The 143,425-nt window shown below is 41.1% G+C and overlaps 7 protein-coding genes and 1 pseudogene across 14 annotated transcripts in view; 3 read left to right on the forward strand and 5 right to left on the reverse strand.

Moving 5' to 3' along the window:
• The window catches only part of GRB7 (growth factor receptor bound protein 7), an 8,550-nt gene extending 2,624 nt beyond the window's left edge, over positions 1-5,926 (forward strand). For both annotated transcript variants that reach the window (XM_011383026.2, XM_023524864.1), the window contains exons 2-15: positions 1,517-1,720; positions 1,830-1,983; positions 2,157-2,313; positions 2,437-2,558; positions 2,653-2,730; positions 3,077-3,214; positions 3,519-3,629; positions 3,811-3,909; positions 4,205-4,285; positions 4,393-4,509; positions 4,704-4,764; positions 4,888-4,975; positions 5,081-5,174; positions 5,418-5,926. In XM_011383026.2, the coding sequence (XP_011381328.1) occupies positions 1,569-1,720; positions 1,830-1,983; positions 2,157-2,313; positions 2,437-2,558; positions 2,653-2,730; positions 3,077-3,214; positions 3,519-3,629; positions 3,811-3,909; positions 4,205-4,285; positions 4,393-4,509; positions 4,704-4,764; positions 4,888-4,975; positions 5,081-5,174; positions 5,418-5,564 (1,599 nt within the window). In that variant the 5' untranslated portion in view covers positions 1,517-1,568 and the 3' untranslated portion in view covers positions 5,565-5,926. The remainder of the gene's footprint in view (positions 1-1,516; positions 1,721-1,829; positions 1,984-2,156; positions 2,314-2,436; positions 2,559-2,652; positions 2,731-3,076; positions 3,215-3,518; positions 3,630-3,810; positions 3,910-4,204; positions 4,286-4,392; positions 4,510-4,703; positions 4,765-4,887; positions 4,976-5,080; positions 5,175-5,417) is intronic.
• A 9,632-nt stretch (positions 5,927-15,558) lies between these two features.
• LOC105307502 (60S ribosomal protein L30-like) lies at positions 15,559-17,009 on the reverse strand. The gene is made up of 2 exons (XM_011383027.2): positions 16,954-17,009; positions 15,559-15,961 (listed from the first exon to the last, which is right to left on the reverse strand). Exons 1-2 carry the CDS (start codon positions 17,007-17,009, stop codon positions 15,616-15,618), a joined length of 402 nt encoding a protein of 133 aa, XP_011381329.2. The 3' UTR covers positions 15,559-15,615.
• On the reverse strand, positions 16,469-91,989 carry IKZF3 (IKAROS family zinc finger 3). Of its 4 annotated transcripts, none has more exons than XM_011383030.2 (8): positions 91,788-91,989; positions 70,717-70,770; positions 68,601-68,699; positions 42,267-42,527; positions 41,199-41,366; positions 39,023-39,139; positions 30,614-30,730; positions 16,469-21,194 (listed from the first exon to the last, which is right to left on the reverse strand). In XM_011383030.2, the coding sequence occupies exons 1-8, from the start codon at positions 91,792-91,794 to the stop codon at positions 20,491-20,493; spliced, it is 1,527 nt and encodes a 508-aa protein (XP_011381332.1). In that variant the 5' UTR covers positions 91,795-91,989; the 3' UTR covers positions 16,469-20,490. The 4 variants fall into 4 exon arrangements, with proteins under 4 accessions (XP_011381332.1, XP_011381331.1, XP_011381333.1 ...); XM_011383029.2 differs by having other exon boundaries at positions 68,601-68,702; XM_011383031.1 differs by lacking the exons at positions 39,023-39,139; positions 41,199-41,366; positions 42,267-42,527; ... (1 more) ...; positions 70,717-70,770; positions 91,788-91,989 and adding an exon at positions 30,843-31,185.
• On the reverse strand, positions 73,008-73,126 carry LOC111732903 (annotated as a pseudogene).
• A 3,550-nt stretch (positions 91,990-95,539) lies between the features above and the next one.
• Positions 95,540-101,617, forward strand: ZPBP2 (zona pellucida binding protein 2). 2 transcript variants are annotated; one of them, XM_011383033.2, is made up of 8 exons: positions 95,540-95,765; positions 95,904-95,969; positions 97,099-97,224; positions 97,872-98,033; positions 98,650-98,868; positions 99,432-99,514; positions 100,467-100,647; positions 101,243-101,617. In XM_011383033.2, the coding sequence occupies exons 1-8, from the start codon at positions 95,717-95,719 to the stop codon at positions 101,335-101,337; spliced, it is 981 nt and encodes a 326-aa protein (XP_011381335.1). In that variant the 5' UTR covers positions 95,540-95,716; the 3' UTR covers positions 101,338-101,617. The 2 variants fall into 2 exon arrangements, with proteins under 2 accessions (XP_011381335.1, XP_011381336.1); XM_011383034.2 differs by lacking the exon at positions 97,872-98,033.
• Positions 101,618-111,987: 10,370 nt separating this feature from the next.
• Positions 111,988-122,293, reverse strand: GSDMB (gasdermin B). The gene is given in 11 exon segments (XM_023524871.1): positions 111,988-113,787; positions 114,247-114,315; positions 114,693-114,791; positions 114,794-114,826; positions 114,950-115,113; positions 115,783-115,806; positions 117,283-117,367; positions 117,962-118,134; positions 119,755-119,925; positions 122,057-122,160; positions 122,162-122,293. Coding segments are annotated over 11 exon segments (1,194 nt in total). The 5' UTR covers positions 122,290-122,293; the 3' UTR covers positions 111,988-113,643.
• A 3,101-nt stretch (positions 122,294-125,394) lies between these two features.
• On the reverse strand, positions 125,395-131,850 carry ORMDL3 (ORMDL sphingolipid biosynthesis regulator 3). Of its 3 annotated transcripts, none has more exons than XM_011383036.2 (4): positions 131,704-131,850; positions 128,306-128,505; positions 127,442-127,593; positions 125,395-127,019 (listed from the first exon to the last, which is right to left on the reverse strand). In XM_011383036.2, the coding sequence occupies exons 2-4, from the start codon at positions 128,477-128,479 to the stop codon at positions 126,884-126,886; spliced, it is 462 nt and encodes a 153-aa protein (XP_011381338.1). In that variant the 5' UTR covers positions 128,480-128,505; positions 131,704-131,850; the 3' UTR covers positions 125,395-126,883. The 3 variants fall into 3 exon arrangements, with proteins under 3 accessions (XP_011381338.1, XP_011381339.1, XP_011381340.1); XM_011383037.2 differs by having other exon boundaries at positions 128,306-128,500; positions 131,704-131,831; XM_011383038.2 differs by lacking the exon at positions 131,704-131,850 and adding an exon at positions 131,199-131,363.
• A 6,248-nt stretch (positions 131,851-138,098) lies between these two features.
• Positions 138,099-140,588, forward strand: LRRC3C (leucine rich repeat containing 3C). Its single transcript, XM_011383039.1, has 2 exons — positions 138,099-138,144; positions 139,787-140,588. The coding sequence occupies exons 1-2, from the start codon at positions 138,125-138,127 to the stop codon at positions 140,586-140,588; spliced, it is 822 nt and encodes a 273-aa protein (XP_011381341.1). The 5' UTR covers positions 138,099-138,124.
• Positions 140,589-143,425: the final 2,837 nt, after the last annotated feature.

Here is a 143,425-nt window from a genome sequence, read left to right on the forward strand (position 1 = left end):
AGGCCCCAGGCAGAAGAGAGCATCGCAAGATTTCTTTGGATGAGTGAGGGGGACAACTGGGAGGCTGGCTCCACTCCAGGTGGGCCTCTGAATCCACGCCAGGCATTTCTTCTCTCTTTCCTGGGTGAGGGGACTACAGGACTGGGGACAGATGAAGGTCCCACCAGGACTTGAGAAGTGGAAGTAGGCCAAGGGTGGGAAGGAAGAGATGATGTCAAATGAGCCTCAGGCAGGCCCTGCATCCTCCCCCTCCCCATTCCTTCCTGGCTGGTAGGTGGGTGGTGATAGTGGAGGGGGTGGGTAGAGGCAGGGTTGTTTGTGTTTCTCCTAAGCCAGGAAGTTGTGCAGATGAGTCAAGGTTGAATGGAGAGCCCCAGGCAGTGCTGTCCTGCCCCACCCTGACACACCTGTCCCCCAAATCCCTTCATGCCCTCACTTAAGGGTCAGGGGCCTGCTCCATTCTGGGGGAGGGGGGTCAATCCCAGGTGCCCCACGCAGCCTAACAACACTGGCCAGAGAGCAGGCAGGGGACTGGAATTGACATGGTCTCCCAGGCCTTCCTAGGTCTCAGCTCCCCTCACCCCCCAAGGGGTCTTGGTTTCTGTGGAGGAGGAGCCCCAGTGGGCATCTTTGCTCCATTTATCTTATCTTTACTCATCCTGGGTCCCTATGCAGTACCTGTGGGTATTAAGACTTGGGGAAGACCCTGGTCCTGCCTAGCAGAGCCTGATGTCTTCAGACCAATAGGTGGATAAGACAGGTGCACAGTAATTGTCCAGGAGGCTCCAGGACAGTGCCCTGGGAGCCTTTTGGTCTGAATGTGGAAATTTCAGGAAGACTTCTTGGAGGAGGTAGCCCTGGCATTGAGGCTTCAAGCAAGTTGGGCAGTAGGAAGGGCCTAGGGAGGGCACACAGGTTTGGGGGCTGCCCTCTCCTTCCCACTGCAGCTGAACCCACCTCCCGCCCCCTGGTTCCTGTCCTTCCCCACCTCCTTCTCACCTCTCATCACTCAGCACTTGGGCAGGCGTTGCCACAACAGGATCGGGCAACCACGTCTGGCAACAAAGCCTTGGGAAAACCTGGGGCAGAGCCCAGAGAAATGAGTGCTTCACACTCAGAGACAGAGGGGCGGCACTTTGCCCTGACACTGAGAGCTCGAGCCCCAGTCTGTGGGTCGTTGGAGTCTGTTTTGCTGCTGCCTGGCTTATGGTGGTGGGGGGGGGGGGACCCTCTTAGCTCTTGCCTTGGGCAACTTGGGGCTAAAGGAAGAACACTGGACTAGAAGTCCCAACACTGGGTTCCACTCCCCGGTTCACCTGTGATAGAAACAAGAATGCTTCCTTCTCGGGTACCTGGTGTCCCTCTTTGTAAAATGGGCTCATTCTTTCCCCAAAGGCTCCAGGGAAGCTCCAGTTAGAGGTGGGGAGTAAGTAATGAAGTGCCGGGTAAACTCTGAGGGGCGCCTGAGAGCTGTGTGAAGTCAAGAGGTCTGAGACTTCTTGGTCTCTCTCCCCAGGACAAGGGCACAAGAGCAGCTGCATTCAGCCCCCTCTTTTCCCTCGGATGTCATGGAGCTGGGTCTGTCTCCACCTCATAGCAGCAGCTCCCCGGAAGACCTGTACCCAGCCCCTGGGACCCCTCCTGGGACTCCCCCACCTCCCGATGTCCCTCTGCCTGGGGAGGTGAAGAGGTCTCAACCTCTGCCCATTCCAAACAGCAGGTACAATGGGGTGACTGGGCTGAGGAGGCCTGGGTGGGTGGCGGGGGGGGGAGGTCAATGCTGAGAAATACATAGAAGCTTACAGTCAATTCCTCCCCACCCCACACAGGAAACTTCTTCGAGAGGAGGAGCTGCGGACCACCTCTCTACCCTCCATCCCCAATCCCTTCCCTGAGCTCTGCAGTCCTTCTTCACAGACCCCCATTCTCGGGGGGCCCTCCAGTGCAAGGGGGCTGCTCCCTCGAGATGCCAGCTGCCTCCATGTGAGTTGTCCTGGGAAAGAGAAGGCAGGGATATGGGGGTGCTCTGGGACTGGGGTGGACATAGTGCCACTTCTGTGGAGGTGGTCAGGGGTCCCTGAGGGTATAGTAGGTGGGAGAAGGGAAAGAACCACTCTTTGCCCTTTCTCAAGTCATTTGCAATTCTTGGGGTGCAGGTAGTAAAGGTGTACAGCGAAGACGGGGCCTGCCGGTCAGTGGAGGTGGCAGCAGGCGCCACGGTGCGCTACGTATGTGAAATGCTGGTACAGCGAGCTCACGCCCTCAGTGATGAGAACTGGGGGCTGGTGGAGTGCCACCCCCATCTAGCGCTGGGTGAGTTGGAGCGCAGGGTCTGCCTGGGCCAGGAGGAAATGCTTCCCACTTGGGCTAGGCAGGTAGCTCATCCAGGAGGCCTGGCTGATCTCCACTGACCCTGCTTTTTACCCTTGATCCCAGAGCGGGGCTTGGAGGACCATGAGTTGGTGGTAGAAGTGCAGGCTGCCTGGCCCATTGGCGGAGACAGCCGCTTTGTCTTCCGGAAGAACTTCGCCAAGTATGAACTGTTCAAGAGCTCCCCAGTGAGTGTGGGGGGTGGGGAGCTCTGGGCAGTAGGACACCACGATCCCCAAGCTGGACACTAGGTTCCTGACTCCTGACTCCTTTGTGCCCCAGCACTCCCTGTTCCCAGAAAAGATGGTCTCCAGCTGTCTGGACACACAAACGGACATATCCCATGAAGACCTCATCCAGGTGAGGGGACACCCCAACTTCAAGGCACAGTCACAATTCCCCAGGATCCCATTGCTTCTTGGCCTTTACGTCTTGTGTCTCCCCTCTGTGTAAGCCCAGCACAGTCCTAAATGACTGTGGAAATGTCACTTTCTCTGCCTGAGCATCAGTTTCTTCATCTATTAAATGGGGATAATAAATACATGTGGAACACCTCCTCTCATAAAGGCGGGTCCTGTGAAGACTCGTGTGTGTGTGTGTGCGCGCGTGTGTGTGTGTGTTTGCGCGCGTGTGCACACATGTGCGTGCGCACGTCCGTGTGTCCCTCTAGGCCTCTCACGCTCTTCTTGCTCTCCTCTGGTCTCAGAACTTCCTGAATGCAGGCAGCTTCCCAGAGATCCAGGGCTTCTTGCAGCTGCGAGGATCAGGACGCAAGCTTTGGAAACGATTCTTCTGCTTCCTGCGCCGGTCTGGCCTCTATTACTCCACCAAGGGCACCTCCAAGGTGAGGCCTTGAGGGTGACAGCCCCAGCCCCTCTGATACAGCATCCTGGTCCTTCTAGGTGTTGCCCCTTCCCTATTGGAACTCCTAGACCTTTCTCCCCCTGGGCCCTCAGCTGCTCCTCTTTCCTGCCCAGCTTATCTGCCCCGAGGTAGTGGTGGGGAGGGCAGGTGAACTGAGTTTAAGTACTGGCTCTACTTCTCTGCCCCTCTCTGGGCCTGAAATCTCTGCATCTGGCTTGGAGCGGGGGCAGTAATCCGAGGTTAGGGTCTACCTGTATCAAGTCCTGTTCACCTGTGCTGCACAGGATCCAAGGCACCTGCAATATGTAGCAGACGTGAACGAGTCCAACGTGTATGTGGTGACACAGGGCCGCAAGCTCTACGGGTTGCCCACCGACTTCGGCTTCTGTATCAAGGTGAAGACTGGCCTGGCTGGGAGGGAGTGGGAGCTGCTCAGTCCCCAGGATCCTACCTGGGGCTTCTGAGCTCCCTCTGGGTCACCCAGACTCCTCTCCCTGCACCCCGTGGGGATGGGAGGCAGACATCTGGTCCTAAGGGCAGAAAGATATGAAACCAGCCAGTTTCCTCTCCCCACAGCCGAACAAGCTTCGAAATGGCCACAAGGGGCTTCGCATCTTCTGCAGTGAGGATGAGCAGAGCCGAACCTGCTGGTTAGCTGCCTTCCGCCTCTTTAAGGTGAGGCCCTGGGAGTGGCATGGGGTCTGGCCGCCCCCCCCCCCCCACACAGGGTCTGGAGGGAGGGAGGAGTGATAGCTCTGCTCTGAGGAAGTCTCCAGAGGGGGCGTCGCGGCCTCGATCTTTCAGAATTCTTGGTCCAAGGCTGGAGTCCCAGCTCTGGCTTCAGGGACTTCCTTATCCAGGGGCAGAGATGCAGTCCTGCTCTTGGGGAGGCCTGGTCTGGGGGGGTATCACAGCTCAGACTCTGGCACCTGCTTGACCTCTGGCCCTTTTTTCTTTCCCTGCCCCTCAGTATGGGGTGCAGCTGTATAAGAATTATCAACAGGCACAGTCTCGCCACCTGCGCCCGTCCTGCGTGGGGTCCCCACCCCTGGTGAGTGTGCACAGGGGCATTAGCCAGGGGTGGGCACCCAGGCCCTATTCCAGGGATACTTGGGCCCTGTTCTGACCCCTCCCCTCCCTGTCTCGTCCCATTTGCAGAGGAGTGTCTCGGATAACACCCTGGTGGCCATGGACTTCTCCGGCCATGCTGGGCGTGTCATTGAAAACCCCCGGGAGGCTCTGAGTGTAGCCCTGGAGGAGGCCCATGCCTGGAGGGTAAGGGGCCTGCACCTTGCATGTTTGGACTAGGGACTGTCTCTCCATATGAGTTTCCATGGAGTGGGAGGAAGAGAGGGGTGAGGGGAGGCCCCCAGCTGCAGAAAGGGACTCTACATTCTTGAGGGGACAGGGTAATATCCCAGCTATGCTCTGAAACCCCCACCCCCACCGTGTCCCCCTCTGCTCTGCAGAAGAAGACGAACCACCGTCTCAGCCTTCCCACCCCATGTTCAGGCACGAGCCTCAGTGCAGGTGGGCGAGGGCCAGCATCCCCGGGGGTGGGGCTGCGTGGCTTCTCTGAGCATTTCTGGTGGGGGTGGTTAGTATGAGGATCCCCTCCCCGGAGTGACTCCCCATCTGTCTCCCTCACCCTAGCCATCCACCGCACCCAACCATGGTTCCATGGACGCATTTCCCGCGAGGAAAGCCAGCGGCTCATTGCACAGCAGGGCCTGGTAGACGGGTAAGGGGCAGGGCTGGGCAGAGCAGCAGGCCCAGCGGTAAGAGAGACCCTGGGTGAAGGTGGCAGCCGCGTGTCCTCGGCTAATGTCGCCCTCTCTCCTGGCAGCCTGTTCCTGGTCCGGGAGAGTCAACGGAATCCACAAGGCTTTGTCCTCTCTTTGTGCCACCTGCAGAAAGTCAAACATTATCTTATCCTGCCGGTGAGTAATCGCCCCCCTTCCCGAGTCCTAGCTTCCTGCAGTGGAGACGCAGGACTCCCAGCAGCCTGCTGTCTTCATCAGAGACCAAGAAGCATCCTCCACCCCGGGTCCCCCATGTGCCTCCAGATCTCCTGCTCTCCTTTCTTCCTGCAAAAGCAGTGGGGACCTCAGCCCTGGCCCATGAAGGATCCCCTCAAACTCATGTCTCTCCCTGACCACCCCTTCCCTATGGCCATACCCCAGAGCGAGGCAGAGGGCCGCCTTTACTTCAGCATGGACGAGGGGCAGACGCGCTTCACCGACCTGCTGCAGCTTGTGGAGTTCCACCAGCTGAACCGCGGCATCCTGCCCTGCTTCTTGCGCCACTGCTGCACCTGCGTGGCCCTCTGACCAGCATGGAAGCAGGCACGTGTCTCAGCCCTACACTCCCAGGGCGGACGTGGAAGATGCGGAGGGCAGGGACAGGACCATGAATAATTGAGGGGGTTTACCCACTCCAGGTTTCTCCTTTGCCTCCCTGAGGCAAAAAGTACCCCCTCTCCCCCCCCAGTTCACCCTCAACCCCTCTTCCAAGGTAAGGCACTTGGGGTGGCCCTGTCCCCTACATGGAGCTTCTGGGCACTGCCCTGGGTGGGACATTATAGGAGAAGTGGACAGCCCGGGTGGTCTTAGGCCCCACACTTTGTACAGACTGAGGCCAGTTGATCTGCTCTGTTTTATACTAGTGACATTAAAGATTATTTTTGGATACACCTGTGAGTTCTGTCTGGCACGATCTGGCTAGCTAGGGTAGAGAAGGGCAACAGAAGAGGTGGGCACCAGGCCTTGGTGAATGTGTCAGATGGATAGTGGCATGTGTACTGGTCAGCCGGGATGTTTCTGAGGGCAGGGGTGGTCTTGTTCTCTGAGAGTCTTCGGTGCCCAGCATGGAGCCTGGCCCATAGAGGGTACCCAATAATTAATTGCTTGTTAATGAATGAACAAGGGATGTCATCCAGGTGAAATTCCCTGATAGGGCCTAAAGCTATGGAGATAACACTCATAGGGCCTGGGCACTGCAGATGCGTCAGACAGCATCCTTAGCCTTTGCAAGCCCTGGGCTGACTGGTGCAATAATCAGTCCTGACAAACACATGAATGCCTCCATTGCCATCACCAAGTCACATAATGGCTCCATTACCTCCCACACGTCCCTGTGCCCGCCACGGACAACCCCTCTCCCAACCCTAGATCTGCTTTCTGTCCTTAGAGTTGCACCCGCTACAGAAAGCCTTTACGGAATTCTAAAGCTCAGCCCTCTGAGTCTGGCTTCTCTCTCATCTAAAGTGATCTTTCTAAAATATAAATCCGCCTGCTCCCCTGTGACCTCCTCTTATGCCTACATAGACACCGAAGGGCCTGGCCTCTGCTCACTGCCCACGGCAGTCTATGCTTTTGTCTCCTTTGTCTAATTGAAGAGTTTTAGTAGTTTTAGCTCTTATATGATGGGGGAGCTTTGTAATAAATGTATCAGGTTGGTGACACCAAAACCTGCTGCTCAGTCTTCGGATCACAAAGATATTGACCCTCTCTCTAGACATGTGAACCTCAACTAGGCATTATTTTGGCCAAGAAATGGAACCTAAATCTAATCCCCTGTATCCAACTACTAGTTATTGGAAATGCAGGGAACAGTGGAACATGTGAAATGACACATGGGGACACATTACCAAATCCAGACTGGGAAACTACAGAACAGATAACCCAGTTTCTTCTTCAACAACAAAAAATTTACAAGAAATGAAAAGATGGGGATTCTCTAGGTTTCAAGAAATTTAGACATATATCAACCAAATATAATGTGTTGACCTTATTTGATTCAAATCCAAACTAGCTAACTAAAAAACATTTATGAGCAATTGGGGGAAATTTGAACTCTGATGAGATATTGGGTGATATTAAGGAATTATGATTTACTTTTCAATGTGTGATAATAGTATTGTGATTATGTTTTTTTTTAAAGTCTTTAAAAGATTCATTCTGAAATATGTATTGGTGAAATGATGTCTCAGCTTTGTTTTTAAAATAATCTAGAGGTTGGGGGAGAGGGCGTGGGTATAGTCATGGCCATGAATTGATATTGGTTGAAGCTGGGTAATGGGTACATGAGGATCTGTAATTTTGTGTCAACTGGAAAATTCTATAATAATTTTTTTTTTAATGGAGATTCCCCAGATCTTTGAGATTGATTGGGCATGAGGTGGTAGAATCCTGTTTTGTAGGTGGGGAAACTGACGGCCCAGTGAGGAGACCTGTCTCACATCCCAGTTAGTGGGAGAGCCAGGATTTCAACTCAGGTCTGAGGACCAGGTCTGGGCTATTCTGCTGTCTCTGCCTGGCTGACTTCCAGGTGGAATTCCTAAGTGGCCTGTAGAGGAGCCCTCCCTTGGAGAGCCTCTCCCTTCTCTGCAGCCCTGGTCTCTGGCTGGGGGTTGTCCTGAGGTGACCTTGAGAAGGACTAGCCACCACAGCCAGCCCTTGGGCCAGGCTTGGCAGCCCCAACAGCCACTCGTGATGGAGCCTTGGCTAATCTCAGCCTGGGAGCCAAGCCTGTTAGAGGTGGGCAGAGAGGCCTCATCTACCCTCCAGCCTGCAACCGGCTAGGGATTCACCCTGAAGAACTTGCTGCAACCCAGCTGTGAGAGGGGTGCAGATTTTGTTTCTTTTTAGCAAGATGAGGCGGCAGGGACCAGTGCAACCTGTCGCCTGCCACCTGCCACGATTCCCAGGACCATCTTTATCACTGGTTACTCCTCGAGCCTGAGCTGGCTGGTGCTGGCTCTGCGGCCAGCCATGGATGCCCAAGGCCAATGCTGAGGTATAGGTGCTACGGGTCCAGGCTAGGGTGAGAGTGAAGGGGTCAGAATGTAACCTCTTAAGGTGCACAAAAAACAGGACCTTGGGCAGGGGACAGAGCCTTTCTATGTCAATCAGCTAATCTGAGTATGTGAGATAGAGATTATTCTCACTTTGCAAATGGGAAGCTGAAACTAAAGGAGACTGACCCACCTGAAGTCATAGATGGTTAGGGACAGAGGTCAGACTCAGCCCATCTTGCAGGTGGTGGAATGTAGCCTTTCCCTGGCCTGTCCTTTGTTCTCTGCAACCTCCCTTCTCAGTACTGGCCACTATGAGGGACCTGGGCTGCTGGGGAACCTTAGAGGTAGCAACTGACTTGGCCCTGAGCTGGGTACTGGAAATTGTCGGCTGGACATCCTTGGTGAGTGGCTGAGATCTCTGGCTTCTTGGAGAAGAGGCAGCAGCTCAGAGTGTAGGGGACAAGTGCCCTTCACAGCCAGCTCACAGAGGGACCTTGGATAAGATTCCCCAGCTCTGAAGATGTGGGAAGGTTGCTGCTCTCCTGCCAAAGAGGCTGCAGCATGACTTGCCAAGTCCAGACAACAGAGGGGACTGCCAAAGATAGCGGAAGTGCTGGATCGTGGAGGCTTGTGGTTAAGAGGAAATCTGGGCTAGTGGGAGGAAGGCAGGGACCTTGTGGTACCCTAGATACTGCCTTTTCAATATTAAGTTATTGGGTTTGATTATAAAAATTATATTTGAACATTTCAGAAATCAGAAAAAGACTTTGGAAAAGAAAAGGAAATTCCCCATAATCTTTCCTTGCTGAGGAAGACCCAGGCCTTGAGAGAGGGTGATGCAGGGCTCACACCCAGGGCCCTGGCCCTAAATGGCCTTCAGCACATGTAGACCCCAGCTCCTGGGGCTAGTATGGCTGGTGTGAGCCTCATGACATTGTACATATCCGTCTTTGGCAGCACCGTGGGCCTGTAGAAGTGTATGGCCACAGTGTTGGCCTCCCTCCCTACTCAAGTGTAGAAGGCAGGGTGTACTGGTGCCAACTTTCGGGACTAAGAATGGTTTGGTTTGATTCTAGGGGAGCCCACCTCCCCTAGGATGCCCTGAGTAAAGCATCCAGATAGATAAAGCTCTGGCCAGATGCTCTCCCTGCTCCCTAGACATCCTGTCCAATAAAATCTATGCATCTCCAAGTTCACTAGTGAAGGACCTCCTGGTGCAGGCCTAAGGGTTCAACATCAGGTCAGTGACCTGCCTGCCTCCTGTCTCCTGCCTCCTGCTCCAATGCCAGGCACCCTGAGGGAGGAGGAAAAGGAGATGAGAGACCAACGCCACTTGGAAGGATCCTTTCTTCTGAACTGTCTACATAAGCAGTTTTTTAACAGCTTCCAGGAGTCCAAAGGTTCCAGCAGGAGTTGGGGGGCAGGTTGGGGTGGGATTGGGGGAGCACTGCCTTTACGTCTAGGAGTTTGGTTTCATGGTATACCTGAAAAAAAAAAAAAAGGCTTCCTACTATTTAGCCAATGATCTGGTCCAGCAGACAGAAAAGTGGGTGCAGAAGTCAGGGTGTGTTCTAGCTTGCACAGTTGTGGTCTGTGGCAATCTGCTTTCCTGTCCTGTGCTGATGGCAGAACCTCAGCTTTGGGGCTTGGGGAGTGAGGTGTGCAGTGGCCTTTTAGGACGGAGGACTCTGAGCTTCCATCTGGGGTTGGGGAGTTGGGAGGAGGGGAAAGAGGGAATTCAAAATTAGAGGAGTTGGATGTTGCAGACTGGAGTCTAAAGCCACAGGGGAGTGAGTGATTCTAGGGGCTGAAGCTGCTCCCCAGGGGTCTCTCATGTTCTCCATACAGGAAGGCGTGTTGGGAAGGAGAGGTACTATCCGGGCTGAGAAGGTTGTGGCTACTAGGCCCTAATGTGGCTTGACAGTCAATCTCATGTGCTTTAAACTGATGATCTCCAGCATCCCCTTGCAGGGCTGCATTTGCCCCAAGGAAGGGGCAGATTTTTCTTTGTTGGGCACTGGGGGGCTGTTTGGCTGGAGCTGCATTTTCATGGTAAACAGTGTTTTTTACTATGATTGGATTTATCTTGGGGTGGTTTTAGGGAGACTAAGAGAGATTGGGAGGCCAATGCTACTCCTTTAGGGCCGCTAAGTGGATTCCTCTAGGGTGTCCATAATGGAGCTGGGCCCTGTGACCTTGGAGTTCTAAGAGAAGCTGTACACAAGGTCGGAATGGGCCATCTGCACCCCGTCCCCCCACCAGCTGCAGCCAACCAGGTGTGTTCCTCTGCATGTATCTGCCCAATCCCTGCCCTGAGTTAAATCCAGGACGTGGTAGAAGTGGGCGTTCCTACTGGACTACCCCAATTTTCCAAAGGATTCCAGGGTATTTCCCTCCACCTAGCCTTGGCTCACCCGCAGCCCTCTTACATCCATCAGTTTTGATAGTTTCCTATCTTTTGGTTCCCTTCTTCCAAGCTGAGCCACCCGGTCCTACACATCTAAGGGAAGAGCTGGGAGGCTGGGGAGCGCCAGCTGGGTGAGTAGGGCTCGATCTAAGAGTCAGGTGAGCCTGGAGTAGGAGTGAGGATACACCCTAGGACCCATACCACAGTCGCTCTGGCTTCGCAGCACGTGCGTAAGGTGATCTGCACCCATTGTCGGTCCTTCTGCCCTCCTCTCCCCCTGGAAAAACCTGGCATGCGTGCGGTTGCTGGTGCTGAGAGGTACCCGGCCGTCGAGGGGTTGCGGGCGCAGGTTCGGCAGAGCCACCAAGGCCCGACCGCTTCGCCAGGGGGCGCGCTTGATGGGGTCTGGCGATCGGCGCCGTCTGTCCCTGCGCGGGCGGGAGGACGATGAGCGGCGCCACAAGGGGGAAAGTTTGTTCACTGCGAGTCAGTGGGCTGGGTGGCGGCTTCCAGAGACCAGGCGGGTGGAGGGAAGTATGAGGGCCTCCTCCAAGCAACGCAGGGCGTCTGGGGGTGAAAGCTAGGCAGGACCTCGCGGATGCGGCGGGCTCGATCTTGGAGCTGCCTGGAAGCCGCGCCCGCTCCTCCCCTTGGCTCCCGCTCCTCCCCTTGGCGCCCGCGCCGGCTCAGCCGCGCGGCTGCAGTGACACCCAGCGGCCTTGGTGGGAAGTGCAGGCGCTGCCCGCTCCGCTCCCCGTGTAAAGTCGGCGCCTCTCGAGGTTCCCACTCGTGGTTACCAGCGGGCACCCCCGGGTGAGAAGGCCGTGCTCTGTAGACTGTCCCGCGGGGCACTTCCCCTTCCCCTCCCCCAGTTTCCTCCCTGAAGTCGCCCGAGCTCTGGGTGATCCTGCAGGGCTGCAGTGCCCGGAAGGGCGGGGCGGGGCGCAGTGGCGGCGCTGGGCTGTGACCCCCAGCAGTTTCACTTCTGGATCTTGCCCCGGGTGTGATGGGAGAGTACCTGGGTGGGGGTAGAGGGGACACACACGGGCGGGTGGAGGTCCAGTGCTCCCGACCTCGAGCGAGGGTTGGGTTTTTACTCCTGGGTGTTACGCAACCCATGCTCCCCTCCATTTCCCACCCCATGGGTTCCACTCCGCTGTCCCCCGAGCTGTCGCTCCACCCCAGCGGCCGCCGCCTCTGCGGGGGCTGCGGACCCCCGGAGAGGCCCCGAGCGGCGTGGGCGGCAGGAGGAGCAAGCTGCGAAGCCGCAGGCAGGGGGTTAGGCTGCGGGCTGCTGAGATGCCGAGCTGTTTCTCAGAAGTGCAGCTGCCCCTCCTCTCACCCCCCTCAACTCCCACCTCGCACGGCACCTCACCCGTTCCCGCCTCCGCCGGGCCTAAGCTTTCCTCTCCCAGGCACCCCCAACCTGGGAATCCGGTGTCTGGGTCCACGCAAAATTAAGAGGCGATCATGAGAAAGGAAGGAGGCCAGGTGTTCAGTCTCAGCCTCAGGGTCCATATTCAAAGTCTCCCACTGTCACCTACCTGTTCATCACACCGCTGTGGGCCAGGATTGGGATTTCATAGAATAGTTAAGAAAGTGACCACTTGCAAAAATCAGAGGCTGCCATCACTCTAGCTCCAGCGCCCTACCTCATTCCCAGTGCCTGAGCTGGTGGGGAGAGATGGAAGAGGGAACAGGACCTCTCTTACTATTTCTGGATTTAAGAAGGAAGGCCTGGCTGGAGTAATGGGATTGAGGCCAAGCTAAGTCTCTTCAGGAAGAAACTTCAGAAATCTGACTCCAGAGAAAAATCAGGGCCTTAGAGGGAAAGCAAAGTGCCCAGGGTCACCCAGAGAGTGGCAGGGCTGGGACTGGAACCCAGGAGTCCAATTACTCAGCTGGAGTCTGCACCAGGCAGTTCATTCTTTACTGAGACTTCAGAGCTTTTCTGGAGTCACTGACTCTGCCTGCTTTCCCCCAACACACACACACACACACACACACACACACACACACACACACACACACACACACGTCTGGGAAGGGCAGGAGTTAGGGTCTGTGAGTGAGAGGGAGATGGAGGTGCTGAGAATGTAATTCCAGCGGGGGTGGCATGGGGATTGAGCCAGTGGAAGGACCAGCCTGGGGGAGGAGGTGGCATCTGCCCCCCTAGTTCCCATCCATCAGCCACCCCCAGGGCTGTGGTTTATCTGACTAGGCAGCTCTTCTGGGCCAAGGGGCAGGGGGGCTGAGGGGGAAGGCGAGGTTATGGGAAAAGACTGTTCTGGGGCTTCCTGCCCCCTCAGTCCTGGGGAAGGGGGGCAGTTTACATCACCCACAGGTCCTCTAACCTCCATTCTTTCCACTACAGTGCTCTTTCCTTGGGTATGTTCGTGTTATTCTGGGGGAAGGTCTGTTATTTTGGGGGAAGGGAGGCAGCTGCCTACTTCACAGGTCAAGACAGAGTTAAAAACAAAACCACAGCAAATTCAACACCCCGTGTCCTTCAGGGACTTTCCATGACACCTTCCTTCCCCCCTCTCCCCCAAGCCAGGGAGTACCTCCCCAGAGGGCCTCCCCACCCCAGGTGCAGTGGCTTTTGGCTTTTATGCAAACAACTGTCTGACCCGGGAATGTTCTGCAGCCAGAACTTGTGTCCTGGGCTGCATGTATTCCTCCACCATCCCTCAGCTTCCTAGTCTTCCCAGAGCCCTCACCTCCTCTCTTCCTCAGACTCTGGTTGCTAGCGGGACATGACGCAGGGAAGACAAGTCCTTGTTCCCTTGCCTGCCCTTGGGTGGCAGTTGCCTGCAGGTGGAGGTTTGGGCACCGCAGCCTGTGTGAATGGCCTGGTTGTGTTGAGTGATGGGGGAGGAGGAGGGTGCAGGTGTGGGGTGGCCTCCATTGCCAGGCCCACCACTCTCTAAAGCATCAAATTAGTTCCCAAGAATTAGGAAAGGAAACTGTCCTCAGGTTGGAAGTTTATTCAGCCCCAAGCCCAACACCAGCCAGCTGTGGATCTCTCTCTACTGCTCATTGACAAAGAGGATCCCAGTCTCCCTCTTTTCTCCCTGAGCTGCTTCTACTTTGGGAAGGGAATGGGAATAGGGACAGCCACATGCTATTCTCTCCAAGGCTGAAAATCAGCTACTGAGAGGCCATTTTTAAGTGTATTTAACGTTACGGTACAAAGGCTGCAGTGCCGATCCTCTCTCCCTGCCCAGTGGTGAGGCTGGAAAACCTGCTGGAGATCCTCCCAAAAGTCTGGTGCTGTTAAAGGGAAGGGGATGGTGCTGCAGGTAGAGCCAGAGAAAGCTGCCGCCCACCTGGCCCCATGTTTGCTACTCCTAAACCTCAGAAATGTCTTCCTCCTGCCTCTTCCGTGGGAGAGGGGAAAGCGAAGGTGTTTTGGATGAGGCTGAGCAAAAGAACAGACTACCTCTCAGACTCTCTTCTGATATTTTTCTAAGAGAGAACAAATGATACCAAGATAGGGAGAAGGATGCATGATCCCTAGGCCATTCTCCCACAGGAGTTTTTCCTCTAATACCTTGGGTTTGGGCGTCCACGTGTCTAAAGACTATGTTCAAATGTGGTTCAGCAACTGTAGCTTGAGTTTCCCAATGGGGACGTTTGAGACCCCAGAGATGAAAAAGTCAGAACTTGTCTATCTTTTAGAAACCATCCCTGCCTGGGGGGAGGGTAGAGTTGTGTCTTGGAACTGGGAGACACTGTGCTCAGTTATTAATCTTGTCAAGTCCAGACCCCAACCTCTTCCAGTCCCTTCAGTGAACTAAGGACCAGTGGAATCGGAACCTCACTATGAGGGTACAGGAACCAGCAGCGAGATACCAACAGCAGGTCAGCAAGGCGTCAGGCGAGATGCTTTATTTTGGTGATAATTCCATTTATCCTAGTACGTGGACTTGAAACAATAGCCAGAGGAGCTAAATTAAGAAATATTCCTAGAGGCAGAATTAAACCCTTCCGTTTTCTGACAGCAGCAACTACAAATGATAGACATGCACAATGACTAATTTTAAACACACCAGTATTTTTTATTTTTCAATGTAAAAATCAAACATGGTAAAGAAACTTTGAAAACTATCAGCAGGGCCATTTTGGATGCGAGGAGGCACTCATTAAGGTTCTGGCAAGGTTAGCGCTGCTACATTTAAGAAGCTCTTTAAATACTCTTTAAGGAGAGTAAGGCACCTTACAGTACTCCAAATGGTTGGACTCCAGGTAAAACTCAGGGAAATCAAGAGGGAAAGTCACTGCTGGGTAGGGAGTGCATTTCTGAGAAACCCAGATGAGAAGGCTGTGAGCACAGGCCGTGTCAAAACCCCCCTGCAAGGTCTCCCTCCCTCGCTCCTGGTGCAAAGGCCACCCTGAGCCCCAAACCACGTTCCCTTCCTGCCCCGTCATTCTGCAGACAAGGGTCATCCACAGACCACACGTGTGGCGGCTTTGGCAACCAGAAATTAAAAATAAGCTATGGTTTTTCCAGCAGCCAAAATGATCCTTCACCAAAGCTCAGACTGAGAACCTGAGCATGCAAAACCACAGTCTGGGTGAAGGGATGTCTGCTTTTCAAATGACCTGCTAATTCTTTGCAACCCACAGTAATTTGGTTTCTGTGAACCCACAGAAGCAGGCCCACCAAAAAGGCCTTGTCTGCTAATCTGGAAGAGTCCTTGTATAAATGAGTCACTAGCAATGGGATCAGTCATTTTTAAGGCTGCCCCATTTTCCTAACATGTTAAAATGTTTGTTCTCAGTCTTTTTAGGAGAAAAAAAGCAAAGCTGCATTTACACTCAGAATATGAAATAGGCACCACAGATGCATTGCATGGGCTTGGAAGAAGGTGGGTGGCATTATGGGACTGCTTCCCAGGCTTTCTAGAGTGGGTCAATGGACATATGGACAGTGAGGACCATTTGAGGAAACTAAGTTGCTTGGGGAATTAATGGCTGGGGGCTTGTAAGACAGTGTAGGAACAAAGCTCTTCTACTTCCCTGGCTGCAATGCCATGAAGTACCTGTAGCAAACAGTTAAATCACATAGGTTTTAAGGTTTGGTATTTTTTTTTTTTTTTTTTTTTTTTTTTTTTAGTTTTTAAAACAAGCTCTGGCCAGTTTTATTAAAGAAAAAAATTTGCATGATTTACTTTTAACCAGTCTGTTCTGGCATGCTTCTAATGATATCGGAATCACCTGGCTCAATGATAGCCAGTGTGCATACTCTGCAATATTTTCCACACGTTGTGCCCAATTCAAGATTATTGCCACTGTAGTGATGGACACCAGTCTTGGCCAACATGGCGTAGTACTCTATTTCAGATTTCCTCAAGGCTGGGCAGTTGTTGGCGAGGATGACCAGTTTCGCTTTGCCTTGTCTGATTGTTTTCAGAGTCTGCTTGTACCCCAGCATGTACTTTCCACTTTTCTTAACAAGTCGGAGCCTAGAGTTGATGGACTCCAGGGACTTTTTCATCCTCTTTGCGGCCACCGCCTTCCTGCCTTAGGTGCAGGACGGCCCCCAACCAAGAGCAGCCGCCAAGATGGCTGCTATTCTTTACTCTGATGCATTAAAACGTGAAGGAAACCGTGTTAGATATCAGTTGCCTCCATTGGCAACTGAATTACTATTATGGTCCTAGTATGGTTTTTGAATATTTTCCATGTCTTTAAATCCAGATACAGTACATATAGTGGAAAGTTTGCAATTATCCAACATAATCCCCCTGCCCCTTAAAAAAAAGTAACATTACTCCATAGACAATTACATAAAACCTCACAACATCCTTGAGAGGTAGATATTGTTATGACCTTACATTTTTTAATCAAAATATTAACATTCCAGTTTCAAATAATATCAATGTATAAGACAGTCTACTATTTTAATATTTAGAGGAAACTTGCTTTCAACTTCTTCAAAGTACAAAGATCTGTTTATCGTACCGGTGGCATGTTGGGGTACAGAGTATATACAGTTTGGGTAAACAGAGGTACAGTCTTTTGTTGTGAGCTCACACAGATTCAAAGCCTACACCTTGAGTCCACAGTCCTCAGAGGCGGCAGTCCCCAGCTTTGGGTTCACTCATAATTCTCAGAACTGTTCAGTCCTTTTAGCCTTAGAGAACAGAGTCCTTTGGCTAGGGTGGCCCAGGTCTAGCCTTTGGTTTCAGGTCAAAAGTTGTTCTCTTTACAGGCACTTACATCACCAGTCATTTTGCTCTTTCTGAACTGCCTGCAGAGGGTAATCCTGAGCACAAAATTAGTTCCCAACTCTTGAAAAGAAAAGAAATACCACTGTATACCTCTTATTTTCTTCTCTACAGCTTGATGCTATTTTCTAGGACAAAATTTTCATCATTCTGCTTCCTTTCCCCTTCTTGAGCTCACAAGTCCTAATTCTGAGTCTGAGAAAAGCTTAGATATCTCTGAGGGCTCAAATCTTGGGTGTTCCCGAGTGTCCAGATCTCCACCGGAGATCAGACCGGCAGACCTGCTTTCAGCAGGGTACACGTTAAAGCCAGCACTTTGGACAGTTAACATTTCCATTACGGTCTTATTGCCTGCCCTGAGAAATATGTCGGAAGTACTTCTTTTCCCCTTAAAATATTCTACTTGGGAAATCTACTTGGGAAAACTTTATGTTAATGTGAGCTTTGTTAACACAGTGTTTCGACCAAGTAAAATTTTGTGTTCTTAAACGTTTCTTTTTGCAAAAGAAATCTGAGGTCATTTTATATCTGGGCCACTGTGAGTATGGGCCTAGCAAAATGTTCAGTGCTGCATTTAAAAGGCGAGAAATTTTGTCACTGACAAAATCAGAAGCTGAGTCAGGAACAGCTCAGAGGTAACAAAGCACAAGATTAGCTAGCTTATCTGTATCAAGGCAAATATCTTTTTGGGAGAGTGACTTAAGTAAAGAATCTAAAGACTGCTAGATTTATTATCTTTTTTTTCCTCTGGTGATGGCGGTGGAGGGTAATGGGGGAACACTTCTATTTAGTTCTCTGCCAGGAGGAAATACCTTTGCAGCACTTCAGTGATAAAGGAAATCTGGAGAACCAGTTCTCTTTCTTTTCCATCCTCACCCCAATTGTGTCACCTTGGCGGCAAGGGAATTTCTCATAGGGGCAGGCTGTTTCTCAGATTGTGGCTTCCTGAGGGTGAGGCGGGAGGCCTAACAATGAAGGAGAGACCAGCAAGCCTCCTGTTCAGGGGGACTCTGGCTGAGAAAGCAAACGTGCTGTCTGAAGCTGCTGTGGGACTTCAGATGTGAGTCCGGCCACCTTTTTCTCTCAGCATCTTGCTAAGATTCTTCTTCACTGTCTTCACCCACCCTTAGCGGGTAGGAGGGAAGGTGGGGGTCATTAATTAGTATAAGGAGTGCCTATAGAAGAAAGTGTTGACCTGTGTGGTGGTAACCACTACATACCACTTAGTTCAACTGTAAGATTTAAGAATGCTTCCACATACAAATTTTCTCTGGACTTGATATGCCTCCGTCTAGATTCAGAATGCTACAATGAAAGTACAGCCTTTGGAAATCATTCAGAAAACCCATTAGTCACAGGGAAAATGAGGGTCATATTTACAAAAAGTGTCCCTGGGTGGGTGGGATGGGCCTTAGTTTCACTATCTCAAGGTGCAAAAGTTGGTGTCTTCAGCGAAGAGTTTCCCATTAATCTGGCGGAAACGCTCCCTTTCCCTAGCTTTCTTTTCTACTAATCCTTCTAATTTCTCTTCTTTTGTTCCCTGAAGAGTCAACAGGATGTGTGACATTTCAAGAATATAATAAGTAGCTTCTCTTTCACAATGGGTATAAGCAACATGGCAGCTCCAAGCAGCTTGGAGTCTAGGATTACAGAAATACAGTGATATACTGAAGACTACACACCGAAATATATCTTGTCTTTTAGCTGAAATCTCCAACGTGTTGGGACTGTTGCCATGGAATTTCACAAAATCTTTTTTCCTGAGACAGACGCCATGCTACAAAGAGGGATAAGCCATTTGTGCAGTCTGAGGTGGAACATTTTAATTACTGGCAGCACATATAACAAGTTGTGTTTGAGCCTGATGCATAAGCCCTTTCGAAATATCAAGGCAGATACATAAAACGCTAATCTACCAGGAATTGGGGATTCTTGGCTCTGGAAGAAATGTTCACAAAGCTGACTCTTAATTTGTAAATAGGCTCCATGAAGTTGTCCCTGGAAGCAGAATTTATTTTCCCTAACACAAGTCCCTAAAAAGGTAAAAAAAAATAAAAAAAAATAAAAAGTCTTTGGCAAGCAGCTGCAGGTGCCAGTTTGTGTGTACACTTTGGGGCAAGATCAAAATACCTTCCTGTTTTTTGTTCCTCCCCACCACCCTCTTCACATTCACAACTCAGTGGTTAAAGGAAAAACTTAACACTACCATTTTCACACCAAAGATATGTGAAACAGAATTCATATACAGACTCTTCTGCTTAATACTTAATGCTGCATAAATGCTTACTTTTTCAAATATCCGTGGGTTTCCAGTACCCATACATTAAGAGCTTTAAAAAATAACTGGTTACTGCATAATTATATAAATTTAAAGCTGGAAGAGACCTTAGAGAACATCTAAATCCAACTCTTATTCAACAGTTGAGGAAATTTAATTTCAAGAGTTAAATGATTTACCCAAAGTCATACAGCTAATTTGGGGCAAATGTGGAATTAGCAAACAGATTTTGTGACTCCTATTCCAGTGCTAATTTTACAACTATTGCAGCACTTTTCCTTGATAGGATGCCTCCCATAATTAAGGATAGAGATGACCAACACATCTGCAGAACTAAGATCAGACTTTCAGGAATCTTTGTGGGATACTGCAGCTCCATTTAAAATGAGAGTAGGGGGAACCCAACCTGCCTGATGAAGAAGAACCTTCCAGCAGAGCTGCTCCCCTCCTCATCCCATTGCGAAGCTCAGCTCTGATCTAAACAACATTCTTGACCTCTATCCCTGAGTCCTCTCTTGTGGGGTGGGGAAGACTAAGTCATACTTTTTGGATTCTTTGGTATTTTTTTGGTCAAAGAATTGTTTGCAAGTTTGCTTTGAGCTCTATACTAATACGCCAGGAAGGAGACCAAGAACTTTCAGGTAGGTGTTTTTTTTTTCTCCCCTGGTGGTGCTGCTAAACCATCTTCCCCTCAGAACTCAGCTCTGCCAACCTTGATCACAGGAAATGGATGCCATCGCCCACAGTGGACAACTTCCTGGAGTTTTGATGATGGTCTATATTTAAAACCATGAGTTGTTCTGGTATAGAATTTCTCCTAGATGACTGGTTTAACCCAAAGCAGCTTTTAATTGGAGATGGGAGGGTAAACAGTAGAAGCAGAAGTATCATCAGATGAGTTGGTTTTTTTTGGTTGTTGTTTTGTTTTTGCTTAGGTGATGAGAATGAATCCGATGCTCCGTGACTGGGTCTTCAGTCATTGGTAACAGACACTTATTTTATGGCTATTCTTTTCCTTACTATTAGATTCTAATTAGGATGAGATTATATCCTAACCTTCAGCCTTGTGTCAAGTGCAGAAGGGCAAGTCTTCCCAACAAGGTCAGCTGGTCAGTTTTTCTTTTCTGTGGACCTGGCTTATGACCAAAAGACTTTTGAACGTAAGGCTGATGTATCTGAGAAAGAATGTCTCGTGTAGCAAAACTGGGACACTCTTTCGACTGGCAACAAACTCCAAGGAATGCCTGTTCTATTGATGCAAAAGATGATGACCAAATACTTCATTGGCTTTTAAATATAAAAATCGAGTCCCTCACAGGAAAACAAGGTGTCACAAAAGTAGTAACACATCTGCAAACAACTTTTGAATGGAGATAGCGTTTCTCTGTTGCCCATATGAACATGGCCCTTTAGACACTAAAAATAGTATGGGAAGGAATTTGGATCTGAGTTTGTTTTGAGGATGATTTGTTAAGTGGGGTATCAGTTTTTAAAAATGATGTTGAATGCTCAGGCGCAAATCATCTCTGGGACCAGATGTTCACTTCAATGTGGCTCTGTGTTCTCCTCTGGCTATGTGAGAGGAGAACTCATATCGATCGTGGCTTCGATACCCACACATGTTACACTCAAAAGGGTCACGAAAGCCGTGGCAGCCCATGTGAATAGTGAACATCACATAATCCAGAAAGAGGACTCGACAGTGGTCACACCGATACACATCCATAATCTCCCCTTCTTTGTTGATCACTTTGATGGAGTCTCGTGGGCAGATGGGTGGGGGCTTGAAGAGTTCATAAGAGCGGGGGACCTCCTTCAGAAGAGGCATTCCATTGCGGACCCGAGGAGGGACCATGTGATTTTGCTGGTAGATATGATTCTGGCGTTCTTCATGGTTGCTGTCAGTGTCCGTGGAGTCGTGGCCACTATTGTTGGGGGAGAGGCCTCTTTCAGAAGGGAGGTTCTTCTCTGGCATGTGGATGGTCTTCTTTTCCAGGTCCTGGGGGACACCATTCGGCATCTCAGCACGGGTGAGGGCTATGGGGTACATGCTGCTGATAACTGGAACCATCTCTGAGGTGGGGGCAGGTGGTGTCTGTACTAAGGGGCGCAGGGCCTCAGCACCAAGATAGCTGATGGCATTATTGATGGCTTGGTCCATCATTCGGTTCTGTATTAGCTCATTCTCCTTCTCGTACATATAGCTGGGATTATAACTGACATCAAAGCAGTGGCGCTTCTCACCTAGAACAAGTGAAAGAGTGAGTTACAAAAGGAAAAACACAAAGACAAAGCATTTATAAAATTCTTTTTCAGAGTCCTTGAAAAGTGAGGAAGGACATGCTTTGCTCAAGAACACCCAGCCCTGGCAGAATGGTTCCATACGGTGCTGAAGTCTCAGGGGAAAGTGGTTGACAGCACACGTTTGGGCAGTCAAAATAAATTAAGCCAGCAGGCAAAAGGGAGAGTCATTAAGTTGAAACTACAACATGGGTTGTTTCCACTGCTCAGATCAGAGGGGAACTCTGGAGAAAACAAAGCAAGAGAACAGGAAGATGGGGTTCAGAGGGGGCTCCCTGTGCAGGAGCGTGGGGGCATTGGCATTTCTACTGTGTGTGAACTCATAAGATACAGTCAGGTCCCAAACTCTTATTTTGCTTGTTATTTTCTGTTTGTAACACTAGGGAGCCAAGGGACAGAAGTACTACAAGTGAGGATGTTCAGTGACTGGCCTCGGCAGCTTTTTAAATAGCTACAGGGATAGAAAAAATAGCCCCAGAAACTACCCACTCCCTATACTTGCCACTCCCCAAACACAGCAGTCACCAGACTGAGATTTAAGTAGAAGGGCTTCAAATGTAGGTTTTAGAAAAGCCTTCTTGATGAAAGATCGTGATCTTTGTCCCTTTCATAAAGTGTGTGATTCTTTTGCTTGAAAAAATGTATCATTGATACACATGTGATCATTAGGGCCTATCTCACACTTAACTGAAAAATTTATTTGTGGTCACCTTCTCCTACTTCTCATTGTCAAACTGCTGAGAAATTTTGAAAACAGAGTTTAGCCACCTCCAGGGCGTGTGGGTGTTGTGTTAGAAAACAAAGGCTCTCTGGCCACAGGGAAAGCAGGAGAGGGGTCTGCAGTGATGGCAGATGTGCTCAGTGATGAGTGGCTGGTAGAAGGAAGAGAAAGCAAAGAAGATATGTCAAGAGTTGGAAATGAGGCTAAAGTTATTGCTAATGTTTTTTCATTCTGTAGATGTTGGGTTCGAGAGATTTGCTGAGCCTTATCCTCTCTTCTGTAGCATTTCCTAGGCATGTTGTGGTCCCAAAATTTGTTACTGCCATACAGTAAAGGGTTCAGTGATTAAAAAAAAAAAAAAATCCAAGAAAACAAAAGGATTGGGAGAACCAGTTCCTTTTTCTTGAGATGTCTCCAACCTAGTGGGAGAGAAATAACACCTATATATATAGAACTAGAGAAAAATAAATGTTAAAAGTTGTGAAATGGCCACTTTGCTCTATAGAGGCCTTTGATTTTATTCTAAATGCCATGTTTGAGGCATCTGAGCAGAGGAGTAATACACCTTCTACAAAAAGAATTATAAGGCAAGGGCAAGGTGGCTTGGTATAAATTTTATACTTAAATGTTATGAGAATGCAAAAAATTCACGAGTAGTTGGGAAAGGAAAAGCATTCTTGCCAAACCTAAATTCTGAGAAGAGTGTTGCAATGGTAGGATTTAGATTTTCAGAGAGGTAGAAGAGACATCCTAATTGAGGGAGGAGCATGAAGGAAGGCAGAGAAGTGGGACTATGCAGGACGTGAACAGGGAAGGAGAGAGTCTGGTTATAGCTAATATCAAGAAGTATGAAATAAAGTATTTCTCAAACTTCACTTATTCCTTCACATTCTGCAATATTCACACACCAGGGTAGTGTGGTTGACAGCATGAGCCCTAGAATCAGGTGGACTGGATGCGATGCTGGCTCATCAGTTACGAGTTTCATGACCTTGGACAAGTTACTTAACCTGTAAAGTGGGGATAATAATCGTATGTACCTCACGGGGTCACAGATCAGCACTTAGAACAGTGCCTGGCACATAGAAAGGACTTAAACATCAGGGTTTTTAGTTTTGTTTGAATCAGTCCTCATTTTTTCTTTTCTTTTCTTTCTTTTCTTTTCTTTCTCTCTCATTCTCTCTTGCTAAAATAAACCTATTTTTTAAGGAAACTCTGGATCACTGACATAAACGGAAAACAAGAATCACTTGCCACAAATAGGTAACTATGAAAAGTTAAGACGATGAAACAGAGCAATTGATTCAATTTTGATCCGACACTACTGTGAGTACTTGGAGACAAAGACCCCCTTTCTCTTTGTCCAAAACAGAAATTGCCAAGTGTGAGATTAGTGTTAAAGACAACTAACATTAAGTTAGGTCTAAATCTTTCTCCTTAGTATAATCAGGTTGATTGAAAGAGGATAAATAGAAAATAATTTTCTTGACTGTGGATCTAGGTTTTTTAATGCCCTATGGGCTTCCTGGCACTTTGCATACCACATTTTGGGAGATATTGGAAAAAGAAAATACATGGCAGGACCAAATGATGGGCATTCTGAATGGCCGACCATAGAGTTTGGATTTGAACAGACAGCAAACCAGTACATGCCCACGAGCAAGGAACACTTGTGGTCAAAATGTTATTTTCAGGATAGTAATGTAACAGCAATGTGTGAGATGGACCAGAACAGTGAGAAAATGGAGCAAGAAAGACCAGCTAAAAGATCTGATCTAATCACACACATTTGTCCTGCATCCTCAACCTTAAGGCAAACCTGACAATTTCTAGACAAATACCTGAGAGAAAAAGTATGCAAAGAACAATGTCCTGCCTTGGCAACTCATTAAAAAGCAACAGAAAAGTAGACTTTTGCCAAAGTAATCAATGGTTTTCATTTTAAACTTCCTGATTAGATATATCTTTGATCAAGGCTACTTGGAAGAATAAGACTGAGAACAGGAAAGCCAGCTAAGGTTACACATATTTATTCCCCTGAGCATGACATAGAAATGATGAACTTTGGTTTCTTGGCCTTTTCAAGGTTGTTAATGATTTTCCATATGGCCAGCTCTACTCCACTCCCCAAATACCAGGGGTCTCTGAGAAATTTTTTTTTTTTTTAATCTTTCTACCTAACAGAGAGGCTCTAGAAAGTTTCCAGGGTGGGACAGGCACATCATAAACTCTGCTTTTATCCTTTCTACCAAGAGTTGGCTTTACTTAATTAGGAATATAATTTTCCCACCTGCAGCATATGTCAGAAAACAGCTGAGTGCTAACGTTGTAAGAGGCAAAACATTAAGAGGAAAATGAACCCCTGGACGAGTGGAAATATGTGACTGAGTTCTGTGGTTAATGCAGACCATTGTTCATTGTTAAGAAGATGGGAGAGCCTCAGATCTTCACGTGCACACACGCTGCAGTCATCAGATCCCCTCATCTCCAAGTTACGGTAACTTGAGTTGTGCAGATGATTATCAGTCACCTGTAGACACGATGACTCAATGTGTATGAAACTCAGAAGGGGTAAGCTACAGTAATAGAAAAGCCAACAGCTCACGTTTCTTTAGTAACACACTCATAAAAAAGGTTAGTCAAACCACAAGAGTGTAACTGCTCCCAAACCTGCATGGAGCGTCTGGTCCAGCTTCTAGTCAAAATCATACCACACCTTTGAATGACTAACGATAGCAGCTTCAGGCTGAATTAGGTTTTCTTCCAATGAAAATACAAATGGCAACAGCTTGTCCTAAGTTTAGAAACCAAGGCTGCCTGGTTGGGGCACTCCCTACCTGTGGTTCTTTTTAAAGGTGTTGATTCCTAATATCTAGGCTTTGGTAACTTTAAACTGAGCAACTGCCTGACCTGAACTGCTGCTATGTGTTGAAGGCATATGGTTGTTGGCTTCTAAGTGCCAACTTCAAAGTACAGAATCCTAGCCTAGAACTAAAAGGGACCTTCACTGAGCATGTGGATTCAGACCTCTACCTTTGGGGTCGAGGGACAAGATCCACTACCCTAATCTTTTGACTTCTGGTCTTTACACTTCACAGTACCTAGCACTGTGCTTTATATATAATACTGATAAGAATAGCCACTATTTATTGGGCTCCCACTATATACCCAGTGCTGTCCTAGATACTTTGCATATTGTCTCATTTTACCTAAGACGAATTATCATCTTAGTCAGATGAAGAACCTGAAGTGCGAACAGGTTGATAAAGTTGCCAAGGTTGCTCAGTTGGTAAATGGAGGACCAGGATGCAAATCAAGGGCCCATATATCTCAGTATGTGTTTGAGTGTTAACTAGTGTTTCCCAGCGGATACCTTGCCCATGGCTACACATTCCCACCACCGGCAGGTAGTGACTCCATATTCTCTCCAGGAATGATTCCCATAGCATTGGAAAAACAACTGTGCTTTGTCCCGTATAGACTAGCACCATGCATTCAAGAAACATCTATGATGCATCAAGTTGTGATGTCTATTAGGTGCTTAACAGAGTGCCTGGTATATGTAAGCACTCATAAGTGATAGATCTTTTATTACTACTATCATCATCATCATCATCATCATCATCACCACCACCACCACCACCACCACACCGTGTTAGATGCTTTGAGGGATAGAGATATAACTGCAATCCGATAGGAGAGGCAGCATTTACACAATTTTATTACAAATCAGTATCCTTAATACTATGTGGTGGAAACAAGTATAGAGTAGCCAGGAGAGTGAAGAGAGAAAAACACAGACCATTTCTCACATATGCCACATGTAACATGGGACAAATGTTAATCTCTTCCTTTTTTTAAAGTCTTCTTGTCATCTGAGGTGGTGGTAGTGATGGTGGTGGAGACAGTCATATATATCACAAAAAGCAGACTGTCAAGCTTGCCTGGGGTGCAGAGGGAGAACAGAGCAGAGGAGTGGAATGTAGACCACACACACTTTTATGGACAGGTACGAGGGTGGGCATTCCAGACAGAGAGCATGGAGGAACAATTACATGGAAGTGGGAGTAGTTCCTTGTAGCTGAATTAAAGGACTAGTTGGCTGAAATGATAAAATTGGAAAAGGTAAATTGGAGACAGATTGTAGAAGGCTCAGGCTGCTTGGGTAGTTTGGATTTTATTCCAATGGGGAGCCACTGAAAGGTTTTTGTGAGGAGGGAGGAAAATGATTCGAACATTATAAAAAGAATACAGTTCCAAAATTCCAATCATCATGATGAAGTAATGTGAAATATTCGGGGTTTCTTTGTCTTCAAGTTTCTTCAAGCCACCTGAATGTATTTGCTGCTACTTTCATACAATTTCCCATGTGTATTACCACTTACTCTCTCTTACTGCAAGCACATATCCAAAAAAAAAAAAAAAAAAAAAGGCAAGTAGAATAAATGGAATATTTGATGATGATTATGGCTCTGATATCAATCTAAATGAGACTAAAGTGACTAACAACTTTTTCCAGGGAGAGGAAGCAGAGGGGTGCCACAGAATAAGAAGCAGGAAGGAGAGAGAACAGAGAGAGCTGTGAGGGTGGCAGTGAGGAAAACTGAGCTGGAGACCACATTTGTTGTTGTTGCTGAAGAAGCTTTTGTTCTCTGTGAGACTTGATGAAGTGCTATTTGGATGTTGTCTGTCCTGATGGAGTCACCAGGGGAAGACACCCCTCATCAGGGCTTTTCTTCCACCAGTTTTCAATGACTAGACTTGTCCCCGTCCAAAGCCCCCATGTCACACACATGACATGCAGTGCTCTGGGTGATCTCCCTTGGACTGCAGTGCTTTATAGCCCTAGGCTCTGACTCTGCTCTGTGACCTACCGGCTGTGCCTCTTCATCTCTCCCATCCTCTGTCCCTCCTTTGTAAAAGAACTTCACAGGGTGGTTCCTCATATCCCTTCAAGCTCTAAAATGCTGCAACTTTGTAATGCATATAGGATTATGGATTTCAGCCACTTGGAAAGGGGTGGGAGAAGATACTTTGTGCTCTCAGAAACAGGTATTAAAACTGCTTCCTGTCACTGTTAACCAAAGCGGACAATTTCTCATTAGTTACTTCAGAGGGAGAACTGCTGGTGTTAGTTGAAGTGTCAAAACCTCACTCACATGTTTACCGCGGATGAGTGAGATCTTTTTTCATGTTCTTTTCAACATGAAAACTTCCTTTAATAAAGTAATACATAAAAATTTAAAAAAATAAGGAAATGCTATGGTAACCACTTTGGTCTGAATAACACATCTGTTTTTGGAGAAAGAATGAAAATCAGAAAAAGAAATATGCAGAAATGCAGTCATTTTCCTCCTCCCTCAAGGAGAGAAATCTGGCCTCTATTTTGAGCCAAGTATTTGAAGATGGCCTAGTTAGAAGTATAGTCCAACAAGTTTATAACAGGAAAATAAGATTCAGAGAAAGTACAACCCCTAAAAGGATTAGGTGCGTTTTAAAATTAAGGCCTTCTTGTTCTTGAAAAACTAAGGATTATTTTGATGATGTAAAGATGCTGATTTCTAATGAACATGTGTCAACTTATTTTTCATTTTAGAGAAAGTGACACAAAATTTCTTGGAGAATTAGGGGAAAATGATTTGATTTTTCTCCTGCTTGGGTAATTTAATTTTACTTTTACTCTACAACAGAGGCTTTCTTTTCTTTTCTTTTTTTTTTTTTTGATGTGTTTCTAAATGCATTTAGACAATCCAATCTGTCCCTCTTCCTCAGTTCGTCTCTAATGGATGAACAATGCTACTTACTGGTAATTCTCTCTGGCCTGCTGGAAAAGTATCAGGCTGACCTGATGGTATAATTTCACCTTTACCCTCACAGTTCAAGAGGTCAGGGAAGCCAAGGTTGGTCTGAGGGCTGTGCAACTGTCAGTAGGATTAAAGGGAGTGACTCATTCTCCCTTCACACTTTACCCATTGCCAGTTCTCTGGCAGCTGATCTTTTCAGAAAATGGTGCCTTAGAGAGGAAATATAGGAGAGAGAAGAGAAAGAAGAGAAGAAGGAAGGAAGAGAACATTAGCCTCATATGTTTTATATCACTTCATCCTGTACATTCATTGCACAGTGTTATAATGTTCCTCCCTCCGCTTTGATATTACTATTTTCTATCAAAAAAGGTGACTCAGTTAAACGATTCAAAAGCTTTCTTTGATTTCAAAAAGTATCTCTAAAACAAAGGTTCAGGATATAAGCTAATGCTAGATTATAATAGTGCTCAGAATATCACGTGTGTGGCAGGAGCCCTATAACCATTTCATGATGAATGAATGGATGAAAGAGCAAACAAACAAATAGTAATGCCCTAAGTTAAATATAAGAATATTGAGCTAATAAAGCTGTTTTATGGATTCTTCTTAGATTCATCTTCCTAAAAAAGACCCTAAAATATATACGGTTCATAATATAAACACCATAGCTATACAACCTTAAGAAAAAAGTTATCTGAAGTTATAAATACAAAGTGCTATTCATGATTGCTGCCTTTTCTAACTCATTTCAGACTTGTAGAATGATAGAGCTGGGAGGGATCTTCCTGATCACTTCATCACCTAATCGGTCTCCTCATTTCACAGGTGAGTAAACAGAGGTGCAGAAAAGTTACGTGATTTGTCTAAAGATACACGGTTAAGAAATAACTGAGCTAGAATCAGAACCTGGGTCTTTTGGCTTCTGATCCAGTGTTCTTCCTACAGCACTATACTATAATTTACACAAAAGAAAATTTCCCTTAGTTATTCAGGGTCCCGCAGCCCTGAAATTGCCACCTCAGCTCAAATCAAGGGCAAACTCCATTGGGTTTTCTGATTCCACACAGAGAGAATGTGATAGTTCAGAAGATGAGAGAAATCAGCATCTACAAGATCAGTATTTTTCATGAGTCTGGAAATGACGGAGTGAAAAATCCTCTGGTTGCAATGGTAACAAACAAATGGAACATGGATCCCTGATGCGATGTGCAAAATGGCATTTACTTGGACATATGACACATATGTTTTTAAAGCTGTGCAACTTTTATTATATTAAGTAGGGTTTTAGGTCAGTGATGATAGGTTTAGGGCAGCTATAAGAACCTTCTCTCATATATAGGTATCTTCTCTCATATTTTAGTTCTCTTATACCAATATGCACTGAGCATAACTGGATCAAAATTAAGTCACTTTACATTTTTTCCTTGCCTGTTTCTCCCCATGTCCCTCCCTACATCAGCTCCAGCCATTTCTAGAGTCAAAACTTTCTCCAAATTAAATTACACTCATGGCATAGAATAACAATCCAAGTTTTCCTTTGCACTCCAGTCAGAACCTCCTCATATAAGTAAAGCTCAAAAGATATATGAGCAATGCCTTATGATAATGTCTTGGAATCACAATTGGTCCACTGAGCCTAACTCCATATGGAAGATGGTAAGGAGGAAAGGGTCTCTCTAAACTGAAATGTACCAACTTTAGTCTGACACAATTTATTCTTAAAGTGACTAAAAGGGGGCAAACACTTTTCAGCTAATCAAAATAAAATAAATAAGCATAAATACCAAGCTAGCTAATTTTGAAATATATGGGGTTTTTTTTTCAGTATATGTCTATAATTCACATACAATGTCTTCCTGTAAAAAAAACTATCTAGACCAGAATAAAATTTAACCAGATTTAAAAACAACGTAGGCACTTACTATCTGTAAAAGCTATTGAAAAGAATAAACACAAAAGGACTGGAATAAGAAATCAACAGCAGCAAGCAGCTTTGGAAAAAGAGACTGACAGATTTCTAAAATATCACTGGTGTTGAGGGAGGCCTATTTTCATGTGATAACTATTTTTGTTCAATATCAGCCTTTCAATTTATAGCAAAACTGATACATTCAATTCAGCTGCCTACTTTACAAATAAAAATCTATTTTAAATATCCTGGTCACATTTATGTAAACATCTGGGAGAGTTCAGCAAAATATCTCTGCCCTTCGGCAGTCTCAATACATTAATGGACATCATTATTTCTTAGCCATCTCCTTCTGCTATGTTTCTTTGACAATGTAAAAACCAATGGCATAAAAATTAACTCTAGTAAGATAAACGACTATAGCAAACCTCGTTATTTCAATCTATGTTTTCCCAACCACTTTCCCTTAAAGCCAATTCTCAATCAAATTCAAGAAAATATGGCAATCCATTTTAGAGCACGAAAAAGTTTGAGCATGATAACGGAACCAACTTGTAAAATATAATTACAAAAGATTACAAAAATGTTATCTTGGACACCTTACTGGTGTAAATTGCATAAACTCTCTCATGCAACATATGTCATTCAGAATAAAGAGGAAGGAACAGCATTTTTGACACCAACTCTATTTAAGAAATTGAACACCAAGTACTCCCATCTTCAGTCATTAAGTTTCTTTAGTTCAAATATCTTATTCTATTTGCTCTAGTTATCAAAATGAATCACAAAGAATAAATGTGTACAATGGAAAACCAATTACCTTATTTTAATAGAGATTAAGCTAGGAAGGGCCTGTATAGTAAGCATCCTATGTTATCTCATTCAAACAATCTGCTAACAACAGCAGGAAAAAGGGTTGTATTCTTACCAATGAATTTCTGAGGCATTGAGCTTTTCCGTTTTGCCACATTGCTTGCTAATCTGTCCAGAACGAGAGCTCTTTCACTTCCCATCTCTGCTTTGAAGTGTCTTGCTTCGGCACTTGCTGGTTTGGAAAAATATAAAAAGATGGAAAAGAACACATTGGTAAGTGGGGAAGAAAAGGAAATAAACCGAAAGGAAAAGGGTCCGAGGTCTGATGCACACTCTTTTGTTACCTGTTATTACTAATCAGATTCTTGCCTGGGGACCTGCTGTGGTCAGTAAAGCCGCACAAGGGCACATTCAAATCTTGCAGTCCTTATGCTGAGATGGGAAAGCCCAACCCATCCCCAACAAGTACCTTCATTAGCAAGAGGAAGTATTAAATAAACAGCCTGGACGTGGTTGGCTGCAAAAAGATAGATGGAGATCTTCTAACCCCCGATCAGCCTTCTTTCTGATTCTGAGTAACTGCATGTGACACCTGCAGACTGATATAATTCTTCTTAACAACTTTGAAAAAAAAAGTATAGTGCCCCAGATTTACAGCTCTGTTTATGTTAATAGCACTTTTGAAAATAGATACACTTACCCAGACAGCAAGAAATCTACTCAGTGATTTGTGTATTGAAATTCTAAGTGGTTTTTTCTTTTTCTCTCTTTTTTCTTTCTTTCTTTCTTTCTTTTTTTTTTTTTTCACATCATGCTCCTTTCAGTTCCTATCTTTTAAAATTCTATTTCTCTGGGCTCTGCATTATCTGTTTCATATGCTCTTCGCATTTAAAAATTGTCTGTTAAAATTTCCCTAAGCAATACTTCTGTCTTGAAATTAAAGAACAGTTTGTATAATACATCTTTACTACATTTCTAATGAAAAATGTGAATAAAAACTACCTAAGAATATGGTTTAATTTTCAGTCTATGAATATTTCCAGTGGTGTAGACCTGTGGTTCTCAGACCTGCCTGAACATTAGAATCACCTAAAGAGCATGGAAGACACATCTATGACCAGTTTCCCCTTCAGATCCATTAAATCAGGATCTCTGGTGTAGGGGCCCAGGCAACAATATTTTTAAAGCTCTCCACATGACTTTAGAACAAAGCCAGAATTGAGAACCACTAGAAGGATATCTAATCAACTAGTTAACTGGAATAAATATAGTATACTTTACCCTTGCACAGTAGGCAGTACCCAATTTAAAATTCAAGAGATATAAGCTGCTCTAAATATAAGGCTTTAAACTTTAACACATGATGCTAGCCCAAGCTAGAGATCAGCAAACTTCTTCTGTAAAGGGCTGGATAGTAGGTATTTTAAACTTTGTGGGACACATATCATCTCTGTTCTACATTTTGTTTTTTTTTTTTCCCCCAACCCACCACCTTCTAAAAATGTTAAAACCCTTGTACACAAAAAGGCTGCTGGCTACATTTGGCCTGAGGGTCATAGTTTGCTCACTGCTGCCCTAAGCAAACATATTGTGATACAACAGACATTTCTCTCTGTTTTATTACTAAGCATTTCAAGAGGTCATAAGTAAACCGAAGGATCCATATATTTCTAATGTCTCTAAGGAAAATGAAATTAGTTTAAGGGATGAGAGTAAAAAGCAAGTGATGATTGCAAAATGGAATTCTTCCCCCAACTATATATATACACAGATTTAGAAATTGTCAGTGCTCATTTTGTAATTGAGTAGTTTGCTGAGTGAAGAGTTTCTAATATACGGAAATCATGTCACCAATTCTATGGTCCCTCGGACATTCAGTATCGCAAATGGACTTGCTCAGAGAGAAGAATGCTGTCTGCCTCTGCAGTAAATGAACAAGACTGTCAAGTATGGTCAGGGCAAGAGAACAAAAAGACAAATCAGAAAAAGAGAATTCAAAGTATTAACTAGTTTTCATTTTATTGTGGGTATGTTTTTGGTTTTATTTTTTAAAACTCTATGCCAGTTGTTACACAATAAATTATAAAGCTCAGGATTTTAAAAATTCAGGAATAAAATGAAACTAGCTCCAAAAATGAATAAGAGAAAAGGATGATAATACTGACCATATTTACTAGAATTTGTGAGTTTCTCATCAAAAATAATTCTGTGTTCTAAAGAAATAAATCCGAGCCTCCAGTTTAATCTATTAATAACACTTCTTGTGTAATGAAAACAATAGTGGTCAGAATAAGAGGCCTGGGCAGCTTTTGGGCTAGTGGTGGAGCACTGAAACTTTGGCTGACCAACAGCCATTGTAAATAATTGGTACTTAGTGACAAGACACTGCTATTGAGTGAAATGGGTCAAATTCTGTCCGGCACGGGGATAGGTATAAATGACCAAACAGGAAATTATTATATATATTATTTCCTTTCTCACAAACCACCAGCAGATGTGGCACTACCCAGAGCCCCAAGAGCAGAGAGATGAAAGACAAAGGCCCAGGATTTGAAATAAGCTACAGGCTGTTATAAGGAGGCTTTTTCTTAAAAGCATCAGAGAGGCAGCGGAGTTTGTGCTTTGACTGGGAACATTTGTTCTGGTTCGAGAAACTTTGAGAGGATTAAATCTAGGTAAGGCTCCCCCTAATACCTTATAGTTATTATCAAAAAGATTTATAGTGAAATGAGAATGTAAAGAAATACTTTGAGAATTTTTAATTTTATCCCGATTTTACCACTATTCTTACTAGTCTCTTCAGTCATTCCTCTAACCATTACCCAGACGTATGTCTGTTCAGTCCCAGGACTCCCCGAGTGTTATGCTACCAGTCTAGCTCTCCCCGCTTGTCTCTCAGCAGTCACTATCTACATTTTACCAAAGTCACTATCAATTACCACAAGCAGCTTTCTGAGGATACATACTCAATATATGTATTGGATAAATGCTAAAGCGGGGACACATTGACCTAAATTATGTAATTTAGGGCATGTCACTAAATGGCAACCCTCCGAGATAACATCACCTTTTATCCCTGGTTACTCACCGAGCTTGTCTTGACAGTTATTTCTAGATAAATCTTACCCTGTAAATCAGTGTCCAAATGACTCACATTTAAAAAGATGAAATTTTGGAGGTTATGGATAGATAGATAATTTGAGGCATGGGTGGAGACTTTCTCATTTACACAACTCTGGTTAGACTGAAAGAAATCCTCTGAAACTAAGCTAGAGAGCTTCATCTGCCCACACCCTCCTTCTGGATCAATCACTCAAAATACCAACTCTAAGAGCCCAACCCTCATTGCAAATGTGAACATACTATAGAGATTAAGTTAATCTTTACTGAGTTGACTGTGTTTTTTTAATTGGCAAGTTAGGCAAAGGCTAAACTTTCGATGAATATGGCACACTCTCATTTTCTTTCCCAAACTGCTTGTCTTTTGCCTTGCAATTGTTGGACAGCTGCTATACAATACCACTAAATGATCGTCCCTTAAAACATGAAGAAATGCTTTGGAGTTAAACAATCTTTTTGGGATCACAAAGAGTTTAGGCAATACATTAAAAAGGGGCAGCGGGTGGGGAAAAGGACTATTGGCTTTTGGTCCTTTGCTTCAACTTTAAGACCCAACTCTCTATACAAACAGTCTAGACTTGTTATCTTGCCGCATCATGTCTCAGAAATGTTAAGTAGAGGGAAACCAGTTTGGCAAGATAGTAAGAGAACAAGATAATGGGTTTAAATGATGAAATAGGAAATCCGTTCCTGGGTGGTGTTTGGCAGTTTAATGTTGCAAGGGGTGGGTGTGGGGAATATGGATGGTGGCAAGGAATAATTTGCACACTTGGTTCGTGAGTGCACACAGAAGGAGTGGGACTGCAATTCTGGATCAATTCCCCTTCATGTCTCCTATATAGTGTATATACCAATTTTCATTGGTAAAATTACTTTAAAGACATTGAAAAAATAAATAATAAAACTAATATGAAGTCATAATTATAGAATAGATTACTACCTTTAATATCTGCACAAGTCTTAAATAGCTTGTCTGGTTTTTAGTTAACTGTTTCTATGATGCAATTTCTATCTCAAAGTGATTTCAGATTTAAGTATGCAACTTGTTGTATTTTTGTGTTTTTTTTGTTCAAAATCCTTCATTAGATCTTGAATTGTTAAATGGAGCTCAAATAAGATGCATGCTTCCTCTCTCTTCTATGGTGTCAGTAGCTAATGGAGAATGGAACAAAGGGGTATTATTGTGCAATCATAATTGTCTAAGAGATTGCTCTCAAAGACTAGGCAGGCTCTAACAAAAAAGTTACATAAAATTAATGCCTTTTTCAGCAAGTAGAATGAATACTACCTGTAAGATAGTATCAATTTTTTAAAAAGAATAATCAGTTGGGAAAATAGACTTTTAAAATGTTTTTAATTTTTTCTTTGGTCTACTACTTGGTAAAAATATAAGTTTATTCTGAAACTCTCCCATTTATATTAGCTCAACTCAAACACTGAGAATGAAGATAAGAGGTTTCTGACTCCTAGATTCATAAATAAATATAATTATTCAATTACTTTAAAATTCTTGTTATTGCTAGAACTCATTGTCATACAAAAATATGTCCCGCTCCAAGTATTCATAATTTGTGTGAAATGAGGCTAAATGAATCTCTATACCAGCTGTTAGTCCCTTTCTGGAATAAGAATCAAGCTAATGTGAAAATGAAATCTGTGGTCTCCTATATTCATTCTTCTTTTCATATATAATTCAATATAACAGCAGAATTGGGTTATCTTGATGTCACTTGTGGTGTCTGGTAAAGAAACATGGACTGAAGTAAAATATCACACATGTCTCTATTAGACCTCTGCATTATATTAATAGATTAAGTGTCCATTCCCTCGTTGGACTGTGAATTCTTCAAGGGTAGGGCTTTAACCTTCAGTTATCTTTACAAGCACAGACACAGAACCTGACACATAGAGACTACAGCAAATGCTATCCGAATAAAAGAAAAATGATTAGTAAGGCCAGAAGTCCTGTTGCCCACACAGCATTCTTTTGCACACTGGTTTCCAGTCAAAAGCCTTTTTATCTGTTCTGTTTCCATAAAGGCTTGTTGCGGGGCAGGTTTGTCCCAAGGCTTGGCTCTCACACTAGGCTGCACTTCAATTTACAACAAGCGCTTGATGAATAAGTGCCAAATCCACAGTAGCAATGGAGCATCATCATTTTAAAAGCTAGGGATGAAGGGATAAGATGTACTACTGGTGATACTCTAGGTATCAGGCTCAGAACGGAATACTATGTCCAGACTGGGACTCCCAATTTTAGGAAGATAACAGAAATGGAAACCATATAGGGTGCAATTGCAATAATTAAAAGGATTGCCTTGTGTTGGATTAAACAATCTTTACATTTTGGACTTCAGGAAAAATTGTGGGAAATATTTGAAATATAAAAGAAAGTAATATACTGACTATCACACACTACTTGTTATACTGGATTAAGCTGTGACTTGATACATTTTGTAATCTGAAACTACCATGACAACATATTTGTTTTAAAAAAATCAAAACTTGCTTAGTTAACCTTTTATTTTTTGCTGAGACTTAAAGTATGTTGCACGCATCCATCAAACCACCCTGTGAAATGCAAATTAACTCAACCTCTTTATTTCAGCATTTCCTGAATCACCTTATACCACTGAAGACAGCGAAAATATTTCTTTTGATACCTGCCTAATTTTAAATTCCTAAAAAAGGTTATGGGGATAGGAAATAAGGTGGTAACCTTATTACAAAATCAGTAATTCTGAGCTTACTGTTCATAGAGGGTACTGTTCAAAAATCAGTGTACTGATTTTTTCCCCTACTTCCTGGAGAATGAAGACACACATATATGCATATGTATGTGTCTATTAGTATATGTATTACTGTATTTCTTTTGTCAACCAGATAATGTATAACTTAAAAAAAAAAATCTAGCTAATCAATCCATATTTCCCAAAAGTGGAAAAAGTGGAAAAAGTAGAAAAAAATGCAAATGTCCATTAACTGATGAGTAGACAATCAAAACATGGTAAATCCACAGAATGGAATATTATTTGGGCATAAAAAAGAATGAAGTGCTGACACATGCTATAACATGGATGAACCCTGAAAACATTATGCTAAGTGAAAGAAGCCAGACATCAAAGGCCACATATTGTATGATTCCATTTATGTAAAATGTTCTGAATAGGCAAATCCACAGAGAAAAAGTAGATCAGTGGTTGCCAGGGGCTGGAGAGAGGGGATATGGAGAGTGACTGATAATGGCGGGGACAGGGTTTCTTTTCGGGGTGACAAAAACGTTATGGAATTAGTTAGTGGTGATGGTTATATAACTTTGTGAGTATATTAAAAACTACTAAATTGTGTACTTTAAAAAGGTGAATTTTATGGTATGTGAATTATCTCTCCATAAATTTTTGAAAATAAAAAATATAGCTAATCATGAAAACAATGAATGTTCTAGTGATTTTTAAGAAAGTCAATGAATTTTTGATGAGTCTTAATTTCCTCACCTCTAAAATGAGGTAGGATTAGACGCTCTCTTTAATCCATCTAGCTTTAAAATGTTAATGATTCTATTTGGACTATATTAGATATTCATAACTTGGGGGTCTCTCACAGTAAGAGCTTCATCTATTGTCTGAAATATAGAACTACGAGTAAAGATGCCCAGCTATTGACTGACTAACCTTAAGCATGTTGCTTAAGATATCAAAACCCAAGTTTTGGGTGTTTGGGTTTTTTTTAAAGAGAGTAAACATTTCTTTTTTAGAAATAACGAAGAAATCCAACTCCTTGATAAAACCAAAGATGCCATCAGGATAAAAAGCAGAAGCAGTGCAAACCAACGGAATTCAGTTGGCCAGTTCCTAACACCATAAAATAGGCTTTATCTACAACAAAAGTTTCCTCTCACTCAAGCGGGTACAGTTAAACTACTCATGATTTCCACTCCATTTTCCCCGTTTCACATTATTTCTTTTATATTTGTGTAATCTTTCTGCTTTAGAATGTTCAAACTGTTCAACTGCAATTATTTTTGTCAAACACCAAATCTCATAAAGATTTGTACCTACTCTAAATAAGCAACTGGTTCAAGTGACCAAGTAAAAATGTCAGACAATCCAATCTGCAGAACCAGGCTAATGGTCAATGGGATGGGACCAAGGACAGCTGCGGAAATATAACACAAAAAAGTTTCAGGCTGTTTTGACTGAAAGATGAAAAGGAAATAAAACCACAACTGACACATGGAAAGACATCTAGTATTTCAACCAATTGCCACTAGGTATATAATTCAAAACACTGAATAAAATATGAAATTCCCAAAGCCAAACATAAGCACACAATAAATCATATGAGTAGACAAGTATATGATTTTTGGGCCTTGTGCATAGAAAATCCTTGTGCTTTTAATCAACTCTGCCCTAGCCAACCCTCAAGCTGTTCTACCCTCACTCTGCCATTTCAATTAATGGCAACTGCATTCTTCTTCACATCCCACATGATTCTGTTAGGAAATCCTTTTGTCTCTACCTTTAAATGTGTGTGTGTATATGTATATATAAAATTAGGACACTTCTCATCACCCCTACTCCTACTAAGACATAATTTTCTCTTGCTTGAATTATTGCAATGACCTTCAATTTCTATTCTTGCTCCAAATACAATGTATTCTCAATAACAAGTAGAGTGATTCTTTTCAAATGAGAAGCCTAATCATGTCACCTCTCTGTTCAAAATCCTCTGAAGATTTTCAATTTCACTCAGAGCAAAAGCCAAAGTCTTTATAATGACCTACAAGGCCTGATATGATCTGGTTTCCCATTTCCTCTCTGGCCTCATGTCCTATTACTCACTCTGCTTCGGCCACGCAGGACTATTTTTACTTCTTCATACTCAAGTCCAAGGGCCTTTGCACTTGCTATTTCCCAGTTATCTGCAGGGCTCTCTCTTTATCCCTTTAAGTCTGTTAAAATGTCACTTAGTCAAAACCTTCCCTGACTCACCTTCAGCATCTAGTACCTGCTTCATCTTTTTCATTTATTTTTTTATTAAATTTATTGGGTAACATTGGTTAATAACATTATATGAATTTCAGATGTACAACTTTATAATACAACATCTGTATACTCTGTTGTGTGCTAATAACCACCTGAAGCCTAGTCTCCTTCCATCAACATATATTTGACTTCCTTTACCTTCTTCATCCTTTCTTACTTGTCGTTTCTCTTGATAATACTTACCACCTTCTAATATGGTGTATAAGTTACTTATTTACTATGTTTATGGTCTGTCTTTCCCTATTAAATATAAACTCCATAAGGGCAGGATTTTTTGGTCTTATTTACTATCGTATCTTATTACCTAGAATGGTAAATGCTCACTAAATGTGTGTAGAATGAGTGCTGCATGAACTTACCAGTCTCACCCAGGTCTGTGCTCTGAAGAAATGTACGGCAGCGCTCCTTGTGCTCTTCGAGGGAACTTCTCTGTTTGTAACTCCTTCCACAAAACTCACATTTATAGGGTTTCTCAACTATAAGGAGAGCACAGGGGCACTCAGTGACCCTCAGGGGTTATAGAACAAATGGCGTATCGGGGCTCTGTGAAAACCGTCCAGTAGGAATGAGACTGCTGAGGGAAGCCAGAGAATTTGGATACTGCTGTATCTGCTTTACTTTTAAAGTTAGTAAACTGAAATAAGGTTATGGTCTGCCATGAAATTATTATGTTAGAGTATTCTTTGAAAAGACAGCCTCCTTTCACAAATGAAAGCATTTGGATTTAATGATTATTAAGCACAGTGGTTTGGCTCCAGATCCAATCTTGTATCTTTAAGGAACAATATGGGGCCTTTTTATTCTTCAAGGATGTTAGTGTGGTTTAAGAATGAAATAGGAAGAGCTCTCTTATTTTGTGACATCTATCTGGCTATAAATAAAGAGTGCTACACTTTATGGGAGTTAGCCATTCAGCTAGAAACTGATGGCCTTTTTAGGGCATTGACATATTTGGATAAATTTAGATTATCCTTGCCAAGTGGCTATAGAAAAGTCTAGGCTAAATTGATAAAAACTGCTAAATGAACTGAGGATATTTTTGAATAATAGAAATAAGAATAAATTGCAAAAATTACTTCATCTTAATTTCTAAGATAAAGCAAAAAAGTTTTATCAAAAGTTCATCCATACAATTCAGGCCACCTTTGTCCTTCTAACTACTCTAAATGCTATATTGCTTAAAATATATAAGTAATAACTTCAATTCTGTGTGCAGGGCTGGGCTTTCTGATTTGTTGAAAAAATGTAACCCATGAATTTGTCAAAGTTTTAGGGGCTGAGATTTCTATTTTCTAATCCTCTTGCTGTGTTTAAAACAGAAACTTTGAGACTCAAAGCACCAAAATATCCTCATGAAATCCCAAATTAAAATAAATGCAGGTTTGCTAGAGCTAAAAATGTTAAGTTTCTGCGTAATTGGTGTCCTATAGAATCTGTCTTAAAAATAACTACTACTGTTACATCTTACTTGAAAAAAGCAACAGAAGAGAACTACTGTAATTTTTTGGACCAAACTCTGCCTTAATATATTACTTTGAACAATGAGTTGTGAAGAAAACTCTGTTTTTTTTTTTTTTTGCCACTTAATGATGTCTCATGGTGGGTTTTGTTGGGGCTGACTTGTTTAATCCTTAGTTTCTGAATTGTGACCAGTTGCAGATTTGGGGTTGGGTTTCAGTTAAAGCAGTATGTGGATTGACATAAAAACAAACCCAGTTTTTTTTTTTTTTTTTAGTCTTCAATTAAAATTTTGTCAGATAACATCAAGAACATGAGGTCCCAAATTTGAAAAATAAACTCAGCCTTATTTTTCTAAGAGGGAAATTCTAAATGTTGAAAAAAAAATTATCTTGGTTGGTTAAAATAAGAAGTGAAAACATCAAGATAGAACATTGCTTTTTATGCATTCTTATTGCTGCTCATCTTTTAGAGATTAAAAATAAATAGGCTGATCAAGAAGAAAGTTGTGTGTAAGAAATTTAGCCCATGTACACCTAAAACTAATACAGTGTTATATTGTCAATTATATCTCAATGAAAAAAGAAATTTAGCCCAGAATGGCCAAAACCCCCCCAAATTTAGCCCAGAATAGCCAAAAGTAACCCTATGATTTCTACCCAGTTTACAGTTTTACATAATTTTCAAACTGTATAACATTGGCTTGTCCAGACTTTTGAATGAAGTATGTGTGTGTGTCTTTTTAAGGAAAATAATCTTTTAATAAAGTTTACTATAAGAAAATACTAATGGCTATAATTCTTTTTGCAGAAAAAAAGAGTCAGGCTCTTACTGTCTGACTTTGTTGTTCTCTAAGGGAGCAAGAATGGTAAGGAGATGATCATCCCCATTGAGCCAGACGGAGAGCAATTAATGCCTTAATGGAAGTGTAATTAGCCCTAGAGGTCTCTGCTGTTGTAACCCTTCAGAACAGGAATGACAAATGAAAACTTCCATACTTAACTCTTTCTAGTTTCTGCAGTGGGCACTAGGGAACACACATTTACTAGATATAGAATGCTCAATGCTCTCACTTACCAGAATGTGTTCTAAGATGACCTGTGAGTGCATCTCTTCTCTGGCATGCGTAGTTGCAGAGGTGACACTTAAAAGGTTTTTCCCCTGTGTGCAGTTTAATGTGGCGGAGGAGGTTACCTTTCTGAGTAAAAGATGCCCCACACTGATTACACTGGAATGGGCGTTCACCTTTAAAAAGGACAAAAAGGAGATGTCTGATCACCCGCAAGTGGCGAAGCATATGCACAGATTAGACGCCTATGGCAAAAGTTCATCTTTCGGACAGTTTCTGTTCATACCCGGATCAGCTGGGAGCTATATATCAGGGGAAGCATAAGATTTCTTTATGGAAACTTCTCTCTAGAAGAAAAAAAGCACTCACCTAGCAAGGCTACTTTAGTTGTCATCTTGTCTTGAATCAGAGCAAAGAAACAAGAGCAGCTCTACAAGAGTTTTCTAGATGTAAATTTTAAAATTACTTACCATTCCTTTGAAATGTAATCTCAGACTGAAAAAAGAGCCACAGATTCAAGTCCTAATAAGCCGCTGAGGGCCAGAAATGCTTCTTTTAAAAGGATTCATAACGGATATCAGATGGAATCTACTGGGCTCAGTGTAACTGTTGTACCTGTATGCACTTCTATATATTGCCTGTTTATAGTCTGAAGATTGATTTTTTTTAAATGGTAATAAAATTATATCCTTTCATCTACCAAATTTAAACCCAATACAATAGAAGATCTGCTTTTTTTTAAAAGTTACGCAAAAATATATGAAAGATGCATAAGAAGCATATCACACAATTCAACTCCTACTTATTAACCGAAGAAAAAATATTTGGCTGACCTAGAACACTGCTCTCTACAGTCCTTTTTTAATTCATACCATTTGCAATATGTTTGCCAAATACATGGTGAAGCAGGAATAAAAATTACTGGGTAAATGAAAATGTAGAAAGGAAGACATACATCAAAATTATAGCAAAAATCAATGAAAGTAATCAAAAGTCATCCCACATTCTACCACTTCATTTTTCACATGGCTGCATTAGGATGGTTTGCAGAAGGATAGATAAAGGAGACTATTTACCAGTATGGCTCCGCTTATGAACCATTAAGACATTGAAGCTAATGCAGGATAATCCACACACATCGCAGTTCATCTTGCCACTGGTTGGCCTGCTACTATCATATGAGACAACATGTCTCTCCAACTTAATGTTTTCATATTCATTATATTCTCTTGAATAGCTGTAAGGAATTTCAGGCTCTTCTGCATTTCCCATGGGCTCTGGCTTCAAAACATTCTCATCTCTTTCACTATATTCATCTTTTACTTTCATTGAATCATCTGCAGGGAGGAAAATGCAAGAAATGAACAATGACTGTATCTGGAGTTAACAAAGACCCACAACTGACAAATACCAAATGAAGCTAACGTAATATTGTAGATCTACAAAACAAGAAAAGACTATTAAGATGATCACTCATTATCTGAATTCAGAACCACAATCAGGGAAAATACACACACATACAAAACAGATGGCAGTGTTTTAGGCCATCCAGAAAATTAGAAATAACAGATTTTAGTTATGACTGCTCAAAGCGACCATGAAAAAAACATTTTGAGCAACTCTTCCAGTATTGAGGGAGAAGAAAGGTTTTCAGATCTAGTACCTTTTTTGGTGGCTGCAATTAAAAGGCAAGGTGATGTGCTCTTTGGTTTCAAGAAGAAAATATCGTTTTAATTCTTCCAGTGCATCCAATGTAAGCCACGAAGATTGAGAGTTGAACAGTTACTATGATTTTTCAGATTTTAAGCCACGCTTTTGCCTCTGCCTCTTCCATGAATATGAACTGCTAAAATGAGTCTTATCTCTCTCGGAACTGATAAAGAGACAACACTGAAAGTAGAGGAAGCTGGCAGTACTAGTGAAATACGTTGAGAAAGATAAAAGGAGAAGTAATTCTTTAACATAATCTTCTAAGGAGTCACTTTCATTGATACAGGTAAATGGAACTCAACCTAGGCAAGGGGAATGACACCTATACCCAAGTTAGAGAGGGCTAAACTCAAGATCCTAGAATTATCGGACTGAGTGGGGAGGAAGGATTGGTCCAAGTGAGTTAGCTGACCAGGCACTATCTTAAAAAGAGTTGTAACACTCTTAAGCTGAAGAACATAAGAAATGAAGAAGCCAAAATTATGTACTGACACTAACAAAACGTAAATATTTGCCTGATGTGATGATAAATATCTTTAAAGAATTTTTTCATATATAAAATATAGTGCATAAATGCTTACTTTTTCAAACATTTGTTCTTAGAAACTGGAAGCTGTACTTCCCCATAAGGAATCACAAATCAATGGAATTTTAGGGCCGGAAGGGAATTTAAAGATCATCTAATCCAATTCTCTTGTTTTTCAAATAAGGAAATCTGGGAACATAGATGTTTTTAGTGATCTGTCCAAAGTTACACCATTAATAGCAGATGTGATTAAAATGCTAACCTTGGATTTGACCTCGCACACTAGACACAGAAAGTCTAAGTGGCTTCTTGCTAACATATTCCACAGTCTCCCATCAATGGTATAGATGTTAAAGACCAAAACACTCTGAAGAAAAGATATTTTAAAAAAACTACATCCCTTCAAAAACAGCAGTAAGTGTAGCTCCCGTTGCCACATAGGAGGAAGTACAACTGCAGCTGTGCCTAGCTTGCTACCTACAACCAAGTTTCAATTTTCACTTCTATCAGGGTTACCTTTCATCTATATTAACTGTGTTTGCTTAATCGAGCAAGACAGGGCCTAACCACCAAGAGAGGAGCCATTGCTGCAACACTGTTCCACTGCTTCTCACCATGGTTCATGGTTCACAACCTTTCACTCTTTGATTAGAAGAGATGTAGGGCCACACAGTAAGTCCAACATGCTTCAAATTTTCCCATCCTATGCATCTGGGTTATACATGAATTGATATCCATTTCCTACATGGAAAGAGGTTCATTCCCTTCTTTCTCTGGATAGGTCTTGCCTGCTTTCAGATGGAATTTGCTTAAGTGGTTTAAAAAGTTTGGGTTTTTTTTTTTTTTTTTTTTTAGAGAAGGATGCACCTGAGGCGTGTACCCTCCTCCCTTCCTCCATTACTCCAGCTGTGGGTGATATCCCACCAAAGCTTGAGTGCTCTTCAGTTTGCATGTAGGCGTTTAAAAGAACCTCAACGGAAAACTTCAGCTACTGAAAACCAAAAACAGCAGATAGAAAGGGCCAGCAGAAAATGATCCTTTGAATTTTGCTTATAATATTAATATGAACAGACCTACGTCATTCTGTGGTCAGTGACAATTAAAAACCAGTAAGATCAATGTATTGGGTCATTCTGAAAACACATAACATAAAAGAGTTGCTCCTTGCCTCAGGATTTTGGCTTTAATGAGCTTGACCTAGAACTACACTGACCAGGCTCAAGATAAAATCTTGGCATTTGTTCTTTATGACTTAGCTGTAGAATGAGGAAGACAGTATTTGAGACCAAGGGCCCTAAGGAAACACATAAGGGTCACATGGGCAAGGCATGTGAGAAGTTCTTGAATTTACTGGACCAAAAAGTTCCTGGTATAGATGTTGGTTTGCCTTTAGAGTCTTAAATCAGTTTTAGATAAGAGACTTGGATGGCCTCTCTGCGTGGTTTTGGGGAGCAACAATCCATATGGTTTACCATGTGGACAGAGTTGAGTATCAGAATATATTAGTATCTGAGATACAAATGGGATTCCTGAGAAATTATTGGGTTTATCTCCGGGCCTCCAAATATGGTCCCCCAAAACTATCAGGAAAGACACTAGTCTGCTCTAAGGAAGAGATTAATTCCATCCCTTGGAAGGTAGATTTACTGGAGCAGAGCGGGGCATTCTACTTCGTATCCTTTGAAAATGTTAATAAACATGTCTAAAATCAAACTTGTAATCTTTGAACCCCAAACTGCTTCTAATGTATGACTTCTTTATATTTACAAATGGTGCCTTCCTTCTTCCAGTCTCCAAGTCCTGAAACTGGAATTCTTCTCCTTTCAATCTCCATATCAAGTCAACCTCTCTAGATGCCAACTCCTCTTTTCCATTCCCTTTGTAATTTATTTTAGTCTCTCATCTCATCATACCTACATTCATCCTCTCTCAACATTCTTTCATAGATAGATTTATTACAAAAGTAATCTATGCTTACCTGTCCCTCCATCCTCAAAACTGATGTAAAATTCCCTGTAATCTGGCTTCGGCCTCCATAATTTACCGAATCTGCTCCTCTGAAGATAATCTCCTGATTCCTAAATCTAATGACCTTTGTATGCTATTTACCCCAACTTCTCTGTAGCCCTTGACGCTACTGACCATTCCTTGTTCTTCTATACCTCTATTTCTTTAATGAAACTGTACCTACTTTCCTTACCTTTCTGATTGCTTTTTCCTAGATCTTTTTCTTCCTTCTGACTCTTAAATACCATCCTTAATCCTCTTTTTTCTTCTCTCTACACCACGGCAATTTCATCCACTCTTAAGGTTTCAACTAGCATTTTATATGATTAATCCCCAAATATATATCTCCAGGTGCAATCTCTCTCCCCTTCTTCAGTCCTCTATTCCCAAAGGCCTCCTAGGTATCTTCTCAGTTACTCAGGCTAGAATGTTTACAGTCATCTTTCCTTCCTCTTGTTTGTACCCCACATTTAATCACCCATTCGTTCTATTTTTGTATCCTCTCTTCAGTCTGCTCTCCTCCCCACTATTTTGCGGGTCCATTATCCTAAATCTCAGACCCTGCTTACTCTCCCCATAACCTATTGTGGTAGTCTCCATCTTGTTCTCCCTGCCTTCTTTCTCTCTCCATTTCCAGCTCATTCTATATATGGCCACCAGATTGTACTCCCTAAATGATACCTCTGGTCATTTCACGGACCTGTCGAAATTCTTCGGTATTCTCCATTGCCAACAAAATAAAATCTAAACTTAAAAACAAAGATTTTAAAAGGCTTTTCAGTATCTGGCCTCAACCTATCTTTGTAATGTTTTTGATTACTCAGATATCTTTAACTAAACAAATTCTATGCATTCTTGATTTTATTATTTCCACCACGTGAAAGGTCTTTCCCCACCACAGGTCCAAATCCTACACATCTTTCAAGGCCTAATATGCCATTTCCTCCCACTATGCCTTCCTAGGTTCCCCTAGCTGCAAAATAATCTGTTTCCTTCTTTCTCTGTTTCCTTCATCTCCCATAAGGACAGAAACCAAAAACAGCAGATAGAAAGGGCCAGCAGAAAATTGTTTTGTTTTATTTTGTTTTGTTTTGTTTTTAACTCAGTATTCCCTATAACACTGCTTAACCTGTATATGTAAGAAAAGAAGTTGTGTGGTTTTAAAATAGAAATTCGAGTGTGTGAGGGGGTCTCACCATAGATCTACTAATCTATGTGTGGGGACTAGAAATATGCATTAAAAACATGCTCTCTAGGTAAATCCTATGCACAATGGAGTCTGAGAACTGCTGCTCTGGAGTTTGACAGTGCTCTGCATAAAGCACATACACAATAAATACTTAGTATATGGATATACCACTGCATTAGCCTCCAAACTGGCCCACAGTGTATGTGACCTCTATTTTATATTATCTCCTATTGCCAGATTAATCATCCTGATGCACTAAAACCTTTGTTCTAGAAACTTTCAATGACTTCATTTTGTGTACAATAAAGTCCAAATTCCTTAGCAAGACATTCAAGTGCCTGTCTGAAACCTGCCCCAAGCATACCCGATCATCTCATTTCTCACTAATCTCCTTGGATCATCATTTTCCTTAGACTAGAACCTTGCTACTCAAAGCGAGGTCCTTGAATCAGCAGTTCCAGAATCCCCCGGGAGCTTATTAGAAATGTAGACTCTCAGGCTTATCCTAGACCTATTGGATTAGAATTTGCATTTTAACAAGATCCGTGAGAATTCTTATGCACATTAAAGTTTCAGAAGTACAGCAGCAATCTGACGAATTGCAGTTTTCCAAGCCTCCTCTCCAGTCTTTCCCACACCTTAGAGGTCCTTCCCCTATATTAACATTCTATTCAAACCTCCAGATGTTGTTTAAATACCTTTTCTTCCATGCAGTCTTCCTTGATACCCTAAACTAGAAAAAATTCTCTGGTTTTTGTGCTCTCTCATATACTTACCTCATTCTACTTTATATTTAGCATGATGTCATTAACCTCTACAGATTCACCTTAACATAGTTGACATGTTCATCAAATGTTACATGTAAAACCAGTAATATTGTTCCACTGATTTACATTATACACTCAGAGATGTTTATTTAATTTTTCATTGATTTTCAGTTGTTAATGACTGGCAACACCTACTATGTTAACAAAGGCAGAAAATCTTTAAAATTTGGCAAGAAATACTTGAATATACTTGAGAACTGCCCTACAGTATCCTGAAATCTTTTGTAAAGAGAATAACCTTTTGTAATGTGAATAATCTCCCATTTTAATTTTGTAAATTCCAGTCTCATAATATGTATCAGGTTTCTTAGACACATAACTAAAGTTGCCCCTTAAAAAACTACCAAGAATTTTAATAGGCACTAGCAATATTCTACTTCTTAAGCCAGGTGATGGGTCCATGAATGCTATGTTTATTATTCTTTAAACTACACACATAATTATATTTGCCTTTTTGCATGTGTGATACATACCATAATAAAAAAGTGTTAAAGGCTTCCTGAGTAAATTTTTTATAATTGAACTTGTGGAGAAAAGGACACACCAAACCACAAATTGCTGATAAAAGTAATTGCTAAATATTCCCAGAGGGGGTTAGGGAAAGATGTCTAAATTGAATTTAACCCATAGAAAATTAGATTAAACTGAACTTCTTTCTAAAGGGGCTACTCTGGGGTACAATTGCTTCCATCTTTGTCTATGTTCTGGAGGCCTCTTAGGAAGATGACACACACTAACATGCACACACCCCCAGAGAGAATTTTGTAGGCTGAAGAGAACAAAAGGCTTGGCTCACTGGGGCTGATGCACATGGTTTCATTTCCTGGGGTGATGGTTATCACATGAAAGGCTTGCACTCCAGAGTAGATATTTTTGGTTTCACCTGAGACATTGCAAAAACAATGGGTCTTGGAAAGGATCCAACATCTAAATCCTTCAGGGGCAATAGCAGTCTCAGCCAACTGTGCCTCAGTTTGTTTTTACAGGCACATAAAACGCTCAGTTGGAGAGAAGAAAGTATCAAAGATAGCAAACAGAACACGCAACTTGGATGTCTTGGATAGCATGTTGTTAGTAGGAATTTCCTAGTGTACAAAAGGGGTCCTGACTTTCCACTCTGAACTATGAGATCTCAGAATCCAGCTCAAAGAAGGACAAAGTTTGGAGTAATAACTTCAAGTTTGCCAGAGATACTGTGAGAAGGGACAAAACAAGAGAGGCTGTTAGACACAAAAGGGTGATGTTGTTTAAATGTTTTACAAGGATTGGGGGTCATAACCATGAAATCCTCAGCACATGCAAAAGTCAACTGGATAACAAAGAAGCTTAATCATCTTAATGTGGCATTTTAATGATGCCACTGATTTGCTATGCCAATTCAGAGATAATGAGGCCCTAATGCTACAGATGTTCAGCCAGGCTAAAAGAAAGGGGGGGTGGGTTTTCTAGCATGCCATTTTCTAACTATCCAATTAAACAAATTGTGAAAGCATCTAAATAGTTTACCAGGTTTTGACAGCTGTTAATAGGATTTAGAAGCTCGAAGCAGTAAAGAGCAAAATGGGAGATATATGGATTGTAGGCATTTAGTCTACCGAGTTTGTTGCTATGACCCAATGTAGTGCAAACAGATGAACTAGAACAGTTTTCCTTATAAAATTAATGCCTGTACTTCTTTCCCTGAATAGCTTCTTTGTAGCATGAATGAGAACACTGGAATTATGGGTCATTTTCATTTTCAAATTTACTTTTTTATGTGTAAGGTAAGGAGGGAGAAAAATCAATGATATTTTGGGAACTAAAGAATAAGAAGTTTTAGTATTTGCTAACCAGTAAAATTATAAAGCTTCAATGAAAATGAAACTTTTGGTCATTGATTTATAGAATCCTTTGTTTCCATTTTTCTCTTTTAAAATTTAAAATTACAGACACCTATTTTAAAGTTAGGAAAAAACTGTAAAAGGCAAATCAAACTAATAAAAGATAAAATAATATCTCAATAGCAGCGAAATAAGATAGCAGTTTGTGCAATATTTGGTTTGGTTTAAGTTCTCATTAAAACATATTCTTATCAGATTTTTAAATTTGGCTTTAAAGAATCTAAACTGGTAACTAGTAAATTATGTTACCTCAAATTAAGAGCACTAGCATGAAACCATGAAGAAAGTTTCAGCTGCAAAGGACTCACCCTCAATTTTACTAATGACATTAATCTTTGTCTTATTGTCCAACTATCAAATACCTCATTCATTGCCATATTAAAAATAATTTTGCTTAATAATTTCAGTATAATTATTTGGTTTCCCATTAGAACAAGAGGAAATTTATTATTTTTAACAAGAAGAATACACTACACATCACCAACAGGTAAGGTTTGAGCTGCTCAGATGGGCTAAGCTCTTTAGATATGGAACCAAGTGAATTCTTTACTTTGAGTTGTTGTGAGGATTGAAAATCATGATGTGTGAAAGTCCTTTCTAAACTACAAAGAAGTATACAAATATGAATTTTTCTATTATTTAACCTATGTATTACATTATTTTATATTTCTTGTCCTAAAAAGTAACTGTTACCTGTTGAAAAATAATGAATGAAAATACATCTAATGAGGTTAAGGTTTTAAATGTTGCCTAAACATAATAAAGATAGGCTAAAGTAGGTACCTGGTAGACACTTCAATTATAAATCCAGAGGAAAAAAACTTTCTTTTCATTCATAATTCCCTTGTAGAATATTCACTCTACCTTTCTTTTGACAGAGTTAAAAATTTTAAAGCATATTAAAATATAATTCTTAGAAAAATTTAAAGTGTCATCCAAATATAATTTAAAAGGCTAAAAACATTCCGACTGTCACAACATCAAAGTTGGGATCACGAGTAAGGGAAGAAATAAAAATGTCCTTTATATCCAAGAGCATAAGTAATTCTTGGTATACATAGCATGTTTTGTGTTATATGACAGTTAACATGTTTATTTCTCATACATATTAGGAAGATCTTCAAGGCAGGGGCCAGGTTTTAATAATATTTGTAACCTCAGAAACTTTCAGAGGGCCTAGTTACTATAGGTATTGAATGAATAAACAAATAAATTAATGAACTCTTAGGGCAACTTAATGAACTAATTTAATGATAGTAAGAAGGCCAGGCAGGGAAAAAATAGTAAGTCAATTTGTCATAACACTCCCTGACTTGTCTACAACATTCTGAAGGTGAGCTATATAGTATGCAGAGTCTCTCCTCATGATACATCAGAGAAAGGCCTAAGCCCCACAGTAATAACCAGTTCTCCTGCTGACTTCTTTGCCTGAGATGGTCTGGCCTCTGTCCCTCCTACTCTACCACTTCGGAACAGGATGCTACTGACCAGTCTCTGCTTCTGGAATCTCTTCCCGGAGCCTATTTCATGCCTGGTTCTATTCCTACCTCATTTCTTTATTTCCTAAGTTTACTCCTCTTTCTCTGTCTCCTAAGTGTGAATGATCTCCAGGGGCCTGTTCCTTGAACCTTTTGTTTTTTTAGTTTACATATTCTTCTGATCCAACTTTTTGTTGCCGATGACTCCCAAATCTGTATTTCCAGTCTAGTCATTCCTGCTGAGCCCAATAGATACTTCCAATCACTTCTTGGATTTCTTATACTTGTTTTACACTAAACAAGTTGTAACCTAGCTCATTATCTCTCTCCTTTTTACTTCCTTTCCAAATTTGCTCTTCCTACGGTATTTCCTGTTTTCCCCTCTACATAGTGGCTGCTTGATGTTAATGTCTTAACATTTAGCACTGTGCTTGGCACACAGTTCAATGACTGCCTACCAAATGAACAGAAGGAAAGAAGGCAAGAAGGAAGGAAAGCACAAATAATTATTCTGTTCTTTGCTTCTAATACAAAATTAAAGTTGGAGGTGTTTTAAAAAATTGTACAGACTGTAATTTTGCCTAAGGCTAGCATATTAGGCCACGGCAAAGGAAAACAATAAATAATATTTCTAATTTAAGGTATGCCAACCAGATCGAAAAGGTATAAAGGATATTTGGAAGAAAAGGAAATGAGTATAAGAATTATGAATTAGAAGATTCTTGCTCTTTTTAACATTAAATTAATTAAAACAAAATATGTATAAAACAATATAAATTTTATATTACCATCTGCTAAATATTATTTAGACTTTTCTTCCTCTCTATTTCCTCTATTCCTCTCTCTCTGGTTTTCAAATAATGGAATTAGAGCATTAAGAAACATGAAAGAAACTCAGCACTGACTTGTCCTAGGTGAATGTACAACGTTAAAAGCACATAAGGGAATAAGCTATCTTGTCACTGGAACATGCTCATCCCTGGGGGTAAAGTATAACAACTGCTTAACAGCTGCCCAGCAAAACTCTTTAAGGCTGCAAGCGAAGATGCATCTTAGCTCCACTAGAAAGTAAAGGAAATGTTGTCTGGCAGAATAAAACGAGAATGAAATCTAGTCAACAAACTGGAGTACATGACCCTTTTTATTTCAAAAGGCAATTTTTAATGATCATGGATAGAGAGGTTTCTACTAACAGTACTCAAATAGCATAAGAATGGGTACTAGGAATGATAAGGAAGGGACAATATGATATTTCACTCTTATTTTGCCCATTGAAAATAAATTTAAATGTCTTTTTTTTTTAAGTTCTGATAAAAGAGCAGGGGCTTTGGAGTAAGACAGAATGTACGCTCAAGTTGTACTAACTAGTTGTGTGATCTCAGCAAACCTCTTGACTTCTATAAATTCTCTCATTTGTGCAATGATGATAACATCTACACTTAACATGGTTGTTACAGTAATTAAATTAGGCGAAGTAACGTATATAAAGGTCTAGCATAGTAGCTGACATATAATATCTTCATGACCTTGGGCTAGGCAAAGATTTCTCAGATTTGATACCAAAAGCATGATTCATAAATGAAAATATCTTACAACTTAATAAGACAAATAACCAAATTAAAACTGTGAAAACAATTTAAATTGACATTTCACCAAAGAAATTATACAAATGAACAACAGGCAAATGAAAAGAGGTTCAACATCATTAGTTATTAGAGAAATGCAAATTAAAACCACGATGAGACACCACTTCGCACCTACTAGAATGGCTATCATCAAAAAGACAAGACAATAATTAGTCTTGGTGAGGATGTAGAGAAAATGGAACTTTAATGTGTTGCTGGTGGGAATGTAAAAACGGCACAGTCATTTGGAAAAAGTTTGGCAACAGAGCAGGCCGCCTTCTGAAATGTCTCTCAATGATCCCTGACTCCTTTCTGTCTGTAATGTGGGTTGGACCTAAGTGATTTGCTTTTAATTAAGAGAATATGGCAAAGGTGATGGGAAATCACTTCTATTATTAGATAACAAAAGGCTGTGACTTCCATTTTATTCTCATTTTTTCTCTGTAGTGCTTCTCATGTGCTTCTTTGATGAAGTAAAGCTAGAGAGCCCATATGACAAGAATTGAAGGCAGTTTCTGGCCAACCTCCAGTGAGGAAATGAGGCCCTCAGTCTGACACTCTTAAGGAACTGAATCCTGACAACCACATGAGTCAGTTTGGAAGTTGATCTTGCCCTAGTCAAGCCTTCAGATGAGACTGCTGTCTAGGTCAGTACTTTGATGACAGCCTTGTAAGAGATTCTGAAGCAGAGGACACAGATAAACCGTGCCTGTATTCCTGAGATAATAAATTTGTACTATTTTAGATTGCTAAGTTTGGGGATAATTTGTTATATAGAAATTGATAACTAATATAGGCAGTTTCTTCTAAAATTAAACAAATTCATCATACAACCCAGCAATTCCACTCCTATGCATCTACTCAAAAGAAATGAAAACATATGTCTATGCAAAGACTTGTACACAAATGTTCATAGCAGGATTATTCAGAAGAGCCAAAAAAACTGGAAACAATCAGAATGTTGGTGAATTGATAAACAAAATGTACTGTATCAATACAATAGAATACCATTCAGAAATAAAGACAAACAAAATACTGATACATACAACAACTTGGATAAACTTAAACATTGTGTTAAATGAAAGAAGCTAGAAACAAAAGACTACATATTGTTATAATTCCTTTTATTTGAGATGGCCAGAAATGGTAAATCTATAAAGGTAGAAATCAGATTAGTGGCTGCCTAGGGCTGGGGGTAAGAATAGGGATTGAGGGCAAACAGGTGAAAGAGATGTTCTAAAACATGGTTCTGGTTGCACAGTTCTGTAAATTTACTGAAAAATCACTGAATTGAATACTTAAAGGTATGCATATAACCATGCTAAAGCTGGTTTTTTTGTTTTTGTTTTTAAAAAAGAACTCTAAAATGATTTAAAAAACCCAAACGGATAGCTAGCTATACTGATACTGATACTGATTCAAGAGGGGAGAGGCTAACTACTCATTCACCAACTATACACAAGAAACATTGTGACAAGTGTGGCCTTTTGAGCTACAAATAATACCATATGACAAATTCTCATAAGACTATCTTTAACTTCTTATGTTCCTGTACAACTGATTTCATGCCCTTTTCAAAGAAATTAATGTGTCATAGTAAAAAACACAAGGTGCTTCTGCTACTTGGCCAGAGGAAAAGAGGCTGAAACAATCAACTGTGAAAGAGCTGGCCTCTTAGGACATCTCCCATACTTAATTATTTTACTATCAACTTCAGAGAATACCAAAGTACTGAATTTTGCTCTCTTTCTAAAATCTATAAAGATCGATTTTCTAATTGTATTACTTCTTCGTAATATTTTGTGCTTTTATGTCTTTTTATGTGCTTTTATGCCTTACTTTCTGTTAATAGTACAGTGGCTTTACTAGGCTATGATTATTATTTAATGAGCACTACCCCTGACCTACAAGTCAGCAGTAGTGTAAGGCACATGGGGAAGCTCTCTCAGGGTTCACTCACGGATGTGAGAGTTTAGTCCTCACATAAGAAAAGAAGAAAATAATAATTATTTTTTCTATACAATCTCAGAGAAAGAACTAGTACAACCTGAAGGACTAGAACCATAAAATCAAGAGGATGGTGAATAAGGAACAATTCATATAAAAATGTCAGAAATAGTTTTGGGCTCAGAAGCAATGAAGAGAGGTAGTAAAGATACTAAGCTGTGTCCAAATTTTGGTATGGCCACAAGCCTAGACTGACTGAAGATAATAAAGATCCTTTCCCATTTTCTCTAGAGTTGCTATGAACTTCCTTGAGGGATAACAAAAGGTAATAAAGGCATGACTGGGACTGCTGCTTCTGTAGACGCAGGTGCAGAAAAGCCTAGTTCTATCAAATCTTGTTGATGTTTTTAATGCCACCAGACTGACTAATGCAGTTGAAGTATCGACCAAGCAGATCTCATTTTTACTTACTTGTTAGTTGAGATAACTAACAAATCTATTAAGTGTAAGGTCACAAATTATTTTTAATTATTAAACCACGGATCTCCACGTTACTGTTTAGACAGCATCACCCACTGCATAATATAGTTTCCAAGACTCATTCCTGCAACCTCAAATCTAGATCCAATTGCTCTTGTTGGTTGAAAAGCAGATTTTAACCAGGCAGCTGAATGAGAAAACATCTGGACCTTCCAGTCAGAACGAGAAAGGTCACATGTTAAATCCAGATAATCTTGTTTATTGGTGTTTGAAGGTTATACACCAAAGGCTGGATTATCATGGTCCTCCTTTAGGCCTGGCTCTGACATCTTCATTCATCTGCTGTGTGTGTGTGTGTGTGTGTGTGTGTGTCCCTTTACAATCCAAAGCTTTAAAACTACTGTGTCATTAGTCATTTCCAAATGTAATTTTCCTAATTCTAAGCCTGAATACTATGTCAACCTATTACTAGACTGCTGAGTATTAAATGCTGGAAGAATCCACATAATAGAATTGTCAAGGGCAGATGATGTCTATTTTTTTAAAAACTGTTTTCCAAATTTCTATACAGCATTTTACTATAGATGAAGCATCTGCAACTTTCCTCATCAAAATTAAGAAAAAGGAAAGACCTTGGAATCAGCAAGGTATAAAATCAAAAGATTGCCCTAGCATAGGTTTCAGGTCAGTGATGAAGAAAGGAGGATTATGTCTATTTCAAGATTTTTTTTTAAATTAGTATATATTATTCTATGTACATACAGAACTGAATCAAAATTGTTTATGTTGGAAACAATTCTATAGTCTCTTACATATGAAACTATTAAAAAAACAGCAAAGTCAAGAAGCTTTAAGACCTTAAACACTTTGGTCAGGGCTTTTTAATCTTTTCTGGGTTGTAGACTTCTTTGAAGAAATGTACTCTTTGTCCAGAAAAATGTACACATGCTCATAAGCACAAAATTTCACATAGTTTTGAGAGACTTCTCAAACCTTGAGATATCAGGTTGAGAATCTTTGTATTAGGCCTTTTAAATGAGCTCAGGCTTAAGGTGAAAGCTCCTCTGTGTTACACTTTATATACTTTATATGGCAATGGCTAGCCTTTAAAGTTTTGTTCCAGTACTCTCAAAAGAATTTTGAAAAATTATGTTTCCCCCTTATATACAGTGAACATTAAGTAGATAATAAGTTGACATCTAAAATTTTTCATAATAATTTTAAAAAATTTAAAGCAAAAACAATTGATTATTGTAAATAATGATAGGTTAAACTGTTATTGCACCTTTTCAAATGTATCTAATGGAATATAAATATTAGTGATTTGATCTACCCATTAATTTAAAAATATATAAGCTTTTTAAAAAAAATCAGAAATTTTCTCCTTGAACTTCTATTTCCATTTCCTGCTCCTCATAGAATTTTATCCTTTTGTACTATTCTTTTATGCTTGAGTCTTCTATTGCTCATCTTATCGCGTGTCTCTACAACTATATGTATATATATATACACACACATATATATATGTTACAATGAAGTGCTGTGTGTTAAAAAATTTCTTCTGGATTGAGTTATTATAATTATTAGCATATAATTGATGAAAATTTCGGGGAATGCATCTCTTAATGAGATGGACAGAGGGGGGTGCATTTATGAAAGTCTGATTAAAGAAATTATCTAATTGACCCTCTGTTTGGCATCCTGGAAGTATTTACACTTTAGAGAAAAGAAGTAAGATTTGGATGGGTGAGAGATGTGCCTTTCTTTTATAGAATGGAAAACGATCATTGTGAAGGGGGAGAAGAGATAAAAGAACCTCAACTAAGGCAGCTTTATAGGACAAATAGTTTTAGGAAAGAGAACATACTGAAGTTGAAGACCTGGAACTTGATTCTCTTAAAATTGTCTACACTCATGTAATCCTTGGAAAGTCTTCCCATATCCTAGTTTGAAGAATACTGCTAAAAAAAATGTACTCACAGACTCTTCTTCACTTAACAACTTGGTGAGCATTTGGCAATGAAGGGAGGGAATGGATGGAAAAATAAATGGCGGATGAAGAGGCAAAAGGAAAAATGGATAAATACTGAGCATTTACTGTATATCCCAAACTTTGGTATAAAAGAATAAGAATATAAAAGACTGCCCTTGTCCTCTCATCAGCTCTTTGGGAGACAATAAAGTACAATGAAACCCTGCCACAGTGCAATATATATAAATGGGATGTAACCAGATTGGCAAGTGCCTCCAGCTATCCACTCCTCCTCCCTTCTCTGACAGGAGCAAGCTAAATCTTATGTTACAGGATCTGGTCGGAGATAACTGCCTCATGATCATTTGGGGACTGTGGTTCTGTTTTGTTTTGTTTTTAATTTAAGAAATGATTCCATTTGGGGACTTTTTAAGTTTAATGTATGATCGGCTGTATCTAGTCTAAACTTCACTGTTGCTGCTTTATGCTTTTTGTAACAGTGTCTACCCAAAATACCTATATTTCATTAACTTTACAATAATGTAACCCCTATATTTTAGAGATAAAATTTCTGGATCCTACCTACCATGTTGTAGAAAGTTCTCATGTATTCTTCTCATCTCCGAAACTATTCTCTTTCATGCAAATTAGAAAACGAAACAAACAAACAAAAAAGCCCTTCTGACAAATTATGACAAACGATGACCTAGTGAGCCAGAATAAAATTTCATTCAGTCCTCAGGCCAGTGGTGTGCTGGTAAATGCTTAAAAACCAACTCAGAGTGAGGAAGGGCCTTCAATTGTAGCATTTACTGATATCAGTGGTATAAATACCATGGCCCATTTCAAGCTACCAATGTGAAGTCACCCAGCTCACAAAATTCCTGAAAATTTAACAAGTGATTATGAGCTGATTCTGGCACACCATAGGGACTCTTCATTTATTCGTCAGCAGGGTGCCTTCATGTGGTTACCAAACTGCACCAGGGTATACAATGGCCCAGGTCATCATGTCTGGTGTCAAACTTTTGAACAACTGAACTCACCTGGCAAGAGCTGATACTGTGAGAGTTAGCAGGCACATGTGGGTGTTTCATATACTGTTCACCAACTGGACTGAAATCCATTTTATATCACACTTATCTTGCTTCCACTGTAAGAAGGTACCAGCACTATTGCTCCACAGTTAAAGGAAAGCAATAGAAAGGAGAAGAGTCTTGGAGGATCCACCAAGGACAGTGGGCAGACCCATTTTTCTGTCAGCCATTACAGTTTTCCATTTCTCTTTTGTAGATGCCAAATATCTTCCTACAAGTTCCTTTTAGTTCACTGTGCTACACAGCTTGGTTAAAAAAATAATCTGGAGATGGTGTTTTCTGTTAAAAAGATTCAAGGAGGGTGTCTAGGTTTTATCGCCAACCGAACTTACCCATTTGACACAATAGAAACCATAAAGCCTCTCTGCCCATCATGAGCACTTACAGAAATCCCCTGTGAGTGAACTTCTGCAGCAAAGTACTGCTGATTTTGTGAGATAACCCCTGCATCCCATGAGCGACAGGTCTTGATCTGGGCTTGAGAGATGTAATATTTTGATAAAAAACGGCACTTCCTTTTGAAGCACATATTTGCGTGTGCTGAGCAGTACCACTGGAACCTCAGTGAGCGCCTAAGCGAGGTTGACTTGGTCTCTCCCAGCTCGCTCCAGCCATAAGCCCCTCCTTTACACATCTAAATGTAGCAGTAATTAGCATCCATAAACCACAACTGTGGCTTGGTTTTTTTCCCCCCTTTCAGAAGCATCAAAGTAGTTTGTATTTCTCATGAGTGCAAAAAAGTTGTACACCTCAAAAGAGACTGAGACTCTGACATGGGAAGCTACTGAGGACGGGAGCTATATCTCCTAAGGGGTAAAGAATTATTTTTCAGCAAACTTTCTAATTAACGTTCTTATCTTTGATCTTAGCTTCACACAATAAAGTATCACAATAAAGAAAATTTAAGGCCTTTCAAAAAATTATCAAATTCAACTTTTTTCCTGGAATTAGGCACGATCCTAAGTCTTACGCAACAGAAGTACTTAAATACACTAGTATTTATTTCACTACTGATCACTACTGTACAATTAATTAAAAATAAATCTATTTCATGATGAGTACCAGGTATATTTTATATTCAATTATAAAGATCTGGGAGATAAAGGTATAGTTCCCCCAAAATTCATGTCTGTCAGGAACCTCAGATGTGACTTTATTTGGAAACAGGGTCATCGAAGATACAATTAGTTAAGATGAAGGCACACTGGGTTAGGGTGGGCTCTAATCCAATGATGAGTGTCCTTGTAAGAAGAGAAGACAGACAGAGATGCACACAGAGAAGGTGGCTGTGTGACGATGGAGGCAGAGACTGGAATTATACTGCCACAAGCCAAAGAACACCAAGGATTGCTGGGAGCCATCAGAAGCTAGAAAAAGGCAAGGAAGGATTCTTCCCTAGAGTCTTTAGAGGGAGCATGACCATGTTGACACCTTGATTTGATACTTCTAGCTTCCAGAAATGTAAGAATAAATTTCTGTTGCTTTAAGCCCCCCAGTTTTGTTGTAGAAGCCCTAGGAAACTAATACGAAGGATGAATGTGCTACATAGGCAAGTAAACAGCTGATGCTGATGGATACTGAGACATATTATGTACTTTTTGCCCCATAGCAACTCTAGAACAAACTGCTAGTGTAAACAGAAAGAGAGAGTGGTTGTTAACCGGGTGCTAGCTGAAAAATGGGAGCCAATAGAGTGTTAAATGCAGGGAGCTGGCAGTCAAATATAGATTCCCTAATAATTCGAAGAGGAAAAGTAATACCACCAGCATATACATGTAGAATCACAACCTCAAAACATACATGCTCAAGACAGAATCTTTCCTTCCATGTCTAAGTGGAAAATGGCAAAGATGGGACCAACTTCAGAAGAAAAAGAAACAAAAAGCTGAGGTTCTAACTCAATCATTTCGCACTGAACTGCATATTTCTTTTTATAGGGCCTTGCTGGGATGACGTTCCACCATCTAGTGTTTTATCTCTACCTAGTTATACCCCTGGGTACACTACTATTAAATACATTTTATCTTTAGCCCTGATATCCAGAGGCCTCTACTATATTATGTTCCTCTGTTAACAGAGGCCAGACACAAGCAATCGGGGTATTCTTTCTCATGATATGCTATAATATTGTTTTACCTTCTGCTTCTGACATTAAGGTATCTCAGCAACATCTAAAATCCAATATGAAGGTCCCAGTATCCTTTGAATTCAGTGAAGTGCTTAGGATATCCTAGCACTTATCCGATGCTAAACAATAACAAAGACTTGGGGATCTCTGGGTTATTTCTTATTGCTCAAGATCAGTCTGACAACAGTTGCAGTTGTCATTGTTCATAGGAGTCAATGACCAGGCAGGAAAAAGAAGTCTGAATCTCTTCATTTCTTGTGCTTTTTAAATTGGGTGGATTATACAACTTCACAGGGGGCCATTTAAGAAAACTATACATGTGGGCTATTGGGGCTCTTTTTTTTCAAAAACTTATAATATAATGGGGTGAAAGTTTGTCATGCACAAACAATTCCAGGTAGAATATAATTAGGTGTTTAAACAAGTACTAATCAAACAGTACGAAAACTCCACTCCAAGACTAGATGGGGGAGCTGGGAGAGTATAAGAAGGCCTCATGGAAGAAATAAACTTAAGTTGATGTAAATATCTCCAGTGCATTGGTCTATTAATTTAAATTTTCAGGAAGAAAGGAGGAGCCAATTCAGTGGTAGTACATTTAATCAACATATGGTTTTATATGACCAATTAATTTATGTAAATTGTAATGGTACAGAGTATACACACTATATATGTGTGTGATAAACAGAGCTGTTAATGATACATATTTTCTAATTTTAAAAATAATAGTGTTAGACTCTCCATTGATATCCTTTTGAAATGTTTATATGATCATTGTTCCTTCCTTTCAAGGACCAAAGCTTCCTCAATTCATCACACAATAAATGCATATACCAGGCCAGTAGTCTGCAAACTACGGCTTGCAGGCCAAGTTTGACTCAATGCCTGTTTTTATAAATAAAGTTACTGTCATGCAGCCCTGTGCATTCATTTATGTATCTTTATGGCTGCTTTACACTACAACAGCAGAGACGAAAAGTTGCAAGAAATTGTATGGACCACAAAACCTAGAATTTTTACTATCTGGCCCTTCACAAAAAAAGTTTGCCAATTCCTGCACTAAGATCCTAGAAGTATATTGTTTAATATATATAATTAAAGTCCCTATGGGGTGGAAAACAAGTGAATTTATTTTGAATATTAATATCTTTTAAAAATTCTTTCTAAATATTTTATCTTCTTTCTCAAACAACAACTCTAGTTGGGTAAAGAATTTCTGCCCCCCTAAAAATCTAGTCTGTCTTTCCACAAAAGAGAAATAGTGCTTCTATTAGAGCCTTAAATTTTCTATAACATTTTCCTAAGAACTGGAAACTGAAAAGATGCACACGACATTTAATTTATTTAACATATAAATTAAACATGGTTACAATTATACTGAATTTAAAACATTCCAAGACAGGACTTAGTTTCTAAATATTTTCAAAGTACATTTAAAAAATACTTCTATTAAACTTAGAATAAGATCCTCTAAAAGATACTTTAAAATTGTTTATAATCATTATTACTTTATAGTTAAATTTCCCTAATTACTTTTAAAAGTATAATCCTAACTCTATCTTAATATTCCCCTATGCTACATGTGGTAGAACTAACTTATTGTGCAATAGGTATACCTTCTATCAGTCAGTGCTACTTTTCAGTTCTATTACTTTATAATTTAACATGTATAATTTATATATACTGATCACATATGTTTTTAAAAAGCAAGGGCCTGGTTACAATCTTTTGCAAAGGTATGTGACCCAGATTAAGCACTAACATGAATAGTATAATAATCAGTTTGGAGCTTAATCATGAAATAATGGATTAATCTTTCAACACTAAAATAGTCTATTCATATCTAAATCAGGCTTAGAGGAAAGATGCATTTATTCTCTCTCAAATTATTTAGAATAATTGATTTTATCTTCTAGTCTCTGTCAAAAACTGCATGACATTCCCAGACCTCTTGCAACCAAGAAAAATGCACAGATATCCCATTAATTCACTGACCTGCAGTTAGAGCTAAGGTAATAGAAATGGCATAAGCAGCTACAGCAGCTGAAGATGACCTTAACCGAGTGACCACAGAGACTGAATTGCTCTCTTTTCTCCTTGGAAGCACTTCTGGAGCAGGGTCAAATTCAGAGGCCTGCAAATTATTGTGTGGATACTCAGAGAAGTGTTGAACCACATGGGTTTTACAATATTTGTTTTAAATTCCTATTGTTAAATAGAAATTATTTGGTTTTTTGTTTATGTTTGGGTATTTAATCTGGCTCCCACCCCTTTGCCCCCCACACCTGAAAACATAAAACTCATAGCTACTTCTGAACCCAGGCAAATTCTAACACGAATTATAATTCCCAGACAAAAAGATGTTTAAGGATCATCACTTAAAAAAAAAAATTAATGGCATTACCTACCAGAACTTAGCTTAACTCAGAAAAATGCAAGCCAAAGGCACAGTTATTATTTGCCTCATTCTGAGTGTGACTCCATGGATGTCACTTCAAGAAGTTGCATGAAGCTGGTAGAACACCATATGCCTTTCCTCAGCACAAATGACCACATCCTGTGCCAGGCAGCATTTTTCAGTCTCTGTGGTTAAGAACTGGTACAAATAAAAGTATAGCTAGGCAGAGCTGGAATGTTAGTTGAAGCTGTGATTTGAATCTCAGAAGTTTTAGACAAAGAACTCTATTTTTTGATCCCTTAAAAATTTAAGACAAAAAAAAAAAAGACCTCGAGAAACGATTTTTAAAATTTTTCTTTTCTTCATTTAGAAACACATATATAAATATATCTAATTGATCAAAGGCATTCATTTAGTCATTTACTCAACAAATATTTATTGCACATCAACTATAAGCCAAGTACTGTTCAAGGTACTCCAAATACCTAGCAGTAAAAAAGACAGCCCAAAATTCCACCTCATGAAGGGTGAAGGGAAAGAGACAATAAACAAATAAATAAAACTCCAAAATTATCCATGGGAAGTGCCATGCAGAGAATTAAAATAGGATGATATGTTAAAATTGTGACTTGGTTGTCAGGGAACATCTCTCTAAGAAATGACAGCTAAGATAAGATCTGAGTGACATTCATAAAGCAGTAGCAATCAGATTTATCAACATAAATATTAGCGTGAAATGTGTGCAATGTTAAAATAAATATAATGCTCGAAATTTATTAAAAAAAAAAAAAAAACCCAAAAGTACTCCATGATGTTAATAGAGATTATCTTTGGATGGTGGGATAGAGGTAGGATTTTCTTTTTTCTTTCCACTTCTATGAACATAAACTATGGTACTACACAACAATTTAGTCTTTGTGCCCAGTTCTTGACGCAGAGTTCCTAAAACTCTTGGAATTTCCTGAGTTATAGGAGTATCTTTTGTTATTCATAACACGCTCCTTTCAATCACACCTGAGTTTATGCTACTCAGATGACTTAGGGTGGGGACCCCAGATAGCCTCGGGATGGGTTAGCCACCAGAAGGACCAAGTAATTAAAGGGTTGGAACTTTCAGGCCCATCCACCAATCTCCAGGAAGGGGATGAGGGACTGCAGATTGAGTTCTACAAAGCTCCTAAACAATGAGGTTCAGAGAGCTTCTAGGCGAACAAATCAAGGTATGCCCAAAGAGGGCATGGAAGCTCTCCCACCCATACCTTGCCATATGCATCTCTTCAATTTGGCTGTTCCTGAGTTGTATCTTTTATAATAAACCAGTAGTAGGAAGTAAAGCACTTTCCTAAGTTGTGTGAGTCATTCTAGCAAATTATTATACCTGAGGCTGGATAGAAGTACAGGTAACCTGGGGACCTGGTACTTTCAATTGCTGTGTGAAGCGAGGGCAATCTTATGAGGCTGAACCCTTAACCTGTGGGTTCTGCATTAACTCCAGGAGTTTAGTATGAAAATTAAATTGCATTGTTGGATACCCAGTTGCTGTCTGGAGAACTGGAGAATTGGTTGTTGGTGTTGGAAAACACTCCAGAATAGGTGTCAGAAGTGGGATTTGTTTGACCGGTGGCTAATAGCAACATGTGATTTGGGAAGAGAAAGGAAGAAAGAGTGAGGGATGAGAAACCTCTGATTCCTGGACACATGGTCACTCACGTCATGGAGCAGCAGCTGTGCTGTGATCAGTTACTAAAGGTAAAATTACCAAGGGTATTCGGAGATGGATCCAACTCCTAAGCAGTTGGTTCACTGGATATATAAAGAAATGCACACTAATAAGAAAACAATGAAATATACAATCCCTCAATTATTGTTATCTGTAATAGCTAAAATAAAATGAAAAGGGAGTGCTGGGTCAGACTTTGATGCTGGAACAAGCTCAGATTTCAGTTGGTTTGAGCTCTGGGTACTAGGCTCAAAGCTGTCCTCAAAGGGAAAAATTATGCAGGAACAACAGAGAGTTGCTCTAAGACCTCTAGTCATCAAGAAGATAATTCACACGGGGGTGGGGGTTGGTGGTGGAGGGCAAAAACAATAAACTACCGAAACCAGGGAGTATAATGTGACTTTGTGAATCTGTATCATAAAATTCTTGAAGAACTTTTCCTAAATGGATTGTGAGAATGACTAAATTAGGGGGGGTGTCTTTGGTTTTGAATGCTACAGAGCAGAAGAGCATGTTTGAGTTGACATCACACCCACAGCTCACTATAAAATTCACTAAAATCACAGGTGGTTATACATGATCTGGACACAGAACATGTTTCTCTCTGGGGAACAGCCAGCCTATTGGACTGGATAAAAGCTACTATAAGGTCTGTTTATCCTGAGAAGGTGGACTATTTGACTCCTTCTATAAATGCCAACCCCAGAAGAAGCAGCTGATATGTTTCATCTGTAAGCCACATGGGACTGGCTTTATGATAATCAAGACAGTCACTTACTGAATATGCCTGTTATGCAGGTCATGATAAAATATGTGTTTTAATGGGGTGTCCAAAGAATGTACATGTTGGCTAGGGAATGGTAAAGTCAGTGCAGTCATGGGAGGAGATGAGAATGAGGCTTGGAAGGAAGTTTATTACACAGAGGTCTCGAAGTGGAGGCACCAGGCACCACATGCCATGCAGGGCCACATGGGAAAGCACTACTGCTAGTCTAAAAGAAGAAAAAAGAAATGAGGGAAAAATCCTAGGCCAGAGCCTTTACTGGAGTTCCTGAGAAAAGGTAGGACAGGGAAGGATAAACAGTTAAGAATTGGCTAGTTTGGATAATTCCAGCAGGCTGTGAGACATTAAGAGTGATCTCTAGTCCTGTACTTGGCCCTAACATTCCCTGTGATTTCAGGCAGGGAAAATATTGGCTTAGTGTATGAGAGTTAGATAAGGAGACAGTTGGAGGGTATAGTCTGTATTGGTTGGTTTTGTATATGAAAAGCAATCTTCTGGCCAAACCTTCTGCTATTTCTAAGAACTGGCTATCCCAGGATCCATCTCTGAATACCTGAAATCTAGGTCTGTAAGGCCCCTAAAGTGTCAAAAATGCAGAAAATAAGAAACATAACTGGCCTTGTAATAAATGGTTGCTGAAGAGATACATACAGAATCTAAGAAGACACAGTTAAAACAGGGACCCCTTTTGCATGGCTTTAATCTTACTGCTGCAAAATCAAGCAACATTCTGAGAAGCCTTTTTAAATTTGCTGTTTCAGCTTCCCCTCTTGAGTCTTATAGATGCTAATAAAAACATTAGATTAATTAACAAGAAAATGAGAAGAGGCAGAAGAGAGAGTCAAGGGACTTGTCCCAGTAAGGTGGAAAATTACAAATGTTATTAAGAAATAAGGTGAATAAAGAAAATATCAATAGGCCAAAACAAAGAAGAAAAAGAAAGGAGGAGAGTTAAGGGACTCATTTTAGTAGGGTAAACATCTTTAGATGGTTATTAAGAAATGGGATAAATAAAATGAACACCAATGGAGTTGAAACAAAGGTCTTACTACAACATTATGAAAGTTGGGTGGACTAAAGGAACCTCCCGCTATTTACTCTATATTAAAAGGCCCCAAACAAGTCCACTCTATTCATCCCAATTAAAAAAGCCAGAAGGCAAAGATTACAATGAGAAATCTGATCTGAATTGTCAGGGGCAATAGTCAGGCAGATTAATCATGACAAAGATTGACAAAAGGGCCAGGGTCAGGGTCTACTGGCTCTACCTCTCCCTAGGGACCCAAACTTTTGCATATGAAAAGATAAAATGGGGAGAAGGTCCAAAAAAAAAGTTTCTGGGACTCCCTGACAGGGGAGCCTCCTGCACTATAGTACTAAAACTTGGTGAACCCTAACAGAGTCTTCAATTAGATTGAGAGTATAGAAATGTAAGGGTTGATAGGATTAAGATGGAAGTTTGGATGAAAATTGGGATATTTAAACAGGCTTTATGTGACGAAGTTGTATTTCCTTTACCTGATCGTTTTATGGTAATGGATGTTGTGTCTAAGGAACACTTCCCCTACCTAGTACTGGAAAACCAAAACCTATTGATGAATTCTACTGGAGGTTAGAGTTAAAAATGTAAGAGTTGATAGATTAAGGTGAAAGTTTGAAGTGAGTGAGTCTCTTTTACTTGAATGTATTATAAGGATAAACATTGCGTCTGACTGGGAAAGTGTTTCCATAAAACAGAAGGCATGTAAATCTGACCTTCAAGCAATATTAATTGGATATGCTAAGTGGGAATGGATAAGGTTGCCCAAGTCCACACAGCACAGAAGAGAAGCTGGAGTGCTGGTATGGACAAATTCTGTGTGATAGCTCTATGAGGAGCATAGACTGGGTCTTATAGCAAAAGCCTGAAAGTGCTTCCCAGCAATGACTACTGAGACTTTGGACAAGAGAATTTCTGCTTCAGGGCAATTACTAGCCTGCTATTGGACATTAACTGAAACTGTCCCTATGACTACAGAACAAAAAACAATCTTAATATCTGAAATACCTATGATGTCTTAGGTGATGTCAGATAAACGCTCTATTGAGAGGAGGGCTGTGCCCAGAAGAGTTCCATAATAAAATGGAAACGGTTTATACAGGATAATGCTACCTGGGGAATGCAAGCAGGACATACTCATGAGCAGTCTCTTTTCTTCTAGGACTGACTTGGAACTGTGTAAGGAGCTGCCAGATTCTATTACTTGGACAGTGCCCTATAAATAGCACTTGACTGACCAACAAAGACCTTCTTAGTTTATGGATGGCAGTTCCAAGGTGAAAGGACAATATCCTGTTTAAAAGACTACTACTCTGATTGAAGGTAAAAACAAATCAGCTCAGCGAGATGCATTACATGCTGTTTTGTTAGCAGTGATGGAAGAACAATGATAAAAGTCTCTGTTTCAATTTTCACCTGACTCATGCATCATGGCCAATGGCCTGGCCAATGGCCCGGCCATATGAATAGACAGAAGGACAATGGAAATCTAGTCTATTAAAGGATATTTTTATGGGGCACTGCCCTGTGGAAATCGTTACGGGAATCTGAGGGGTACATTAAAGTAGGATATGTCGATATTCATCAAAAGAACCCCCTCTAGGTTTGGAAGGCAACTGGAACCAATGAGTGGATACTGCTTGAGGTGGCCACCTAGATGCATGAAATAAGTAGACATTTGGGGACCACAGCAATGCAGAGAGGTTCCTTTTGAACACTGTGGGGCTTAGAATGCCAACAAGAACTATTCTGTCAACAAGAAAGACAGAGGCTGCAGGTGGCTATGGCTAAGATTCCCCATGGGGAAGGCCCCACAAGTGGATTACACTGAACCCATTAGCTGACAAGTGGATTATACTGAACCCATGCCAGTAGCCCCAGGGCGGCTACAAGTGGGTTTGGACAAAATAGACATTGACTCTGGACTAGACTTTGCTTACCTGGTGGTAGACACAAATGATTAAAGTACTATAAAAGAACTGGAACAGAAGATATTGCACCAATTTTCATTGCCAAGTCACATTTCTTCAAACCAAGGAACACACTTTACAGCCCATAATGTCAAACAATGGGCAAAGAGATATCGCTCTCAGAATAATAGCTTTATAGAGAATTGGAACAGACAACTGAAACATTGGTTGTTTAAGACAGGGGGAGATGCAGGCATGAAAGGCTGTTTGACAAGTCTTCAAGAGTGGGTGCTCACACTCAATTTGAGAGAGTCTAAGGGAATGTCCCCATCAGATAGATTCTTTGGTTTTTCTAGTGGACCTGGGCGAGAGGGGAAAGGGGAGGATGCTAGTATGACTGCAATTTTTCCCAAGGGAAGACGGCACTGGTATGATGACTATACTTTTTCTCCTTTCCCACATCACCTCAACTTTCTCTTTGCTACCTGATGCAGTGGTCACAGGACTAGGGCTACAACCAATATTTGCTGACAAATTATTAAATGTAAATATTTGTAAAGTGAACAAAACTGAATTACTCCCAACTCCATCCACAAACACAAGTTTTCCCTAGGGAGCTTCTGATTTCTTCTTCATTTTAAGCCTCAACTATATCTATAACCATTAGTTTTTAATCCGTACACTATGGCTCACCTCCTGTATCTTCATCTTCATTGGTTGGGCATTCTGCGCTGTCCACATTTTCTGTTTCATGAGGTTTGGTTAAATTGTAGTCATTCAAAATTGCTGGATCTTCTAGGAGATAAAAAGAATTTAACTATGCAGACAACTTTAAAGGGTTTTTATAAACACATATTAAGTAGACTCCCATGTCGGCTTCATATGATTCTTTAGTGTTAAACAGTATCCCTTCCACATATACCCCAAGTGGGATATGTGAAAACTCTCAAGGTTTAGGAATATATCTGAGGTTCATGGGCCTTCCTATTAGACATGATTTTCTTAAATCTTGAATTAAAAAGCACTCAAGTTCCTTCTGGACAGAAATTCTTTTCCCTTTGGTATGTCTCACAATATTCAATAGGATGCTACTGTTATTTATGACCAGGAAGTATAAATATGTAGTGATGAGAAATACTGAGCCTGAAAATACTGGCGTAATGCAATTTGGGAGAGATACTTTCCTTAGAAAAAGTCTGTAAGCTTCCTATTTTCCCTTTCTATTCACATTTTAAGTGTGATTCTGTAGAAAACATATTGGCCCTCAAGTTCCTTTATTTCTTCAAACATTTACTAAATGCTGACAAGACTATAGATATCAATAAGTCATAATTCCTGTCTCCAAGGAGTTTATACTTTGCAGATGTAGATAAGCCCATAACTATAATGCAAGACTCAGACAAAAGATAATACAAGTCTATAAGGTATACTCAGACAAGTGATTAAGGGAAATACAAAGTGTTATGAGAGTTCATAAGAGGGAGCAAAAATTATAAAAACATGCTTAAATAAACAGCAAACTTATTAAAAATCAAGTTTTGTGTAAATATAATTTTGTGCAATAAACTGATAATATTAGAAAAAAGGAAAAAGGAAAAATATAGCTGTAATTATTTCATAGATAAGCATGTTAGCTTAACAAAAAGATAATAACAAAAGAAATGAACTGAAAAGGTACCCATTTTCTATCAAATTCCTTCTCAATATTCAATAAAATATTTACTGAGAACCCATTAGAAACAACAAATAGTCCAAGACACTAAATCCTGTGAGTTTAAGCTGAGCTGAAGTAGGAGAGGTGACTAGAAACTCTACAGTGGCATTCCTTTCAGCTGCAGCTATGACTGAACACAAGGAGCAGGACTTTTATTGGAATGCAGGAGTATAATGGAAACATATTCCATAAAACCCATGACTAAGAGGTCCTTAAAATGTGGTCATCATGGACTCACGTTAGGATTTATAAATAGGTGAAGTTTCTAATTTCTGCATATTATACCACATATTCTAGAAACTCTCATACTTTAACAGTTGATGTTTTAAACAGTCGTTCACTTTTCTCAATCCTGAAATGACTAATATATAAAGTGCACACCTGAACAACTAATATGAGATACAAGTTCAATTAAAATATAAGGTTACAACTCACAGTAACACAAAAAGTCACTTAAATGATAAATTTTGTAATACGGCATAAGCTTTGATGCAAAGTCAGTTAATCAACAGAGAAAAAATAGAAGTTATTTTTAGAAAATAAATTATTTTAAATGTTTATAGTTTATTCTGGAGCAGGGGTTAGCAAACCATGGCCTCAGGGCCAAATTTAGCAATGGCCTGTTTTCGTATGGTCCCAGGAGGTATAATTGCTTTTATATTTTTAAAGAGTTGTAAAAAACATGAAGAGATTATGCAACAGAGGCCATATGTGGCCCACAAAGTCTAAAATATTTACTACCTGGCTCTTTACAAAAAAATTTGCTGACCACTGTTCCACAGCGAAAAGCACAAGTTGTTCAAACACAGGCTATGATGTTACTCAACAAAAACTGTCTTTATTCAAACCAATCAGTTGGAAAAAAAAAAAAAAAAGGAAAAACATGATTAACATTAGGTAGGGTGTGGTTTGGTCCTACGATGCCAAAGAACTTGCACCATCTAAATGGATGAGCCAATTCTGTATCAGGAAGAGACAACCACATTTTCCCCCCAACACATTTCCATAGCATTTTTTACTGCAATCAGAATGTTCCTCTTTTCTTTGGTAATTTCAGTCCAGTTATATTGCTCGAGAGGAAAGATCTGATGTTACCTGTGGGCACAGACTGCTCCTGAGTGCTTTTCAGTTCTGCATTTGGTTTTATATCTGAAAGAAAAAAAAAATTATAAATATTAGCTGTTTAGAGTAATTTCTTTTTTTCAGATTTGAGCATCCTAAATTTAACGAAGATACCAATTTCGAAGCCTTAGCAGCAAATTTCCTCTTCAAATTAGGACTATTCTTTCTCTATTCTTCCTAAAAAGTGCCTCAAGGAGAATAAAAGGAATTATCTACACAGCAATTGTATTTTAAATTTTAAATTGTATTTTAAAGAGATTAAGAGGAAGTATTTACCTATATTCTTAATATTTCTGGTGTTTCTGATTTTTTTCATGAAGACCTGAGTTCCCATCTGGTATTGTCTCCTTTAAAGAGCTTCTTTTAGCATTTTTAGTAGTGCCACTGTGAGAATGACAATTAGTTTTCATTTATTTGGAAATATCTTTATTTTGCTTTCAGTTTTAAAGAATATTTTTACTGGATATAGAATTCTGGGTTAACAGTTTTTTCTAGCACTTTAAAGGTGGCCTTCCACTATCTTCTAGCCTCTACTGTTTCTAATGAGAAGTCCGTGATATTTTGTATTATTGAGTGTGTGTATGTGCATGTGTATTAAATTCTTTTCTTCTGAATGCTTTCAAGATTTCCTCTTTACCTTTGGTTTTTCGCAATTTGACTATGATGCCTAGGTGTGATTTTATTTGAATTTATCCCACCTGGGTTCACTGAACTTATCTGTAAAATTACATTTTTCACCAAACTTGAGACATTTTCAGCCATGATTTCTTCAAATACTATTTCTCCTCCATTCTCTTGTACCTTTCCTCCTGGGACTTCAATTACATGAATGTTATAGATTTTTTTCATATTTTCCCACAGTTCTCTGAGGCTCTATTCTTTTTCCCCCCCAATGTTTTTTCTCTCTGTTGTTCAGATTGAATACTTTCATTGTATCTTCAAATCCACTTACTCTTTCTTCTGTCATCTTAATTTGTTCTTAAATCTGTCCAATGAGTTTTCTATTTCAGATATTATTATTTTTAGTTCTAGAATTTTCCATTTTGTTCTTTTTTTATAGTTTCTCTGCTGAGATTTCTTATTTGTAATTCATTACAAGCATATTTTCCTTTACATCTTTGAGTATAACTATTATAGCCATTTAAGATCATTGTCTTATAATTCCAATATCTATGTCATCTTGGGGTCATTCACCATCGATTTCCTTTTCTCTTGAGTATGAGTGACATTTTTCTTTGAGTATGACCTAACAATTTGGGATAGTACCCTGGACATTGTAAAAGATATGTTATAGAATTTCTGGATTCTGTTATGTTCCTTTGAAGAGCATGAGACCTTTTTATTTATTTTATTTTTTAAAGCATGTAGTTAGCTTGCCTAGATTCAAACTTAACTCTGTCTCATCTGTGGTGGGCAGCAGCTAAGGTAACCAAATGTCCCAGTATGCCTGGGATTGAGGGTTTCCCAGGCCACAGAACTTTCACTATCCCAGAAAAATTGAAACATGTCAGTCACCCTTGCAGAAGCATAAATTTTTGTTATTTTAGCCTCAGAAGGGCTGCTCAGAGTTTGACTCATAAATGTATAGGTCAAGCATCAGCTAGAGATTTGGATCAGCCAGAGAATTTATACACAAAAAAGCCCTCTCTGTCTTCTCCATTCCAGGATTCCCCACCCCGCTCTTATTGCTCAGCTGCTATGGTTGCTATGGTTTTTTAATCCAGTACAACTGTGAATTATCGCCCAAGTTTTGGTCACCTTGAGATTAAAACTGGGGCCTGCCCTTGGGCAAAAAAAACCCCTCATAAAACATGTTGGTTTTGTCATTTTCTAATGTCTTCAGGTAATAGGTTTTTTCATATTTTGTCCAGAATCTATAATTGTTATTTGTTGGAATGTTGGTTCAATAGGAGGTATTCCTCCATTACTGAAATAGAAAATTTCCTTTGTTCTTTATTTTAATGGTAATTATATACTCAAAACTGTTCAGGATAGTACTGACTTTAAATATTCTATACTATAATCAGGTCATATTCAATTTTTGTTTTAAAAAATATAGTCACTATACTTACATTCTATTCTAATTTTGGAAATTTAACACATCACCCATTAGATGTTAGCAGCAAAGCATAAAGGCAGAGAAATACACATATTTCTTTCTTTTCTTTCTTTCTTTTTTTTTTTTTTAAGCAAGGCAACCCTTGGTTGACCTCACAGATTGCAAGGACCTTGTCAGCTTACAATCCCTTATTTTTTATTTTTTACGCCTACAGCACCTGGTCTTCCTAGGTGGTCTCCCATCCAAGTACTAACCAGACCCGACGCTGCTTAGCTTCCAAGATCAGATGGGATCGGGCTTGTTCAGGGTGGTATGGCCGTAGGGGAAATGCACATATTTAAAAAATAAAAGCAAAGGGGTAGCCCAGGATGGGTGAGAGAAATGTCCATGCAAGAAAAGGGGGCAGCCCAAGACAGGCTGCTATTGACCAATCAGCACAAGGTGTGCCTATGTGGGGTGGGCAGTCCGAATGAGGGGAGGAGGGATTCTACGTGGAGGGCAGACAGCATGGGAAGTCAGAGCCTGAGCAAGGAAAGAAAGGCATTTAGGCAGGAGAACTGCCTGACTTGGAGAACTGGAGTCTGAGAGGGATGAACGCAGTTTTCAAGCTAAGAGACAACTTAGCCTGAAGAGTCAGGGCCTGAGCATAATGAAGAAGACATCTATGCATGGGGGTGCTCTGATGTCGGGTGTCAGAGCCTAAACAGGGTGAACAAGGCACCCACATGGGGACATTGGGAGCCGGCACCATGGAGCTCAAATAGGGTGAAGAGAGTTTCTGTGCATGAGAATAGTCCACTGCAAAGTGTCAGAACTTGAGTGGGGTGAAGAAGGCATCCACATATTAGAGGCAGCCTTGATGGGAGTGTCAGAGCTCAAGCAGTTGAGAAGAGTGTCCATATAGAATAATGGCCATGGTACAGGAAGTCAGAATCCAAATGAGAAAGGAGAGCATCTGTGCTGAGAAGGATATAGTAGTGGCAATGGATGATTGGTTATATAAAGGGGAGACTGATCAAATAACTAAATATAAGAATAATGAGACCGGGTTTTCCTCTGTGAGGGGAGTCACAAATATGAAAACATGTGGTACTGTACTGGAAATGGAGGTACTGGCATGAACGCAGGCTCTTACTATATATAGATATAAAATATAGGTGTAAATGCGTGTATATGTGTATGTATAGGTATTTATACATGTAGTCCCTAGCCCTGTCCACTGAGAGCATGTAGGAGCAGTGACACTACAACTTCTGGCATCCAAATATTAACTTCTAAATATCATTCTCCACTTAAAGGAACCAGGTTCCTTGGAGAAATGGCTGATTCCAGGGTTGGGACGGGGAAAATACAAGATGAGTTTGGAACATTTTGTTGTGCCAGAAAGCAAGGAAGTGCTCACAGAATGAAGAGGATACATTAAAAAGATATAGAAACATTCTGCTGGTGTTTTCACTGGCCAAATCCGCAACAAGGGAGCACAAAAAAATAATGATAGTATTGGATTATAACCCATGGAAGAAAAAGAAATTCATGAGTCCATATTGACATTAGTAAGTGAATAAATTGAAAGTCCGATGACGAATGGAATATTTATATAGTTTCAGAGTGCTTCTCTCCAAAATACTTATTACAAAAATAAAATGAGTAACTATATAGTGGAGAACCTGGTAGATATCACTGTAACTGAGCAAAGGGATTGTCATCAGTAATGGGACAAATAAAAATTATGTGCCACCTGAAAATAAAGAGAACAGAGCATCTCTTCTGTGATATTCCTGCCAAATATGCATAACAGAAATCTAATCATGAGAAAACAAATTCTAATTGAGGAATAGTTTACAAAATAACTGGATTGTAATCCTCAAAAGTGTCAAGGTTATAAAAGACTGAGGAACTATTCCAGACTTATGGAGAGTGAAGAGTTATGACAACTAAATTCCATATGTGATTTTGAGCTGAACCTTTCTCAGTAAAAGACATTAGAGAAACAACTGGAAAAATCTGAATGGGGTCCAAGGATTAAATGGTAATAGTGCATCAATACTAATTTCCAGATTTTGATGGTTGTTTTGTGGTTCTGTAGAAGAAGGTAGACCATATACATTACAGTATTCAAGGGTGATAGGGTACGTCAGCAATTTACTCTCAAAATTTCCGAAAAAAAGTTTTTTTGTACTGTATCGCAACTTTTCTGTAAGTTTGATAGTTTTTTTAAGTTAAAAAAAAAGCTACCTGTGAAACTTTTAATTGCACACTAAAGAGATTCTTAACAGAAAAAAAAAAAAGAAAACTAGCTCAAAGTTTTCATATGAGCAACCTTCATGTGAAAACATCTTTTAGTTAGTACAAAGCAAAATGATTTGGTGACCTAAAGAAAAAAAGGTCTTTATCCCCTGAACTGTTTAAACCCTCTAACAATGACATTTAATAGCTCTCGACATTTTTTCAAGTGGCCTTTGTGTGCTGTAAATAACACCAGAAGTAACTGAGTACAGTTTCAAAGAGGAGATTTTGACTACCTTAGTATTCAGAACTAAAAGGAGACATTAAAACCATCTATAATCATGTTCTTCTTAGGTACTAAAAAATACTTAAAACACAAGGACAAAATAGATTGAAGTGCATTTTCCCCCCTGAACTTAAAGGTCTTTATACAAACATGAACCCCAGTAATGGATAGATAGTGAAGAAATTCCCAACTGAAGACCAGAAACCTGTTAAATATTTCTAAGTGCAGCAAAAACTTTTCATTTTTTAATGAGTCATTTTGTCATTTCTTTATACTTCGGTCAAAAAAAAAACCTTCAAAAAGTTTCTATTTGAAAGAGTCTGCTGGGGTCTTTGTAATGTATTGGCAGGCAACATGACTTTAAAATATTTCCTAAAAGAATGCTGTAGAAAGCTAAGAAGAAAGGATCCATATTTTTTTTGATAGAAATATAGTCTTCTGCATTGATGTTTATACATATCTGGTACAAATTATAACGTGGCTAATTTTTTTTTTAAATATAAATCTTGCCAATTTTCTACATTTCTCCTGTTACTTGAATAAGTACAGCATGATCCTGCCTCAGGATCTTTGCATTTACATTTCCCTCTGACCAGAAAGGTCTTCCCCCAGTTAGCCACCTGGCCCACTTCCTCTCTTCAGGTGTGTGCTCAAAAGTCACCTTACCAAAGAAGCTTTACCTAATACCCTATATAAAAAGTCATCCTCCATTGTCACTTTCTCTTATCTTGCTTTATTTTTCTTCATTAAATTTCTTCATCATCACCACCTGGCTTATTTTTGGTCATTTTTGTTTTTATATGTCTCCCCACCTCCAGAATGTAAGGTCCATTAGAACAGGGATGTTGTCTGTATATTTTGTTGCTATTTTGCTGTATCTTCAGCTCTCAAAATATTGCCCACTTATGAGGGATACTCAATAAATATTTGTTAAACAAATACATGAATTTTTACACCTCTATCACTGATGCTTAATGAATACTCTAGATGTTCTGCAAACTATGGCGGCTTACCACCTATTTTTGTGTGGCCTGTGATCTAAGAATGGTTTTTATATTTTTAAATGGTTGGAAAAAATCAAAAGAAAATTGTTTCATGCCACCTGAAAACTATATGACATTCAAATTTCAGTATCTATAAATAAAGTTCTATTGTAACACAGTCAAACCCATTCATTTACGTGTTGTCTATGGCTGCTTTCACACTCCAACGGCAGAGTTGAGTAGTTGCAACAGAGACTATGTGACTTGCAAAGCCTAAATTATTCACTATCTGATCCTTTATAGAAAAAGTTTGCCAAGTTCTGCTCTAGATCTACTACTAATACTAACATACTGCACTGTCTAACAGAGTAGCCACTAGGCGCATGCGACATTTAAGTTTAAATTTAAATTAATTTAAATTAAAAATTCAGTTTCTCAGTTACACTAGTCAGATTTCGAGTACTCAAAGAACATGTGGCTAGTGGCTACTCTATTGGACAGCACAAAGAAAGTTTCCATCATCGCAGAAAGTTTTGCCAAACATCACTGCTATAGATTTTAAAATATCTCAGTGCTGCTTCAGATACCACTGCAAAGCTATAACTTTAAAACAAACATTAAAACTCTAGATCAGGAAAAAAAAAAGAAGTAAATCAAACCATGTATAAAAATTAAATATCAATCCAAAATGTAAAGATATAATACTAGAAAACAGCTTGTTAATGACCATTTTCTACCGATATTTCCAAAATTCTTATAATTTGAATTTCGGGAAAAAGTTGAGATTTCCCTTAATGCAGTTATCAAAGCTATAAAGCATTTAGACAGCACCTCGCATACAAAATATTTTATAAATCTGACTGATTGAAAAATTAATGTGACTTTTTAGAGGGTAAAAAAAAACACATAATGCCAGACATCTAGATAAAATATTTTTAAATGTACTTACATGTATGTGTGCAAATACATATGTGGCATCATCCTTCCATTAGGATTTTTTGGTATCATAAATCTTTGGTTATCATAAAATTTAGTATCTTATCTCACTTAAAAGCCCAAATTATCTACCAGAAAACCTTAGTTAACACTCTTATATCATTTGTCCTCCTGCCCTTCCCACAACTAAATAATCGATCTTCTGATGTTTTAAGATTTCATTAAATTACTAGTGTTTTCCACTTACACCTCACCTCTTAAATAACAAATCTTGTAAAAGGTATAACTATTGTATTACTGAGATAGCCAACAAATATATTGGACTGTAAAAGTTAAAGTCTATTTCTTTTATAGCTTTCCAAAGCACTCTATGAATTCAGAGCTTTACTAGCAATATCAAATTGTTTTCCATCAGTACTGAAGGCATGCCTTCATCACATGTTTAGTGAGAAATGACAATTTCAAAATTTGTTTTTATTCCTTCAGATTCTCTTTTCATTGACAAAGACATCATTTAAAAAAATTTTACTAGTTAGAATTTTTGTTATGATACCAAGATTTTTCTTGGAAAACTAGTATTTTATGTGCTGCAAAATGAGAGTAGATTACAAATAAAATTTAAAATTGGACATGGCAGGAGTCTGGATAACTGAGATTTCATAACAATGTACATGTGAATGTTTTGCCTCTTAGCTCTACTATAAACTGTCTATGAACAAAACCAAATATTTATATTAGCAACTGAAATCTATAATTATAGTTTTAAGTCGAATGGTTATAAACTTGCCTTTATTTTGATACTATTAAGTAATTTTCATTCAACTAAGAATACCAGCTAATGAAATTACACTTTTAGTTTTGAAGATCAGATTTCCACTGGCCGCTCTGTTTTCCCAGTAGGAAGTGTAGGTGCTAAAGGAGAGCAAAATGTCAAATCTCAAAAAGACCTGCACTGAATTTGCCAACTGCCAGCAGCACTGATGCCTAAGATCTGCCAGAAAGCTGTCTCTGAATGTTGACATTCCTTTCCACTTTCATAACAGTAAACTGACTTCCTTATCTGCATGCTTCTTTAAAAATTTTTATCTTATCTAAAATATCCACTTAAAATTTTTTTTAAATAAAATACAACAACCACTTCTACTTTTTAACTAAAAGCTTTGGAAGCTGAATCACTCACTATAAAAATGTATTCACAATTACAGCATTAACACTTGCGACTGTAAATGTGGCACAGAAGTGTTAGCTACTATTTCTGAAAGGTTCTTCACCAGTTTCCTTTATGACTACCACATATGTATATATTCCCGGAACCTTGCCACAAGAACCGATATGTAAAATGAAAAATGATCCTTATACCAAAGAAATTAGAATATTAGAAATGGAGTTAATATCTTAACTAGGGTAACTCTCCTTCCCCTGCCACCTGATGCTTGAATTTCCTCCAATATCCCCCTATTTGGGTTGTACAATCTCTGCTCAGAAGTTATTCCTTTCCATTTCAGAAAAACTCTAATGGTTAGAAAAGTTCCTCCCTTAATGTAGCTGAACTCAAATTTCCTGACATGTCCATTTCAGGTCCTGGTTCAGCATTCTGGAAACATACAGGATAAGTTATTACTTAGATGCTACCACTCAGTTCTCTAACCATGGGTAGAGCTTTTTAATGAACTCAGTTTTGTTTGCTTGTGGTCCTCCAAAAAGGTGGCATCAAGCACTTAACCTAGTAATGCAAATGAGATTTCATATTATCTCACAGAATTTCTGGAAGATAAACAGGTTTAATGGCATTTATTATTATCCTCACTTTACAAACAAAATTCAAGACATAAAAAATGACAAAAAATATAAAGTCAGCTAATTGTCCAAAAGTACAATGTTAGAGACATATTAAGAAGAGCAGGATTAGGTTCTAGAGTTTCACCTTTGTTTCAAAGAACTTAAATAGTATTTCTCTATGTAGATTACATATCTTAGAAGGTTAGAACTAGAAGAGATTTTAGACCCATGAATTTCAAATACCTCAACTGACTGTGATTGAGGGGAAAGATACAAAAACAAGGAGCATCCTTAAAATGAGAGTAATCCCTCCAAGAAAGAAGGGAAGTAATCCTTCTTCCTTGGACTAAGATAAAGTTAAAGAAATAATAGGACTACTTGTCTTAGGACACCAGATCAAATGCAGTCCATGCTACCATTCCATTTCTTTCTACTTTACCGTTTTTTATGAAGTATTCCATTTCCCTCCTAGATTAAATGTCTAATGAAGAAATTATAGACTGTGGGGCACAGGTCTAAAACAGCAAATTCAACATCTAGTGTTACTTTCTTTGGAAGGTCAGTTATATTAAAGTTGTAGAAAAATATATTTCTATTTCACCGTGGATATCACATGCCACCAAATGAACATGGAGAGAGAAAAGGAAGAGTGGGCATTTCATGTCATCGCTACTTTAAAAAATATTTTTGCTAAAATGATTGAATCCAACATATTACAAGTAATATTTTCATTTTATAAGTGCAAAATGCCTAGTTTTGGTTATAAAAAGTTACAACTGGGGACAAAACAGAATCATTAATTGAAGTGGGTAATAGACCTAAATGTAAAAGTTAAAATGATCAAATTTCTAAAGGAGAACATAAGAGAATATTTTCATGGCCTTAAAGTAGGCAAAGATTTTCTAAAATAGGGCATAAGGTGCACTTAATTTCCAAAGAAAAAAGAAGTGATAAATTCATCTTGATTAAAATTAAGAATTCTATTTATCAAATATATTAAGAAAATAAATAAGCAAGTTACAGACTGGGAGAAAATACTTGCAATATACATTTGACAAAGTACACATTTCCAAAATATAAAAAAATGCCTACAAAATCAATTAAAAAAACACAAACAACCCAACATTTAAAAAGAATGTACAGAAAACTTATTCAAGCACTTCAGGAAAGAGGCTATCCAAATGGCCAAGGTACTCAACATCATTACTCATAGGAAAATGCAAATTAAAGCCACAGTGAAATACCATTACGCAGCCATCAAAATGGCTAAAATTAAAATGATTGACTGACAATAGCAAGTATTAGCAAGATGTGGAACAACTGGAACTCTTAGATATTGTTAGTGGGAGGATAAAGTGGCCCAACCTCTTTGGAAACTATTTGGCAGTATCAAAGCTAAATATACACCTATCCTATGACCTAGAAATGCCAGTCCTAGATATATAATCCAAGAGAAATGAATGTATATGTCCATCAAAAGACATGCATCAAAATGTTCATAATATAGACAAATACTGGAAACAATCAAATGTGCATCAATAGCTGAGTGAATAAATAAGTTGTGGTACATTTATACCAGTCAACAATAAAAGAGAATAAACTACTAATAAATGCAACAATATGGGTGGATCTCAAAAGTATGTTGAGCAAAAGAAGCCAGACACCAAAAAGCACATATCATGATTCCATTTACATGAAATTCAAGAACAGGAAAACTGATCTATGGTGATAGAAGTCTGAATAATGTTTAACTCAGGGTGAAGGGGTATATTAATTATAAATGGGCACAAGAGAACCTTCTGGGGTGATGTTAATATTCCACATCTTGATCTGGAAGGTGTGTATATAGGTAAAACTTAACCAAGCTGTCTACACAAGACATGTGCACTTATGTATGTTATTCCTTAATTTTTTAAAAAAAAATCTATTAAGTACTCAAACATGCTCAAAAATCTTAGAAACCTTAGAAATGCAATTAAAGCAGTATCTTCCATCTTTGAAAAAAAATTTGAATTTCAAGGGTTTTTCATGATTCTTCTATAGAGTCTTTATAGATTATATCTACATCAACCATCCACTGAATGGCCACCATATATCTTTAAAATTCTCATGGTTAGAAAATTTATTTACATGTCATGTGCCAACTAAATATAAAGATGTTTTCAGTGATAGCTAATCCTCCAGTCAAACTTCCCTGAGGATTTATATTCCAAGATCTGTTTTGGAATAGTTTTGGTCTTTTTTTTTTCCCAATAAACTTAGGCTACAGGTAGTTTGTCATTTATCTTTGGAAAACAAAAACAAACGAAATCTCTTAATGCACATTTCTCTCCAGCAACCACACCACTTACTTCTCTACTTTATTTACTAGCTAACCTTCTGGAAAAAAATTATTTGTATCAATGTTTGTGCATCCTCTATTCCCATTCCTGCTTTAACCACTTCAATTTGGTTTCCATCCCCATCACTCCACAAAAACCACTCTTGTTAAGGTCACTAGCAGGTTTTATGTTGCCAAAACCAACCCGCACTTTTTGTCACCTTACTTGATTTTTCAGCAACATTCAACATAGCTGACCACCCACTCCTTTGTGAAACATTCCTCTCTCTTGAATTACGTTACACCACCACACTCTGCTGATTTTCCTTCTGTCTTGCTGGGCTGCTCTTTCTCTTTTGCTGGCTCCTCCTCCTCTAACTGACCACCTAAATAGGATGTTTCTTAGGGCTCAATCCTGGGCACCCCTTCTCATAATACATCCTCTCTTTAGGTGATCCCATTCATTCCCATGGCATTAAACATCATCTATGTGCTGACGATAACCAAATTTCTATCTCTAGCCAGACCTCTTATTTAGAGGAGAGGTTCACCAATCCTTCCGCTGACCATTATTCTCCACATTAGCACTCCTTATTTCCTTCATAGTACGTAGCATAATTTTGCTTATTTCATTTGTTATTTACTTGTTTTGAGGCCTGTCTTCCTCACCTGACTGTAAATTCCATGAGGGCAAAAGCACTGTCTGTCTCGTTCACAACTATATTGCCAGTCTTTTGTATACATGGCACACAACAGGTATTTGACAAATATTTTTTGAATAAAGAATGAAGATTTCTAACTTTTGATTTATATTGTTATAAATGTTGTATTACAAGTAAAAATTAAATATTATAAAGCTTTTGTTGTTCAACTGTCTTTTGAAATCAGCATTTAAACAATAAAAAATATGTTCTAAATACATATATAAAAATGATCTACCACTAATCCATAATGTGCTATTACAGTGATGATAAATTCCACTGATACTTTTCAAACTGTGGGCAATATTTATCAGGCTCTAACAAGAATTCCTTAGGAACTTTGTTAAAATGTAGATTCTGATTCAGCAAGTCTGGCCTGAGAGTCTGCATTTGTAAAAATTCCCAGTTGCCAATGCTACTTGTCTACAGATCATACTTAAATTAGCAAAGGTCCCAAGGATATCCTTGTCATATACATGATTTATGAACTGAACATTTTGTTGGACCCTAACATTGTGTCTAGTACAATGCAAGGTGATTTTTATATACATTATCTTACTTAGGCTGTGGCTGGTCTCTTGCAGCATAGTAAACTTAGAGTGGTTCTCGACCTTACCAAGAACAAATGTCCACCTTTTAGAGAAAAATATCTTATAATATCTCTTTTACCATCATGAATTAAATACAACCTATCCACATGTGTGTTTTAAAGAAATAAAGCCCTAACTGTAATATAAAGATGAAATCAATAATTTGTATTTCAATATGTAAATGTACCAGAAAAATTATTCCAGAAGATGTAATAATAAGGTAGTCAGATGTATTTGCAGTCACCATGAATGGAAGAGTAGAAAATGCAAAGACACAGGTAGCATCAATAATGGCAAAAACCTAAACAAAGAATTATCTCTTAATTTACATAGTAGTTGCATTCTTAGACAATTTAGATTGCATTAAAACCATGTAAAAATACTTCACGTTTATACATAAAATGGAGTTAGGTTCTAGCAGTCATTAGACAGACATAAAATGTTACTGAGTTTCGGAAAAGGGAGAGATTCCAACTTATAATGAGGGACGGCTGCCTGAAAGAGATGGTATTTGGGATAGGCCGCATTGATGAGTGAGGACTGCAACTGGCCCAATGTGATACTAATGGTGTTGAAAGGTCAGGAGAAGTTGTTTGGGTTAGAGAGATAATGAATTCATTTTTGGACTTGTTGAGTTTGAACAGCATTAGGAAAACTGGGAGTTAGGAAAAGCTATGCATGTTCAGGGAATAAGCAGTCCAGAATAACAACATGAGGCTACTGAGGATACCATTGGCAAGGAATACTGAAGCTACATGTGTATTATCTGAAATGCCCAACTAAGAAATACTTAAAATGAGTTTTGAGTAGGGGAGTAACTTGATATTTTAGGAAGATCATTCTGGCAGCAATCCTCAAAATGGACCAAAAGAGGCAAGTCTAGATACTGGATTACCAGTAGAAAAAACATGTAACGGTCTGAATTATTAGTTTTCAAAATGTTTTCTATGGAACTCCAGGGTTCCAGAGGGCTGCCACAGGTGCTGATCTGTGGCAGGGGAAGGAAAGGGCCAATAGCTAGGTAGGCCTTGCAGTAGCGTCCTGATCTCTTCCCCTTAAGTGGAATATCACACTTGCATCTGGATCAACGTAAGATTTTGGTATAAAAGCTTGTTCTGTTGATAAAAAACAAATTTTGTCTTGTTTTATGTCTCATTTAATTCTTGTTGAACTGTGAGACTGACCATGGAATACCTCAAGGGGTCATCATACAATCATCAAGCACCACTGGATAGAGTTATAGCTATACGATTTATAAGCACTACCTTAATTTTTAATATAATTTTATTTAATCATTATTTGTCTTGTTATATAGAATGTGCTTCCACTCCCAAGTTAGATTACTTGTAAAAATTTTCTAGTTGTTTGGGTTTGCGGCAAATAGGATCACATTAGGTCATTAATGTTCGCAAGTGATAATTGTGGAGTCCTTTCAGAATCTCCAAATTCCTTTCATTAAGATGTGTACAGATGCTGATGACTTAGCTAACTTAGAATCTATATACTTGTGTACTCCAGTCTCTCAGCCCTACTACTTCAAATTTGAGCTAGGATTTTTACATACATTATCCTATTTAAATCTTTACAAAAGCCATAACATTTACAAATTACCGTGTATTGTTGTATACCTTCAGAGTCACTCACAAAGAATCAAAACAACAGGTTACATACATAAATGCCAAGGGTCTATTTTATACTGAATTGTTGTTTACCAAACAAGTTTACAATTTTATTTCTAAAATGCATGAAAAATGTTTAAATGGTCTCTATTCTCATTATTTTATCCACCCACAAAAATATTCCTATTAATTCTGGGGAATTTTGTTTTTATGGTATCAAGCAGAAGTATGTTGGTTAGGATGGTCTATAAACTCTTTTGTCCTGTTGAAATAATTCACAAACCAAGACAGGTAGAGAAGTAGTGATTTATACAAGTTATAAGTAATTTTTCTCACCTGGCCCCCTTGAATTCACTGGCATACAACTGCTTTAGACAAATATTTCTTGTAAGCCCATGGACCATCTATTTCTCAAGGTCTGAGTGGTACAGCATAACATCCACAGTACCAAAATAAAGTTAGGAAGATCCATCTACAAAGAAGTCATATAGCCAAAAGGGCCAGAAGTTTAATTTCTGACAGTCATAATTTCTACAGAACTTGCTGAATCTTAGACAATACTGGCTTCCAGAGATTACTTAGTAAGAAAGCAGTTTTATATACCAGTTTTCTATTTTATGCTTTCGTTTGTCTGTTTTATTGAGGCAAAATTGGTATATAACATTATATAAAATTCAAGTATATAACATAATTTGACATCTGTATACACTACAAAGTGATCACCACTAAGTCTAGTTACCATCCATCACCATACGGTTGACTTCCTTCACCCATTTTGCCCACTCCCTGATACCCTTCCCCTCTCGTAACCACCAATCTCTTCCCTATATCTATGAGTTTGTTTTTGTTTTGTTCCATTCATTCATTTGTATTTTCCAGATTCCACATATGAGTGAAATCATATGGTATTTATCTTTCTCTATCTAACTTATTTCACTTAGCATATACCCTCAAGATGCATCCATATTGTTGCAAAAGGCAAAATTTCATTCTTTTTTCATGGCTGAGTAGTATTCCATTGTATATATCTATATCTATATCAACCACATCTTCTTCATCCATTCGTCCATTGATGAACACTTAGGTTGTTTCCATATCTTGGTTATTGCAAATAATGCTGCAATAAACATAGGGGTGCATATACCTTTTCAAATTATTGTTTTTGTATTCTTCAGATAAATACCCAGAAGTGGGATAGCTGAGTCATATGGTACTTCTATTCTTAGTTTTTATGGGAATCTCAATACTGTTTTCCATAGTGGCTACAATATACCAGTAGTTTCTAAACTTTTTTAAAGAGGCATTTCATTTTTCAAAATGAAATCTTACATGAATTACCATATGTGAAACAGATAAGAGTATCTTAGTATACAATTATAAGTTCAAGTATATAATAATTACTAAAAAAATTGAACAATGAGAACAAGGCTGTTTTAATAAACAAAAACTGAAAATCTTGAATTGTGAATGAAAGCTGAAGCTTTATATCAGCTTCACTGTGTAAATTATTTCTGTATTTTGTCTTTGCCAAATGAAAAAAACTAAGATGCATACCATATAAAAACTATTACTACCACTTGCAAGTGTCTCACCTTATTTCAAAATAGTTTTTAGTTAAACAATTCCCTGAAATTTGAAAGATGGTAATCTTCATTTCAAAGTTAGATCATTAAAAAAACCTAACAATTGTTCATGTCCTTTAATTCTGAACAGATAAGGACCCCAAGCTTATAATAAGTATTTTAAAAATTTACAATATATAATCATGATACACTATGCTACATATTCTTGTTATTGAGCAGCTAATTACTATACCATGACAAAAGCATGTCCCAAGCACCTTAGCATGACTTTATAGGCACTTAATTTAATACAGAGAATAGGATAGTTAGTGATATCTTACTTAAATAATTTTACATGAACAAATATGCATAGGAAAAAAAATAGCAGTGCAGAATCACAATCTTACTCAAATCACATTTAGAAAATTTTAATATCTTCAAAGAGTTGGTTAAAAAGTTTTATTTTGAGGTCAGAGTGTAAATTTATACATTGATAATCTTCAATGAATTAAAATTTGATAAATGACATGCATGAAAGTCAAATGAAATTTAAATTAAGTTAGCCCCTGATGCACATCTGTGGTACTGTCAATAGTGTACACGGCATATAATAAACCATTAATATTAGAAAGCACGATTTCTTAACTACAGAGATAAAGGCAAATGATGACAAAAATGACTAGTTATTAAATATCAAAATTAATTACTTCCAGTTTTCAGACTGGAGCTATTATACATCGGCTATGATGTAATTCCACATCTATAAAAAATGTTTATAGATTAGTAAGTACGATTTTTTTTCATATTCACAGTGTCTATATAAGTACTATTGCATGAAATTGTTCTGATTTGCCAAATATTCTGATAAATAGTCTCTCAAATGGACATCACTTTGCAAATGAACTGACAGTGTTGTGATAGAGAACTCAAATAAAGTAAAATATGTTAGTCTTAACTTTAAGAATCAAAACATTTGTTGTGAAGAAATGGTTTATTGTAGAAATTGCAGTGCTTCACTGAAATAAAGAATGTAGCAAAATTTTTAAGCAAATCCAAGAGTTAGAAGGTACTATATTATTTTGCCCAGAGCAAAGCCAATATTGGATTAGAAAAAGATGGTTGTATTCATCCTGTTGGATTTAGCCAACATTCCAAACTCCTCTACCAAACCTTTAACAGCACCTTTGACAAATTAACCAGCAAAATGAACTAGTTTCAATGTTACTATTCCCTTACTCTCTTTGCCATAAAAGCTGAACAAATGTATAGTCAAATGACTAAATACATAGGCAACTCATTGATTAATTTATTCAATAAATACAACTGCATTCCTACCATGTGCTGGGGATTAGACTGGATACTACCTATCACTGGTGATAAAAAAGATCTCTACACTTTGGAATTTGACAGTTGAAAAGGGGCTATAGGTGTATTAATGACCTAAATAAGCAAGAAATCTAGTTAAATAATCTTCAGATTATTAAGAGTTAAGAATAGAACACAGAGTTTTGTATTGTTTCATCATTGATGCTATTGAAATGTTTTCTATTTATTTTTTTAAATTTCTTTTATAAACCCACAAATAACCTGATGTGCCAAAAATTTCATCTCTAAGAACACTCATTAATAAATACAATTTGTGATATGTATATTTGTGTTGCAAATCCCATCGATGTAAAATGTTACAAGGTGAGCTAATTTTGAATTATTGACGATGAGTAAGAATGTTGTTCCATAAACATTTTATGCTATTTCACAGCCATTATTAAACATCTACTTTTTTTTTATCTTTCCTATAAAGGACACATATCCAATATAATATGATATCAACTCCATATTATTTTGATTTACTCCACATCACTTTGGACTCTAAAAACTTTAAGTTTGGATGCAAAAAGCAGATTTCAATAAAGGCTGAAAAAATTATCTCATCATTAATCACAGTAATTAAAGTATTTTGATAGATTACATAGTGGTAATTAATAGTTACACATAGATCACATTTCAAATAATCTACATATAATAGAAATACATTATAACTATTGTTATATTATTTCATCTTTTTTTTAGTGATTCAAAAGGCCTAGGGTCAACCTTATGATTTCTAATTATTATTAATGTAGAGTTGTATTTCTTAAAGGATAGATAGCAGAGTGTACTATATGTCCTTGTGGTGTTTAGGTTCTCTTTTCACAATAATTAACAAATCCTTAGCACAAACAAAATTTATGGAGCACTTACTACATGCAAGTTTCTGTGTTAGACACTCGGTTCTTCTCATACATGGTCTAAGAATTATAGCTTGAATCAGGAGCCAATTAACATTGGATATCTGATAAAAGATCTACCAATAATCCTTTATTCCTAAATAAGTGTTAGATATCTATATTTATATATTAATAACAAGTTTATAATAAGGCATTTAAAAGGTATCACTGGAAATTTTCATGCAAATTTTATGGTACCACCTATATCTTACTGACTGAGAAAGCAAATTTCTGCTCATCTTTGATCTATATTTCAATGCGCTAATATATGATCCTGAAATCTGCTGATATAAAGTTAATAGATAATATTTGGCTTTAAGTGATAGTCTAGCTAAAAAAAAAATTTTGTTTTCTAAGTTTTCTCTTTCTATAACGACATTTAATTAAGTATTTAAAAAATTTTCTGAGTTCTATCAAAGAATTGCTAGCACCAATCTTAGTCACGAAAATTAAACAAAAGACATCTTGATAAACATAATAAAAATTACTTTTTGGCACGGTTTTCTTAACTGAATGCAACAAACTCTGAGGGTCTTTTATGAACCAGGAACTGTTCCTGGCACCAAGCATATAAAAATGAGAAGCTTAAAAAACAGTGGAGGAATGAAGACTTAAATCAAGAAATAATTTCAATACAATTGGCAGAAGTATGCACAGAAAGGAAAGGCCCCAAGCCTAACTGGAGGGAGGTGAGGGACTGGGTAAGGTAACCACCAGAAGGCACCAGGGAAGGTCATCAGAAGGGAATCATGGCTATGATGCCTGGGCAGTCTTGAAAGATGAGTAGGCATAACCAGGTAAAGAATGGAGTGAAAATTTTAGCAAAGTCATGGGAGTATGAAATGGTATATTGGATTATAGAAAATTTTCTAAAATTATGTTCTACCAGGACTCCATGGCCTTTTTGTGGCTTTTGTTCCTTTGAACTTCACCATTTCATCCTTCATCTGCTCATACTGGAAGGCTAGTAAACTCCACCATTTGGAGGCTTTATCTCTGTAAATCTCAACCATCTGGAGTACAGAAAGAGAACTTGAAATGAAAAATGGCTTCTACACAAGCCATGTGGTGAAAAGTAGAATATGACATCAAGGAGACAAAAGTTGAACAGTAACCTGGGAATATTTAGTGTAGGAGCATTCAGCTCTGCACAGCTCAAAATCCCCATCAGAATATACTAAGGAACGATACATTACCTGATGGTTAGAATATGACCCAGGGTCACCAAGATAAAGTTATCTAGTGTATACCTGTTTATAAAGCAGGTGGCTGTATAATAAATACACCTAAAAAGATCTCTATCCAATATTGTTTAAACAGAAAAGTTGTATATTAAGTGAAAAACATGTCAATACCTGTGAAATTCATATTTATGAACCACCTTATTTCTCAACCATATAGATAGAAGAGATGTTATTACAGCACGAATAAAATTTAGCAACATAAAGAGTCTTTGGATAGAAAATATTTAGGATCACGAATTTTGACAAAAACTTATAGCTTCTAATTTATAATATGCATTAACTCTTCATTTTCATGTGACAAGGTTCTTATTTCAAAAGCTTGTTTCATCTATTTTCATGCATAGAAAGTCTCAGTAAATGGTGATGAATGAAAAGATGAATGAATTTAAAAAGATTTTATATGCTGAAGGAACGACTGATTATACAGCTTCACATTTCACAATAAACTGTAGCATATTAATTTAACCACCAAATTAGGAAGAAAATGAAGGTATTCTATAAAGTATTTTTCTTTCTTACATTGTCAAGAAATGAGAGGTACAAAATATACTATATTTTACTATATCAAATACTCTGTCCTCAAGGACCTGTTAGAATAGCCAAATTCACATCATTAACCTTTTTTAAATTTTATTTTTTAAGTGTCAAAGTTTTTGTATTAAGCTTACTATATACCATCTTTCTCTAGAAACATATGAATTTTTTCTAGTCCTCTAAATTCATAACTGATCACTGATCTATATTCTATAGTGTATCTCTTTCCATTTATAGTCTGTATATTCCAAATTAAATTCTACACAGGTTTTCATTCTTTCCTTATTCAGAGAGTCTTCATCCAGGTTTAAATAAAAGTCTTTGTTATGGTATCAGTATATTAAATTATGCTATTTAGTTAATAATTTCTTTATTTCGCATTAAATAAATGAATTTGGTAGTGTTAGCATTTACAGAGAAACACTCCAGTTTCCACAGATTTACACTATCTTGTACGTTATTCTTTAGAAGTGAAGTGGTTAAGACTAGGAAAAAATAGTGTTGGAGTACTGATTCATAACTTCACAAAAACAAATTAAGCAATTCATTTGCAATAATTAAAGCATGAGAGATTTTAAAATTATTTTTCATAGTGTACAGCAGCCTAATTTTTTTCTGTTCTTAGCCAATGAAACCTTTACATGTTAAAAATTACACTTCATAAACCGTTTAAAAAATATTTGGTGCCAATTTATTTTTAAACTCTGATTAAAATTTTAAAGCATAGTTTTTCATAAGAAAACACTTGAAGCATTAATCAATAATGTCCATTTAAAAGTTCCTATACACATACTAAATACATACTGTTCATTGACTTATCATCCGGCATTCCATTTAGAGAAAAAAATGTGTATATGAGCCAAGGCAGTTAAAAAAAAATTGTTAGCATACCCATGTACAAACTGAGGATTCAGGACTACACTACTGCATTCAATTATATTGTGAAACAAAAGCTTTACCATGTTTATCTTCATGCCTCAAAGTATTTAATTAAATTTTAATAACTTCACATACTCTAGACCTAAAGCTGCCAAAGATCAAGGTTCACTGGCAATAAGATCCTTCAATTATTACGAAGAAAATATCCATGCTATTCATATTTATCAAATTAACATTTTAATTAGGTGTCAGTATCTCATTTATTAAACGAATACGTTTCTCACAAATTCTGATTTTCTAAATATCACCACCTCCCCTAACCGAGATACATCTGCCATTTTCAAGGTTTTAGAAACGCTTGTTGAAAAGACTATTGAAAAGTTTACAATAGTGTGGAATTTTAGTTATTCCAAGGAAGTACACATTGAATATTTTTTGAGAAGCAATGATAGTTTTATGACTTTCAAAATGAATTCAAATGAAACTCAATGTGAGCCTAATTTTTGCTTTGGGTAAAGAAGGATCATTAGAAGATTGAGTTCCAAGGGACCAGCAAGTGCCAACCGCTTTAAAATTTACCTTTCCCATATGACAGCATTTACTCTTACAAGAAGGAAAAAAGTCACCTTTCTTTCTAAACAAGGCACTCAGATTAGCCTAATTCCAATGAACGCTGGGGTCATGGACCAAACAACAACAACAACAACAACAACAACAACAACAAAAACCACCAAAAGGATTAATTATTCCAACCCAGGTTTGCTGCCATTTCAGGGACGCCCCAGAAGTACTCTTCCTCTGCAAATTTAGTTGACCCCTCATGTCTGACAACCCCTAATAACTTGCGGAGAAGTTACAACTTTCCAAAATTAGGTGGGGGTAGGGGACAAATGAGACATGTATGAGAACCCACAGGCTTCGCCCTCTGAAATGCATCATATTTACTTTTGACAAAAATAAATAGAAGCAAAACCGAGATTCAGAAGGAACTCTCTCTGCTGCGTGCCCCGGTCGAGCTTTTCAAAAATCCCTTAGAAAAGAAGCAGACTGGAGGCTCACCTTCCATCTCGCCGCGGGGCTGGGCTGGGCTGGAGCTGCCGCTCTTGCTACCCCGCCACTCCACGTGCTCCTGCCGTCGCCAGGACGCAGCGCGCAGCTGGCGGGAGATTCCCAGCGCGGGGAGTCCCCGGGATCCGGCGTCCGCGTCCGCGCAGATTAAGGGGCAGGAGCCTACGACCCGCCGGTGCGCAGGGTTACAGCGGCGCTGGCTGGCGGCAGCTTTAAAGGACGCTCACCTCCAGTGCAGAAGGTTCCGCGCCTCCAACCCCTTTTTGAATGTCAAACCGGAGAACCCCCATAGGATGGAAATGGCGCATCAGTAAATTGTCTCAGAAGGTCTATTTTAGAAGGATAATGGATGGGAGAGTAATATCACATGGTGGGGGGAGGTGGGGCTGGATTGCTGAGCAAGATCTGAAACTTTTGGTCTAGATTTGGGGATAATAGCCATGAATATCATCAATGAGAATTCACTTCATTCGAAGCATTATGTTTTTCTTCCTCAGTTTTTTTATTTCACATGATAAAACTTCTTGGTCCAAGTTTTCAGAAAGTTCTAAGTTCAAAAAGACTTCGGCATTTTTATCAACTTAGTTTTTTTCTTTTTGGAAGCAATCCTCTCACTTTTGTTTTTCCTTCTTGGAACTACTTGGTTTATTTGCCACCACTCATGACATACTACACATTCTATGTGTGTTTTCTACTACCCTGCCTTCTTCCAAATAGGATCTGAGACAGCTTGCAAAAATACATATATAATGTTATCAGAAAAGTAAAGAAAGTAGAGCTGTGGTGGGGGGGGGTGGTTATAAGATAGTAAAATTAACTCAAAGATGTTAATACACAGAAATGTACCAGTAAACATGTTTTTCCAATATCTTTGCTGCTTTATAGATGTAAAGCACACATTTGACTGTAGGAAGAGGAAAGGGGAAGTGACCACATAACAGTTTTTCAAAGCAGAACTTTTCTTCACACTGGGGTCTAAAGGACACTGTTCAGGTAAACTCTCATAAAGATACCCAGTGTGTTGAATCAGACATTTCAATGATTCTCAAAAAGACCACTTCCACTCTTAGTAGAAAGTTATAGTGTTAAGTGTATAAAATATATTTGAGACAAGGTTGGAGGGTTTGTGCATCAGTAGACCATATCAGAAGAAACCCATACTTAGGAGTTAAAGTATGCATGTAGTAATTTTATGAATTTCAGTTTATTTTAAATATGCCTTGGTATAGGAGGTCAGCATATATATATACATATGTGTCTACATACACACACATTTATGTGTGTGATTTTAAAAAATGAATGAATACACTTCATTGGCTTTAAGATCATGGTACTTTGGAAGCATCTCTATAGCTTGTATGGGTTGGAGTTCTACAGGATAATACCAATTTCAGAGAAATACTCTAAATACTAGGTCTAATTTTAGTATTGAAAGGGGAAATTTGTTGTTTGTTAGTTTCTAAAAGCAAAAATAGCACATCAAAAGTAGCAGAAGAGGAACTGTAGAATTTCACAGGGATGGTGTAAGGAGAAATAGTTATTTGGCTATTAAAAAGTTATTTAAAAAAACCTTTTATTATCTTCCATGACAGTATCTTAACAGTAGAACACGTCACTACTCTCTAAAATAATTCAGAATTGAGTATTTCAGATTCCAAAGAGTGATACCTAAGGAGATAAAAAGTAAACGGGTAAAATAATTTATGTAGCTACTCTACACTCAAGGAGGTGGAGCATAACTCCCTACTCCTTAAGTGTGGGCTTCATGTAGTGACTTCCTTCCAAATAGTACAGTTTGAAAAGAGTGGGGGGAGTAACTTTACAGTAGAGAAAGCTGACAAACACTACTTCAGTCAGGCGATTAAGGTAATATTAACAGTGATAGGGCATGTTGATAGAATGTACACTTGATATGATGAGAATGGCATTTTACCTCTGTAGTCTTCCGCTTCCCAAAAAGACAACCCTAGTCTAATAAAGAGAAAAACAGACAAATTCCAACAGAGAGGCATTCTGCAAAGTGTCTGATCAATTTAGGTCACACCAATGCCATCAAAACTGTCATTAACTGTCAAGATCATTAAAAACAAGAAATGTCTAAGAAACTGTTACAGCCCAGAGGAACCTAAGGAGACATGATGACTAAATGTGCCATGCCAGGTGGAATGTAATCCTGTAGCAGAAAAAGGACATTAGCTATAAATTAAGGAAACCTGAATAAAGCATAGACTTTCTTTAATAGTAATGTATCAATATTGGTTCATTAATTGTGAGAAATGTAACACACTAATGTAAGATGTCAACAGTAAGGAAAACTCAGTGGGAGTACATGAAAATTCTGTACTATCCTGGCAATTTTTTTGTAAATTTAAAACTGTTCTAAAATTAAAAGTTTATTTTGAAAGTGGATAGGTACTTTCAACAACCATCTACTACTTATTTGGTTAAGTTCCTTCTTATAGTATTCAAATCCTATTATCACAGGATTTACAAGGATCAATTACTTATAACTGGGAAGCTAGTAAAACACTGGATTTATAATGTACTTTGACTAAAACCGGAATGATATCAACTTCTAGGGAATCCAATACAATGCCTGAATTTGTCTTATCATCACATTTAGAAGAGAACAGTTGAGGCTAAATGAAAAATCTAGACATAGTAACTGACATGGGTGGATCTGACTCACTGAATCACATTTCATCGCTTATGCTATGTAGGTAAAATTAACAGTGACTAAAAATGAAATCACTGACAAAGGTTGCTCGCGGACCATCTGAGATAGTCCTAGTACTGACTCGGCTCGAAGGAAATAAAACTGAAAAAAATAAAAAAAAAAACCCTCTTGATCTCACCCCAAATAATCATTCTGCACCCTGTCTGAACCTTGGGCTCTCTACCCACCAGCCTACTCAAAACCACGACTGAGGGTGTCCCACTGCTAAGAAAAAGACAACACACAGGGCCTTTCAGGCCACCAAATTAGTAGCCAGGAAGGAACCATAAAAGACGCAGGGAATGGTCTCTTTTGGAGCTCTCTAATCTTCTCAACTATCTCCACAGGAATAGCAGATTTGGGGATCTTGCCTTTCAACAGGGCCTCTTTTCTAAAAGCAAGGTTGCTACACAACCCTAGAGAAATTTGCATGCAGGGTCTCTGAATGTCGGGTGATACTTGAAGTCGATAATGAAGATCAAATGTTCCTCCTAGAGTGGGAAGACCTGCAGACACCTTGTTTGCGCTCTAGTGGTTCTTTAGATTGTTTTGCGGGTAGAAGAGTGCAGTTAGGTAAAAACTGGGTGTAAGAGTTTGAAAAAGGTTGTGTACAGTTTCAGACAGTTCAGGAGAAGAAAAGCATAGGAAATGCCCACGCGGGGGCTCTGCTTCCTGTGAGGAAATTCTCACAAGCTTCCCCTCCTCCCGTCCTGAGGTAATGGTATCCCCCACTCGCCCTACCCGTACACCGCCGCATTTGAGACCCGCGGTGTTCCTCTCGTTGCTTTCATCAGGCCCTAGACTAAAGAAGTTACCGAAATGCCAAGCCTTTGGTTCTTTTTCTTTACTATTTTCTTACACGGGTTGCTCAGGGAACTAAGACGCCAAGAGCGCGGGAAAATGGCGCCAGACGGGAGGCGCGAAGCAACCCCACGACGACGGCCGCGTGCGTGCGAGGGGGCGGGGCGTTGGCCGCCCGCTCTGGAGCGCAGAGCCTGCTCATCTCGCCCGGCCGGCGAGCCTCGGGAGCACGCACGCGCTCTCCTACGCGTCCGCTCCCGCGGTAGCGACCGACCGGTAGGGTTGCCGACCCCGGCGGTTTGCTCCGCTCTGTGGAGGAGAGATGGGGAGGCGCTGGGCCGGGGCTGAGGTAGGAAGGAGCCCGCCCCTCGACGCCTCCCGCGACGCCAGCCCCTGAGACGTGATGCGAGCGTGGGTCCTACTCTCCGCGGTGCTCTGGTACCTGACAGGAGGTGGGGCGCCTCCCGCCGGGCCCCCCCAGGCCTCTCCCCTCTTGCCGGTCCTGCTTCCTCTGCTTTGCCCCGCCTTCCCCTACTCTGAGCCCTGGCTCCTCTTCTACCTAAAAACTCAGTGTTTTCTTTTCTCCGCAGTTGGATGGCAGCGTTCTTCCGAAAGCACTAAGAGAGGCTTCATTTATGGCAAGCCAGGACACCCAGGTAATAACGACCTCTTCACACGCACAAGTCTGTCAGAAGAGCCGGGTGCCGTGGACCTGCCAAGGTTCTTCCCGCGAAGGGAAAGGGAGCGAATGATTGTAGACCGTCTACCGCGTGCTCCGCACTTCCTGAAGGTTGCATCGTTTCATCCTTCCAGCGACCCTACTGCGCCTTAGTTGTATCACCTTGCCTAAAGCCTCACAGCTTGTAAGGAGCTAGGACTCAACCAAATCTGTTTCTCTGATGCCCCTCACTTCCAGGCGTCTCTGCTGCTTCGCATCGTGCCAGGCCCACTCAGAGGAGTAATTTCCAAGATTGGAAGTTTCTCTGTTTGGAACTTCCTTATCCCTCCCCTTGTTAAGTGTAAGAACTGCACATCTTTTAAGGCTCAACTCAAATGTCCCCTATCACTATGATGAAACTTTCCCAAGGAAAATTAGTCACATAGCTAACTAGATAATTTTGGTCCAGTTCATAGCATTTGTCATGCTTGGAATCTCTCCATGTTTGAAGCCCTCCCCAGCCCCGCCACTACCAAATTGTAGGAGAGTGTCTTCTTTATAATTTCGGAGCCTGGCATTCAGTAGGTTTTAAAATATCTCATGGGACTGCATTGGTTCCAGGCAGATTATTGCTGCTTCCAAATCTGGAACAAATAATTGCAGAAAATCTTCCTCCTATGCCCCATTATAGGCTTAATTATTGTTCCCAACAAAGGACATAGTTAAATATAAGGTTTCCCTCAGGGGTGACAATGATCATCTTTAAAGTAGTTTTACAACCAAGCCCAAGTGCTTTTCTGATCTTTAAATTGATTCCACTAACCCTTCAGAAAATTGATTATAGTGAGTTCTCAAACTATACATTAAAGTTAACTTCTAAATGTATCATGTACATTTTTATAAACAAAACTATAAAATCACAGAAAAAATCGACAGTAGTCTAGATTTGAAAAACTCATGAGAAGCAAAAAGGACCTTAGCATTCTAAATGTTATAATAATATGCTGATTTTTAAAAAAGTGAAATCCAAAAAGAACTACTCAGAATGTCTTAGGAACAAAATGGTAAATGTGCATTTCTTAATTTTGCTGTGTAATGTAGTTATATATTATTTTATTTTGTCACAGTGAAAATATATGTAAAATTACATCACCATAGTCCAATCCTTGTCTGTATGGATTTAAAACATGCTGAAATAGAAACAGTAGATCCCACCTACCGATGGATTGGGCCTAATGAAAAGCCATTAACAGGTAAATTATTTAATTTGAATACCTTTTTTAATGATGTGAACATTTTTTAGGAAAGCACTGTCACTTATTGGAATGAAAAATTGAAATTTAATTTTAATTGCAGTTTCACTTGCTCCATATTTAGACAAATCATGATATACCTTGGTCTGTGCCTTATTTTTTCTCTTTTTGCAAAAACTGAAGCAGTAGCTTTGCACCCTACTTCCCAGAGTTGTATTGGTTCAAAAAATTTTTAAAAACCCAAAATTTATCCTTGTAGAACGAGTAATAAGAGATGAAGTAATCTAATATGTAATTTTTCTTGATATTAGAGGAGTATCTTGGATTATAAGCATTATCTCTGTCTCATGTGAAGAAATTGTATAGTACTGCAGAGCAGTATAATTTCATTTACTGAATTACTGGCATAAACCAATGGAAATTAGATGTCAAGAAATGAATTAAAACCAATATCTGCTTCAAAAATGTACTTATCACATGTTGTTTTCCATAAAGTAATATGACAGAATTAAGGTTTTGTTGAATTTTTAAGTTAAAATAGTTCATTAATTTTTAAATTTTTAAATTTATTTGTAACCCCAAGTTGACTAAATAATGCTTGAATTGTTATATGTTAAATAATCAAGTAATTTACTATTTTTCTTTAGCAAATTATCGAATAAATAAAACTAAAACAGGAAAGCTGATGGTGAAAGATTTTCTGGAGCCTCTGTCAGGACTTTACACATGTACTCTTTCTTATAAGACTATCAAAGCACAAACCCAAGAAGAAAAGATGGTAAAGCAGAGATATGACTTTATGCTCTTTGGTGAGAATATAGGAACATTTTAATTTAATACATTTAGTTTGGATCAGAATTAAGTGTATGATTTCATTAGTGAAAATGAGTCTGTTATATATAATCATTATGATTTATTAAGTATTTTGGGTGTATCTGACCAGGCAAACTCTTAAATTGACTTCAAGATAGTGTATCCTAAACAATCTTCTTTCAGCCTCCCACATCCCACTGTCTATGTATGCAAGCACAATTCACTTTATTACAATTTTGCCAGGTATCTTAAAAACTTATGTTTAATTCTATAAAAGCAAATTAACGTTCTTTTTCATAACAATGACACTTTCTGCAAATTAAGACCCTTGTCCCCCAAATCTTATGTTTTGATATTGTTAACTTATCTACATAGCTAGCCCATAGAAGCTATTTCTTCTCTTGAACTGAGTTGATAACATATCAAATGAAAATAATCTTTTTCATTAAAGTTATTTTATATTTTTTTGTGAGGACAAAGTTATAAAACATTGGGTAAGTTAAATTTCTCTGCTAATTTTTCAAGATTGATGGATTTAATATTCTATATTATTTTAAAATTGTTTTGTAGAGAAAATGCTAGGCACAATTGTTTTCTCATTTATTTTTTAAGCCTATCGGGAACCAGATTATTCATATCAGATGGCTGTACGTTTTACCACAAAGTCTTGTGTAGGAAGATATAATGACTTGCTTTTTAGAGTGCTGAAGAAAATCTTGGATAACTTAATCTCTGATTTGTCATGCCAAATCGTAGAACCATCATATAAATGCCATTTTGTTAAACTTCCAAAACATGGCCTCCTAAATGAGCTATTTATAGCCTTTCAAGGTAAAAAATTTCTTTTTTACTTTAATTTTATGAGTTTAATCTTGAACCATGAGAGATTACAAAATTAATTACCATATTATTGTGAGATATCTTACAAATAGTAGGCCTTAAATGTTTGTTTGTATAAGCACTAAAATATATTGTTGGTCTTAGCCTGGTTATAGTTTAAAAAATTAACACATTAATTATTTTACCTACAACTATGGTATACTGCTGCTTATTTTTTAGAAGTCAATATTATTTTATAAATATGGCCTTTAACTATGCAGCTAATATTTAACATCTTATAGAATTTTAAATTGTGTTTTTGAAAATTTCCTAAAAGTAATCAAACCAAATTTACTTCTATTCATTTTAAAGCCTTGTAGTTACTTCCATTAGCCCCCAGATGGAGTGAAATCATAACGTATAAATTATAAACATTGTGCACCTTACTTTATTACTGGGATTAGATAGATTAAACACATGCACCCATTCCTACTGAATTCAGCATTTTGAGCTTTATTGGAATGTTTGGAACTTTTTAGAATCCTTTTGTGAAGATATCATTTTTCCCTCTCTAGTTAATCCTTTTGCACCAGGGTGGAAAGGTGCATGCAGTGATACTATTGATTGTGAAGATGTCACTAATCATAATATCCTCCAGGTGAGAATTTAATTGTAAGGGGAAAGTATTCAAATAGTCAATAAAGCTATTTAAAAATTTCGTAACTACTTTATTAAAAAGTTTCTTCAAAAATCTCTCCATGTTGTGAATATTTTATCAATAATAAAGCTGTTCTAAGCAAGTAGATTTAAATTACTTTTTTTAAAAAAAATACATATATATAAAGTTTTTGATTTTCCGCTTTAGTAATTTAAAATGAGATTGTGAGAGTCTTGGCTATTTCAGTATGCTTTGTTTTGTAATAGTACATCTGAACTATTATATAGCTCCCCGTATTTTTCTATGACGGATGGATCCCTGGTCTTTGTTCCTCAAATGTTAACTAAGCAGCAGCTTGAAGAACAATCTCCCAATCATATCATTCTATGCTAAAGCAGTGGTTCTTCCGAAACCACATCTATGCTGGCCATAATACTTGCTGTCTCCACAGCCATCCTCGGCGGCTAAGGACATAGTCCAAAAAAATTCCTTCACTCTCCTGGTCTGGTTTTTGAGCCCATACACTTTTTTTGTGCATGACTTATGGAAAGCACTAATATTAGTCCTTATTAAACTATGCTCAAAAAATAAAATTTACATCACTAGTTTGTAATGCTGATTAAAGTTTTAGTTTCAATTTTGCTTGGCTCTTTGGAATTAGAAATAATGAATTTCCAGTTATCTCCAAATGGAATAGACATGCTGCAAATAATTCAAAATATGTTTTTTAACTTCAGTTTAATTTTTCTTAACCATTGTACATATGAATTGACAAAAATTGATAAAGTCAAGGCTAGACTAATTTTAGTATTGACACACAACTTTTCCGGAATTCATCTGCTGTGTAAAGCATGGATGGCGTGCTTATACTACATTTCATTGCCTCTGATGCAAGAGGAGAAACTGGTTTACAGTTTAGTCATTGTACTTCCCTGGTATTTTTAAATCTTAGGCAAGAGATCGAATAGAAGAATTTTTCCGGAGCCAAGCAAATATTTTCTACCATGACTTTAATAAAACTATACCAGCTATGCATTTTGTGGACCACAGTTTTCAAGTAATACGTATGGATAGCTGTCGTCCAGGCTTTGGGAAAAATGAAGGTCTACACAGTAATTGCGCTACCTGTTGCGGTAATTATAACATATAAATATCTAAATATTTAGGTTATGTAGTCAAAAGAATAGATGAGCAATTCACTTAGGATAATTGAATTGGATTTTTATAGTGATCCTCTTACAAAAAAATTATGTTTAGCTAAAAGGAAGTAAAAATTCAAAGCCTAAATTTCTAAATAATTATTTTCATGTATATTAAAGCTTCTTAATGTACTCTTTTATATTACAAAACATTTCTGTAGTGTTCTCACTTAAGCTATTAGACTGTGAAAGAAAACAGAATGGTCCATCCTACCTAGAAAACAGAATTGGAAATAGAAACTAGAAAACTAGAAATAAGAACTCACAAATGGGGCGCTACTGAAGGTACTATAAAATGCTGATACTATTGGAAAAAATAATTGGGATTCTAACTTTCTCTTGCCTTTAAGATAATCAAATTACAGCATTTGAAACTCATAAATAATCTTCCACAACTTAATTGGCTGAACATTATTTAGTATAACATAGTTATAGAAATGGTATAATATTGAAGGCAGATTTATATTTTTGGTATAAAATATCTCTAACTGAAATTATAATAATCTATTCCATGTGTTTTCCTCTGCAGTGGTTTGTAGTCCTGGGACTTTTAGTCCTGATGTTGATGTTACTTGTCAGACCTGCATTTCCATCCGTACCTATGGAGCTAAATCTTGCCCATAAACTTCAAACAAAAATCACAGTATGAAGACTAGAGGTGAAAGCATTGTTACTAGCTTGTGGAAGTGGGGAACATAAGATTTGTTCACATCCCAGAATATCATAGTTCCATTAAGTAAGATCAGTAAGACCAAAATATTGGAAAACATACATTTAGGAACTTTAAAAAGATAGTTGACATGACATTTCTAAGAAGGCATTTAATATCTTCAGTGTACAAAGGAAAGTGTAAGTATTAGTGGATGATTTTTAATGAAATATGTTTTGTTGTTTACAATCTAAATCTGTCACTCTGTACCTAAGACTATATTAAGGTCAAGAAGAGTAGCAAAGTATAATAAAAAAACTTCATACTTTCTATATATTAATTTGTTTGCTATTATATATAACTCATAAAGGCATATATATATATTTTAATGAGATCCTAAAAAGTTCTCTTTTAGTCCTTTTGCTTTTAGTTTTAAATAATTAATAGAATTTTTTTAGTAGTTTTAGATTTATAGAATAATTGAGCAGATATATAGAGTTCATCTATCCACTCTAGCCCACACCCTCACCCCTCCCCAGTTTCCCCTATTATTGACATTTTGCATTAGTGTGATACATTTGTTACAATTAATGAACCAATGTTGCTATATTATTATTAACTATAGTTTATAATTTACATTAAGATTTACTCTTTGTGTTTTACAGTTCTATGGTTTTCCACAAATACATAATGACATGTGTCCATCTTTACAGTTTCATAGAGAATAGTTTCACTACCCTACAAATCCCCTGTGCTTTACTTATTCATCTCTCTCCCTTACCCTAGAGAACTTGACAACCACTGAGCTTTTTACTGTCTCTAATTTTGCCTTTACATTATGTAAAATTTTCAGACTGGCTTCTTTCACTTAGCAATATGCATTTAAGTTTCCTCTATGTCTTTTTATGACTTGATAAATTTCTATTGCTGAATAATATTCCATCATATGGATGTATGAAGGACATCTTGGTTACTTCCAGTTTTTGGTGATTATGAATAAAGCTTCTGTAAACATATGCGTGGAGGTTTTTGTGTGGACATAAGTTTTCAACTCAATTGTGAAAATACCTAGGAGCATGATTGCTGGACTTATGGTTAAGACTATGTTTAGTTTTGTAAGAAACTGCCGAACTGTCTCCCAAATTGGTTTACCGTTTTGCATTCCCATCAGCAATGAAAGTGTTCTTGTGGCTCCTCATCCTCACTAGTTTTTGGTATTTTCGATTTTTAGGATTTGGGCCATTTTAACAGGTGTAGTGGTATTTCATTGTTGTTTTAATTGGAAATTTCCTAGTACATCCAATGCTGAGCAGCTTTTCATATGCTTATTTGTCATCTGTATATCTTCTTTGGTGAGGGGTCTAATCTTTGTCCATTTTTTAATTAGATTGTTTATTCTCATTGAGTTCTAAGAGTTTTTGTATATTTTACATACAAGTTCTTTATCAGATGTGTTTTGTAGATATTTTCTACTATTCATTGGCTTTTCTCTTCATTCTTTTAACAGTGTCTTTCACTAAGGAGTTTTTAGTTTTAGTAAAGTCCAACTTACTGATTTTTTTTCATGGATTGTGCTTTTGGTGTCATAGCTAAAAACTCATCAACAAACCCAAAGTCATCTGGAATTTCTTCTGTTGTATTCTAGAAGTTATATAGTTTTGTATTTTATGTTTATGCCTAAGATGAATTAATTTTTGTGAAAAGTAAGTTGTGTGTCAAGATTCTTTTTTTGTTGTTTTTTTTTTTTTTTTGGCAAGGGGATGTCCAGTTCCTACATCATTCATTGAAAAAACTGTCTTTCTTCACTGGATTGCCTTTGCTTCTTTATAAAAGATTTGTTGACCACATTTGTGTAGGTCTATGTCCGGGTTCTCTGTTCCGCTCCATTTATCAATTCATCTATTCCTTTATCAATATATTGTCTTGATTAGTGTTTAATAAGTCTAAAATTTGGTTAGTAACAGTCTTCTGACTTTGTTTTTCTTCTTCAGTATTGTGTTAGTCATTCTGGATCTTTTGCCTTTCCATGTAAACTTTAGAATCAGCTTGTTGATAACTACAAAATAACTTGCGAGGAATTTGGTTAGAATCGCATTGTATCTATAGATCAAATTGGGGAAAGTTGACATCTTAACATTATTGAGTCTTCCTATCGAGGAATATGAAATATATTTATTTAGATCTTTTTAAATTTATTTCATCAGAGCTTTATAGTTTTCCTCATATGACCTTGCACATATATTCTTAGATTCATGCCTAAATATTTTAGGTGTGAATGTAAATGATACTGTATTTTTAATTTCAAATTGCAGGTATTCATTGCTGGTATTTAGGAAGACAATTGACTTTTGTATATTAACCTCGTATTTGTTCTATGACCTTACTATAACCACTTATTAATTCCAGGAAGCTTTTTGTCTATTCTTTGGGATTTTATGCATAGATAATCATATCATCGGTGAACAAAGACAGTTTTATTTCTGCTCAATCTGTATATCTTTTAGTTCCTTGACTTATTGCAATATCTAGAACTTCCTGTATGGTGTTGAAAAGGAATGGTGAGAGAGAACATCCCTACCTTGTTCCTAATCTTAGAAAGATTCTAATTTCTCACCATTCAATATGATGTGAAACTACAGTTTTTTTAATAGATGTTCTTCTTCAATTTGAAGAAGTTCCCCTCTATTCCTAGTTTGCTGAGAGTTTTTATCATGAATGGGTATTGGATTTTTCCAAATGATTTTTCTGCATTTATTGATGTGATCATAGGATTTTTCTTCTTTAGCCTGTTGATGCAATGAATGACATCAACTGATTTTCAAATGTTGAACCATCCTTGCATATTCAGAATAGATCCTTTTGGTCATGGTGTGTAACTGTTTTTATACATTGTTGGATTTATGTGATGATATTCTACTGAGAATTTTTACATTTATGTTCATGAGACATAATGGTCTGTAGTTTTCATTTTCTTGTAATATTGCCTTGTTTTACTATTAGGGTTATTTAGTATTATTATTAACATAATAGGTATGTGTGTCAGTCAGGGTCTAATCAGGAGACAGAAAACACTAAGTAATTTGAACAGGAAAAGTTTAATATAAAGAATTATTAACTATAACAGGATTAGAATAACAAGAAATTGGCTAGTAAGATATAAAGAGAACCCTAAAGGATACAGGAATAGCAAATAAAAAGAACAGCTACTACCACTAGCGCTGAGATAGAGTGTCCAAAAAAGAGCCACCATCTCCTAGGGCTGCAATCCAGACCTTAATGAGGAGGGCATAACCACAGGTCACTGGAGGCAGAAAAGTCACAGATGCTGGAAATTCATCCTCTGGAACTTTCAAGAGATCCATCCTTTAGGATGCCAAGAAAAGCTATTCATGGGGAAATTTCTCATTGTGCTGCAAAATCACATGAGGAGGAGGGGTTGCTGGCAAAGCCGTTGGCCACCATGCACTGTAGGATATGGATGCTGAAGACTTTGCACATGCTATAGGGGCCTGCCAAGGGAACAGCCCAAAACCAGGAAGAAAATTTCTTTCCTCCTCTGGTGTCTCTCCAGCATCTTCTTTTGACTAACATTGTGCCAGCTGGTAAAGTTAAATATTTACAAGGCCCAGATCCATTTTCACAAAGCAAGCAAAAAGAATATATTTGGAGCAGAAAGGCAATAAATTGATAACTGGCACAGTCCAACCCTTTGGCTACTCAGCTTCCATATGCACCTTTCTACACACATTTGAACTCTTGTACATTGACAAAGCAATTTTATATTTTTACCTACGAATTGGCTAGTAAGGTTATCCATCTTACAAGCATTCACCATTTCTCCAAAATATGGAGGCATATAGTTCCAGAAGTTATTGTTGCTATTGCTGGCTGTGTTATTCCTCAGATTAGACACAGTCTCATTTTGTTCCCTAAAGCTAAATTGTAAAATTAACTCCCAACAACTTTTATATGAAATAAAAATGGGAAAGAGGGGGAAGAAGATGGGTAGTATATTAAAATAGACATATGATATAACAAGAAAAGAGAAAATATGCAAAACTATGTTTCTGTAATTGGTCATGAGTTTCTAATTGATATCTTCTTCAACTACTAATTTCATACTTTTTCTTGCCCTTAGCCTTTAGTTGCTTTGGATTCTTCACCTGGTGGAATAACCAAAACCTTCATCCCCAAAGGGTTTGAATTCATGTTTTACCCTGTTTTTATTGTTGTTGCTACATAATTTTCCATCAACTTTTACCATTTGGCATAGAAGAACTAAGAGGCACCCCAGAGAATATCTTGAGTTTCAGACATGGTCCTCCTTGTTGCCATTGTGTAGCAGTTCAATTTGCCCTTAGTAATCAAGATCAATCACTTTATCTAGTAGATTAACAACCTGCCACCCTTTTTTTTTTTCTTTCTTTCTTTTTTGGCCAATTGGCTCGGTGGCATGTGGAGCCCGAAATGTCCAGGTGGCAGTCTCATTTTTCAATTTAGGGAGCGACCATTGTGTCCCTAGGCGGAAACATCTGCCACTTGGGGACAAAGATCTCCAAACCAGTAGAACTCAAAGTTGCCAGGATTGGAAGCAAAACTTCTAAAAGCGGATGTTTAGAAGTAATAGAAGATCCACTCCCACTTCCACCTTTGATTCCTGGACTATTCTGGCTCTCTAAGGGAGACAACACTATATATTGGTCTCTGATTCAAAGCATATACATATACTGCATCCTGTAAAACAGAACCCCTTCATTTCAGGGTGTCTGTAACTGAGATTTAGTAACCCATTTCACCTTTCAGTTATGCCAGTTGCTTCTGGATGATGGACTATGTGGTAAGACCACTTAATTTCATGGTTATGAGCCCATTGCTTCATTTCCTTTGCTGTGAAGTGAGTTCTTTGATTAGACATAATGCTATGTGGATGCCATGATGATGGATGAAGCACTCTGAGTCCACTGGTGACAGTACTGGCAAAAGCATTACAAGCATGGAAGGCAAATCCACAACTAGAATATGTGTCTATTCCAATAAAGATGATTCTCTGTTGTTTGGACAGTTTTATTCTTTCAGCATAAAAAAATTATGCATACAGGTTAATGATTATAATGTTATCCTGAGATAGACTAATGTATTATTCTTTTCAATTTTTAATAGCATGTCTCATTTTAAAACAGCAGAATTTTATAAAAGCAAGAAATAGGATATGAACATTTTAATGATAGGATTCTAAAGAGGAACTTCTGTCCCCTAAAGAATTAAATGTCTCTGTCTTGAAGGTAGAACCAGAACCATCTGGTGAGTTCAAGGGGAAAGCTGCATGTGCTCCCAAATAGCTGACACATATATGTGCCAGGCACTATTCTAAATGTTTTTGATCTATTTATTCAATAGTCCTCATGTTAATCATTGTAGGTAGATACTCTTAATTCTTCATGTTTTATAGAATGCAAACAGAGGCACATAATTGTGAAGCAATTTTCCTAAATTCACACAGCTAATAAGTGATAGAGTTACCATTGGAAGTCTCCAGAATCTAGGCTCTTAATTACTAAGTGTTCTGTCTTCCATAGTAAGTTTTAACAGGTAATAACTATTCCTAACATTTTATATGAGATCTTCAAACAACGAAGTATTATGGGAAAGTGCCCATTAGGTAAATAAGGTGCAACAAAATACAAATTTTAACTGACCCCAGTAAGGGAAAACTGACCGAACAGGTTAAAGGGTGAACTAGTAATGGTACTGAGTACCACTGCTTTCTCATGCTGTCAGCTCTGATTTGACTTTTCTTCACCTCTCCTTAGAAAATCCCACAGAACATAGGCACTGCTCTTGAGCTTGTGAATTTCTTTTTTTCTAGGTCAGGAAGCTATTTTCTCCTTTTATATTTTGTTTTTCATCCTCCAGTGCCCTTTTACCCTTTAGGTTGCTGCCATATTTGCATCTTAACTGTGTTCACCCTTGGAAAGCTTTTCTTACCATACAACCTATGCATCTGATAACTATTTCTCAGGTCCCTTCTTGCCTTCCTCCTTCTATTTCATAAGCTTCTTCAGTCTTTCAGAAGGAAGAGCATAGATAAACTGACAGATTAGCATGACTACCTTTAGCTCTATGAGTGGAAATAGTTTTACAGTGAAAAACAACCTGATCTCAAGAAAATAATTTTTAAGTTACAATAACGGAGAAAAACATCATTTCCAGGTTTGTGTGTGTGTGTGTGTCAGTGGCCTAGAATGAAACTTGTCTTTGTCATAGCAGGCTTATTATTTTACCAATAACTCATTCCTCAGAACTGAAAATTAAGTAGCCAAAGAAAGAACTTTTGTATTTCTGAGTCAGGTTATAGCTGACAGAAAGTAATTTAACTTCAGACAGCTATTGTAGCACAATAATGAATTTTGTAGGTCTGGAGGCCCCTGAGGTTGCAGAAACATGATTAGTGCCAAATTATAGTTCCAGAGTGACAGAGTGCTAGATGTGTGAGATGGAGTTTGGATAAACAGATTACTATACCATCACTTTGGATCATCTGAGGCTAACACATCGATATCTGGTATCAGAATCTGGAAACAGTAATGAAGGTATTTGGAAAATAAAGACAATAAGGAAACAGGAAGCAAAAAAGAGAAAAGTGGTTTCTTAACCATCAACCATTGAATAGAGAAGATTGCATACAACTCAGAGGATAGAGGAAGCACACCTCAGTCCAAATGAACTTGAAGTCCTTCCCCCCTCCCCACCCCCTGCAGATGGGTCACACAACTTTGGGTCACACAACTTTGACTGAAGAGCTCTAATTTAGGCTCCTGGATCCTACCTCATTTTTGTGGAAGTTTTCTGGAATGTGGCTCACACAAGGAAATCAATCAATTTTAAAATGCAGAGGAAAGACTAAATTAAGAGTGGATAATGTGTGTGTGTGCGTCTCTCTTCTTTCCTTATGGCCTGAGTCTAATATTCAATGTTTTTTAAAGCATCTCCCAAGACATGCTTCCCTTGAATGAGAAAAACAAGTGAGTAAGATATCTGCAGTCTACAATAGAAAGACTCTCTGATTCTCTTCCTGGCTCCATCATTTTCTAGTATATCTTTGGCAAAGACAGTTTTCTCATCCCTGTTAAAACTAATACCAGTTTCAACCTCTCTTAAAAAGTAATTTTATATAATTTATATGAAAAAAATTTGTAAATCATAAAACACCAACAATTTTAAGACAGCATTAGCTTGTATGCCTTTTGATATATAAGGACATGATTCTACATAGCTAGGAATCCACAGCTTTCACCATAAGCTGTATGCATTTAATCAATAAGCTTTTATTTACTATTACTTTTTAAAATATACTTTTATTTACGTTGCGCAGCACCTGATCATATCATCCCTCCTCAAAAGAGGATGATTCATACTAATTTCTTGGTATTTTACTACCTAAGCTTGGATTCTTTAAAATATTGTAGTTTCTCCATTTTTTGAACATTATGTGGAGAGAATCATATTGAATATATTCTTTTATGCTTCAATTCTTTTTAAAGATTAATCTCATGTAACATTAGTTCATTTATATCCATTGCTGTATAGTAGTCTTTTATTATGTGAATATGCCACGGTTTGTTTATCCATTCTTTTGTTGGGGAACATTCAAATTGTTTCCAGTTTTTGACTGTTACAATATCCTACTAACAAAAATTCTTAAAAGTATATTCTATGTGATGCACACGTGCACAAGTTTCTTTAGAGTTTCTAGCTAGCAGTCAAATTTTCGGGTCATAGGGTAGGTAAATCTCCCATTTGTAATGCCAAACTGCTACTCAAAGTAGTTGTGTTAATTTAACTTCTTAATGGTAGTGTGTGAAACTTCTCATTTTTTCAGGTACTTAGCAACACTTGATATTATCATTTTTAAACTTTTGCCAGTATGGTGAGTGAGTATTGGTATCTCATAGTGATTTTAATTTTATTTCTCTGCTTACTAATGTGGTTAATCATCATTTCATATGTTTCTTAGCCATTAGGATTTTCTTTTCCAAAAAAATTACATAGAATACTTTTGTCTGTTTTTCTCGAGTCATCTTTTTTTTTATTGATTTGTACAAGCTCCCTATACTATTGCTTTGTAAGTTACATGTTTTAAATATCTTTTCCAACACTATGGTTTGTCTTTTCACTTCTTTATGATATCTTTTGATGAACAAAAGTTTTTAATGTTAATATAGTTTTATCTTTCGCATTTAGATCTAAAATCCACCTGGAATTTTGATATATGCTGTGTTGTAGGGATCAACTTTCATTTTTTATCCATGTGGTTACCCAGTTGTCTTGAACCATTTTTTGAGGTGTCTAGCTGTTCCCCACTAATCTGCAATGATATTTCTCCCATATATCAGATGTCTATTTACGCATGAGAATCTCTGTCTGAGCTGTTTGTTGTTTCTGCTTATTCTTGCTCATGGAGTCGTTTTCTTGTATGCTTTGTTATTTTTTACTGGGAATCACTCATTGTCCTTCAAACATTATTTGTGGAAATGAAAATAACTTTCTCCAAGGAAGACTTGTGTTTGGTTCTAACAGGCATCTGATGGCACAACCAATCCTATTCCCTCACAAACTTAAGTTTGCAATTTGAAATACTCTGAAACACCCAAATGATGCAAATCTAGGCTGTTTTGTGAAAAGACTAGCCTATGGCCACAGTATTTCAGAACTTTTTTCTTTCCTTTTTTAAAACTTCTTCACTCAATACCAAGAGCCTGCAGGAGAGGCAAGAGCTATGGGTTTACTGATGATTCACCGTTATCTTAATGATGTAGCCCTTTGAGATTATTAGACTCCACACCTTGGGTGGATCCTTGGCCTTGACATCTGAACTCATCAATACACAAGACTGGCCAAACTGAAGCCCCAGCTTGTCTGGATTTGTAAGTCTCAACCTCCTTCACCTGGTGTAAAATTATATTAGTATTCTGATACTTCACTTATCTCCCTGGGTCTCCTTTTCACTTATATTTTGGCTAGAGTTCCTTTATCTTTTCTGCAGTTAGATGCTTTTTGTGAATGTTTTAAAGTTATCCAGCATTTTAAATTGTTTTCCATGGGAGAGCAAATAACCTAGGTTACTATTACCAGAAACAAGTTTGGCATCACGATTCTTGGATGCCCTTCACCTATCTCAAATCTAGAAGTTTTTTGTACCTCGCCTAGTCTTAGCCTTTCTCCACCTTGCTTTTGCTTCTCTCCTCCATTCTCTCTCCTTTCAGTGTCCCTTTCCTCTATCTTAAGAGCAAAATCAATAATTTCTTCAATATGTTTCTTGCAAAGTAGTTTCCCCCTTCTCCAAGACCTGTTGACATCCAGCTCCACAAGATCTTACCTGTCTCAAGGTAGCTTAACTAGCATTTTTCCAAAATGACTTCCTTCCCAACAGAGGTAAGCACAGTGTGTTTAGGGGTCTCTAACTCCAGCCTGGAGAGATACAGAAACTATCAGAAGGGGTTATTGCTTGGGCTAAGGGTTCTGAAGAAGGAGTTAGTAGAATCTCCCACATCCCTCCAAGCTCAAATAATGACTATCCCAACTGTCCCCATTTCGAAGTCATCTCTATCACCAGTTTCAACAGCTGGAACAGAAAATTCCTTCAGACATATGCAATCAATGTATTGAACTCCACTCTGGAATCAGAATGTGAGATGAGAAGAGAGAAATCGGCAGATTGAATATGAGCCTCAAGTTTCTGGGTCAGTTTAATCTCTCTTATAGCTATGAGCCATACAGAGGAAGAAGTAACCAAATTCTTTGGGAAACTGGGTTGACTACTGAAAAAGTGATATTTGAGCCACAGCTTAAAGGATAGATAAGGTGGGGGAAGGTAATCCAGGAAGAGGGAGAGTGCAACCTGTATTTTTAAAAAGCATGTCATTGTAAAAGTATATGGCATGTTCAAATAAAAGACTAATAGTTTGGTGTGGCTGGAATTAGTTTAAGGAAGAGGGAAAGGGACAATGTCAGAGGTTAGAGGAGAGTTATTAAACACTGTCATAATACCCTGCATTTTTTTTTATAACACTCTTCCAACTTAGAATTTTTTGTTCAATGTCTGTTTTTCCTAATATTCATCCTTATTATTGGGGAGTCAATAAATACTATCTAAAATTCATAAATCAAGGACAAATATAAGAATATCATTTTTAGTTGTAATAGTAACAAATAGAAAAACTAAAACAGTTAATATGACTGCCTCAAGAAAATGGGACTAGGTTAAAGGGTGAAGGAGTTTGAGAGGAAACTCAATATTTTTATATATATTCTTCTGCACTGTTCTAATGTTTTCATGTGCATATATTATGTTTTTAAATTAAAATTTTTATCAAGGTAAAAAAAAACTAAAGTGCCCATATCTTAAGTGTATAGCTTAATAAATGTTTATACATAACTACTATCCAGATCAAGATATTAAAATATTTCCAGTGCCAAAGATTCCTTCGTACCCCTTTCCAGGCAATACTGCCCCCACCATTCTGACATGTACCACCATCGTATAGTTTTGCTTGTTTTTCACATGGAATCATACACTATGCTTTAAAAAAATTTTTTTTATTGATATGTAATAAAGTAAGGCATACTGATCTTAAATGTTAGCTTAGTGAATCTTTATGTATTTACAGCACCCCACAGATTCCCTCCTGCCCCTTCCCAGTCAATACTGTCCCCATTAAGATAACCACTATTTCAACTTCTATCACCATTGCCCATTCTTAAGCCTCATATAAATGGAATCATACAGTACATACATAACCACTCAGATTTTCTTTAGGATTGCCTGCCACGGGAAGCATAGTCAACTGAGAACCTCTAGCTGCTGCCCTGTAGCTCTACCTCCTGAAGTCAAGCTTCCCTGGACTGCTCCCAGCCAAACACTTAGCATAGCATGAGTACCAGGGCCTGGGCATTCCTGCCTGATGGGGATGCCTCCAGTAGATGACCTTTGTTCAGGTCAGCTTGGCTGAGACTCTCAGAACTGTACTGCAGTCTGAGACTCTTCCTACTCGATCCTTCCTTCCGTCACTCCTTTCACAGTTTTAGACCTGCATTGTCATTTGAAGGCCTGCCATGCCTCTTTCTGCTCCCTGTCCCATTTTTTCTTCACAGGCTTTTCCTCTATTAAGTCTTTTGCACGTCTAATTCCATTTTGGCATCTGCTTCTCAGAGGACTCAAACATAATTATGTTCTTTCATCTGCTCAGCATTATGTATGTGAGAGTTATCCACATTTTTACACATAGCAGCAATTTGTTCTCTTTTATTGTATAAACATACCACAATATATGTATCCTTCCTAATGTTACTGGACGTTCAAAGAGTTTTCAGCTTGGAGCTCTTATGTTAACGTTCCTGTATACGCATGTCTTTTGGTGAATACGTGCACTCATTTCTCTCAGGAAGATGCCTAGGAAGTGGAGTTGCTGGGTCATGGCCATATGTTTAGCTTCAGTAGATACTGTCAAGCAACCTTCCTAAGTGCTTGACCGATATATACTCCTAACAGCATTTATGAGAATTCCCGTTGCGTGTAATATCTTTACATATTTAAAAGAAAAGATAACTTAGTTCCAAAGATCCAAAACAAATTTATATCATCCTAGATTCATTTTTAAATTACCTTTTTAAAAACTGTTGCACCAGAAAAATGTTAACATACCCCAAAATGTTAATAGTGGATATATATCAGAGGGAATGAGGGAGCACAGAATACCTTGACCTTTGACTTTGAGAAATATTTGAAATGCTTTATAACAAGCATATATTTCTTTTAAGTACATCATCTTAAAAATATTAAATAGAACTAAAAGGCTTATGATGAAAAAGTCGTCTCCTGCATTCCTCTGCTCCTCTCCGTCCCACATCCCCCAGCTTGCACTCCTGTAATTACTTTCTAGCTTCCAAAGATGTGTTGCAATCTCTTACCTGCTGCCTCACTCTCTTTACTCTTCTCGGTTCATATCTTTTCTATTGCTTTACTGTCATTTAGTGAGGTTTCAGGAGGGAGAAGAAATTAATATGATCCCTCTGCCACTTTTAGTCAGAAATCTATGCATACAAACCAGGCTGGTTTTTGTACATTATCATGTAGGGAATGGGATGTATCAAAGAAGAGCCAACTGCTTGTTTTAAAGACATCATTCTGGTGACTGGGGGAGAAGCAGGGTGGGATGAGGATAGACCGGGGAGGGGAGCACCCAGAAGTTTGTAGAGAGAATGGTTAAAGAGCTAACATATAGTTAGGATGACGCAGAGGCAGGCTTCTCACTCAGCTGCAGCAGGATGGAGACAGCAACATAGAGGGCATGGAGAATCTGTGCCTCAGGGTCACAGCCCACACATTCGGGCTGCTCACCCCCGTTCTGATCCAGGACAGACTCCGCCTAAAAGGAAACCCACCAGACTATAAAAGCTAGGAACAAGAAAATATACCAGAAATGACTAATACTTGGCCATACTCCTTAATCCTGAGCTCGTGGCAGACCTAGTAATCCATCATGGCACTCTTTCCTGCAGAGCCTGGAGAGCCTGATACCTTCTCAACATAGTGACATTGGTACTGCTAACCCATCAGCGTTAGCACTTAAGATGGTGCCAACTGCCATCCTGGGACTAACAAGTTTCCCGCCCCCCTTTTTAGGCAAGCAACAGAGCCTAAAAATCCATCCCAAATTGTCCTGGAAACTGTATGTCCTGGGAATTGTCACAAACCAGCTGGATGGATGTGAGCTGACAGATAACTGTGAAGTAGGAAGGGACAGTACCCTGGGACTTCTGGGTCCCTTGAGAGCATGAGCATGTACTTCTACTGTGACCCTAGCCCTCAGCCTAGGCTATCTTGCCTGCTCCTTCAACAGAGGCAGGGTCCCCTTCTCTAGGGCCTCACCCACAAGCTCCTTCTCTTCAAACAGCTCTGGGGGTTTAAAAAAAAAAAAAAGGAGGGTGGTTGGCAGAGAGGAGAGGCACATAGTGGGACAGGGCTTTAGTATCTGATCAGACCCAAAACAAATATCAGAGCAGGTTTCAGAGACCCTAGATGGAGTTATTCCAAAGGGCACCTGCTGTGGCTCTTGCTTCCCTCTTGGCCTGCAGGAGTCATAGACTGTGCCAAGGGGGAAAAGGAGGCAGTCCCTCAATTCCTGGCCTGGGGAAGATGGCTAGTTTCTGAAATGTGATGGTTTATCCTCATAAAATGTAAAGACAATGTATACCCCCTTCCTCCTAAGATCTGGTTCCCCACAGGTCCCTCTGCTTAGCATTGCCTCCATTCTAGCATACATGGAGACACGGCATCCAAGAAATCCATAATGGCCTCTGTGCGCGTCTCTACCAAGATCCCAGCAGCATTAAGAAGGCTGCTTATGAGAGGACCTGCTGGGCTGTCCATCTGTGTAGCTCACCAGAGATCAGGACCTCGGACATCTAGGGCCAGGAGATGGGAGGATGAGCGTTTGTCCCACTGTAGCAGATTGTCTACAGTGTGTCAACTGCCCTCTTCACTGGTTCCTCCCTCTCTTCACCCCAGTTCTTTTTTGGGCCTCTTACTCTTTGCTCTAGATCCTGCAGCTGCTCATCCTTGGTGAGGCACTTAGTGAGGCAGCTTAGCGCATCCTTTGGCTCCTCTTCAGTCAGATCCTGGAGGCCTCTCGCCGTGTCCTGCACTCTCTCCTTCATGTTTCTGATATCCTTCAAATTCAAGGACTTCCCTATAGAGGCAGCAATTAAGAACCCAACCTACACAGCCCAACTAGCTCCACTACCAAGGCCCCTCTAGACTCCATTCTTTGTCTATTTTTCTTCTGGAGATCACCTCTAATATCTTCCTACCTTCTAATCTTTTCCTGTTAAAATGAAGGATTCTTCTTCCCTAACATCAACCATCATTGTCTCCCACCGACCCCACTTCCATCTCCCTAGCTCACCTCCAGTCTAGTACTAATCCCAAATTCTTCTCCACCTCCAGGAAATCAAAACTTATTCAGTCCTTGCCATTCCAAGTGCAGTCTTTAGACCATACTAGAATTAGTGAAGATTTAGAAGAAGAGCAGTGGTTCTCAGCCTTGACTGTGCAAGAGAATCACCTGGGATGTAATTAAAAACCCTGATGCCCAGGCCGCACCCCCAGATTGATTAAAATTTCTGGAGGTGGGATTCAGGCATCACCAGTTTCAAAGTTCCCCTAGGTGATGTCTATATACAACCAACAAGAACCACTGTGTTTAGAGGAGACAGATGCAACCTCCAGACTAAAGTTGAAATCTTGCTTTGGGCACAGTCTTGCCCTTTTTCTCCCAACCGCTGTCCTCTATACACATACCTCCTGAGCTGCCAGTCCTTGAAGCCAGAGGGCTCACGGGTGAGTGGATGTAGCCTCCCTGAGCACAGCTGGCTCCCATCCTTACCTAGGTGAGATGAACTGTCTTTCTTTGCAAAGAAAGGAAGAATAATCTCAGAGAGTCTTTTGGTCGCCTCTAGTCCACTGTGGACATTCCATTCCCAGTGATGGAAGTTTTCATTCCTGGACTCTGAGCTCACTGCCCATGCCAGGGAGCCTGCATCCTCATCATTGTGTGTAAGTGTCAAAGCACTATATTTGCGGACCCATTCCCACATCCTCAGAGATATGCAGCCATAGGATTATGCCTGGATGATTGAAAAAGAAACAGGAGCCCAAAGAGGGCGCAGCATGCCCTCAGTCAGAGCAGGAACTAGAATCTATCTCCTGGCTCTTCTGTTATGACATTTAAGAATAACAAAGATTCACTCTTTTGAGCTAGCAAGACCTTGCCAGGACTGAACCTACAACTTCTAAAACTTCCAGGAATTTTTTGAATTTTCAATCACATCTAATCCTTCTCAAGGCTTCTCGGGCAGTATAATTCTTCTAGGATCCAGGGAAACACTCTGAAATTCCAGGGGAAGCCACATTCAGTGCAATCTGTCTAGTTTAACCCGTTCACTTTAAAGTCAGGATAATCATGGCTCAAGAGGCTATAGAGTAAAGGAATGGGAGAGCCAGGACTAGATCCTAAGACCATGTGACTCCCAGTCCAGACCTCCTTTTACAGCCAGTGCTATCATATGAGAACTGGCCAGGTAATTCAAATGTGTTTCTTAGGCCAATAAGCCTTCAGTAAGGGCTGTGGCCCCAAGATCCAGCACGCTGATCCACACAAAGCAAGTCAAAGTTGTCAAAGCCTGGAAACTCTAGGCCAACATGCAATCCAACATACTTCTCCAACAGGTAGATTTTTTTTTCTCCTGCTCTTACCATAGTTTCTGCCCTTGGTGTACCTCATTACATTCTTAGCTTTAATAACTCTATAATTCCAGACCATTTGTTATTTGTAATTCCCTTTAAAAACAGTATCTTTGCCCATTCTGGAATAATGAACAGGATGTCCAGAAACTCACTCACCTTCTGGAAAGGATTTTGTTTTGCCAGAGAAGCAAATATCTAAACCAATGCAGAGAGAGAGAGAGAGAGAGAGAGAGACAGACAGACAGAGACCAATTATCAGAAAGACAGTTTTCTCTATGTAAATTCCTCTTGTCTTTCCTCGGTCATCACACTCTGCCCCCCACCAAAAAAAAAAAAAAACAACAACAAGCAAATACTGGATGAGAGATGGAAGTTAACGCATCTAAGGAAGGATTAATGTCATGATGGAGCATATCCTAGGTCAGCGGTGTCTGAAGAAGGAGCCTCAGTCCTTCTTCCCCGTCCTGAACTCTCCCTCTTCCTTGGAACTTACTCCCATCTTCGAGCTCACCAGGGCCCCTCCAGGCTGATACAGAGCCTGGCTGAATCGACCTCCACTCTACTCATGTGTTCAGGTGCTCCCCCAACCCTGCCTGCCCCACCAACCCTTACTTACTCATCCTCTCCATGTTGGGGAAGACTAGCTGCTTTATTCGATAGCCCAGGACATACTTGGCGGGGACAGTCACTGCCCTTTGGTGCTAAGAAAAAGCAGCCCACATCGATTGATCCCTAGGTGCTTACATAGTTATCTTGCCTAATCTCTCAAACGATCCTGGGAGGTAGACATTTCATCCACATTTTATTTATAGTTGAGAGAATCGAGGCTCAGAGAGGGTCAGTAGATGAGCCAGTTTCACAGCTAAAAACAGGAGCAGAGCTGAAATTTGAACCCGCATCTGACCTCAAAACTCAAGTTGTTTCCACTGCGCATTCAACAAATGTTTATTGAGACCTGTTTTGTTCCAAGTACTGTGGCTCCTGCCCTCCTGCCTCCTAGAAGGGGAGACAGACAATGGATAAGCTAAAAACCCCCATGTAGTTATGAACCGTGGGAAGTAACTGTGAAGCAGATGAACACAGGGCATCACTACAGAGTACCAGGGAGGAACTTAGCAATGTCACACACATTCTTGGCAAGAGAAGTCATAAGAAAGCCAAGGAGCAGGCAAGATTTCTCAGGGAGGCCTAGAGGAAGAGCTGAAAAGCCTGGAGTCTGGGCTGGCATTCTCTTGACCCACAGTGGGTGGGCCCAGGCTGGTTCTCCTTTAGTCCTTGCCTCCCAGAACCGTAACCTTGCATTCATATTTCAGACCACAAAGATCCAACTGGCTCCAAAATGCAAATCTGCATTCACTTTTCAGGGTTTCCTTCTTTGCTGTCTCCAGAGTTTCAGTCGCCAAATACAGGTCTTCTCTCATTGTCTGGATTGATTGGAATGAAGTGGGTAGTTTTCTCTTCAGCTTCCCGGAGAGAATGGTGGTGGGGATGAGAGTTCAGGATCTCAGGGCCCCACCTCCCAGTGACATTTCTCCCTCTCCATCAGCTACTTCCTATTTGAGATGAAATGCTTCTGAGGCTGGAAAACCAAGGCACACAGCACCCCCATCACAGTTCATTTTATCCACTGTGGGAGCAGTAGGGTGCAAAGTGGAAAGGGAGCTAGCTCACTAGCCTTTACGGAAGACTACGATGTGCCAGCACCACAAGATCCTCCATACACTATTTCGTTTCACCCTCACCGCGACCCTATGATTTAGGCAGAAGTGCACTCATTTTTCACGAGGAAATTGAGGCTTAGGAACAAGAGGTAAGTAGTCCAAGGTTACACAGATGACAAGTGTAGAGCTGGGATTCAAAACCTAGTCTATATGAGTCCAATGTATGTGCCCTTCTCATAGTACTGAGATAGGCATCTGCCTAGCCCATAACACCCTCTTCTCTGAGAAGATGCTCCAGCTCCTCGCACTGGTCCCTGAGCTGCATTGTCCACTCTTGGGCTCCAGGAAGCATCTCTGATTCCAGAAGAAACTTCATGTTGTGACTAAACGTAGCCAGATGGAGCTTCTGATATTTGCAACCAAAAAACCCTCAAGGAAGATCTACATCCTTGCTTTTGCTGACCTTCTTCTACCTGTCCAGTACCCTCCCCCCAACTCTCTATAAACACACCACATAGCCTCATACGAGAAACAACAGGTGTTCAAGAAAAACTGAGTTCCCTTTGAAAAACTTCAAAGGCCCCTCCCCAGCAATACTGTGGTGGGGAAGTGTAGTTCAAAAAACAAGTAAAATTTCACTGTAAGCCTTTCAGTTTTAAATTAAAAAGGAAAAACAAAAGGTATCCACCTCATTCACCTGGAGGACTAGCCCCTGGATAAGCAGCTGGAAGAAAACACCAAAAATAAAATAATTGCTAAAGGGAAAGAAAGGCTGGTAATGTGCCTTTAAGTCCTTTGGAATGCCCTCAGCAATCAGAACCTCTGTGGCACTTGACTGGTTCCACCCTGGTGTGCTGGGGTGGTGGCACTGTCTATGCAGGAAATGTTCTACGAGGGTGCTTTGATTGCACTGTGCTTCACTTCAGCTCTCTTACTGAGTACCTACTGTGTGCTAGGGACAAACAAAGAGAGGTTAGTAAAGACAGTCTCTGGTCAAGAGTTGTTCTTAGTCCAGCGAGGGAGAGGGGCATGGAAACCTCTGGCTTGCCACAAGGCAGAGTAAAACAAGCACAAAAATACAGATTGAAACAATACTATCTAGGAAAACAGAGAAGAGAAGAGGAGCCTCTTGAAACCAGTAGCTTTGGTCCAAGTCAGAGAAATCAGTCACCCTGGAGGGTAGCAGGGATGCGAGTGAATTGAGGGGGGTCAGAAAGTTTCCTGGAGGCTGATCCTGGAAGAGCGAAAAGGCTTCCTGAAGGTGGAAAAGAAGGCAGCATGCTCGAGTAAGACTGTGTTGAGGGAGTGCTGGGAGTAGGGAGTGAGAGGCTGAACCAGCCAGGGTGCTCCCAAACTCAGATGCCATTGATACCCAGAATGGCTGCTCCTTCTTAACCTCCCCACTGCTGCCCATCTCCAGCATCACCTGTTCTCAAGGGAATTCAGATATTGCTGGGATATCCGGGGCTCCAATATCTCGATTCTCTGTTCCTGGGACCCATGGAAGTCCCTTGCAATGGTTATTGCTTGGGGCAATTTCATTGTCAACATCCCCTTTGAGTCTACTGAGTCCACAACTTGGAACTCAGCCTTTTGACCTGGAAAGAGAAGGGTAAAAGTCACAATGATGTCTGGATTTCTGGAGGAAAATGCATTTTGGAATGGGTTGAGACATGACAGAACTGGAAATAGTGCCTGAAATCAGTCCTGTATGCATGACACTGATGTCTCAGGGCCCATTTGTTTCTCGAGCAATGTAAAAGTTTGTACTGTATCAGAGAGAAAAGAAAAATCAAACCTTATGCACACAAAGAGTACAGCATGGAGAAGGGGTAAAAAGACTAACTTTACAGTGGAGAAACTTGATAAACACTACCTCAGCCAGGTGACCAAGATAAAACACCAACAGTGGAAGCCATGTTGACAGTAGGTACCCTTGATTATGATGTAATGAGAATGGTACTTTACCTCTATTGTCTTCCTCCCCAAAACTCATTATTACTTCAATCTAACCATGAGAAAAAGACACCGGATAAATTCCAATAGAGAGGCATCCTACAATATGCCTGACCAGTACTCCTTAAAACTGTCAAGGTCATCAAAAACAAGGAAAGTCTGAGAAATTGTCACAGCCAAGAGGAGCTTAACGAAATATGACAACTAAAAGTAATGTAGTGTCCTGGACAGGATCCTGGAACAGGAAAGAGACATTAAGTAAAAACTAAGAAAATCTCAACGAAGTATGGCCTTTAGTTAGTAAAATAAACAAACAAAAACCTATGCACACTTTAACGACATTGTCAGCACCAGATAATTAAAAAATAAATAATCCATTTCAAAAAGGAGAAGGCCAAGTTGCTAAAAATAAATTCAAATTACCAATTTACTTCATTCGTACAGAGTTTTTTAAAGGTTGGTTTCACCTCTGCCTCTGAATTTTTTATGCAAACAGACTTTCCCTTAAAGGAAGTTAACTGACTTAGTCAAAATTTTTTTTCTGTACTCACACTTTGCCTGTGCCTCTGGGGAGTATTATGATCATGGCGAAACATCCTAGTCTTGGTTTAAAGTTGTTTTTTTTTTTCTGTTTTTAGTGAACTGGTCATTTGGCAAACTGATTTTTTTGAGAACTAGCTTTTAGTAAATTGGTTCTTGGCAATTTGCTTTTCGGAGAATTGACTAAGAGTCTTTGAAAAATACTAATCTGAAATTTTCCTAAATCCCCTTTGCTTGCTTAATTAAACTCCACTGTGGAAACATCCGCCACCTCCGAGTAATCTGGGCACTGCTCTTGGTCACATAACAGCGGTACCTGGCACATGGCAAGTGCTCTCAAACCGTAGAGTGGTACTGTTAGAATTCTTTTCCATCTCTTGGTGAGACTTCAATGGGCTATAGCTGAGATGTCTGAACTGTAATAACTCCTCTCTATGAGCCATAAGTCTCCAAGTAAGGGTTCAATAACTTACCCTGGGGCTTCTAAAACCCAAGAAACCCCAGGAATAGCAGAGCTGGAGGCAAGAGAATGGAATAGAACTTCTGTAAATCCCCTCAAGCCTTTAGGGAGTTTCTGCTCACCAGTCACTTCCTATTCAGTCATGATCTCTAGGGAACATGAAAGGATAATAATAATAATGGCCATCAGCAGAATGATTGGGATGAACTTTTACTGAATGTTCCTTTTGTGCAGATATTGTAATAAATGATTTACGTAATTTATCTCATTTGATTCTTGAAACAGTCTAATTGCGTTTACAGATAAGGAAACAAACTTAGAGAGATGAAGCAACTTGTCCAGGGGTCACCCAGCTCTAAGTGGCAGAACCAGGCTTAGAAACCAGATGTCCCCAGCTCTACAGTCTGCATCTTTTCTTAACCACTGAGCAAACTTGCCTCCATTTTTTACCCATTTAAATGATAAACATATAAAGACGTGAGAAGACATCAGCTAATTTAAAAGTAAATTATTTACAAAGGGAAAAAATGAGAAAGGAAGACCATTTAGGAATAGTTTCCAAGAAAAATAAACTTCCACTTCTCCCGTTCCCTTCTTCCCTTGCAGCTCTTCCGTGCATTTCGTAAATTGAGGTGTGTGGACATGTCTATACAAATTCTCCAGTTTCTTTGTTGACTGGTTGACCTGGTTGATGGCAATGGGGAGTTGAATGTGGGATGCAGTAGGAGGGGGCTGTCTACTGGCTGGCCATCTCACATGTACTTCATACTGACCTTAGAACACAGAATCCAGCTTATCAAACTGCCCTTCACTCTCCCCTCTCTCCAGTATGTCCTCCAGGGTGAGGTCTGTACTGTAGTACCGGCAGCCCAAGAAATTTCTTCCTCACCAGACAGAAGCAATGAAGTCTGTTAGCTTCAAGGATACTTCTGACAGCAATCATATCACCTCCAGCATCCAACTCTTGGACCACAATTCTTGTGTTTGTCTCAAATACACTGGACATTGTGTGTGGACCAGCTGGGAAAAGGAAGCCAATTTCAGTCTGGGGGATATTGGTTCAGGTTTCTAAATCTTCTACCTTTGGCAGCCTGGGGTCAAGGAAGATCCAATAGTTCTAAGACAACCAGGACTTGGGATTATTTGCCTTCCCTGTTTCTAGAAGGCAAGGTGGTCGCTATACACTAAGGTGGGGTGACCACCGCCAATACCAGATTCTCCTCCACTCCTCACGGAATGCTTCTAGAGGAAAGATAGAGCAGTGATTGCCCCCAAACAAAAAATGAGACCTGTTTTCTCCATCTCCCACAGCAGAGTTGCCCCCTTGCCCAGAGAGACCTTGATGGGTGGGAAGGCAGGCCCACCGTCCCCCAGACAGACCCTCACCAGGGTTGATGAAGAGACCCCAGGAAGGGATGAGGTACATGGCTGCCCGACCTCACATTGCCAACCCCTTGGCTCTGACTCCTGGGCCTCCCTCCCTTGCTTTATTCTGTGAGGCAGTTGGATGGGTGCCCCTGCCAACCATGTCTCACCAAGACAGTGGTAAGTGGCCTCAGAAGGCAACAAAAAAGAAAGGATGGAGCGCACGAGTGGCTCGGAACTGGGCGCCCTGGCCAGTACCCCCCCCACACACCGCAGGTCCTCTCGCCTCAGTTTCTCGTCACTTTCTGAAGGGCCCCTTATACTTTGTAAACTAAAATGAATCTCAAAGCCCCACCTGGGGCATCTCCCCCCACCCACCCACTCTCCCCTTTACCTTGTCCTGGTCTAACACTGACCCCTGTACCTAACTCCCCTGCCCTGCAGGACCCTCCAGAGGCCCATCGCCAGTCCAAACTGACACAGCTGCTGCTTCCCCAATGCCATTCAGCAGCAGCTCTTTGTCTCCACCATAGTGGACACTTTAGGCTCTCTTACCGCCAAATCCTTCTTATACTCTCCCCTCCCCTTCCATTCATCAATCAGCAACACTTTTCTTTTGCGATCTCTTTCCCTTTTCTCAGGCTCTGTTGCTTCTCTCCTGTGGCCAGGCCTCCCCCTCACAAGCTTCTTGGGTTTCGCATCTGCATCCTACTTCTAGCCACGTTCCCCTAAGTCCCTTCTGGCTTGTCCAGGCATCTACTCACCCATGCTCCCCCTTCTCTGTGCCTGCCCTCATCATGGCAGCCAACTCTCAACTCACTCCAGTCCTAGGAATTCTTCTGGATGTCTGGAAAGGCAGTGCCCAAGGCCCACAGGCCCATCTCAGGTACCACCCACCTCTCCCCCATCCTCAGCCACTCACCAGAAATGGAGATTGTGAGAAGCCCCTCTGTAAGATCTCCAAAGTGCCTGGCCAGCGTCTCAGGAAGCTATAATAAGGAATTGAAAGGAATCGGAAAGTTGGGTAGAGCTAGGTGCCCCACCTCTCAGGCCCTTAGATAAGCCATATTATGGCTGGAGGAAGATAAGGCAGGCCTGGTGAGGGGCGGGGCGGGGGAAAGAACCCTTCCCACATCTTAGATCCAGTATGTGTATGTGTATATGTACACACGTGTATATGTACACGCACACACACGCAAAGTGAGTAGGTGAGTCTGGGCCAGAGAATGGTGCAGAATGAGGCGCACTGGGCTGTGCAATCCAGTGAGTTTGGAATAGAGAAATAGAATATGGGTAGGTACCAAGTGCCCACTGCACCAAGGATATGAGAGTGATCTCACTGGAACCAACTACCCAAATGCTATGCTATGGTGGACAGCACTAAAGACTCAGAGAGCAGCAGTATCTAACACCCGTATGGACTGGCTGGGCTGGTAAGGAAGACTGAGCCTCGCTCCCTACCACAGGCTCCCATATGGCCCTCTCAGGAAGACGCCAACACTTGTCCTCCTCACTCACCTTTTTCCAGAGAAGGTGAAAAAGGATGAGTACCTCTGGCTCCACCCCTCAGTCAGAGATAAGCGCCCAAGCCCCGTCTGTCTTCTGGCCTCTGCCTCCTTCCATTCTAAAAGAACATTTCAGGAGATGATGATGGAGGTAGTAACAGCAGCAATACAAATATGGCCACCGTGTTCAGCATTGACTACTTGCTAGGCATTGGCTAATCCTCACAACGGCCCTGAGAGGTATTATCCTTATACAACAGAGGAGGAAACTGAAGCTCAGAGAAGTGACTTGACAGACCACAAAGCTAGTTAAGTGACAGAGCTGGGATTTGAACCCAGATTATTGTTGCTGTGTCCCAGCCCCTCATCTGACTGCACTCTCAGGTCCACGGAGGCTTCCAGGGTAGACCCACCCCCAGGACCCAGGCTGCATTTCTCCCAGTGCTGTGTGGGCCTCACTCAGGGGCAGACAGGGAATGGAGGAGGGAGGTGGACTTGGGCAAAGATCCTGAACTCTTCCTGACACCCACTCCAAGGTCATCGTGATGCTGGAGTCTGGCCAGAGAGAGCCCTGGCTGTGGGGGGGCAGCTCCTCCCTCCCATACAGGACTTTGTACTTGTCCCGGGAACAACAGATGATACTGCACAGAACAAGCTGAAAGGCCAGGAATCTTGGAGACAAAGAGTTACTTCACTAAAGGACTCCTGCCTCTCTGGCCACCTGAGCCTAAATCAGCCTGAGGGGTCGCTTCTTCCCCTCCCACTCACAGGAGGAAGCATGAAGACTCTTCTGAAGACAGAAAGGCCAGGAGGAGATGCAGCCCTCCCAGGAGGGAACACTGCGGGGAAGAGAAGTCAGAAAGTGGGGAGGCATTCAGAGAAAAAGGATGAGTACCTCTCAGGACTCTCGACTTCATTTATAAAGCCTTTGCTGAACTGACCCCCTCCCAGGGCACAAGCCATTTCCCTGCCAGCCCAGCCTGGCTCAGCCACCCTGTCAACAGCCTGCCCTGTCAGAGGAACAGCCAGGCAAAGTCACAGAGCAGAATTCTGCTGAGGCTGCTTCCAGTTCCTTCACTGTCTCCTTGCCCTGGGGACAGTAGGAAAAACAGCAGTCCCAGGGTCCATCCCACTATCCAGGCAAGAGGGTCCAACGGATGCTCCCACACTGCCCTCAGCAGGAGCCACTGCCCACACCCTTGCCCCCTTCCCCAGGGCCCTTCAGGAAGCAGAGGCCAGACTCAGGGCGAAACAAGAACACATTGTCCTTTATTTACGTTTCTCAGAATACTGTACAAAGGGAGTAAAAATCCTATTCACACTTTGCTTAGAAAGATTTTGAGGTGAAAGTTCCCTATGATATATGGGTGGGGGTTGGGGGGACCAGGAGGCAGAAAACAGAGCCAATGCCCTCCCCTCCTCCCTCAGGGCCCTGGAGCAGGGCACAGGCACCCACACCTTCTCAAAGGTAACACAGACCCTAGTCAGAATGGGAGGGAAAAGGTGACACCTCAGGCTCCTGCCCCACCTCTCTTCTCTTCAGTGAGGAGACAGGGCTTGCAGGCCACTCCTTGCTCCTTCCACTGCCCTGCACAAGCAGAGACCGTGTAGGACTCTGCAGCCCACCAACTCGTTTGGGAGTGGCCCCAACAGCCCCACGTGTGCATGCCACTCAAGGGGCCCTGCCCCAGCGTCAGTCTGCACAAGGAGGCTATGGGGTGAAGGACTGCAGAAGGGCCCCACCATTCATCATTCCCAGTTTCCCCATGTCCCTCACATCACTGCAGAAGGCAGTGTCAAACTGGACCTGTGCTTACGATGACTCACAGGCCTCTTCCACCCATCGCTACCCCTTCACACCATGCTGTGGGGGAAGTAACTCTCCGAGCCTGCCCACTGCTCCCTGACCACTTCCCAAAGGAAAAGGTGGGGCCAACCTCCGGCCCCCCCCCCCCCTCCCTCCCTCCCTCCCTCCCTCCCTGACACCAGTCTCTGCTGCTAGGTGACATCCTTCTTCTAAGTCTCAACTCACCATCCCCACACCTTCTCCCATCCCCTCCCCTCCTCCACCAGGGCAGGATGGCAGCAACCCTGGTCCCCTGACCTCTGAGACCAGGACACCCACACCCAGCCCCACCATTCCTCTCCTTACCCTTCTGACTTCTACCCACTTCCCGGCATGGGTTGGAGGGGAGTTGCCAAAAGCAAGAGACTTGGATTAGACAGTTCTCCACCCAGAAGAGGCACCGTCACGCACTGGCTTTCACACATAAACAAACTGAGGGTCATCCTAAAGGTTTCAGAACTAAAATGAAACGATCTAGAAGCTGTACCGTCCCCTTGGTGAGGTTAAAGTGCTTTCGCGGTCTGAAGACGAGCAAGTCAGCAGGGGGTTTCCCTGGCCTCTTGTCCCAACCTCACAGATGTGTTCAGCCTGGGAGCCCAGCCCATTCCATGGCCACCTCCCACCCCCACCCCCAGAGTCTCTATCCAAAAGGCAAAAGGAAAAGATCAAAACAATCAGAAGGGTCAGAGCCTGGAGGCGGGGGCCACCCCAACCCCACTACAAGCTACTTCAAGTCAGCTACTTGGGGAAGTGAGAGGGAAAACTAGGGCCCAGAGGCTCAACTCCCATCTCTGGCAGCATCCAGAGGATCCTTCTGTCTTCAGCATCACAGCACAGGCTTTGACCCCTCTCCTGCCATCTGGGCAGGGAAAGGGGCTGTACCCTCAGTACTTATTGATTCCAAAAATCCGGACTCCATGGAGCTGGGGCAGCTTGGGGATGAGCACACTCATCAAGGACACAGTGTTGAGGATGAAATGGATCTGGTCGTACTTAGTATAGAAGCTGGTGAGGAAGTACCTGGTGGGGAAGGTTCGGGAGAGATATAAGATTCTATTTGAAAGACTCCTTCCTCCCTCACCCCCAGTAGGAAGAAGCAAATTCCCGACCACTGGGATGTTGTGGCAAAGGGCCTCAGAACAGAAGGAAGGTGGCAAGACCCCTCCCAACCCTCAGAACAGAAGTAAGGTGGCAAGACCCCTCCCAACCCAGGCCTGTGGGCCTACCTCACTGGCAGGAAGGAAGTCCCAGTTAGGAAAAGACAGGACCAGGGAGGTGCAAGGCCCGAGCCCAGCATATGATCAAGGACACTCCAACTTCCCTTCCTCTCCTCATTCCTATGCCCAGTGCTAAGCTGGGGAGGGGCTTAGGCCTGGTGGGGCCCCAGGGTCCCCCAGACCTTGGCCTGCCTGCTAGCGTCCTCCTCTACCCGAGGCACTCACAGCACAATGGGTGTGATGGTCAAGAACTTCCGAGACGCTGTGAATTGGACCCCGTAGTCCATCTGCTCCCAGTGGGTTAGCAACCTCGCCTTGCCCTGGTCCGGGGTCTCGAAGGGTGTCCCCTTCACCGTATGTAGGAAGATGTACATGCCCTGGAGGAAGGGCCCTTCATTAGAGGACACAAAAGGCAAAAGGCCCTACAGCTCAGCTCCTCCACCCCAGTCACAGAAGTGGGCACCAGGTGATCTGGAGCCTCCCTCTGCTGGGCAGGGGCATGTGATCTGGAGGTCAGGATGAAGCAGCTGGGAGCCTGGCAGGAGAATAAGGGAACCCGCTGGGTGAGAGGGCAGGCCCAGCATGAGACACAGCCCTCCAGCCCCATGGGAGCCTCCCTGGGCCACTGGGAAGGGGCAAGCTGATGGAAAGGAACTAGGCCCCTGCTTGCCCAGCCAAGGTGAACAAGGTAGCAACCAGGTGGTGCGGAAACACAGAGGGTCAAAAAGTTTGAGATCCTAATTTGGGAAAGGGGAATTTCTGCATCAGGCTAGGCACCTGGGTCCTGGGAACTCTCCGGAACCTTAGTTCAGCTCTTAATGGACCGTCTTCCAGGTCCACAAGGTACCCCATCCTGGAGATGTGGACAAATCTGCAGATTTTATTCCTCTTACTGGAGTGCACAGGGTTGGAACCCAGAAGGGGGGAGTGGGGCAGAGATGAGAGCTGGGTCTAGGCTCCAGTGACAGATGTTTTTATCACGTCACATGTCACCTTGACTTCTGGCCCATGTCTGAGGGCTCCTCCTACTCCTCGGCCCCACCAAAGAGTAGTCCACATCATTGGGGAGAGCGGCAGGCAGGCCCTCACCATGTTGTGGATGAGGTTGGTGAGGGTCCAGACGACAGGGACGCTCACAAAGGGGATGCTGAGCAGCACGACGTGGAGGAGCCCGATGGCCAGCACATAGGAGAGCCAGATGCCGCGGCTGTTCATCACCCGTGTGTTGGGGTTCACCTCGCTGTGTGCCGTGCCCACATTCATCCTGCTGCCCCTCTCCTGCTGCTGTTCTGCAAACAAGCAGCACAGGTGAGACAGGTCACACCACTTTCCCTGCCCCCTCACACCCTCCAAATCCTGAGGGAGGAAGGCTCTGATCTCCCCAAGAACTCCAGGCAGTTCTACTGTTTTGAGTCACAAACAAAGAGGCCAGAGAAGGTCCATGTGGACTTAACTCTATTCATTTCCCAATGCTGAGTTGGGATAAACACCAGGTTGCCTCATACAACAGGACCATGCCTTTCCAGGAAGGCTGCCTGGGTAGACAGGTCATCAAGAAGCATTCAGCCCCAGTACAAAGAAACCTCTGCCCATCCTTCAGTCTCATTCTCCAGAGCAATCCCATGAGGGCTCTTTTCCCAGGAAGCCCAGAGGAGGAGAGAAGAGGCCCATCCCCAAGAATCACAAGGCATAACCCCTGCTGGCTGTCTCACTGATGGGGGACATTTCTTTCCCTTCCTTACCTTCCGCGTCAGAAGAAACAAAAGGAGGTAGGGCCTGCAAGGACAGGAGTGAATGAAATATTTGGGGGGTCACTCCTTCTACCCATCTCCCCTAATTTTTCAGTCCTGGGTCTCCCCTAACCCTGACCCAGGAGGACTGACAGGGTAAAAAGAGAGAGGGAGGGAAGAGAAAACAACAGACTAGGGATAACCTTTGCCCAGACCTAGAAGCCTCCTTCTTGGTGACACGAAACAACCCATACAGATGTTTTACCCATTCGGCAGCCATCCAGGCTAACCCTTGTGATGCCACCCACTCTGCTGCCAAACCAACAGGGCCCTTTTCCCCACCAGAGAGGCGAGGACAGAGAACATGGCCAACAACTATAGCTCCAAAGGTAGATGGAACCCACACCAACATACCCCTCCTGAAGAATCAAAATCACACCTGCAGACTCTCTCCTGCCCCCTTTCCTCTCTGCTCCACCCATCCTCACCCCAGCCTCCATTCTCAGCATCTGTTTCTAGGTGTAAGCAGCACCATGCCTTCTCTTGTCCACTCCAATGACAGAAACATGCACCAGGAGGAATCAGAGGGCTGCCCTTGATGCCCAGGAAACAATGCATGCCAGTTGCATTCCTGGATGCAGGTAAGGAGAGGAATGAGCAGCCCCCTTGTCCAAAGCTCAGCTGTCCCCAGCCCCCTGAGGGCCCTGTGACCAGGAGGAGGTGGGAACAGATGGTATGTTTGTACTGACTCACCTCCTAAGCTGAGGGAAGGTCCTGCCTGATAGACTCTAAGGGCATCATCATGGTATCAGCTCCATCTTTCCCAGGATGCGGCAGAAAGAGGTCCCAGATGGGAATATCCCGGAAGTGCCCAGAAGACCACCTCCCTCACCCTGCTACGACGAACTCCCTCAGACTCAGTTGCTATCTATCTCTGGCTAGGACCACAGCCAAGCCTGCGTAGGAGCCAGAATTCTCAAGGATCAGTTCTTCACTTCCAGGATAATGGGAACAACTTTCCTCTTCTCAGACAGCTCCAAGTTTAGAGACCTAAGGGGAAACGTGACACACGACACACCTTCCCAACATGTAAACATTCTTGAGACAACCTAGGGTGCATCCTAGAAGATGCAAAGCTCCTGGGCCCACCAGCTCAGCCCATTTGGGTGGATAATTGGGCCCAGCAGAAACCCAGGGAACTAGAAAACCAGGACTGGCTCAGTTGTTTACCTTCCCAGGGGCTTTGGGTTGTTATGCTAACACAGCTCCTGGGACACCTACTACGCAAAAGCCTCCACCTGGCAAAAGCCTCCACCTGGCGGGGGAGGAGGGCTGGCTAGGAAGTGAGGACGACTAAGCGGAGAGAAACAGTTCCTCAAGTCTGACCAGATTCTGCTGCTCCTCTCCACTAGACTTCTAGCCCTCCCTGGTATTTTGCCCAGAAGTGCCAAGAACGCTGCTGAATCCCAGACCACCCTACACTCCTTTCTGGATGAAACAGGGCATCCAATGAAGCCTGATGAGACTAGGAGGGGCCTAGACCTAGGACCTGACACCCTGTGAAGCAGCTTCTGAAAGCATGAATGCTATCTTCCCTGAGAGCAGAAATCCCAGGAGGCACCCCCCGCCACCAAAAAAAAAAAAAAAAAAAAAAAGACAAGATCAATAAACTAAGAAAAAGACTGGCAGCCAGGAAGCACTTTTGAGACTTTTGCGTGACTGAGGGTACATAGCATTTCCATTAGTAAAATAACCAATTGCCCCTTGCCCAGAAGGGGAGAAATGGGGAGAAGAAGCTGGCAGAGGTGGAACAAGTCTACAGAAGCTAAGGCTGAAAAGTTCTGAGGCCATAGCTGGCAGGTGGCTGCCCGTACCAGTGCCAGTGCCAGATGTGGTTTCATAACCTGCCTCAAACCAGAGCCTGCAGCAACTCTGCTGTTAACTACTTTCTTGCTGGTAGCTTTCCTGCTCCTCTCCTTCCCCCTGGCTCCACACACAAATATCCCTACCCAGCCTGTCAGGCATGTCAACAAAGACCACCCTGCGTCCCAGGGCAGCTGCCAGGTGAGCGATTCCCATTCTGTCCCCCCAAATACGGGCAGCCCTTTCAGTGGCAAACCTTTTGCCTTCTGGATGAGGCGCACAAGACATCCAAGCTTGCAACTAGACCCCAACGGGGAGTACCTGGCAACACGCCACAATGCCACTTTCACTCCGCACACCCCGCAACCCGCACGGCCACAGGAGCTCACCTCTCAGCTCTGGCCCTGCCGGGAGGGCAGTGAATATGGAGTACTAGGGAGAATCCCCACTAGCCCGGGGAAAAGGTGAAGCGAAGAGGAGGAGTCCTCACTATTTGGGGGGTTTTCTGAGTGGGACCTCAAGCCGAAGACAGGCCTCCCACTCCGCTTCCCAGCTTGGGATCTCATAGGTCCGGAGCCCCGCCCCCACCTCCACGCGTTCACTCAGCCCTGGAAGCGGCCAAACCTTCATCCCCGAAGCCCAACCACTCCCCGCCCCTCACCCACAGCCGAAGCCTGAACGCTCCACCCCACGCCCCACCCCCGGCCTCCCGCCCCTACTTTCCCTCTTGAGCATCCCTTCGGCGGCTGCACCCCCTCATACATCCGCTCACCCTGCCCGGGTGTCCCCCAGCCCGGGGCGCCTCCTCCGCAGCCCCCACCTCCTTTTTCGCCCCGCCTCTAGCCCCAGGAGCCTCCCGGTTCCGCCACCCCAAGGCTGCCCGTCCGGACTCACCGTGCAGGCCGGGAGGTCGAAGGCCCTCGAGGGCCCGAGATGGGTGCCCGGGGGCGGGGGCCGCTGCTGCTAAAGCAGCTGTAACAAGCCGCCTCGGCAGCCACCCCGCTGGCAGCTGCGACCGAATCAGCGCCCTGCGCCGGCCCCCGTGACGTCACCGCCCAGCGCCCGCCTGCCGGCTGCCTCCTGGGAGTTGTATTTTCTCCCCCTGATCGCGCTCAGACCCGCCCGAGGCCTCCTGGGACTTGTAGTCGGACCCTGCCCTCCCCGCCCCCATCCCCCAACCCCTACCTTACCCCCAGACCTAGCTGCGCTCCACGGTCGTTTCACTAGGATACGATACTGTGCTGGCTGGAAAATTACTGCTTGGCTATCGCCCATGGGAACATAGGCTATCGCCCATTGGAACATAACATTCTAACAATAAGCTTTCTGCTTCTGTATCCCAGCTTGCGCACCTGACCTGTAGATTGACAGGTAGTGAATAGGAGAAAAATAGACCTTTGTGTTTAAGACACAATGAGGAATGGGATTTAGGGCTTAAAAACCCTGTACCTCTACATTTCGGGGCTGCTCAATTTGGGGTCTGTGAACCCCTGGCAGACCCAGCTGGCTGAATAAAGAGCGTGTTTCCTATAACTCACTGATTTCTGGTGGTCCGTGTGTCTTTCAGGGGCTGGTGGCCACAACAATACTAAGATCAGATGGTACTGCTTTGGTGAGTAACAACCGCATTTGCGGTTTACATGTGCCCACTTTTGCAGATGAGGAAACTCTGAGTTTTAACTTGCTGTAGGTTCCTGCTGGGTACCACCTGGGCCAGAACCCAGAATTTGACCTCAGGTCAGTTTTAATTCTACCTCGCTGGCTCCACCTTGGCCTCAGATTGGCTCCTCCAGAAACAAAGGCGCCCAGACTTTTGCCCCTCTGGACCCTCCTGGAAGAGGGTGTTTCACTACTTTGGTTAGGATGAGATTCTGGAGGGCAGAGAATGGAGCCTGTGGGCAGCCTTTGTCCAGAGCCTCTCTACTCCTCAGTCCCACCAGACCCAGGCTGGCCTGGGTCATTCCACATCCTTGGCCTCCCCACATTAAACATCAGAAGAGAACACATGTCTTGGGAAGATTCCTTGATGAATAGTTAGGACCCTGATTTCCAGTCCTAAATTGGCTTGTGTGGCTTTGGGTGGGGAGGCTCCGCCTCTCCCATCTGCAGTTTTCAAGTCTGTATGCTCTAAAAGTAAGGGCACAGATATTACTGCCGTGGGGGAGGGGAGGGGGCTGGCACTCCTTTCCCAGCTGCCTGACATTGGGCAGATAACATGTCTTAATCTCCAATTCCACACCTGTGAAACCCTACCTCCAAGGTTGTGCAAATTCAAAAGAATATGTAAAGCACCTGTTGCATTGTAGGAAGCTATTTCTGTAGAAGGTTGCAGTAAATGGCTCTTGAGGTCTCCTGGGTCACTCCCACTCTTCATGTCACCAAGAGGCCCTTGTTTGAGTAGTTTCCACTGGCCCTACCCAGCTTCTTTCTAAGTCCACTCTGTGCACAGCAAGGCTGGACTAGCAGGATCAGATGATGTCATGACATGCCAACATGATTGGCAGTAATCATAACAAATGAATGTGAGGGGACAGAGAGAAGGCTGGCCCAGGGAGCTAGGGGAATACTTCTTTCAGACCTCTCCCACCCCTCCCCAGAGGGCTGCCAGGAAATAGATGTCACAAAACGAGTGGGGCCCAGGGAGGCACCTTGTGAGCACCAAGCAGGTGGATATCTGAACCACTCGGAGCAGGAAAACAAACAGCTTCTTGAATATTTCCAGGGCCAGTGGGCCAACAGTGCTCATCATAATACCTAAATAATTGCCCCAGAGTCTGAAAAAGTTCTGCCTTGTGTTTTATAGAAGCTTCTCCTGGTTTGTGGAGGTCCCTTTCCTTATAGTCAGGCTTCTAAAGACATAAGCAAATAACTGAATGTTTTCCTTCCCACTGAAACCTCCCCACCATTTAGTCAAAAAAAGATGTCTCTAGTTTTCCAAAGTGAAGCTGCTTGAGTCTTTGACTTCTCTCTGGGATTCTTCCATTCTTCATCAAGATGATAGAGCTGTCTGGATCTTTTCTAGTTTCCCCACATCTCTGTGAAGTTCACTGACCCACTCTGGGGTTGCAGATAAGGTTCTGACTAATGCGTAGTCTAACAGAAAGATTATTGGACGGGTCATGCCCTATTAATAACTCCTGTTATCAAGTTTGGTTTTTTTTTCATAATGGGAATGAACAGAATTCTGACTCACTCTAGGTTTGTGGATCACTTTCTGCTTAATTTAGCCTGAGTCCCTGTCATCATCCTTTCTTCTTCTCTAGTTCTCTGCCTTCATAATTAGCATGTCTTCACTAAACACCCTTCACCCATAAATAGGCCTAAGTACCATTCAGAATGAGTGACAGCACTCTTATGTGATGCTAGGGAAGGCATTGCCCCTTGGACAAACAATTGGTAATATGTGCCAAGAGACTGAAAAATCAGTCAGGCCTCAGAGCCATGATTATATTTCTGGTAGCATATTCTCAGGAGGTACATCCTACATACTATGTGTGAGGATGTTCATTCCAGCATTACTTATAATAGTGGAAAATCAAAAGCAACCTAAATATCCAAGAAAAATATTATGGTCTATCTATTAGCTGGAATGGTTTGAAGCCATATAGTAAATGGTTGCGAAAACTATGTGGCAGTGTGGGAAAATGTTTGCTAGGTGATAATGAAAAGATCAGGAAAAAAATAGGATGAGCCTTCTCCAGGGCTGCAGTCAGCAAAATCTAGAAAGAAAAGGAGACTAGGACAAACATTCCTTAATAAATAAATTGTAAGAAAAAAGGAGAGGGAGAGACTTATAGATTAAAATAAATTAAGCAATATATCAACCAAACACCATGTTTGATTCCTGATTCAAGCAAATCAACTTTTTTTAAAAAAGATTTTATTAAATTCCAGGAAAATTTTAATATGGATGATTCGAATTGATGGTATTTATGAAATATAATTTTTAAGGCATGATATAATATTGTGGTAACTTTTTAAATAAAAAAGCCTCCTTTGGAGCTATAGACTAAAATATATGTGGATGCAATTATGATGACTGGATTTGCTTCAAAATAATCTGGGCTGGGGACATGGGGAAATAAAAGAAACAAGATGGGCCGTGAGGTGATGATTATTGAAAATGAGAGAAGGGACATGAGATTCCTCATATTATTTTTCCTACTTTTTTATGTTTGAAATTGTTCATAATAAGTTTTATAAACTTGCATATGCATTAACACTTATGATTTTAAAAAAATAAAGCAACACTGGTAAGATCCTGGCACCAGACTGCCAAGGTTCAACTCCCAGCTCCTATAGTTGCCAGCTGTGTGGCCTTAGGCTAGTCCCTGAACCTCTCTGTGCTTCATTTACCTCATTTCCAAATGGAGATAGTGATGATCATGATACTACCCACCTCATGTTGTTGTGAAGATGAACTGGGTCAATAAATGTGAAGCACTTAGAACAACTCCTGGCATATAGTAAGTGCTCTGTATCTGTCACCTTTGATTAACACATTCTACATTTGAATATTTGGGCATCTATTTTACTAGGCTGTGGAAATTCAACAAAATGAAAACAGGTCTTGTGCTAGGATGGAGGGGTTTGGAGTGATCTTTTTCATTCTCTAGTTTCAAACTTTGTGTAATGTGAGTTATTAGTTTTAAATTCTTTATAAAATGCATTTGTGTTCTGAAAACATAATAAGCCACCTTCATAGACTCTCCCTGCCCTCTGCAAGCACCTTAGACCGCTGAGTGAGCAGTATCCCCCAGCCCTGGGGTGTTGACATCTATCTGGTGGCGAGGACTCTGCTTGCCATAGATAACACCATGTGGACAGAGATAGCAAACATGGGTGGGAGATAAACTGGGAACACATTTCAGGGGTGATGGCAGTGTTGGGAAGTGACGGGGGGAGTATAAGAAATGAGCCCCTTCCCTCTACCCCTGGGGGAAAGATTGGCACCCCTCCACTCTTATTATCCCCTACTCCCCTCCAATTCATACCTGTTCCACCAACCCTCCTCCTCTCCCCTCCCGCATCCCTCTCCCTGCTCTTTCCTGAGGGGAGGTGTTGCAGGCATTCCCAGAGCAAGTGCAAGGAAGAAAAAAAACCTGTTTATTTGTTGGCATTTGTGTTTTGCTTGAGTAGGGGCCATACCAGGCGTGTGGTGGCAGCAGCGGGGAGTGGGTGGTGATGCTAAGCAGAGAAACACTGAGTGAGAGCCACTGAGCTGGTGGGATACAAGGAGGGGGTGCAGGAATGGCAGCATTGCCAGTGGGCACTCCGTTTTCCTCCCTTTGCCCAGCCCTGCGGTTGGTTGGCTATTTTGGGCTACAGAGGAAACAGGCTGAGAGGCCAGAGCCTCCAGGGCCAGAGCCAATGCCTGGGAGCTGGAACCTTCCTCTGGGAACCAAGAGCAGAGCTGTTCTTTAGGATCTCCTCGCTCTGCATTTTTTTTTTTTATATAGATAATTTATATTTTCTCACATGAAGGAAAAAAAGCACTTTAAAAAATAATCCATAAATATTATAGATCAAAAAGGCAATGACATAAAAACAGTAGCTTTCAGAAAAGATCCTTTGGCGCCCTTCCAATTGCATTACTACCCCTTGTAGACCCCGCCTCTCTGGAAATTCTGGGTGGCCACTGCCCCAGGTCACCCTATTCTCCTGCCTGATGCCAACTCTTCCTTCAGTAACAGTCACAGCTAACATTATTTAGTGTTTGCTGTGTTCCAGGTACTGGACAAAGGCTTTACATGTATAAACTCTTCTAATCTTTAAAATAGCTTTGCAAAGTAGGTATTTTTATTATTCCCACTTTACAAATAAGGAAACTGCTGTAGAGAGTTTAAATATTTTGCCCAAGGTCACACAGCTGGGAAGTGACATTTCTCCCAAAAAGTGATTCCTGGCCACACCTCTGTCCTGTGTGTCCCTCATGTTTCCACAGGTTCCTTGTAAAGATTTCTATCCTGCCCTGAGGGTGCAGTGTTTATCTGTTACACATCCACTTCTCCTGCTAGAGTGCTTGCTTCATGTCTTACTCATAGCTGTATTTCCTGCACATAGATGATTCTCGATAAATGTTAGCTGAAGGAGGTAACTCAACCACATATCCCAGACTACAGCCACACTGAGCTCCATTCTCAGAACACTTTGCTCTTTCTCGCTCTTGTCTCCACCTATAATGCTTTTCCTCTGATCCTCTTCCATGCGATAGACTCCTCTTCATCCCTCAAGGCCTAGCTCACCTGTTGCCTTTCTCGTGAAGCCTTCCCCAGCTGCCCAGGCAGAGTCCATTGCTTTGTCCTCTGGGCTCCTCTGAGTCCTGCAGACACCACTGCTAGAGCCCTGCCCTAGGCCATCATCTAGCTGTATTTGTGCACACATCCATCTTCTCCTGTTGTCTGGGGGACATTTTACTTCTCTCTCATCCCCAGTGCCTAAGAGGCACAGAGCTGGGCATTGAACAATTGAGACTACATCAAAGGATAGGAGCAGAATGAATGGTAGAGAAGAATTTCTGTTCCAACCTTGTCAACCCCCAGCGTTCTCCCTTCTTTACTGAGCGCTGCACTTAGCAACCCTCAATTAACCACATCTATGCTCCAGATGGCCTCTCCTCTGTGCACAGACTGCTGCTTCTCCTACAGCTGCTGTGCTGGGCACCCCAGTCTCACTCTGGCAGCTGCCCTAGTCTAACAGGGAGATAACTCTCTCCATCAACAGCCAGGCTCAACTCTTGTGCCTTAGCTAAACTCCCTGCCCAATGTGAGAGAAGAATCGTGCAGGGGTGGGGATAGAGTTCTACATGCTTTCTATTCCACATTCAGACACAATCCCAAAATGGACACTGAAGTAGTCAGTGGCACAGTGCCTGGGTCTAACAAGCAACCCCCAGACAAATGTTTCACTTCTCCTGCCCAAGTATATAAAATGTGTCTTATCTGATTCCTTGGGCAAATACCCTGTTTATGTCACAAGAATGAGTCAGTGGTGAGTATATCCCCAGAAATGACATCATTTGGTATCCTATCATCTGATTCTGGCCCTCATCATGCTTCTGAAACTGTTCAAAGGTCTCAAAGGTCACCTACAGGGCCAGCTTCATGGACATCCAACCTGTGTAGTTGCACCATGCCCTGCACTCAGAAGGGCCCTGCCTTTGTTTTTGTGATCTGCTATTACCATCTTGACATTCATAACAGTCTTTAAACAAGGGGCCCCACATTTTCATTTTGCACTAAGCCCTGCAATTGTATCCGATTCTGGTCACCCATAACCTCTTAAAAAATCCTTCTCAGAGAGTTCCCCACAGCGTATGACCTCAGCCAACTTTGTGCAAGTCTCTGTGACACTCTGGTCTTCTGTTCTCTTCTATAACCCAGTGAACATTAGGAAAGGATTGTGTAATGTGGTGGCATGGGCTACAAATGATGGGCGGGATCAGGAGGCCCTGGGGAATAAGTTGTCCCAGCCCTCCTTGGGTCTCGGGCATAAGGGAGAGTTAAACATACCAACTTGGGAGCCCTGGGCCCAAACAAATGGAGAGAACCTGAGTCAGCTCCAATCCAGAACATAAAATCAGCAGGAAAATTTGTAGGCAACCGTATCAGACTTCAGGCACCTTGAAGAAGCCCTTTCAACTCCTAGAGGGGCCATCTACCAACAATGCAGAGAACAAACTAAAATTGAATGACAGTGCTCCCTGCCAAGTAAGAGGGCTGGGCACCCCATGAGGAGCCAGGAGATTAACTCCTCCAGAAAAAGACAAGTTTTCCAAGGAAAAGGCTGAGGCAAGTTTGCTCACCGTAGAAGAAGATGCCACAGGACATGGTAGAGGGCAGAGAAGGAGAATGGGCGGAGGAGTCAGGGGAGAGGAAGCTGGGTTGCTGGAGGCAATGGATGTGAGATAGGGCCCACCCAGTTCTGTCCCACAGGCCTGCCAAGCAGTGATCTTTCTGCTCAGCCAGGCTCTGGGCCAGGGACAGAGGTTCTGGGAGGAAGAGTCTCCACCCCAGCTGGGAGCGAAGGAATGGGAGATGGCAACAACAAAGCCTTGGGAGGGGAGCCTGGGGCAGGAAATAGAATTGGGGCCTGGTCTCCCCAGGCAGAGTTCATCAGAGTCCAGGATCTGCCCTCTCTCTTCTATCATCTGGCCAGGCCATGGCTCAGGTATCTGACACCTGGGGCCCAGAGTCACATGCCAGGAAACCCAACACTCTTAGGCTGCAGCCCCCAACTTCCAGCAGCTACAAGCAAGCAGGACTTCTCTGGAGGACAGAGCCGGTCTCCAGAGCGGAGCAGCAGGGAGGCTACTTCTGGGAAGAGGGCAGCCCAGGAGAAGGCTCTCCACCAACAGGGGTGAGAGGCTGGGAGGAGGAAGGAGAGGATAAAGGAGGAAGCAGTGAGTGAAGAAGACCAGGCTGGGGCAGGCAGAGGGACGGATTCTCCGGGAAAACGGATGGCTGGCACAGCAGTGGGGCCTTAGTCAGTTAGCCTAGCTGGATGCCCTGAAGTCCTATCGCTGATATGTCCTCTTTGTCTCCTTCACACTAGTGCCAACAGGCCCTCTGGTGCCTACCTGACCCACCTGGCAGCCACCCAGGTAGGCTGGTGGAAAAAGAATTTATTCCAATGAGGGAAATCAATACATGGGTGGAAGCAGAAACTTAGAAGCCCCTAGACCCAGAATGACCAATAGGGCTTTGGACCAAGAAACTTCACAGATTAGCTCCAGAATCACAGAGACTCTAGAAGAGTCTCAGGGCCAGGTGATCTTTTACCCAAAGGACCCAAATGAGGATCCCTAGACCCTAAAGAGGAAGCAAAAAAAGTCACTCAAGCCTGGGAAAGCACCCAAAGGAGGGGCTCCAGCCCAAAGGGACTTCACAAGGGCTCCTCAGAAAGCGAGAGCTGGCAGTGGGGAAAGGAATTCTCTTGACTCATTCTTCCTTTTTTTATGGGGCTTTTTCTTCCCCAGATCCTACTCTGCTCCAGGACTATGCCAATCTGTGGCCATGCTCCCATCAGTTGGTCACCTCCTGACCCTCCTGCTGGTGATGGGCACAGGGGGTATCATGCCCAGCCCCCAGGTCCCTCCCCAGGGCTGCTACATGGCGGAGGAAGCCGGTGAGAGGACATTCCGCTGCAGTCAGGCAGGCCTGAGTGCTGTGCCCACTGGAATCCCCAACGACACCCGAAAGCTCTACCTGGATGCCAACCAGCTGGCATCAGTGCCAGCTGGTGCCTTCCAGCACCTGCCTGTTCTGGAGGAGCTGGATCTGTCCCATAATGTCCTAGCCCACCTCTCAGGGGCTGCTTTCCAGGGCCTCGCGGATACGCTGCGGCACCTTGACCTCTCTGCCAACCAGCTGGCCTCCTTGCCAGTAGAGGCCTTCTTGGGGCTGCAGATCCAAGTGAACCTGTCTGCCAACCCATGGCGCTGCGACTGTGCTCTCCAGGAGGTGCTCAGCCGGGTGAGGCTGGCACCAGGCACTGGAACAGGCATCGTGTGTGGCCCGGGAGCCCGACCAGACCTCGTGGGGCAGGAGTTCCTGACACTGGCAGGACAGGAAGAGCTGTGTGGGACGGGGCGGGGCGGGGCCCAGCGGAGCACTGATGTGGCCCTCCTGGTCACCATGGGGGGCTGGCTGGCACTGGTGGTGGCTTATTTGGTCCACTATGTGTGGCAGAATCGGGATGAGACCCGGCGTCCCCTCAAGCCGGCTCCCGCGCTGCCTGCGCGCTCAGAGGACTCCTCCACCCTCAGCACAGTGGTCTGATGACCAGGGCCCCGTCCTCTGGCCCCGCACCCCACACACCTCCCCTGTGCTTACTCTTTCCCTCTGCTCCTTCTGCCCCCTCTGCAGCCCCGTCCCGTCCCCCAAATTCTGCCCCCCCTCCCCTCCTCTGTCTCCCCTAAACTCATGATCTCCCTTTCTCAATCAACACCATCTTTGGTGCCTGGAGTTTTTGGTGTCTACTTTTGGTGCCCACTCAGCTCCCAGACTCAGAGGTCCAAAGCTCCTAAGTCCACAGTGGTAGGGGGATGACAGAACAGAGAATGACAGTAAGTGGCATACGTGCCAACTCAGAGGTAAGAGCAGGCAGCTATAGACACATGGAGGGAGCCTCTGCCTGGCTGAGGTGATGTCAAAGGTTTCGGATGTTTGAACTGACTCTTCAAGAATGAAAAGGGCTTTGGGCAGAAGAGGGATGACCCTAACTGAAAGGTGGTAGACCAAGGCAAAGAAGATGTAAAACAACTTGGAATGTCTGGGCGGCAGCAGCAAGACCTACCTTGGGGCTGGAATAGAGGGTACTACAAAGGGTGAGGGGAAGGGGGAACCAAGCTGGAGGTGAAGTCAGGAAAATGGGGTGTGGCCAGATTAAGAAAGACCCTGTGGGCTTCCCTTCTCCTCCCTCACCTCTGCAGAGAAGCTCTCCATTCACTTCTTGACTCTTTCTTAGCCCCAAGCTCCTCTCCCTGCATCCTCTTTTGGGGAACCCCTGGCTTAAGGCCCCCTGCTCCCTTTTCCAGAGACTCCCCACCTTTTTGCTTTCTCTTTTATACACCGAAAGGTTTCCTGAACTCTTTCTCTTGGGGTTAAAGTCTTCCTTATGCCTGATCTTAGAATGGGTCACTCACTAGAGAGCTGGGGGCAGGAGACAAGGACCAGGAGGTCTCCCACCCCCAGAACATCAACCCAAGACAACTCAATAAAGTCACTTTTATTAATGCCCTTGATCTCTTTCTTATTGCTCATTTTCTTGAATGTGTGTGGCTTGTCAGTAAAGACTGGGAGGGCGTTGAGACCTTCACCACCACCTTCACCCCTGCTGTGGCGGTGGGTGCTCCTGCTGGGATGGATGCCACCTCCTCTCTCTTCTTCTCCCTGGCACTAGGCATTCAGCTCCTGACACTGGAGTCTATCTGCTGGGGATGCCAGGGCCCATGAATTAATGATGATGGAACTGGAAGGATGGGGAATGGAGGGGGCTTGGAGGAAGGAGGGCAATGTCTGGGCATCAGTCATCAGCTGGCAGTCTCCAGCCTGCTTGGAGGAAGGGGGGCATAGGAAGCAAAAGGAAAAGGAGCTATTGCCCCCTTAGCAATCTTATTTTCTCTCATCAGGAGTCTGAGCAGGAGTTAGGAAGAAACTAGATGTGCTCAAAGTTAATAGAATAATTCTTGGCAGGGGGCGGTCGGGGGCGGGGCCAAAGATCAAGATGGCTGGAGCAAGGGGCTATATGAGATATCCCTGTCATGAAATAGGCTTCTCAAGAGACCCAAAGGGGTCAACACACGCTGTCCCTTGCCCCCGCAGGGTGATCCACCCATGTGGCCTCAATGGAGGAAACAGCGGCTTTGGGGAAGCTTGTAGGAGCCCTAGGAGAAACTGAAGATAAGGACCACTGAACAAAGGTTCTGCCCAACTTGGGCAGAGCCTGGGCAGACTGGGTAACTACTCAAAGAGCAGCAAAGAAAGATCCATCACCTCGCCTGGTCCCTCTGATCTATCCTGACTTCCCTGTCTCCTTTCCAGCCTCCTCCCCACCCCTCCTCTCTCCATCCCTGAGGCTCCTCCTACCATTTCAAGGCTGAGCTCCCCCATATTATCCAGAAAGCCTCGACTTGACTCATCTCAGAAAAACCTGGAACCTGCCCCCATCCTCTTTTCTCAGAAGACATGGGCCTCCCCACTTTCCAGGGATGCTCAGGGATGGAGGAAAGAACTAGGTCATGGGAAGCTTCAGGCTGCAGCTTTGACTGTCCACCTCTACCACACCCTGGCCCAGGCCTTGGAATCCTGGTCCATCCTGTCAAACCCTCCATCAGTCCCATTCTGCTCACCCACACCCTACTGGAATCAGGCTGGGCCGCATCTCACTGGGTTCTGGGAAATAGACCGTGTAGACCTGTGGGGATGGAAGGGTGAGGGACAGGTGGAACATCATGTCTCTACCACTGGTGCCCATTCCTAGAGCCTCATTTGACTCCCTGTCATCCTGAGAAGCAGAGACTGAGCCTTCAAGATCAGCAGAGAGTCGGTTCTCCTACCCTGACACTTATCCCCTGTTCTCAGAGGTGAGCTCAGATGGGAAAGGATCCAAGGAGGGAAGCTTTGGCTGGAGTTCTGGATAATAAATGTTCTACCAGTGATCTCCAAGGCCTCTCTCTTGCTCAAATTCCTTTCCCTCTTCAGAGCTAGGACAGGAGGAAAGGAAGCAGGAGGTCGAGTGGGGACTTGAGGTGGCAGGAGAGATACTTTATTGGCTCCTCTCCCCAGGAGGGACCCCAGCCAATTTGGGTCCCCTGAGTCAGAACTTGGTGGGAGGGGGGCTTGAGAAGCTATAGCTCCGGCCCAGCCCATTGCAGGAGACTGGACAGAGTGGGGCCTCCACTGACTCAGAGATGCTCCCACCTGGAGCAACAGTTGCATTCCCCTCAGCATCCTGACTTTTGGGTTGTACTTGTCCACTGGGCAGGCAGGAAAGAGTAGCATAACTGGTTTCACTCCCATCTTTATCTCTGCCAGGGATTAGGGATCAGTCTCTGGTGAGGCAGCTGGATGGCCTCATTTTTGCTGCCTGCTTCTGGCACATCCACCTGGTACAT

Source organism: Pteropus vampyrus, unplaced genomic scaffold (genome assembly GCF_000151845.1).
Source record: "Pteropus vampyrus isolate Shadow unplaced genomic scaffold, Pvam_2.0 Scaffold503, whole genome shotgun sequence".
Lineage (NCBI taxonomy): Eukaryota > Metazoa > Chordata > Mammalia > Chiroptera > Pteropodidae > Pteropus > Pteropus vampyrus.

Coding starts and splice junctions, on each gene's coding strand:
- LRRC3C (XM_011383039.1), top strand. CDS start 138,125: ATGACCTCAGCCAACTTTGT. Junction 138,145..139,786: donor ATGACCTCAGCCAACTTTGT/GCAAGTCTCTGT, acceptor TTTCTTCCCCAG/ATCCTACTCTGCTCCAGGAC.
- IKZF3 (XM_011383029.2), bottom strand. Junction 68,703..70,716: donor GGAGCAGTCTGTGCCCACAG/GTAACATCAGAT, acceptor TTTATCTCCTAG/AAGATCCAGCAATTTTGAAT. Junction 41,367..42,266: donor TCATAAGCGGAGCCATACTG/GTAAATAGTCTC, acceptor TCCTTTTTAAAG/GTGAACGCCCATTCCAGTGT.
- ZPBP2 (XM_011383033.2), top strand. CDS start 95,717: ATGCGAGCGTGGGTCCTACTCTCCGCGGTGCTCTGGTACCTGACAGGA. Junction 99,515..100,466: donor CTAATCATAATATCCTCCAG/GTGAGAATTTAA, acceptor TTTAAATCTTAG/GCAAGAGATCGAATAGAAGA. Junction 100,648..101,242: donor TAATTGCGCTACCTGTTGCG/GTAATTATAACA, acceptor TTTCCTCTGCAG/TGGTTTGTAGTCCTGGGACT.
- ORMDL3 (XM_011383036.2), bottom strand. CDS start 128,479: ATGAATGTGGGCACGGCACACAGCGAGGTGAACCCCAACACACGGGTG. Junction 127,594..128,305: donor CCAACCTCATCCACAACATG/GTGAGGGCCTGC, acceptor CCCTTCCTCCAG/GGCATGTACATCTTCCTACA. Junction 127,020..127,441: donor ACCATCACACCCATTGTGCT/GTGAGTGCCTCG, acceptor CTTCCCCACCAG/GTACTTCCTCACCAGCTTCT.
- LOC105307502 (XM_011383027.2), bottom strand. CDS start 17,009: ATGGAAATGTTAACTGTCCAAAGTGCTGGCTTTAACGTGTACCCTGCT. Junction 15,962..16,953: donor GTGTACCCTGCTGAAAGCAG/GTCTGCCGGTCT, acceptor CACCTAAGGCAG/GAAGGCGGTGGCCGCAAAGA.